General features: G+C 54.6%; 3 protein-coding genes across 9 annotated transcripts; all 3 read left to right on the top strand.

The window, feature by feature from the left end:
* The first annotated feature begins 6,093 nt into the window (after positions 1-6,093).
* On the top strand, positions 6,094-9,385 carry IFI6 (interferon alpha inducible protein 6). 4 transcript variants are annotated; one of them, XM_059916485.1, is made up of 5 exons: positions 6,094-6,204; positions 7,607-7,706; positions 8,060-8,128; positions 8,209-8,358; positions 9,153-9,385. In XM_059916485.1, the coding sequence occupies exons 2-5, from the start codon at positions 7,637-7,639 to the stop codon at positions 9,257-9,259; spliced, it is 396 nt and encodes a 131-aa protein (XP_059772468.1). In that variant the 5' UTR covers positions 6,094-6,204; positions 7,607-7,636; the 3' UTR covers positions 9,260-9,385. The 4 variants fall into 4 exon arrangements, with proteins under 4 accessions (XP_059772468.1, XP_059772478.1, XP_059772459.1 ...); XM_059916495.1 differs by lacking the exon at positions 6,094-6,204 and adding an exon at positions 8,973-9,073 and having other exon boundaries at positions 6,211-7,706; positions 9,153-9,239; XM_059916476.1 differs by lacking the exon at positions 6,094-6,204 and having other exon boundaries at positions 6,213-7,706.
* A 20,686-nt stretch (positions 9,386-30,071) lies between these two features.
* FGR (FGR proto-oncogene, Src family tyrosine kinase) lies at positions 30,072-47,626 on the top strand. 3 transcript variants are annotated; one of them, XM_059916443.1, is made up of 13 exons: positions 30,101-30,160; positions 37,193-37,255; positions 38,269-38,501; positions 38,974-39,076; positions 39,896-39,994; positions 43,121-43,224; positions 43,469-43,618; positions 44,304-44,459; positions 44,556-44,735; positions 45,334-45,410; positions 45,647-45,800; positions 46,574-46,705; positions 46,814-47,626. In XM_059916443.1, exons 3-13 carry the CDS (start codon positions 38,282-38,284, stop codon positions 47,020-47,022), a joined length of 1,584 nt encoding a protein of 527 aa, XP_059772426.1. In that variant the 5' UTR covers positions 30,101-30,160; positions 37,193-37,255; positions 38,269-38,281; the 3' UTR covers positions 47,023-47,626. The 3 variants fall into 3 exon arrangements, with proteins under 3 accessions (XP_059772436.1, XP_059772426.1, XP_059772445.1); XM_059916453.1 differs by lacking the exon at positions 37,193-37,255 and having other exon boundaries at positions 30,072-30,160; XM_059916462.1 differs by lacking the exon at positions 39,896-39,994.
* An 8,097-nt stretch (positions 47,627-55,723) lies between these two features.
* On the top strand, positions 55,724-119,845 carry AHDC1 (AT-hook DNA binding motif containing 1). Of its 2 annotated transcripts, none has more exons than XM_059916432.1 (7): positions 55,724-55,751; positions 56,422-56,519; positions 98,751-98,928; positions 104,011-104,122; positions 104,268-104,305; positions 104,702-109,603; positions 119,415-119,845. In XM_059916432.1, exon 6 carries the CDS (start codon positions 104,776-104,778, stop codon positions 109,558-109,560), a length of 4,785 nt encoding a protein of 1,594 aa, XP_059772415.1. In that variant the 5' UTR covers positions 55,724-55,751; positions 56,422-56,519; positions 98,751-98,928; positions 104,011-104,122; positions 104,268-104,305; positions 104,702-104,775; the 3' UTR covers positions 109,561-109,603; positions 119,415-119,845. The 2 variants fall into 2 exon arrangements, with proteins under 2 accessions (XP_059772415.1, XP_059772408.1); XM_059916425.1 differs by lacking the exon at positions 55,724-55,751 and adding an exon at positions 55,779-56,190.
* The last annotated feature ends 1,020 nt before the right edge of the window (positions 119,846-120,865 follow it).

Below are 120,865 nucleotides of genomic sequence, written 5' to 3'. Positions count from 1 at the left end.
CAGCAGTCAACATCCTTGCCTCATTGCCAAACGTTACTGGCTGCCTCAGCATCATCAGGAGGCAAGAGCTAGTCTTTGGCATGAACTCAATTAAGCCTGCTACAGTAGGAACACCAGAAGCTTTGGCGCTCATGTCTGACCCAACTGGGCTTATGAAGGCTCTGGCTTCCCCAGCAACAGCCCAGTGGAAGGAGTTAACACGGTTCCAAAGGGCAGACTGTTAAGATCCTGTTGGCAACCATGAGAGTAGACAATGAAAAATTGATGACAGGGCTTCCCTGGTGGCGCAGTGGTTGAGAGTCTGCCTGCCAATGCAGGGGACACGGGTTCGAGCCCTGGTCTGGGAAGATCCCACATGCCGTGGAGCGGCTAGGCCCGTGAGCCACAATTACTGAGCCTGCGGCGTCTGGAGCCTGTGCTCCACAACAAGAGAGCCCGCGATAATGAGAGGCCCGCGCACCGCGATGAAGAGTGGCCCCCACTTGCCGCAACTAGAAAAAGCCCTCACACAGAAACGAAGACCCAACACAGCCATAAATAAATAAATAAATAAGTAAAAATTAAAAACAAAAAATTGATGACAGATAAATTCCTCACTCTTCTTCCTTACTATGGACTATTCCAAGGCACAGTGGTTCCATGTGACCTCTTTGAAGAGATTCCATGTGACTGAGCAACTGGCCTTGATTTTTGTAGACTCTGGCCAGCTAAGTAATGTAAGAGCTTATATTTCTTTCCTTCTTTCTCTGTTTCACTTCTGTTCTCCCCCTCACTTTTGCTTCCTTGGGATTGCAACACCCAAGGAAGCATCAGTGTACAACCTTTGATTCAGGCTCCATTTTCTAAGGAACATACGTTGACATTTAGTACCAGAAGAGGTCCTAGAAAACAGACCTCCGGGGTGTGATTTTGTAGTTGAATTTCTCACCCATGTGAAAGCAATAGGGATCTCATTGTTGGTAGTAGATGGAGTGATAATAACTTTGCCCTTCAGCTGGCATCACAATTAGTAAAGCTTTCACTTGTGGTGAAGGGAAGGCTATGTAGAAAAAAAATCACAGCCAATCACATTATAAGTGGCAGAGTTGCAAAGGTCTCTAACTGTACAGTGTCAGTAGATCTCCTATGTCATAGTCAAGGCCCTGATAGGGAAAGAGTAGGATCCTGAGACCGGGGCTAGGGATATCAGGGTAGACAAACCTAAGAATCTTTATCTCATAAGTTCTCCTGGGTGGCAGAAGCAGCCTCTGCCCTCTTGCTAAGGAATAACAGTTTCTCACTTCCCTGAGACTATACAATAATCTCACATGAAGCAGGTCCTTCATAAGATATTTGTTCTCCTTAATACAAATGTCACTCCCATCACACACTCAAATAACTGGGGTCTGTTCCTAGCAAATCCTAAGTGGGGAGATTTAAGTCCTTACCCAGGAAAAATAAGCTGCACATCAAAGGAATCGAAAGGCCTGGCTAATATATGTGGGAGTGATCTTGGGAGTTTTAGACATGGCAGTGAGGAGGCAGGCATGGCAGAATATAAGACTGGCTAATGGGGAATACATCGTCATGGACCACACTTGAGTAAGTCAGGCTTTAATATGCTTGCAAGGATGCCTGAGCTGGTCTCTGGTAGTTTCCAAAGAGGGTCACCATCAATTCCTTCTCTCCCTCTATGTACATGCCACTCCTCACATCAGAAGATGGAGTCTATTTTCCTCCTTTCCTTGAATTTGGACTGGCCTACGACTTGCCATAACCAACAGAATATGGTAGAAGTGACACTGTTCCAGTTCCAGACCTGGCCTTTGAGAAGACTGGCAGCTTCCATTTCCTCCCTCTTGGATGCCAGCCACCATGTAAGAAATCCAACCACACGGACACCCTTACACTGTGAAGAGACACCATGCTGAGAAAGAGAGATGCCTGACCAGCCTCAGATGTTCCGTCCATCCCAGCTGAGCTGCCATTTATGTAAGTGAAAAGGACATCCTGGACATTGTACCTCCTGCAACACCTACAAACAATACATGAAGCGTACGAACACCCAGCTGAGCCTAACCCAGGCTGCAGAATTGTGAGAAATAATAAATTGCTGTTGTGTTAAGCCTTTAAGTTTTGGGTGGTTTGTTATTCAGCAATAGATGATTGAAATATGATCTTAATAGTTTGCAAGGATGGTTCCTTAAAGCAGGATGATGACCTATCAAGATGCTAGAACTTCCTTGGTAGAGTATTAAGAAGAGGTCAGAAAGTTCAGGGAGGTGGAATGTAAGATCTAAGAACTCAGCACCCATGTTCTCTAGGAGGGCCCACACGACACCCTCTGCACTAAGTCAAAAAGGAACTCACTGATAAAGGGGACACCAGCACTTCTGAGTAGCTCAGTGGTGACTGTTCTGGGTACCCTAGGATTAAGAGTAAGAGATGCTGCCATGGTATTGGGATCCCTAATATCAGTAGTAATGTTGGGATTCCAGAATGGCAGAGGTGGCATCCAAGACCAGGTGAATATAATTACTGTCAAGGGCAGCGAGGCCAGAGTGACAATGAGGATGCCTCGGTCTGCAGGAATCTATGGCAAGTTGTAATGGGGATGCGATGGATGGACAGCTGACTGGGTGATCCTCTATTTTCATATTTTTTAAAAAATCAGGAGCTGGTAAGCAGACGACTGACATCAGCTGCTACAATGGATAACCACAGTCCCTCATCTAGATTCTAGATCTACGTTCACAGAGCCAGAACCCCTTGGCTATAGCAGAGGCCATCCCCCTAAAGAAACAACTCTATAGTGATATACCATAATTATATATAGTAAATATTCCTCCAATCCTTCCCCAAAGGAATCTGCTGTCATTTACCAGGATAATTGTGCGTTGGAAAAAGGACAATATTCAGAATATTGAAAGATTGTTAAAGAAATGGAGTCTGAATTGACACAAAACAGAGTTCTCTGGCTAGAGCAGGGAGTAAAGGAGGCCAGGTGATATAGATGGAGTTTAGCCTAAGTCCAATGGGTTCCAAAGAAGCTGACAGAATCCTTTCATTGATTCCACGATCTGCAGGTAAAGGCTGTAATGATAGGAAGAGCCAAGCAGAAGCTCCTGAAACTCCCTGTATTAGTCAGAGCTCTCCAAAGAAACAGAACCATTAGGATGTGTGCATATATAGTGAGGGAGTGATTTATTTTAAGGAATTAGCTCATGCAATTGTGGAGGCCGGCAAGTGCACAATCTGCAGGGTAGGCTGGCCACTTGGCGACCCAGAGAAGAATTGATGTTACAGCTTGAGCCCAAAGGCGGACTGCAGGCAAAATTCCCTCTTCCAAGGGGGAGTCAGGTTTTTTTTTGCTCTTAAGGCTTTTAACTGACTGAATGAGGCTCACCCACATTATGGAAGGTAATCTGCTTTACTCAAAGTATACTGATTTAAATGTAAATCTCATGTAAAAATTACCTCACAGCAACATCTAGAGTAGCATTTGACCAAATATCCAGGTACTGTGGCCTAGCCAATTTAACACGTAAAATTAACCATTACACTGCCCTACAGCTGATTTGTGCAGTATTATTTCTGATCTAGTACTTTGGCTGAGCTTGGATTCCCCATCGTATCCCCATTCAATTCACCTGTCTGGCCTCCAAGAAAACAGATGGATCAGGTAGACGATGGATAGATCACTGTGAACTTAACCTTGTGATAGCCCCAATCAGAGCTGTTCTCCTGGATGTGGTATCTTTACTGGAGCATATCAGCACAATCTCCAGCACTTGTGTGTGGTTATTGATTTAGCAAATGCTTTCTTTTCAATACCCAAGAGAAGAGATGATCAAAGGTGGTTAGTTTGCCTTTACATCACAATATGACAGTGAGAGCACCTTCACTCTCTCCCCTCAGGGCTTTGTTAACTTTCCAGCTCTCTGTTATCTATAGTCTTCAGGGAACCTGATCACCTTGACATCCCACAGAACATCATATTGGTCCACTATATTGATGACATCATGCTTATCGGACATGAACAGGAAATGGTAAGCACCATATTTGCCAGAGAGTGGAAGATAAATTGCATGAAGATTCATGGTCCTGCCACACTGGGAACATTTTTAGGGGTTCAGTGGTTTGGGGCATGCCAGGACAAGTTATCTCACCTCACATATCTCTTAGAAAAATGCACAGTTTTTGGTGGGCCTCTTTAGATTTTGGAGACAGAATAGACATGCTTAGAACTACTTCTCCAACCCTTTATTAGGTGACCTGGAAAGCTGCCAATTCTGAGTGGTGCCCAGACCAAGAGAGGGCTGTATAGCAGGTTCAGATCATAAAACAGGCAATGCGGCCACTTTGGATTATATGATCCTGCAGATACAATGTTGCTGGAGGAATCTGTGGTGGATAAAGTTTCTGTGGGGAGTCTCTGAAAGCTCAAATAGGAGAGTTGCAGTGAGGACCCCTAGGATTCTGGAGTAAGGCCGTAATTACCATGGTCCATTTGAACAAAAAGGTTCTGATGTGTCACTGGGCCCCAGTAGTGACTGAGCATGTGACCGCCAGCTGTCAGGTGGCTGTATGTCTAAAGCTAGATGTTATCAGACGGGCACAGCAGCAATCCAATATGATGGAAGTGGTACATTCAGGGCTGGGCTCAAAGAGTTCAGAGGCATAAGTAAATCAAATGAACAGGCAGCTCAGAACTCCCATGGCATCTAACTCTGTTGATGTGACACCTCTCCTTTAATTCATACCTATGGCCTCATGGAGGGTTCCCTATAGCAAACTGATAAAGGAGGAAGGGAGCAGAAGCCAATTTACACACAAGTCAGTATATGCACAAGCTGGAAATGGACCACTCTATTACAACCCCAAGTGGGGGTAGCCCTGAAGGACGGCGTTAAACTCCCTGGGGGCAAAACTCCAAGCAATATACTTTGTCCTGCCTTTTGTATGGAGGAAGATATGACTGAAGCACAGATATACACTAATTCCTAATAAATGGCAAATGGCTTGGCTAGTTGGTCAAGGGCATGGAAAGAGAAAGAGCAGAATTTCAGAGACAAGCAGGTCTGGGTAAGGGGCATATAGATGAACTTATCGGAGTGGGTGCAAAGTATGCAGATCTTGTGTCTCACATTAATGCTCACCAGGCTCACGAGGCTCTCCAGCCAGATGGCCAAATGTCCCATCTTGTGGATGTCAGCCAGCCTCTAAAGTTAGCCACCCTGTTGCTTTGCAAAAGACCCATAAAAGGGTGGCCGTAGTGGCAAGGATGGAGGCTATGAATGGACCAAACAACTTGGGCTCCCTTTCATCGAGGTTGATCTGACAACGGCCAACAATTAGTCAACCAGCCAGCAGCAGGCAGCAGCATAGAAACATTGGTCAGGGAGGGCAGCCAGCCCCCTGTGGGCAGGTCAATTATATCAACCCCCTTCCTCCTTGCAGAAAGCAATGATTCATCCTTACTGGAATTACATGTACTCCAAATATGGTTTGCGTTTCTAGTTCTGCAAGCATCGCCATCCAAAGGTTGAAAGAATGCTCAATCCATTACCCAGAGCCAGAAGACTCATTTTATGGCAAAGGATACGTGACAATGGCCTCATGAACATGGGCTTCACTGGTCTTACCATATGCCCATCACCCAGAAGCAGCCAGCCTGAGAGAACAATGGAATGGAGTGATTTCATTTCCACAAGTTTTAATCTCCTCTTCTGCAAAATAGGATTATAAACAGTTCTAGTACTTCACAAGACGTTTGTGGGATTGGATCTCTTTCCTGGCCCTTGTATGCTGCAAGTGCTCAATAAGTGGTAGGCATTATTATTAATTGAATTAAACTGTGAAAGACCTTCTGCCCCAGGAGGAACTGGTGATCGGGCTTCACTAAGCCCAGCAGGGCTGTGGATCTCACTCTAGTTTGACCTGCTTTGAATACTCTTAGCTATTCGGAAAGTCTCCGACTTGAATTACACTTTTTGGCCAGTACGCAGCTCAGCAGAGATGTTGTCGCTGAGCAGAGCTGGAGGGGAGGAGAAAAGATGCTGCAGAGCTCGAGAAACCGAAACTGGAAACTCTGACAGGGATTGGCCACCTGTGGGCAATCTGAAAGGACTATAAAAAAACCAGCCTGAGAGCTGTTACCTCACTGCAGTTCCCGTCTATCAGCAGCCTGCAGGCAGGAAGATTCCTTCTCTGCTCTCCTCCAAGGTAAACCCGGAAGCTATGAGATGTGGGTGTGAAGCTGCCAACCTCTGCCAGGCTGCCTGCCTGTGAGGCTCATGCCATGAGAGCCGGGATGCCCATTCCTCAGGGAGTCTACACCCCTGAGTGCCCTGGAATCAGAGTGGTCTGAGGGGATGTGTTGGTGGGCTTTTAGGGGGTTGGGTTGCAAAACCCCAAGAGTCATGAGACTTAGCTTATAGATGCCATGTCAGCAGTCTTTGGCCTTAACTCTGTCACTTCACCTCCTTGGGCTTTAGTTCCTCATCTGTAAAATTAGAATCAAGCTACTTTACTTGCCCAAAGGACTGGACGATTTCTGAAACCCCTTTATTGCAGAATCTAATGTGACAGTGAGTTTATCTTTGAGGATAGATGAAGTGATCTGAAGTAGATATTCAAAGTGTGGGTTTGGGCATTAGTCAATTGTGGCTTTAAATCCTGACTGCTACTCCCTAGTTTAGCAGGCTTGGGATTATTACTTTTCTGAGCTTCAGTTTCCTTATCTATAACGTGTGGTTTAGAACAATGCTACCTACTTCATGAGGTTGCTATGGGTATAAATAACCTTGTGCCATAAAGCGCTAAGTAAGTGCTCAGTACAGGGGAAGTTGTTTGGGTTTTTTGTTCGTTTTCAATTCAAGGGAAATGCATTGAGCAGACAAAGTTCACATTAGAGGTGAGTTGTGGTGGGGGAAGGGAAGTGTGTTTCTATTTTGCTGTGTAATGGAAAGAGCATAGGTTTTGGATTCTGCAGTCTTGAGTGTGTGTCTAGGCTGCCCAGCTTCTTGTGTGACCCTGGGCAAGCTCCTTTACCCCTCTCTGCTTTCTTTGTGAGAAAGGAAGTTGATGTGAAGCCAGTGTTTGGGGCCTGTAAATATTCAATGCATTGGGAGAATAAATCTATCAACAACCATCGTTTAGAAAATTCTGTGTGACAGACACTGTTCTAAATGCTAGGGATATAGTGGTGAACAGTTGCAAAACTCACAGCCACCCTCTGAAATAGGCTTTATTGATAGGCCCACCTTAGGGATAAGGAAACAGGCTCAAAGAAGTCCCAGGTATCCTGCTTAAGACAAAGCCAGAAACACAAACCACAGTAATGATACTAGCTGACTTCCGTTGAGTGCGCAGTGCATGCCAGACACGGTACCAGGGAGGATTCCATCCTGTAAGTCTCATAACCACCGGTGTGGCGGGAACATCAGCGCCGCTGGTGCCGTGAGGAAACGGAAAGCCTGCGGCTCCTTAGAGGGGTCCTGGGCTCAGTCCAGAGCATCTCGCTGCTTTTTGTGGACTCATCCTCGAATCGAAAGGGAATACAACAGAGCGGGAGTGGCTCCAACAGGGCTCTGGGGACCACCTCTTCCCTCTCCCCCATCCCAAGTACGGCGACAAAGCATTGCGCTGTGCCACCATGCGGCAGAAGGCGGTATCGCTCGTCTTGTGCTACTTGCTACTCTACACCTGCGGCTGCGAGGAGACAGGTAAGGATCCTGGGGCACCTCAGGACTCTGCGATAAAGAAGCGGAGAGCTTCAGGATCCCTGGTTTCGAGACCCAGGCGTGCCTCTGAACGAGAGAAGCTATTCCAATGGACAGTGCGGGGTCCCTGTCTAGAGACCCAGATTCGAATCCCTGCTCTGTCAATTCTTCCATTCTCCCGAAATGAGTTCATGCCAGTTCTGTACCAGGCAGAGCGCTCTGGGAAAAGTCTCTTCCCTTCGTTGAGGCTCTCCGAAATGGGAGGATGGTGGCCCCACCTCCGGGGGTGGTCCGGAGCATCAGGCACAGAGTAGGGGACCCTGCTCCCCACTGGGCATTGTCCACTCTCCTTCCAGACAAAAGACGCTCAGGGGAGGGTGACTCCGGGTTCTGGGGCACGCTGACCTACATGGCCGTCGGAGGAGGTGGGTCTGGAGGGCGGGGAGCCCCGGAAGGTGGGGCGGGCCCTGCGGCTGGCGTCCCTCACTGCTTCCTCTTCCTCCAGGGCTCATGGCCATGGCGCTGCCCGCGCTGGGCTTCTCGAGCACAGGCATCGCCGCCAACTCGGTGGCTGCCTCGCTGATGAGCTGGTCGGCCGTGGCGAACGGGGGCGGAGTGCCCGCCGGGGGGCTGGTGGCCACGCTGCAGAGCCTGGGTGAGTGCGGGCCGGGCCAGGTGGCCCTCTTTTCTGTCCTGAGCCCTTTTCACAGGCTAACTCAACTCTACTAGGTGGGGCTTCTTCTAATGCCCACCACTCAGTGGGGAAACTGAGGCACCCAGGGATTAAGGAATTTACTCAAATTCTCCCATATAGTTAGCACCACGGCCAGGATTCAAACCCAGTCAGTCTGCCTTCTGGCTTTCAGACTCTAAGGCCAGAGCCTTCACTAATGCTTTGGCCAAGTCGCAAGTCTCAGTTTCCTCATGCGTTAACCAGCATAAACATCCTCAATTTAACATTTTATGAATCTCCTCAATCTCAGAGAACCAGAGTGGCAAAGAAATGTGGTGAAGCGACCCAGTTCAATCTCATACTAACCCTGGTCTTGCATTTCTTCAACATCATGAAGGGGATAGATACAGAGCACAGAATGGTGCTTCTAAAAAACGTGCTTTCACCTCTCTGTCTCTCTTTCATCCAGCCCTTTCTTTCTTTCTTTCTTTCTTTTTTTTTTTTCCTCTCCCCCTCTGAGGCGTCCAGAATCCTACAGAAAAACCACCCCTGACAAACTGCCCCTCTGCCTTTCTGAACCCTCCATCTTCCCTCAGTTCTGGAAGGCAAAAGCCCAAAGAACCAGCCCAAAAGGACACAGCCCTTCTCAGAGTGGGCAGAGAGGAAGACAGACCAGGCTGCACCCCAGCAGTGAGAGGTGAAGGGTGTGGGCAAGGCTAGAAACAGTCCTGTGCTATAAGATGGTTGTCCTGTCACCAACTGTATTTGCTTTACAGGGGCTAGCGGTGGCAGTGCCCTCATGGCCAAGATTGGGGCCCTTCTGGGCTATACTGTCCACAAGCAAATCGAAAGCAGAGGGAAGGAGAGAGCGGATGAAGAGTAGCTAGCAGCTCCCTGGAACCCCCTCCTTCTTCCTTGTCTTCCTTTTCCAGCTGTAGTCCAGAGGTTCCTCTTTCACACTTGGCAATGACCTAGGTAAAAAACCAGAATAAACGTCTCTCAGAAAACACTGTGTCCTGCTGTGAGTCGTGCTTGCTATGAGAAGCCCAACAAGATCTGGCTCTGGTCTGCCTCATCCATACACCCCACCCGCATTTCCCCCAAAGGCCATCACAGCTCCTGGAGCAAAACTAGCTGATTTTGCCTCTGAGCCTTGGCATATTCTGTTCTCTCTGCCTAGAATGTCCTTCTGAAGCTAATAACCCAGCTCAGACATCTCCTCCTCCGGGACTCCTTCCCAGCAGAGCTGCTACTCCTGTCACAGCCTGAATGCTCAGGCTCTACTTCTCAGGGTCCCTGGGGAGGCAGATTCTTTCTGTTTTCGGTGAGAGAAGTTTCCAACTCCTTCCCTGATTGGGCAGAGATGGAGAAGCCAGATCTCCATTCTCCAAAGAAGTGCTAGAGTGGTCTCCCTCAGGCGGAGGCTAGAAGGCCAGACATTTGTCTTGGGGAAACGGTGTAACAGCAGCTTTTGGGGGGTCAACAAGGCCTCCCTTCCCTCAGAAAACTCTGGGGACAGGGTAGGCAGTTTTCATCTGGAGCCTACACGCCTTCTGAGGGGGAAGGGAAGGCCAAGCCCTTGGGAGGATCTGAGGTTTGGGAGGCCTGTTCAGTGAACCAGAGTGCCAGGACCTAGGCAGGCGGGGGGCAAAGAGGCTCTGGAAATTGTTTGGTAGTAAAGCTAGGGCTGGTTCTAGCACCAATGGGGAGAGAGAGAGAGAATCGTGCTGGGGTTCTGGTCTGAGTGGGTGCACCAGCCTCGATGCCAGACCAGCCTTCTAGAGAGATCTGCACCCCTAGGAAGTGGCCATGTGTGAACTACAAAAGCTGGTCACTAAAGGGCCAAGCCAGCTGTCCTCAGGCCTCCCCCACCCAGCCCCACTTCTAATCCAGAATTTCTTCTTCGATTACAAATGTATGGAGGTGGGTAAGAGGCTCTTTCGTGCTTGCTCCCATCCCCAGGTCCAGCGCCACCCCTGCAGGTGGCAATGGTTTGCCTCAGCTGGCTTGCCCCAGGCCCCCAGAGAAGCAGTGTTTGTGGAAGAGGAGACACAGGTGGCGGAGACACCATCTGCACCTCCAACACTGTCTCCACAGCTTGTGTCCAAGAGCGGAAGCTGAGCTGAGTCCCCTGCCCTGATAATCACCACTGGGCCTCAGCTGAGTCCTGCCTTGGTTCGGGCCATTCACTGAGGGGCAGATGGAGTGGACTTCTGCCCAGGAGGGGATGGGGTCTCAAGCATCACACTCTCCCAGGCCTGGTAATTGCACCCCAGTTTGTCTGTAGAGTTGATATCCCAGAGACAGAAACGGGTATCCCTCAGCCCCTTCATGGCGGGCACTGCATCTAATTCATCTCTCCTCCCCAGTGCCTGGCACACAGTAGGTGCTCAATATATGTGGGTAGAATTGAACCTGAGGTTAGTCTCCGTCCATCTACCTGTCCCTTTACCTTTCCCAACTTTCATGGGAAGGAGGGACTGGACCGCTTGTTCTTTCCCTGGGGAGCCCTTGATAATACCCGCTGTCACTGCCATGCAGGCCTCGGGGAGAGGACCTCAACCCCCTTTAACACTGTGGTCAAGTAAACACAGGCCCCTAACCTTTTATTCAATATTCTCTAGCACAGATGAGGCTAGGTTTTCAATAAGGCAGTGGAGCAGAGTGGGTAGGGATGTCCCTCTGGAGTCCCACAGACCTGGGTTCAAACCTGCCCTGCCATCTCCTACCTGCCTGCCCTGGCACAAGTTCCTTTACTTCTCTGTGCCTCAGTTTCCTCCCCTGTAAACTGAGAATGATAATAGCATCTACCTCGTGGGGTTTTTGTTATGAGATTAGATGAAATAATGAACAGAAAGAGTTTAACATGATGCTCGCACATAGTAAGCACTCAGTACATGTCCGTTATTATTATGATTAAGGACTTGCATAAAGCAAAGAGGAAATAGCCAAATAACAGCCAGGAATTAGATAACCTAACTTTGGAGTCAGGGTTTACTTTCTGGGGCCCACAGCCCCTGTTCTTCCTTCCTCCTAAGGGTGGGCAGCCTGCCCCAGGGGCAAACACCCTCCTTAGACATCATATTGCCTTGAACAGCATCAAGCCCAGAGAGAAATGGACAGCTCTGCCCCCAGATTTTAGATCTGAGGCCTCAGCAATTCTCAAGCTGAATGACACTGGCAATGACTCGTCTTTAAGGAGATCCTCTGCCTACCACAGGATCCCTTTGGGCCTGTGCAGGATAAATCTTTGCTTTCATTCTGCAGAGGTTTGCTGGGCACTCACTCTGTGTCAGGCACTGTGCCAGGTGTTAAGGACACTGCAGTGGAAGAGACCCAGTTCCTACATACTTGGAGCCCATAGCATACAAACTAGGAGCCCCCCCAAATCATCCATGACCCCCTTTCTCCCTCCCTGTCACCACCTCCTTGCCCCCATCTCCTTTCACCCATCCTGGCCCTTGTCAACTTTCACGGACCACGGTCGTCTTGTCTACAAAGTATGAGACAGAATGATGACTACAAACCAGAATTCACTAGCGCAACAAGTCAGGAGATGCTAATCACCTTTGGACTTCTCCTTGACAATGGCCTTCAGAAAGACACAGTGCTGAGTCCTGGCCCAGCTCCAGGGTGGGGCACTCAGGCAGGTTACTTGCCCTCTCTGAGTCCCAGCTTCCTCATTTTCAAAACCAGGGGGGTTGGACATCAGAGTCTCCAAGCGCTTCCTGCTCCAAAACTGCTGAGCCTGAAGCACAGACTTCTAAATCCCCTGGGTCCTGTCAGGTCCCAGTCCTCTGAGATTTTATTTTTGGAAGCTACCAAAAGCCACCTTGTGGTGCCAACTTTGGTGACTAAGGTGGGTGATGGTGCTGAGAGATGCCTGTTTGGTCACAAATGAGGGTGGCTAGAAACTAGCAGGGCAGTTCCTCACTCTGGGACCACACCCTAAGACAAGCCCCAAAATAGATCCCATCTGTGTGGCTTACTTGATGGAAAACAGCGTTGAGGTCCCCTGACATCATCATTTCTCTCTGGACCTCAGTGTCCTAGTCTATAAAACAGAGGAAAGGAAGTGTTGGACTCTCCTCTAGACCTAGAATGTCTTTCCAAAGTGCTCAAGTTAGAGGTGTCTTGCTTTTTGATAAAAATCCCTTTATCTAGAGATTTCTTTTATTCTTTAAGGGCCTCCCTGGCCCCCAGACCCTTGAAAGTCCACTCACTCTCTCCCCCGGCAAGCCTCCCACAATTCCATTGCTCTATGCATGGATGTGGCCACCAGGTGGCAATACAGTCCCAGCCTGGAATCCTCAGCCTGAATCATCCTCCAGCAGCTCCACCAAGATCAACAGCCCTCCCTGGGGCCAGGCCCCCCACAGATGTTAGAGACCAAAAAGATTCAGGCCCTGCGCCTGCTCTGCAGCAGGAGCTCCTGAAGCTCACAGGAGTGGTCAACCCTCAGGATCCCTGCAGGGCCTGCCTCTTCCTCTCCTTCCAGGCCCTCAGTCCTGCAATGCTGGGATCTCCTGAGCACAGCATTCAGGACCCTCTGCAATCAGGTCTCACTTCCAGCCTGTGCTTCCAGACCTGAGCCACAGGGATTTAAAGGCAATGAGAGGAGCACTCCACACAAACATTTCTTATCTGGGCAGCAGATGGTGATGCCAGGAAGAGGGCATCCCTGGACCCAGACTTGAAGGGGACCTGGGCCAGCAGAGGGCCTGGGTCAGCAGTAGCCGGAGGAAGGTGAGGCAGAGGAGGCCTGTGGCTTCCTGTGAAGAACTGAAGAGCCACTTCCTTTAAGCAGATGGCTGTGAGGGAGGGGCAGAAGATTAGGGAGCACGGGCTTCCTGGCTCAGGGGCAGAGGAAGGCCCTAGGAAGACCCTATGAAGCGGCCCAGGGCAGCCTTCTATTTCCTTTCCCTCTGGGGTCTCCATGAAGCAGACAGTGCAGACAGGCAGGGTCACACCTTTCCCATGTGCTGTGAAGCCACAGAGAGGAGAGTCAGGTTAGGGGCAGTTCATTTGTACAAGACCAGTAAACAAATGGCATCTTGGTTACTCAAAGAAGCAGGCCCAAAGGCACCTCCAGGCATGCAGGAACTGAGGCTAGACAAAGGCCTTCCCCCTGACCTTCCAATGACGGTTCCTTCTTCACTCTGGGGTCTCCGCTCAAATGTCACCTACTCGGAGAAGCCCTCCCTGACCACTACTTTAAAGCAGCCTCCTTGTTTCTCTCTACCACAGTGGTTCCCAAACTTATCTGCAGCTGGGAATTACCTGGGGGCTTCAAAACATACAGATACCTATATCTCACCCACAGAGATTGTGATTTAACTGGTCTGGGGTGTAGCCTTGGGCTTTGGAAGTTAAAAAAAAAATCTCTGGGTGATTCTAATGTGCAGACAGGCAAGTGTGGGAACCACTGTGCTAGCATATCATCCTGTTTCAATTTTCTGTATAAGGCCAGTAAAGAAATGGGGCTTGGTTACTTCAAGAAGCAGGCCCAAGCACTCAGCCCCAAATACTCAAGTCCAAGTACTCAGCTTCAGAACCCAGTCCCAAACACCCAGATCCAAGGTTTTACATATATCAACTCATTTAATCCTTACCACAATCTTCTTTTTTTTTAAAATATTTATTTAGGCTGTGCCAGGTCTTAGTCGCAGCACGCGGGATCTTCGTTGTGGCGTGCGAACTCTTAGTTGTGGCATGCATGTGGGACTTAGTTCCCCGACTAGGGATTGAACCCGGGCCCCCTGCATTGGGAGCGCAGAGTCTTACCCACTGGACCACCAGGGAAGTCCCTTTACCACAATCTTCTTAGGTGTTATTAGGATCCTCATTTTACAGAAAAGAAATCAAGGCAGAGAGAGGTCAAATCACTTCCCCGAGGTAAACAGCTGACAAGTGACAGGCCAGGATTCGAACCCAGTCAGCCTCACTAGGACAGTGCCTGGCACCCAGAGGGGACTCTATAAGTGACTGTCCAATCAAGGAACTTAATTTTAATCTCCTTGTGCCTCACCCATCCAACCCCAATCAAGTGAGCAACCAAGCAGCCTGGAGATTCTAATTATTTCTTTAGTCTGTTCACGCGTCTCCACCCACACGGCCCCCCTCTCAGCATCTAGCTCACTACCCTCAGGCCTGGAGGGCAACTACAAGGTCCTTCTAATGGGTCTCCCTGTGTCCACTCTTGCCCCCCTGTGTTCACGCTTGTCTATTCTCCACATAGAGTCAGGAAGATCTGAAAACAAAGTAGATCAAGTGACATCCGCCCCACCCCCCTCAAAACCAACGGTGGCTGCCCATCACACTTAGCATAAAATTCTACTTCCTGGGCTTTCCTGGTGGCACAGTGGTAAAGAAACCGCCTGCCAGTGCAGGGGACACGGGTTCGAGCCCTGGCCCGGGATGATCCCACATGCCGCGGAGCAACTAAGCCCGTGTGCCACAACTACTGAGCCTGCGCTCTAGAGTCTGTGAGCCACAGCTACTGAAGCCCACGTGCCACAACTACTGAAGTCCGCGTGCCTAGAGCCCGTGCTCCGCAACAAGAGAAGCCATCGCAATGAGAAACCCACACACCACAACGAAGAGTAGCCCCCGCTCGCCGCAACTAAAAGAAAGCCCGCGTGCAGCAACGAGGACCCAACATAGCCAAAAATAAAATAAATAAATAAATAAATTTATTTTTAAAAAAAATTCTACTTCCTTACTTTGGCCTTCAAGGTCTTTAATAACCTGCTCCCCCAAATCTCCAGAGTCTTATCTCACCTTCCTTCCCCTCCGCCAACTCTTTTCCAGCCATACTGGCCTCTTTTCCCTTCCCAGAACCCTCCAAGAACGTGCCAAGTTCAGTGCCTGTCCACAAGCTCTTTCCTCTGCTTGGAACACTCTTGTTGCTTCAGGAGTCAGCTGGAATGTAACTTCTCCAGAGACCTGAGCCCCCAGTCTAAATTAAACACTCCGTTGTTCCAGCAGCCTGTACCTTATGTTCCTAGAATTGATCACGGTTATAATAACAGCACGATTGGTATAAGCATTTTGTTACTGTCAGACCTGCTCACTAGACTTGAGCTCTCTGAGCACAAGCACAGGACTCATCGTTATTTACCGCCAGCACCCAGCTCAGTGCCTGGCACACAAGAGGCGCCCAGTAGCTTTGGTTGAGTGGATAGACAGATAGGTGGACAGCTGGATGGACAGACGGATGGGTGGACGAGTGACTGAGTGAACAAATATATTTTAAAACTTATAAAACTATTCACCTGCCTGTATTTCTCAGGTCAGCTATAAAGTGCGCGATTCACAAGGGGGTTATTTTCATCCTTCTAGAGGCCCCACCCACCAGCCCTGCAAGGCCTTTCTCAGGCCAGGCCACTGGGCGGGGCTTCCGGGGGCCGGATGAGTGACGTCACGAGAGGCGTGCCCTGAGTCAGCCTCTGCTCCCTGATTGGCGGGCGCCACGAGCGGCTGCACTCACAGCCACTGCTGTCGGAGTAGATGCAGTGGGAACCAAGGCGAGGGAACGCAGCAAGGCGTGCCCGTGGACCTCGGCGAGGCCGTTCGCAGCCGCGCCAGCCTCACCTCATCGGAGTCCCCTGAGGTCGCGTTCACGTAGCGCCGAGCGTTTGGCCAGCTTCTCGCCATCCTGCAGGGAGATGTGACAGCGGAAGGGGCCCGCGCTGTGGCTGGACGGCTGCCCGCAGCGGGCGGGGCAGAGAGCCAGTGACCAAACCTCGACGCGCTCACCGAAGCGCTGCTATTTCGGGCCGCTGACCTCAGCGAGGAAAGTCCCAGAAACACAGCCCCACACTCCCCCCTCACACCTCTGGACACGCTTCACCTCTTCCCCCCACCCCAAACTCAGACCCCAAAGAGCTGGACGAGGAGTAGCACTGGACTCCTATTGCCTCCTTCAGACCCCATGCCAGCCCTGCAGGAGATGCTGTTCCCATTTTACAGATGCACAAACTGGGGTTTCTGGATGGATGCTGTTTGCCTAAGGTCACACGTGAGGTAGTGGCCAAGCCAGGGCAAACTTCAAAGCCCAACCTCTTTCTTCTACCCCTCAGCTTGGTGTCTCTTGTCTACCTGCCCTGCTACCAGGCCCATCCTGCCAGAAGTATCATAAGGTCCTGAGGGTCCCATGGCTCCTGTTCCACACAGCTGGATCCCACCCCCACTGGGGCCTCAGCAGCTGTGTCTGGGCAGCACATGGGGGTCACGGGTCCTGGGTTGGGCAGGCACCAGGTGGGAGGGGGCATAGCTTCCCCAGGTATCCAGGTGGCCTCCCTCCCTTCACTCAGGTGTCTCCACCTCATCCAAGGGCCTTCCCTTGCTACCCATCTAAATACTACTTCCTACTTGCCTTCTGTCCTTTTATCTGCTTTATTATTTTTTCTTGGCACTACCAAATGACAGGTAATTATTTGCTTGGCCTCCATCTCTGCTGAGGAGCTGGCTCTCATCACCTCTGCTCCCTCTACTCTCTGTGGCCTTTGCAGAGCCATTCCCCAAGGGACCCTGCCTCTCCTGCCTCCTCCTATTGTCCTCTCTCCCTTCTTCCTCCCACAAATGTTTATCCATGCCTACTCTGTGTCATTGAATAAGCTCAGTGCTGGTCCTTGCAAAGGGAGAGACTGACAAGGAAACCACGTTATAATTCATTCACCCATCCCCAATCCTATTGCCTTCCCCTGTTCTGCCCTCAGTGGTGCAGTCTGCTCTCCACATTGCAGCTTGAGCCATCCTGATAAAAGGGAGGTCAGAACATGTCACTCTTATGCTCAACCCCCTCCCATGGCTCCCTAGCCCGGAGAAAAAGCCAGTGTCCTTGCTGTGACCTGCAAGGCCTGCATGAGCTACCTCATCGCCTCCCACTCTCCCCTCTGAGAGCTCTATTCTGGCTGCACGGGCTGCCTTGCTGTTTTTCAACATGCCAAGCATGCTTCTGCCTCAAGTCTTTGCATTTGCCCTTGGTGCTGCTAGGAATGTCTTCCCCAGGTATCCAGGTGGCCTCCCTCCCTTCACTCAGATGTCTCCACCTCATCCAAGGGCTTCCCTCACTGCCCATCTAAATACTACTTCCTACTTGCCTTCTGTCTTTTTATCTGCTTTATTATCTTTTTCTTGGCCCTACCAAATGACAGGTAGGCAATTATTTGCTTATTGTGTGTTCCTCTACAGGAGTATAAGTCCCATGAAATCTCCTACAGTTCCCCACCCCTCAGGAGAAAAAAAAGGGGGGAAAGAGAAAAGAATATCAGGAAACTATGAAGAAAGAAAAGACAACATTAACCATACTACTATAGATAATTATATTTAAAGCCTCAATAATTAAAACAACTTGCTTTGGATGCAGGAAGAGACAAAGGAATGGGCTGGACTAGAATGTCCAGAAATAGACCCAACTGTACAGGAGAATTTAGTATTTGATAAAGGTGTCATCTCAAAGTGGAGAATGGACTCTCTAGTAAATAGTTCTAGGACAAATAGGTAGCCGACTGGGGGAAAAATGAGATCTCTACCTCACATGGAGCATTAGGATAAGCTCCAAAGATTTAAATGTTAAAAAAAATTAAAATAAATAAAAGCACTGGGACTTCCCTGGCGGCACAGTGGTTAAGAATCCTCCTGCCAATGCAGGGGACATGGGTTCAGTTTCGAGCCCTGGTTCGGGAAGATCCCACATGTCGTGGAGCAACTAAGCCTGTGTGCCACTTAGCTGGCATAAATAAATAAATAAATAAATAAATAAATAAATAAATAAATAAATTTAAAATAAAAGCACTAAAGGAAAACGGGAGAGAATCTGTAATCTCATAGTGGGAAAAGTCTAACCATGACTCAAAAGAAGTCATTAGAAAAGATTGATAGGGACTTCCCTGGTGGCACCGTGGTTAAGAATCTGCCTGCCAATTCGGGGGACATGGGTTTGAGCCCTCCCTGGTCAGAGAAGATCCCACATGCTGCGGAGCGACTAAGCCCTAGCACCACAACTACTGAGCCTGCACTCTAGAGCCCACGCGCCACAGCTGCTGAGCCCACGTGCCACAACTACTGAAGCCCGCGCACCTAGAGCCCATGCTCCGCGACAAGAGAAGCCACCACAACGAGAAGCCTGCGCACCGCAACGAAGAGCAGGCCCCACTCGCCGCAACTAGAGAAAGCCCACACGCAGCAACGAAGACCCAACGCAGCCAAAAAAAAAAAGAAAACCTAAATACATAAATAAACAAAAAAGAAGAGATTGATAAAGTCAACTATATAAAATCAAAAACTGTTGCATGGAAAAATCATATAAATCAAGTCATAAGATGAATGGCAAACTAAAGGAAAATATTTGCATCTCAGATCACAGATAAAGGGTCATCTCTCTAATTTATAAAGAATTCCCAGAAGTCCATTAAAAGGGCCAACAATCTAGTAGAAATAGGCATAAGATATGAACTGACAGTTTGCAGAAAAGTAAATACAAATGGCTTTTAAAGATATGGAAAGAAGATCAAACTCACTCGAAAGAAATGAAAATCAGGAAAACCACACTAGGATACCATTTCTTAACAGCCTGGCAAAAAATCCAAAAATTTAATAATATACTCTGTGGGCATTTCTGTAAGGAAACCATACTCTCACACCTGCAAATATAAATTGGCACAGGTCCCCAAAAGGGCATTTTGGCAAAATCTATCAAAATTACAAATGAGTCCAGATATTCTACGTCTGGGAATTTATCCTTTGGATATACTTGCACAAGTGAGAAATGATGTATGGATACAGTTATTATCTGCAGCACTGTTTGCAATAGCAAAAGACTGGAAACAACTCAACTGTCCATTAGTAAGTGTTAGGTTAGGTACAGCACAGTCTATCCATAAAATGGGATACTATGCAACTAAGAAAGAGAATAAGGGAGATCTGTGTGTCCAGATGGGGAAAGGATATCTGTAAGGGATGTTAAGTTTAAAAAACAAGGTGCAGAGCAGCATATATGATATCCCACCTTTTGTAGGAAAAGGGGGGAGAATTATATATACAGTTGACCCTTGAACAATGCAGGGGTTAGGGGCTCTGAATCCCTGCACAGTGGAAAAACCCATGTGCTGCTCTCTCTGCCTCATAAACAAAGGACTTGATAAATGACTCACACAAGGGCAGGAACGGAAACAGTTTGGAGAGAATCAGGATTCAGACTCTAACTCTTTTGATTCCATAGATTGCGATCACTAATCAAACACAAACTTTTCCCCACACAATTAAAGATCTGTAAAATGAAAATCCAGGTACTATATTTATTGGAAAAAATCCCTGTATAAGTGGAACCACCCGTGTCTTTCAAGGGCCAACCAGATATTCAAATTCCTACTGAGGGGCAGGGCAACCAGTGATTAAGAGCACAGGCTCAGAAGCCAGACTGCCTGAGTACAAATGCACATTCTGGTACCATACTGGGTTCAGTAGTGTCCCACCAAATGTCCACCTGGAACCTGTGAATGTGACCTTATTTGGAAATAGGGTCTTCGCAGATGTAATCCAGGTAAGATGAGGTCATCCCTGATTAGGGTGGACCCTACATCCAATATGACTGGTGTCCTTACAAGAAGAAGAAAATTTGGACACAGCGACAGACACACACATATGAAGACAGAGGCAGAGATTAGAGTGATGCATCTACAAGTCAAGGAATGACAAGGATTGCTGGCAACCACCTGAAAACAGGAATGAGGCATGGAAATTCTCCCTATAGCCTCCAGAAGGAATGAGCCTTGTTGACACCTCAATTTTGGACTTTTAGCCTCCAGAACTGTGAGAGAATAAATTTCTGTTGTTTTAAGCTGCCCAGTTTGTGATAATTTCTTATAGCAGCCCTCGAAGCTGTAGTAGTAATACAGCTACTTAGAAGCTGTGTAATCTAGGAAAAGTGATTTAGCCTCCCTGTGCTCCAGTTTTCTCATTGGTCCTGGAACCAATCCTCCACAGATACCAAGGGACAACCGTCATTGAGTCACTATATTCTTGGACAAGTAACTCAGCCTCCCTGGGCCTCAGTTTCCCCATCTGTAAAATAAGGACAGTGAGATTGACCTTACTGTGCATTTAGTGTCCTCGGTGACCCAATACAGCGGGCGCCTCACATACATCATCTCAGTTCATCACATAACAGATTTTATTAATATAGCCATTTTACAGATGAGGAGACAGGCTTAAGGAGTTTGAGCAGCTTGTTCAAGGTCACCCAGTCAGTAAATGGAGTAGTCAGGATTTGTCTAGAGGCCAATGTCAAGGTTATGGAGAGAAGGCAGTGTCAATCAGTTCAAGCAGACCCTGGGCCAAACCCCAGCTTTTTCACTCATTCACTAGTTGTGTGACCTTGGGTAAGTCTCTGGAACTCTCTGGCCTCCATCCCTATTAACAGGAAGAATGACTCTACTTCACAGGGAGATAATGCAGGTAGAATGTCTAGAACAGGGCCTGGCATACAGTAGGTGCTCAGTAAAGGGTGTTCCCTCCTCCCTTCCTTATTTCCCTGCTCTGGTAGGGATTTCAGGCCTGCGGGCTGACCTAGCTGTCTTAGACACAATATTTGTGTTCCCTCCTCCCATATTGAAAAGGCCTGGGGGACTGCTGGGAGCACCCCTCACTCCCAGGGTCACTCCATTCGCAGGGAGCCTCTGCCTGCTGGGGTCTAGGGGATAGTCTCCAGGCTGATGGAGAGCAGCCCAGTCGGAGAAGGGATATTCCGGCCACAGGCCTGACACAGAAACCACAGCATTGTGCCACCTCATTGCGCAGTGTGTGTGTGTGGCTAGGGTGTGCGCACAGGAGGTAGAAGGGCTGGTGCTCTGGCAGGGGCGTGGCTGGCGCTCTGCCCTATGTTGAGTGAGCTGCTGGGCTACTACCTGCTGGAAGGTGAACACATTGTGTGGACGGCGGCTGGAGAAGTTGGCACAGTCCAGCTGCTGCTTGTCCAAGTGACAGCCCAGTACATCGCTAACGCTATGCATGGTGGAACAAATAGGAATTGTACCCTGAGGGCCTGAGCCACCCAAACTGGCCCACTTTCTTCCGCCCACCACCTACTGACACCCTCTCACTGAGCGCCCTGGCCCCCAAGGGCCTCAGGTCTCACAGGCTGTGAAGCAGAGTAGCTCCTCCACCCCAACAGGGCTCCTATACTCTGGAAATAAGCAAGCCCTCCATAAAGCAGGAGGGACTGCAGGTAGACTGCAGAGAGACCCTTGGAAGCAAGGGTCTGTGCCCAGCAATGCTCCCCACTTCAACTGGGAGTCCCATTCGTGAGAAAGGGTTGCTGAGGAAAGGAAAAGAGTCCTGCCCAAAGGCAGAGGGATGGCCAAGTTAACCTGACCCTTACCTGGAAGCCCCAGAGCTCAGACAGGATGCCGCATCAGGACTGGCTTCTCCTTGGTGCCACTGACTTGGAGACCACAGCGGATATTGGCCCCCCCAAGGCCATGGTCACCAGCATCACCTTGTAGCCCATACTGAAGGGCTGCTTATGGCTGAACTGGAGAGTGATGACCTGCCTTGAGGGGCAGGAGAGAGCATGGGACTTCCAGGGACCCCAGAATCCTTGGACTGCAGACTCGGGGCTGAACAGGGCTCTCTGGGCAGCCTCCAAGACCACACACCATCTCCACCACTATTCTCACTCACCTCTGAAATACCCCAGCCCACTCAATGAAAGACTCCAGCCCCCTCTGAAGTACTCCTGTTGTCTCTGAAATAATCCAGCCTCCCCCAGAAGACTTCAACCTTCTCTATAACATTCCAGCTTCTCTCTGAAATACTCTAGATCCTCCTCACTCCCCATAATATTCTAGCACTTTCTGAAATAACCCAGCCCTCAGTGAAATTCTGTAGCCCCCCACTATACGATATTCCAATCATCTCTGAAGTACTCCAGCCCCGGCTTTGAAACAGCACTCCACTGTTAAGCTGCAGCTCAACTTTATTTTTTAATTTTATTTATTTATTTATTTATTTAGGCCGCACCACACAGCATGCAGAACTTCCCCAACCAGGGATCGAACCCGTGCCCCCTGGAGTGGAAGCGTGGAGTCTTAACCACTGGACCGCCAGGGAAGTCCTGCAGCTCAACTTTAAATGTGTGCTCCAAGTTCAATACTCCAGTCCCCCTGAAATATGCCAACACGCGTAATACTCCTCACCCCCCTATAATACTCTAGTCCTCACTCCCATTATAGTCTCCACCCCCAGCGAAAATCCTCCAGCCCCTTCAGTAACACTCCAGTCTCACTCTGATAGCCCAAAACCTCTGTAATGCTCTGTCTGTGCACAAAGATGGACCCCCCCCCAGGCCTGCCTAGAACATACTGAGAGGTAGTACTTGCTCTGGCTCCTGCTGGTTCAGACGTCCTCCTGGACCTCAAATGGCTCCTGGACATCAGCATAGGGCAGCATCAACACCCCTGCTGGGAGGAGGCTGTGAGAGGACCCCACCAGCTTCCTCACAGTCCTCCAGCCAAACAGAGTCCCCTTCTAGAAATCTTCCCCCCGCCCCCACCCAGGTGAAGGGCCCCACTAACAAAACATGATAGTAGTCCCCAAAGGTTGGCGGCGCCCAGGCCCTGTGGGACAGCACACCACTGACCTGCCAGGTCAACTTGTCAGGAACCCCCTGGCTGGGTCAGCTGCCCAGAGTAATCCCGCAGGCTCAGTCAGCTCCAGCACCAGGCCGGTTTCCCCCTTGTGCTGCTCTGAGACACCTGTCCTGTGGCTCCATGGATCTAAGATAAAAGGGCAGTTAGGCCAAGGCCAAGCTGCCTCTGTTCAAGGAACACAGTGACCCAGTAGGGCTTCTGAGTCACCAGGGAGTGGAGCTGGGCCCCTGGGGAGGGTTTGGGGGGCTACCTGCCCTTTTTTGTGCTTATCCAAGTGCTACCCACTGGGTCACCCTTATGTGAGGGTGAGTGTAGCCAGAACCTAGCAAGTCCCTGACCACGAGGTGGCTGCATGGAAGGGTTAATTATGGGTTAGCAAGTGGAAGGATCTAGGTTCCAAGGCCAGCTCTGTTGTGTTACTTTAGGCCAATCACTTTCCCCCTCTGAGCTGCAGTCGCTTTACCTTTGAAACAGATAATAATACTTATCTTGCCCCTTACCAGTTTGCTTCAAGGCTCAAGTGAACTAGCAGTTAGAGAATGAATCTTGCATTTAACAAGTATTTATTGAGTGCCTACTATGTGCCAGGCCTGCATCAGACATAGACATAAAGTATTTATTATAAAGGGTATACAGTGGTGGTGGGAGAGATTCTAAAACTCCTGATCAGACATCCCTCCCTGGCTCCTGACAGCCTTTTGTACACCTACTATGTACGAGGTACTTTCAAAGGCATCATATCCTTTACTCCTCATCCTGGGAGATAAATATTAAGTTCTGGTTTTACTGATGTGGAAATTAAAGCTTAGAGTTGTTAAGTCACGGCCTAAGAAAACATAGCTAGTAACTTATGGGGCTTAAATTTGGTCCATCCTACCTTTGACAAGGAAGAAGTCAGAGCAGCACCACACCCTGCTGCCCTCCATGAGCCAGGTCTGTTCCTGGGGGTCCTGGGAGTGGGGCCTGAGCCAGTGCCATCTCTGTCCTCCAAGAGACCCCAGTCCCATTGAGGACAAGAGGACCAGACTCCAAGCAAGACATCTGGAGGTTGAATAGGCCTCATAGGGCATCCTGTCCCACCCTGTCCTTGTACAGATCAGGAAACAGAGGTCCAGAGGTGGGCAGACCCTTGTTCAAGGTCACACAGCCCATCAGAGGCCCTGCCTCTCACCCAGGTAAAAACTTGCTGCTCATAAAAGACAGAGCATGCCAATCGCCCTCCAGCGGTGCCGACAAGAAGTGCTCGAGGGTCAGGGAAGGGAGAAAATACCACCTGCCTAGAAGGCTGAGCCTGGGCAAGAAAAGAGGAGAGAGAGGCTGCCAGCTGGGGAGACCTCTGGGCCGAGGGTTGGCAGTGGGACTTGTGTGCATCACCATGGGGGCCCACGCCCTGCCCATACATGAGGCTAGTCCATGAGGATCTCCTCTGTTGCTCTCCCTGGTGATTCCTGAAACCAACCATTCTGCTGCTGAGCTACTCTGAGAACGTAGTTCTTCCTGCTCCTGAGCTGAAATTCTGCTGCCTGAGGCTGCACCCGCTGGTCAAATTTCTGCTGTCTGGGTCCCCAGAAGGAGTATCATCCCAGAGCCTCGAGGGGTGGAAGTCGGGGGAGGGACTCTATCAGAGTTTTCACCTGTGGGCAATCTCCTATTTCTCCTTCAGAACCCACTAGATACTCTCTCCTGTGGGGAGTCATCCCTCTCCCCCAAGCAAAGTTCATTCCTTTCTTCACTCCTGTTTTCAACCAAAGACTATCAAGCACATACTAGGTGCCAGGCACTATCTATGTGCTGGGTAGATCTGGTGACCGAAGCCCTGCCCTAGTGGAGCCGAAAGGCTATTCGGGAGGGAGAAAAACACATTGACTAATACACACCCTGATAGCTGTTTTTTTCCCCAAAACTATCTAGCCAAATTTTATACATTACATTTGGCAATGAAGTCTCTTTGGTCTCCTTTAATAGAGAACAGTGACCCCATCCTGCCTTTTTTTTTTTAAAGACAACTGTTTTAAATGACCTAGTCAGTTGTCTTTCAGAATGTTCCACATTATAGGTGAGTGTGAAGGTTCCCTCTAGTGTCGTTTACCGTATTCCTCTAAACCTGGTATCGCTTGGAACTGGAAGTTAGGTGGAGACCACAGGATGGCAAACTTTCTCTGTGAAGTGGCAGAAAGTAAATATTTTGGACTCTGCAACTCATACAGTCTCTGTTGCAAGTACTAAGCACCGTCGAGTAGCCATACACAGTACGCAAATGGAGCGTGGCTGTGTTTCAGTTACAACTTTATTCAAGGACATTGAAATTGGGATTTAACGTAATTTTCATATGTCACGCAATATTATTCTTTCTTTGATTTTTTTAGAACCATTTAAAAATGTAAAAACCATTCTTACTTCAGGGGCTGCACAAAAACAGGCAGAGGGCCATCTTTGACCCATGGTTTGCTAACCCCTGATTGGATTTAGGTTAAGCATCTGTAGCAAGAATTCTTCATAGTGATGGTGTATACCTAATAGTCATCGCGTGAGGAGGCACGTACTGCCAGCTTATGCCAGTTACGCGGTGAGTTGCGGGATGTCCACTAGACCTCTCCATTGAAAAGAGAGATCCTCTTTGCAAATGCCAGGTCAGCTGTGCGGGGCTCCTTCAGCATTATGTGAACATTGTGTTCTTTAGAACCTTTCAACTAGCGTTTTTAGCACCTGCTATGCACTGAATTGTGTCCCCCCCACAAATTCATATGTTGAAGCCCAAACTCCAGTGTGACTGTATTTGGAGATAGGGCCCTTATGGAAGTAGTTAAGGTTAAATAAGGTCATAAGGGTGGGGCTCAAATCCAATCAGACAGGTGTCAAGGATAAGAAGATACACCAGAGGGCTTCCCTGGGGGCGCAGTGGTTAAAATCCGCCTGCCAATGCAGGGGACACGGGTTCGATCCCTGGTCCGGGAAGATCCCACATGCCGTGAAGCAACTAAGCCTGTGCGCCACAACTACTGAGCCTGCAATCTAGAGCCTGCAAGCCACAACTACTGAGGCCAAGTGCTGCAACTACTGAAGCCTGCGTGCCTACAGCCCATGCTCCCCAACAAGAGAAGCCACCGCAGTGAGAAGCCCATGCACCGCAGCGAAGAGTAGCTCCCGCTCCCTGCAACTAGAGAAAGCCCGCACACAGCAATGAAGACCCAACACAGCCATAAGGAAATAAAGAAAGAAAGAGAGAGAGAGAGAAAGAAAGAAAGAAAGAAAGAAAGAAAGAAAGAAAGAAAGAAAGAAAGAAAGAAAGAAAGAAAGATACACCAGAGAGTTCCTTCTTTCTCTGCCATGTGAGGACATATTGAGAAGGCAGCCGTCTGCAAGCCAGGAAGAGAGCTCCCACAAGAAACCCACCCTGCCAGACCTTGATCTGGGACTTCTAGCTTCCAGAACTGTAAGAAATAAATGTTTGTTGTTTGAGCCACCCACTCTATGGCTTTTGGTATGTCAGCCCGACGTGACTAACACATCATTGACGATTCTTGCCTAAATTGATTATCTAATTGAGGCTACAAAATGGAGTTTTTCTAGTTCTCACATTCCCTCTAGTATATTAGCTGGCATTCTTCTACAAAGAAAAGCTTTCCTTCATCAAGTAGGAATGAACTGCAGCTCCTCTTAAAAAGACAGAATAAATGTTAAATTCTCTAAGGGAAAGTTTTTGGGTTTTTTTCTTTTTTAATGGGAAATTCTAGAACCTGTTTGTATGCTGAGAGGATAATTCTTTGGAGAGACATGGTGCAGGAGAGGAGGTTACAGAAGGCGTGAAGCCCTAAAAAGGTAGGAGGATGTAGAGTGCAAGTGGGGAAGGGGGAAAAAGGGTGGGAAGGGGGAGGGCAGAAGAAAGGGTGTGAACTGGTCATCTGGGCAGACATACAGGGCCAGCTTACTAAGAAACGCACCGGAGGGTTGCTGGGCCTGGTTAGCGCCCTTTGAATCTGGGAGCTGTAACTCTTGTCTGTCTGGCAGGTAGCTTTCTCCTCCTCACCCCGAGAAGGTGAATGGTTGGATTGCTGCAGGCCTGGGGCTTTCCAGGCAAGCACACTGGAGGGCGGCAAGGCAGGGCAGGGGCTTGGCAAAGGGGCACCATAACGACTGACCACAGAATCCAAGATAGTTGAAAACAGAAGTGAGAGCGGGAGAGTGATGGCTGGATGGGAAATGGATGGGAGGTCTCAGCAGCTTGCTGGGCCTTGATTTTTGGTTTTGGTATCAGTTTTCAGAATTGATTTAAAGGAACACATGAGCGAGCGGGGGAACTGTGAGCACTAAGGATAGTGGGGGAGGCCCCCCTGTGGCCTCTTTGCTCTGTGCCCATTGTCTCCTGTGTCATATGGGGAACACGTGCCGCATGGAGGGCAAGGACTGGACCTGACTCCTATTCGAGCCTCCACCACCCAGCCTGCCACAGACTAGTGACAGGGAAGTTTGAGTATGATTGAACGAATGAATGAATGATAGCAAACACTTATACAGCACTTACTGTGTACCAAGCACTAGTCTAACAGCTCACTGATTTCTCCCAAGACTTCTGTAAGGTAGAGACTCCCCATTTTACAGATGAAGAAACTGAAGCATGGAAAGGTAAAATAATTTGTCCAAAGTCACAGAGCTAGGAAGAGGCAGAGTTGGACTGCAAACCAGTCAGTCTGATCCCAGAGTCTGTGCTCCTAACCACCAGGTTATTCTGAATGGATGAATGAGAGTCATAGACTCGACCTATCTCTGTCCTGGGTGAAGCCAGGTATATCTTGAGGTCAGAGCCCCGATCTGGTCAAGAGAGACCCCGAGACGATCAACAATGAACTGAGAAATACTCAATTCTAGATTGTGACAACTGCCATGAAGGAGACAAACTGGGTGCCAAGGGCAAGATTAAAGGGACCTCCTTAGATGAGGTGGTCAGGGAAGGCTTCTCTGAAGAGGCAGCACTTCAGGTTAAGGATAGAAAGGAGCCAGTACTGTGAAAAGCCAGGGAAAGAGTGTCCTAGGAAGAGGGAACTGCATGTGAGAAGATCCTGAGGCAAAAAGTCAATGTAGTCTAGGAACTGAAAAGGATTCCAGCGTGGCTGAAGAGGAGGATGGCCCAAATGGGACTGAAGAGGTGGGCACGGGCCAGGTACGCAAGGCTTGGGAGGTCATGGCAAGGCATTTGGGTTTTATTATTCTTCCCTATTATTGAATTGTATTTTTATTATTCCAAACAAAATGGGAGGTAAGCCGTGAGAGAGTTTTGAGCAAGGCACTTATGTGGTCTGATTTGTATTTTAAAAGCAGAAGCAGTTCTGTTCTGTTCATTTGCTTATTCATTGATTCTTGAATATTTTCATTCATTCTTTAATTCTTACATTCAGTCGTTTATTTTTTCATTGGGCTTTCATTTGTTTACCTGTTAATTCCTTTGCCCCTTGATTGATTCATGCACTCCTGTACCCAGAGAACCTGCCTCTCTGTGCCAGACCCTGCCTGTGCTCCAGGGGCATTGCCAACAGCCAGGTCTAGTCCTTGGCCTTGAGGAAAACATATCCCACACCCCACACCCCAGGAAAATGATGCTGAGTGCTCAGCTGGGGATAAGAAGCCAGCCCTTGAAGGATGACAGAGCCTGATAGATTGGGGGATCCCCAGGGATGGGACCAGTCTCTTTCATGTCTGTGCTCCCGAAGCCTGACACCTGACAGGCAATGATAAATGTTTGTTTGTTAACTGAACAGGTGGGACAATAGCCAGTCAGGGAGTGCTTGATGGCGGAGGTGATGATGTCCAGCCAGGGTGACGCCACCCTTCCCAAGTCCCTGCACCTCCACCTCCTCCCCTGTGCCTTCCTCCCCCCATCCTTCCTCCCGTTATACTAAGAGAAAGGCATTCTTACCTGCACCCCACTGTTCTCTGCCACCCCGCAAGCATATTGAGACACACGTGAGCACATGCGTGTGCCCAGACACACACAGGCATTCAAACGCATCCCTGCTCATACACAGAAGCACATGTGCCTGCATAATGTGTCCCTGTTGTTGATTCCAAAATTGCAGTCATCACATTCATTGCCTCCAATCACACACTCACACACACACACACACACCTGTTCTTACACACGCTCCCTGCCTCCCCACTATATCCCAACACACACACTTCTCCACCAAACAGCCCTCCCACACACATCTCTTCCTCCCCAGACAGGAGGGATTCTCCTGGTCCTGGCTGAAGGCTGAAGAAGTAACAGTGGTGGGAGGGGGGATTGAACCCCAGGTTGAGGGGAGGTCAGGGACCCCTGATCGTTGGAAAGGCTGGAACTGTGATAGAAGATGCTACTCAGTTTTTCTAAAACTTGGGTGTGTTGGGGAGGCTTGACACCTCCCTGCTTCCTCAGTGTAGCCCAGTGACTGATCCTCTGAAAAGCAGTTTCCTAAGAGAAGGGTCTTCTGCTGCTCCCCACCGTCCTAGATCCCTGCCTCCCCAGCGGTCAGTCCCCAAGGATGGCAAGGTGTGGTGACTGGATCCGAAGTGGCCCTGGTGACAGCAGTGTGAGGTCAACTGGCTGTGAGAATTTGGGTTAAGGTCTGTCCGCATCTGGTCCTCAGTTTTCTCAGCTGCAGAAGTGGGGTGGGGCAGTGACAGAGAAAAGCCCCTCTTAACCTCAAATGCCATGATTCTAAAAGAGCAGGTGCTTCTGGGTGTGAGGAACCTGCCCCTTTGGAGGGGGTCTTGGGAAGGTTGTGCTGGGGGTTCAGGTCTGGGGACAGGAGCCAGGGTGCAGGGGGAGGCCTGGGAAAGCCGAGCCGCGGTAACCCGGGGGGGAGGTGGGAAATGGGGGCGGGAGGGCCTGGGATTTGAGGGCCCCTCCCCGCTGCGGGCAGCTGGCTTGGGGCTGGGGCGTGACTGCAAGTTCTCCCCGTCGCCACCGCCATCGCGCCGCTGCGGCTGCAATAAGAGAAGTCCGAGGCTGCTTCCTCCTCCCTGCCCAGAGGGGGCGGCGGTCAGAGGCGGGCAGCACCCCAGTTTTCTCGCCCCCACCCCCGTCGCTACTTGTGGCTGCTGGGAGCCCCGGCTGGCTAGCCCCGGGGTCGGTCAGAAGCGGTGTCCCCTGGGACCAGGTAGGTGCAGTCAGGTGGGGCTGGATGGGCAGGCGGTGCCCCGCCCCCAGCCCGCCCTAGGCCCCAGGGTCCGGGTTGCGGGAGAGTGGGGGGACGTGAAGTTGGGGAGGATTGTTGAGGGAGTTGAAGGCCAAAGAGACCCCACTCTGAAAAGAGCCTAAAAAGGAAAACTGAGGAGACCTGGGGCGTGAAACTGGTAAAATTTGGGGAGGGGGATGAGGGAATATGGGGAAAGTAAACTAAAAGGACCCCCAAAAATGGTCTGGTGGGGAAAACGGAGGGAACCTCTAGAGATAGAATTTGGGAAGGGGGCTGAGTCGGGGAAGGGAAACTGAGGGGACGCACACAAGGGCCTGGGAACCTTGAAAGCGAGAATTTGGGGAGAAGCTGAGAGGTCTGGAAGAGAGGAACTACTAGGTGGGGGGCCTGGGAGAATCAGGTGAGGGAGTTTGCCAGAAAGGGGTCAAGGAGAACCATTTCTGGAGGACGCAGAACGTGGGGCGCAATTCCGGGGGTCCAGAAAGTCCCCCTATCCGGAATCGGCAGAAGTTGGGGGCGAAGTCTGTAGCTGGGAAGGGAGGGGAGGCTGCCACGCTGCAGCCCCCTAGACTCTCCCGCCCAGCACAGGTGGGCGGGTCCCGGTTGGCTAGGGGACTCCTTCAACTTGCTGGAGGCGTGGGTTCCCGTTTCCTGGGGAAGTCCCCGCCCTCGGCAGGGATGGGCCTCTCTGGGTGCCCCCTCCCCGCCCGCGGTGGCGGTCTCGGTCCACGTTCCTCTCGGGATCCGGGAATTGCTGGCCGCCCCGACGGAAATCCTGCCTTTGACCGCGATTGCAGGGAGGGGCTGTCTCCATGGCAACAAGAGGGCGGAGAGACCGAGCCCAGCGCTTGGCTGCAGCAGGGCTCAACGCCCGCGGTGCCCCCTTTGGTCCCCTCCCCCCCGCCCATTTTGGGTCGTCAGTCGGGGGCGGCCTGCGGGATAGAGGAGTAAGGCAATGATGCTCAGTGTTCGGGGATCCTGAGGTGGGGAATCTGCAGTCTCAGGGACTTAGCCAGACTGGGACCTTGATTGCTGTGTGACTTTAGGCAAGTTATGGGGCTTCTCTGGGCCTCATTTTCCTCATTTGAATTATGTAGGACATTATCTCTGCCCCTACCCAGCTCCCATCCCCCACCTTATCCCCAGTCATGAGAACCAGGTGCAAAAAGCAGTTTTTGCCCAGTGTGCTGGAGGGGTTAAGACTTATCACTCCTTCACTTTCTCAAAAGCATGGAGCGGGACCAAAAAGCCTGACAGGGCCTCCAGGAACCAGCACACAGCTGACTTCTAGTGAAATAAATGTCTGTGGGTCTGTTGAGGCCCCATACTGGGAAAGGCAGCAGGTTTGAGATCTGTCCCCCACCCACCCCCCCTTTTTTTGCTATTTTTTGTGTTTATGTTCATGGTATAAGCACTGGTTTGCCAGCAAGTTTTGCCGTTCTCAATTCCAAATAATACAAAGTTCAAGAATATGAGTTTTATTGAAACTTCATTTTATTGAAACCAGTGATCCCTGAGTCCTTTGGCATCCTTCCATCTGTGCGTGGTGGTGGGAGAGCAGGGCTCTGTTCCCACTTCTAAGATGGGAAGATGGAGGTTTGGGAGTGAAGGACTGACAGGCCAGCAGTAGGGACCCAGAGTCCAGGGAATCCCGTCCCTGATGTGGTGAAGGAAGTAGCCAGAGATGAGGCCTGCGTTCCCCCCTCAACCCTACCAAATCCCACGTAGCCCTCCGGAGAGGGGAGCGGGTGAGGAGGGGAGTGATGGAAGAAGGTATGGGGCTCCTGGGCTTCATGGCTGGCTCCTGCTCCCCAGTGGGTATGAAGCGGTGAGTGAGGGTGGAGAGTGTGTGTGAGTATGCTTTGGGCTTTGAGTGAATGAGCATGAACATGTGAGCATATGTGTGGGTGTTTGGGTGTTCTCTGCAGCCACCTGGGGCTGACGTGGCAAAGGAAGTGGCCAGACTTTTGGGAGGATGGGTAGGGAGACCCCAGAACTGGGGAAGGAGGAGCCAGGGCCCTTCCTGCACAGAGCAGACCAGGCTGGGCTACCATGGGACCCCGGGGAAGTCTGGCCACACAGTGGAATCTAGGCTCCTGTTCCCTCAGCTCCCCCTGGACCACCCATGGCTCTCATCCCCCAAGAATCTCAATTCCCTCAAGACCCCTATTTTAGAGGCTAATGGGTAGATTTTCAGCAACAGATGAGAAACCACTTTTACCCACAAGAAATGGAGAAAATTCAGCTGATGCCCTCAGGGCCATGTGGAGGGTAAAGTGAGTGTGGCCCCTCTCCCACCTCTACGCACCTGGCCCTACCAGGGTGGCAGAGTCAGACTCTGGTATGTCTTCTTAGCCCCTGGGTGTTCAGGGCTGGGGGTGGTAAGGCCTCAAGCAGGAATGGTACGAGATGGTTGGAGGTTCTATGAGAGGTGAGGGCCTCAGTGAGGGAGATGGGGGCTCAGTAAGGGCACTAGAGCCAGTGAGGGGTGGAGGGTCCCAGTGAGGAGTGGAAGCCGTCATCAGGGGTGTCAGGCCTTGGTGAGGGATGCGGTGCGGCGGGACTGAGACTTGGGCCTGCCTCTGGCCAGCCCAGAGCCCTGAGGAGGAGCCGGAACTCTTGCTGGATGGTGGTTTCCTGCTGCTGTTCAGTCCCAGTTCCCTTTTGGTGAAATCCCCCAGGCAGCTGGGTCAGCTCAGCCCTCCCGCCTCACCCAGAGCACTTCTCTTTCTTCTCAGCCTTGCCACTCCTCCTCCCTCAGCCTTGGAGGGGGCTTCTTCAAGGGAAGGGAACCGAAGTGAAAGTTCACTGAGCAGCTACTGAGCGCCCTGTGCTTTCAGGGGCTTGACCGCAGTTGATGTGCAGAAGCAACCCCATGAGGTAGAGATTTAGATTCCTATTTTCTAGGCGAAGAAACTGCAGCTCAGAGAGAAGTGAACTGACTTGCCCAGTGTCTCAAGCTAGTTGTCAGGCAGGGTAGAATTTGAGGTGAAATCTGTCTTCAGATCCCGCAGGACGTCCTGTGTCTACATCAAAGCCCTGATGTGGCGTTGGCAAGTATGGACCTCAAGAAAGATGGGTGAGCCTGGGGCTCCTATGTCCAGGAGTAGGGGTGGGAGGGAGGCAGGTTCCCTGCTGGGTGGCCAGCTGCCATATGGCAGGGGTGGTGTGATCAGTTGGCCCGGAGCTGGGTAGGAAATATGACATTCACCAGTCAGGGACAGCATGACCTCCTGCTCAGGCTTTGGAGAGCATAGCCGGGAACAGAACTCTGGACCCAAATTAATAATCCTGGCTTTGAATCCCCTGTCTGACTGTTTGACCTCCAGCAAGTCACTTCCCCCCTATACACAAGAGGGAGGTAGACTGATAAATGGTCCCTGGGGGCCATTCTAGCATATGGTTCTCAGCCTCACTCAGCCACACTGGGCAAGAGCCTTCCCAACAACTGCACACAAGGTACAGATGCAAAAACTGAGGCTCAGAGGGCTCATGTTATTCACCCAAGGCCCCAGAGCTGGGTAGGACCACACAGAGGGAGATGCTGAAGGTGGGAACAACATGGTCCAGGACTGGACCTCAGCTCTGACATCCACAACCTGATTTTGATCCAGATCAGACTTTGGAAGCCAACTCCTGTCAACCAGATGTTCAAGAGGCATGCTTATTAACAGACTCAACTTCCTGCAGCGACCAGAACACTTGTAGCCGTTCTCTGAGCTAGTGCCTTTCTGGTGTTAGCAGGCAGCCTAGATCAGCGCTGAGAAAAGAGAGACCTGGATTCAGATTCTAAGAGCTATGAAAATCAGTGATTGCCTGAGAGACCCTGGGCAGGTCACTTCCCCTCGCTGGGCTGTAGTGAGAATTCAGGTCATGTAGCACAGGGCCTGGCACACTGTAGGTGCTCATTAAGGTACATACATTATTGCTTTCACAAGGACTTCAAAATACAACATTGCTTATGACGGACTTTGGAGCCAAATTGATTGGGGTTGCATTTTAGCTTCCCCTTACTTGCTATGTAACTAATCTTAGGGAAGTTATTTAACACCTTTGTGACTCAGCTTCCTTATCTGTAAAATAGGGGTAATAATAAAACCTACCTTATAGGGTCACTAAATGAGATCAATCATGGGAATTGCTTGGCACAGTGTCAGGCACTGAGTAGGTGTTTAAAAAATTAGCATTTTAAAACTAATAGTTATTGCCCCCCCACCAGACTTCTAGGAAGTCAAATTACCCTCCTAGGAATTGGTGGCTGGTAGTTGAGATCAGAGCTAGGCGAGGACAAAGAGTCCTGGGGGGCTATTTTCATGCAGATGCCAAGCAGAGAGGACCCTACCTGCTCCCTTTCTCTTTTTCCTATCTTTAGCTCTTTAGTTCTCTGTCTCTGCCTCTCTCTTTCTCCGTCTCTGTCCCTCTCTGTCTCTCTACCTCTCATTTCTGTCTGTTTGTCTCTTCTCTTTGTTTCTTTCTGGCAGTGATACGCTGGAGCTAGCTAGCTGGTACTGGCTCTTGGGAGCTGATTCTGCGAATCTCTTTCCAGCCCAGCGTTCAGGAAGTCACTTCGGTAACTTGAAATCATCCACGATGGGAATATTTACACCATGAAAATCAGCAACTGCTACAAATCAGGGCCCTTTTTCCCCCTTTTCTTTTAAGAGTCAGTATACCAGGATACCCTCACCCCTGCCCCCGCTGCCTTGCCAGGGCTCTCCCTAAGCCCACAGAGCCTTCCGCCTCCTTCTCGGAAGCTGACAGTTTCTGAACGCACGTTCCACTCCAGGCATGCAGAATTCTGGGCTCCCCTTAGGCTGATTTGAAAACATTGTGGTAACAGGTACCTGTGAATTGTTGGAAGTGGCCGCATTGTATCTAAGTGGGGACCCAAGAGGTTGCATAAGTTTGTATCTCTTACAGAGGGGAGCTCTGTGTGGGTCTGTGACTCAGGGATGGGGGAGCTACATACATCTCTGGGTTTCCCTCTGGGGGCTCCATGCACCTGTGCATGCTTGCAGGAATGGCTGTAATCATCTGTGTCTGTGACCAGGCAATGGAGAAAAGAGGTTCAGATCCTGGAACCAAACGCCAGGATCCATCATCTGTGTGACCTTGGGCAAGTTTCTAAACCTCTCTGTGCCTCAGTTGCCTTATCAATAATTATAATACTTACCTCGTAGAGTTGTCGTGAGAATAAAATGAGGTAATATATATAAAATGTTTAATGCAGTGGCTGGCACAGAGGAAGTGCTATAAATCCTCCATATGCTATTCTTTGGGAGAGGCTCTGTGTGTGTGTGTGTGTGTGTGTGTGTGTGTGTGTGTGTGTGTGTGTGTGTAGATGGGTGAGGGCTGAAGGTGTGTGTATATTCACAGATGTCTGCATCTGTGAATCTGTACAGAGGAGCTCATAGTCTCTGTGTGAGGCGCTACGTGTAGCTGAGGTGACGTGTGTGCGTCTGAGAAGGTGTCGGGAGGGCCGTGTGGACCTGCGTGTAGGGCTCTGTGTTGTTTGAGATGTGCAGTGTGTCTTCCTGTGAGAAGACCTCCATTCTCACCCTATAACCTTTGTTTTCATCTTACCCCCATCTGTTTCCTCAGTGCCTGAAATCCCCTCCCTTGGCTCTAGATGCCCCCCACCTCCACGTCTATTCTCTCCCTGAGTCTAACCAGCCCTGTAGCCCTTCGGACAGTGGCTTCACCCCAGGGGAGGGGTCCTGAGGTGAAGATCTCTGCAATGGCTTGGTGAACAGGGCCTATTTTGGGGCTCAAACCACAGCCTGCCTCACAGTTCACCACATGGGTGTCACCCCCCCACACACACACGGGAGAACGGTTACAGTGGAGCATGAGACAGGCTGGTGGGTCTAGAGTGGGGGTCAGGGCACTGATGTGACAGAGCCATCAGCTAAGCAGCTGGATCCAGTGGATCCAGGAAGGCTTCCTGGAAGAGGTGAGTAGTGCTGGGTAGGAGGGGCAGGACCCATAGAGAAGAGGCGGGAGGCTATCCATAAAGGGAACTGGACTTGGGAGTTGAGAAAGGCAAGACCAGGCACCTGTCCCAAGGACCCTTGGGCCCCTCTGGGAGAAATCAGGGTTCACTGGGTTGGTCCCACCCTAGGACTCTCCATTCCTCTCATATCTGAGAAAACCGAGCCCTCTCCCCAGCAGTTCCTCTCTGAGTGTTGCAATGGGAGAGTTTCTGGAGGGGCGTGGAGAGCCCTTGCTCAATGACCTGCCTGCCGTGTCACTCAGAGGACACAGCTACTAAGAAAGGCTTGGCTCACTTAGGGACTCCCCAAGGGACCCTGGTGGCTCTGGCTTCTGACCTGGGCCTTTCCCTGATGTGGGGATAAGAACAAGCTCTGGAGGTAGGTGTCCACCTGCACTCAGCTACCAGATATAGTCCTGGGGTTGCCGGGGTTTACCCAGCCCAGGGTGGGAACAGAGGCAGCACCCGGAGGCTGGGCTTGTTTTTAGGAGACAGTGACCAGAGGCCTGCAGTGAGCTGAGCAGGGCTTGACAGAAATCCTATTACAGACATGGGTCTAACCCAAAGATACGAGTGTGTGAGTGTTCGAGTCTGTTAGCCTGAGAGGCAGCCTGTGGCGTGTGTGTGCCTGTGTGTGCTACCACGCATCAGAGCCTGGGCTCGTGTGAGAGTTAGTTGTGTTGGTGTGTGGCAGTGCTGGTGAGCACGCTCATGCAAGTGTGCGGTGTGAGTACTGGTGTGTGACTGTGTGCTGCCGTGGGTGCTACTCTATGTGTTGGTATGTCAGGTGGATGTGAGTGCGAGAGGGCTGGTGTGGTGGTGTGTCCTGTCTGGGGGTGGATGTCTAAGTGAGCTGGGGCTGTGGGAAGGAAAATGAAGGCAGAAGACACGCTAGGGCCGAGCCCAGGCCCCCTGGCTTCCTGGAGAGGACAGGCGCTGGCATCTGGCTGCAGGAACACTGGCAGAGACTTCACCTTCCGTGTCCTCTGTCTCGCCTTCAGGTCTCTGGCCCCTCCCAAGGACCATGCCGCAGCCCCACTGACCCAGGAGTAGGGACCTGAGGGGTGAGTGGGAGGAATGGGGACTGAGGGCTCTCAAGGTCAGGAAATGGGGTAGGGGTGGCCTTTCTGGGCCCCACAATTCCTCACAGCCCCCTCCTCCTACAAGGACCCTGTTGCTAGGTAACAGATGGGGGAGCCGGAATGAGGCAGCTTGAAAGGCCAGAGGCTGGACCCACGACAGGAAATGGCCTTGATCCCCCTCTGCAGGGAAGCTCCAGGTGCAGGCACACAGCCCTCACACACACTTACACACAAACATGCATTGATACATAGACATGCACACACACACAGAGACACACACATACCCACAGAGACACGCACACCTACTTACACAGACCTACACACACAGATACACACACGCAGACAGGCACAAATACTCCCACTCAGGGCTATGCACACAGTCGTGACACACAGATACAGAGGCACCCACTCACACACACCCACCTGCATGCACAGTCACACACACAGAGGCACGCACATGCACGCTCACACAGAAACACACGCATACGTAATACTCATACAGACATGAACACACAGAGTCATCACATGCAATAAACATACACACACTCATACACATACTCACATACACACACAGACGCAGACATTCACAAAAGGCTGCACATACACACACACACACAGACACACACCACCAGCAAACTCACAAATACTCAGAGATACACACACAAGCACTCTGACGGAGTCACAGAAACCCAACACACTGAAACACTAGGAGGCAAAAATATGTAAACGAACACAGCAACATCGTGAAGCAGAAAACCAGCCCCGTGGAGGAGACACATACTCTCTCCACACACACTAAGGCAGCTGGGGGGGGGTGGACGCAATGGTGGCCCTGCCCCACCTTTATCCCTCACTAGGGAGGACACCCACTACTCCAGGCCTGAGAGAGGAAGCTGCATGCCTGCGTGAGTGTGTGTGTGCAAGCATGCGTGCATGTGTGCCTAGGGTGGCATATCTGGCAGGGGCCCCACGTGAAGCATGCCCCCGTTCCATAGCAGGGCACGTGGAATGGGCTGTGTGTTCTGCAAGAAGTTGGAGCCGGGGCCCAAGGAGGATGTTGGCCTGGAAGAGGACTTCAGGGGCTACGGGGCTGCAGACCGCTATGGCCCTGCCCCTACTCAGGGCCGGCCTGCATCCTCCTTCGCCCATATCCCCAACTACAACAACTTCTCCCCTCAGCCCGCCAGCCCCGCCTTCCTCAACGGGGGCACCATCAGGGGCATCTCAGGTGAGTCCAATGGGCTGGAGTCAGGCACTGACTGGACCCTGGCAGGACCTAGGGGAAGGAGAGACTTGGACTTGCCCTTAGGAGCCTCCATTATGATTTGGGAGACACGGCCCTGCTTTTAGCGCACAGTCTGAGGGAGTATGTACAGCTCTACCCTCAGAAACCCTAGTCTGAGGGGGAGACGTAGTTCTGTTCCCAGTCTGAGTGAAGGATTCTGATGACAGATGCCGGTGGGAAGTCTGCTTGGTGGAGGAGAGCAGAAGCGACTCCCCAAGGAGTCCCCAAGAGGGGAGGGATGAGCTTGAAGGTGTGTGTCCTGAATCCATGTCCAAAGCAGAAATCCACTGGATTCCAAAGACCTTTGCGATCCAGTGCACTGCAGCAGTGGGGAGGCATAGTGCCTGGCTGTGGAACAGGACTCTGGGGGTGCAGCCCCTGTGGTGCCCCCTGATGAGTAGCCCTGACTCTGCAGGGACTGGGGTGACCCTGTTCATCGCCCTTTATGACTATGAGGCCCGAACAGAGGATGACCTCACCTTCGCCAAGGGCGAGAAGTTCCACATCCTGAACAACATGTAAGTGACCAGGCCACCCAGCTCAGGACATGGCCTGGACGGGGAGCAGGACCCAGAGAGGAATCCTACCTGGTCCTTGTCCTCAGAAAGCTCTAGCCTAGTTGGGGAGGGATACTTGACAATCACAAGCCGGGGTGATTGCTACTATGTAGGGGAAGCCTGAGGAACTATGGGCACAGAAAGAATACCAACCATGGTCTCCAGGGTAGTAGTGATCAGGGCAGGCTTTCTGGAAGTGATTTCTAAGCTGAGACTAGAAAAATGAATAGACATTGAAAGAAGGGGTGAGAAAAAAGGAAGAGAGAGCGAGAGAGAATGAAACTAGAGAGAATGAAACTAAATGATGACTTCTGGAAACCACCAAGTGGTTCAGTATAGGTGGGCCATAAAGTATGAAGTGCAGAACAGAGAGAGCAGATCCTGAAGAGGTGGGTGGGAGCAGATTCTGCAGGGCTTTTTAAGCCATCTTGAGGAGTCTGGATTTTATCAAGAAGGAAATATAGCCATTGGAGGGGTTTTTAATGGAGAAGTGACCTAGTTAGCTGTCCACTGCCCGCCCAAACCCCAGCCCAGCTGAAGTGCCAGAAAAGAAAGCCAGGAGGCCCAGATGTCCCCAAACATATTCCTTCAGCGGGGAAAATCTCCTGGGGCAGCTGCAGTGGCTGGGGGCAGAACAGACGAAAGCCTTGGGGAGGGTGTGTACCCAAGGTGAGGGGTTGGCAGGGCCAGTGTCCACCTGACCCTCGGTGTGACCCTGCCTGGCCCCATGGTGCCCCAGGGGCTGGGTTGCCAACGCCGCCGCCTGTTCTGTGCCTTCAGCGAGGGTGACTGGTGGGAGGCTCGATCCCTCAGTTCTGGACAGACTGGCTACATTCCCAGCAACTACGTGGCCCCTGTGGACTCCATCCAGGCTGAAGAGTAAGTAGGGGTTGGGGGGAGTCCAGCCTTACAGACAGGACCCTGGAGTCCAGACTCAAGGCCACCTCTTGGGCAAGTCACAGCTCCACTCTGAGCCTGTGTCCTTACCTGTAATTCTGTAAGATCGTTGTGAGAATAAAAAGATAATAATGATGACACTAAGAGTAGGTAAATATTATCTAGCACGTACTATGTTCTGGACACTATTCAAAGTGCTTCCTGTGCATTAACAAAGTTAGAAACTAATAGAATCCTATTTTACAAATGAGGAAACTGAGGAACAGAGAAATTAAATATCCTGCCCAGTTCACATGGCTAGTAAGTAGGTGGAGCTGGTATTTGAACCCAGATAGTCTGGCTACATTTGCTAAGCATTATATATATATATATATATATATATATATATATATATATATATGGCCTCTCGGAGATAACAACAGTGTATGAGCTTTAAAAAAAAATTGTAAAGTGCTAAACAGATGGAAGGGGGCATTACTTAGAATTAATTCTATTAAGGAATCAGGGAAGTATCATTTATGGAGTATCTTGATGTAATTGAGATACTATGACAGATACTTTACCTATCTAGATTCATTTAATTCTCACAGTAACACTATGGATATTATTATTGTCCCATTTTACAGATGAGGAAACTGAGGCTCATAAAAACTCTTTATCTAGCCTCACGTATACATACATATATGGGAAAAGTAAAGATTGGAGAGACTGCAGAATGGGAGTCACCAGGACTTGGTGACTGATTTGCCATTGGGCTATGGGGAGTGGGAGGAATCCAGGGTGACCCAAAACCTTCTTGAGGAACTGAGTGGGTGCCATTTGCTTAAGTGGGGAACACAGGAGCAGGTACAGATACATGAGCGGGCTTGTTAGCTTGAATTCATGGAGAGGAACACCCACATGGAAGAGACGGCCAGCAATTAGATTAGGTTGTGCTTTGTACGTGAGGTGCCCAGCCCATGCCAAGCCATGCCCCTGAATTAGCCCAGAGGAAGGGGCATCTTATTCTCATTGGAACTAAGGCTCCTTAGTTTGTTTGCTATGGCTCCTGCAGAGGGCACACCTGGGCTGGGGTGGCAGGACTCTTCAGCGTGGAGATGATAATTAGAGCTGCACAGGGGAGTGAAGGAAGAGGGAGAAGAGTGAGAAAGAGATTGGCCCTAGGACCCAACTTTGGAAAGAGCTGTTGGAAAACCAGGCCAGGCTAAGTCAGAACAGCCAAGAGGGCGGAGGGGAGGTTTCAGGAAACAAGAGAGGGAGTGTCAGAGGCTGCCACTGGATTTGGCAATGGGGATGACCTTGGTGAGAGATCTCTCCACATGAAGTGGGGGTGGAGGCCAGACAGCAGAGCCTGGGAGGGAGTGGGAGGTGAGGAAGTAGAGACCCAAGTGTGAAGCGCTTTTTCAAGTGAAGGAAGGTGAGAGATATAGCAGAATGTTGATGGCAAGATAGAGCTTAGAACGGTTTCCTTTGGGGAAGGAAGAAATGTAGGCATATGTAGAGGCTGGTGGTGGGATGGAGAGGCTGCAGATGGGGGCTGGTCGGTGGGGAAGAGGTGTCCTTGAGCAGATGGGAGTGAACGGGGTCCTGAGCTCAAATGGGATGAGGCCTTCATCTGGAGAGGGTGGTAGGAGGCATGGAGGAGAGGAGAGGTGATGAGGCAGAAGGTGAGAGGTTTGGGGGTCCACATCTCGGCGGCAGTGTTGTGAAGTTCAGAGAGGCACTCCGTGCAGTGTCATGGTTAAGAACAGTGTCATGGTCAAGAACGCATGCCTTAGAGCAGACAGCTTGGGTTCCTATTCTGGCAGCACAGCTTAAGAGTCGAGTGGCTGTGGGTAAGTTGCTTAACCACTAGGCATTTCAATTTTCTCGTCTGTCTAACGGGGGCTAATAATAGTACTTACTTCACAGTGTTGTTATAAGAATTAAATGAATACATATATGTATGACAGCAGAGCCTGACACAAAATAAGTGCTGTTATGATTATGTCAATTATTAAGGAAGTAGCTAATGTCATGGGTGTGAGTGGGGGCAGAGCATTGAAAAAACTTGGGAATGTGTTCTGTCTGCATAGTTCTTCAACAGTTTCTCCTTTCCCACCCTGCCTGCCCTCCTGGACACGCTATTCGCCAATGCCTTCCCCTGTTCCCCAAACTGTGCGTAGTACCCAGGTATGGATTGACAGTCCCAGAGTTCACTGAGACTGCCACCTCCCTTGATTTGAAATCTATGCTCCTTTTAATTCGGCCCAAGACGGTCACAGGTCAATTTAGTGATCAAATGACATCTGAGTCTTCTACGACACCTACGGTCACCTCGACTCTCCCAGTGTACTCTCACAGTTGCTTTCAGGCTACAGTTCAGTCCCAGGAAGAATATCCAAGAGACAGCAGGAATGCTTGAGGTCTGAGCTTGAAGTAGAGACTTAGAACAACATCCAAATTTAAGAGAGTAGAGGAAAAGCAGCAGTCAGAGCTGGGCAGGAGCAGTCAAAAAGAGGGGAAGAGGGAGTTCCCTGTCAGTCCAGTGGTTAGGACTCGGCGCTTTCGCTGTCGTGGCCCGAGTTCAATCCCTTGTCAGGGAATTAAGATCCCACAAGCCACGAGGTGCAGCCAAGGGGGAAAAAAAAGGAGGGGAAGAGAAGCAGGGAAGGGTGTCGTTCTGGACACCAAATGAGGAAATGGTTTGAGATGTGTGCAGGGAGAGGAATCTGAGCGATTGCCTGCGATGGTGGGAAAAGAAGTAGGGTCGGTGGCGAAGGATTTCAGGTAGAGCTCATCAGCCAGCCCTGTGGGCAGGTCAGTTCCCCTCTCTGTGCCTCAAGTTCCTCATCTGTAAATGAGCCTATGGAAGGAGTGGTAGTGAGATGGACCCTGATGAGGTCACTGATGACTGGGGTTCTAGCAATTTAAATTCAAGAGAAACCCAGAGAGTGAAAAGAAGTCTAACCTTTATTGGGCACCTTCTGTGTACCAGGCATTCTACATTCGCCTTCTCTGTGATCCTCCTAATCAGGCTGAATCTTGGCTAGTGAGGTGACTTTCCCCAGGAGGCTGAGTTGGGGGTTGAACTGGGTGTATCTGACTCTTGCCTGCCCTTCCCAACAGGTGGTACTTTGGAAAGATCGGGAGGAAGGACGCGGAGAGGCAGCTGCTCTCCCTGGGGAACCCCCGGGGGGCCTTTCTCATTCGAGAGAGCGAGACCACCAAAGGTGGGGCTGTGCCACTGCCCATCCAACAGGGAAGCCTAGCCATTAGGGGGAGGCTAGGAGCAGTGGGGTGGGACTTGGGACAGGGCCACGACTGGGACAGGGTTGGAGGGGCAGAGCTAAAACTGGAACTGGGTTCAAGGGATGTGGCCATCCAACCTCAGAGTCCCCAGCCTTTTGGGCCTCTCTGGGCTCCCAGACTGGGTATGAGGAGGAAAGCAGGCCCAAAGGTGACCCTTGCCCACAGGCGCCTTCTCCCTATCCATCCGGGATTGGGACCAGGCCAGAGGCGATCACGTGAAGCATTACAAGATCCGCAAGCTGGACACAGGCGGCTACTACATCACCACGAGGGCTCAGTTCGACTCGGTACAGGAGCTGGTGCAGCACTACCTTGGTGAGGGCAGCCCTCAAGGCTGGCGTGTGCTTCAGATTCCTGAACCAATCGGCTGAGACTGAGGCCCAGAGAAGGGAAGGGACTCCCAAAGCAGTAGTGGCTGGACCAGAACTAGAACCCAAATGTCTGGGCTCCCAGCCCAAGATCCTGCTCTGTAGGTTTCCAGAGGAAACTGAGGCATGAAGCTGTCCATGGCCAAAGGATGCCCTCTAATGTCTGAGCTGGGTAGGAGACTGAGTGGACCTGACTTGGAGGATGGGCTGTGGGGTTGAGGGGAAGGTTTGCATCCATGCCTGGTTTCCGCTTTGGTTGGTTAGGCCAAGGATAGGTCTGTGGAAGGGTGAGGGCTTCATGTCCACACCATTGTCTGGAATTCCCAAATCCATTTCTACCTGTCAGGCCCAGCTGGAGGCCACCCCTTATGGGAAGGCCCAGATGGACGCCACCTCTTATGCGAAGGCCCCCAATCCTTTCAGGGATCATCTCTCCCTCCGGTGCCACCTCCTTCCCTGGGCACCAACATGTTCACCTACTCAGTGGATCAGGTTGCCTTCTGCCCTGGCCTGTGACCTCAGCTGTGTCCTAGTTCCTTATAACTGATCTTGGGGGCTGGGGTGGGATGAGGAATGTGTGGGCCATTCTGGCCTGCCTTTGACCTCCAACCTCCCAATCCCCCACTGCCCAGAGGTGAACGATGGGCTGTGCCACCTGCTCACGGCGGCCTGCACCATCGTGAAGCCGCAGACGCTGGGCCTGGCCAAGGACGCCTGGGAGATCAGCCGCAGCTCCATCGCGCTCGAGCGGCGGCTGGGTACCGGCTGCTTCGGGGATGTGTGGCTGGGTACGGAGGTCCTGGGAGCGGGGGCCGGAGCCCGAGGCAGGGGCGAGGGCTTGGGACGGCGGCGAGCCGGTCCTGACAAGCCTTTCTGCCCGACAGGCATGTGGAACGGCAGCACGAAGGTGGCGGTGAAGACGCTGAAGCCGGGCACCATGTCCCCGAAGGCCTTCCTGGCGGAGGCGCAGATCATGAAGCTGCTGCGCCATGACAAGCTGGTGCAGCTGTACGCAGTGGTGTCGGAGGAGCCCATCTACATCGTGACAGAATTCTTGTGCCACGGTGAGGGGCGGGGTCATGAGGCGGAGTCTGAGAGGGCGAGATTTGGGGCGAAGTTAAGGTGCGTGTCTCTGGGGGAGGAACTTGGGTGGCGACTTGGGATGGGACGAGGAACAATGGACAGAGTCCGAGTGAGGGGCCGGAATGAGTGAAAACACAGGAGTGCTGGGAGTGGGGGCGGGGCCAAGTTAGACGGGGCGGGCCCGGCCTGGGGGCGGAGCCTTTGCCTCGGGGCGGAGCCTCGTGGGTGGTCAGCTGGGGGGTGGAGCTTGGGCGAGTGAAGGCGGGATCTGTGATGAGAAAGGATCTGGGGCAAAGTCTTAGTGGGGCTTGTCTAGGGAGGATGGAGGAAGAGAAGAAACGAGACGTGGGCAGAATCAGGGTGTCTGTGAGAGTAGGGCCTGGGCGAGATCTGTGAGGGGTTGAGGCACCTGGCAGAATCCTGAGTGGGGGCGGATCTAGGGTGAGAGGCCTGAGAGCAAGGGGGTGGGGTCAAACTATGTGAGAGGAGTCATGGAGAGGGGCGAGGCCAAGCGAGAGAAGGCAAGCCTGGAGCTGGAAGTAGTGTGTTGATGCTGATTTTTTGAGTTCTCCTCCCCAGGTAGCTTGCTGGAGTTCCTCAAGGACCGGGAGGGCCAGGGTTTGAGGCTGCCCCAATTGGTGGACATGGCAGCCCAGGTAAACTGGGACAACAGCCTTTATCTCTCAGAGCCCCTCCTATTATCTTCCACAAATCCCTGTGTCCTCAAACGCCTAGCCTACCCCTGGAAGTGCAGCCCCAGCCCCTGGATAACCTGTGCGACCTGAGGCAGGGCACTGCCCCTCTCTTTGAGCCCCAGTCTGGAAAGTCGGTTTTTCAAATGATCCCTCACGCAAACCATGGTGTTCCCATCTCTCTATACCTTCGCCCCCAGGTAGCTGAGGGCATGGCCTACATGGAGCGCATGAACTACATCCACCGAGACCTGAGGGCAGCCAACATCCTTGTCGGGGAGCGGCTGCTGTGCAAGATTGCTGACTTTGGGCTGGCCCGTCTCATCAAGGATGATGAGTACAACCCCCAGCAAGGTGCCCTGCCTCACCCCACCTTCCAAGAGCTCCCCAGTACACCAAGGGGCTGCCATGGGGCCCCACCTCCCCGCAGACCATCCGGGACATTCCCACTCTGATGTAGTGTAAGACGCAACTCTGGGTTCAAACTCAGCTCCTCCACTTACCAACCGTGTGGCCTTGGGCAAGTCACCTAACCTCTCTGGGAGCTGTCTTTTCTCACAATAAAATCCTCAGTGAAAATATTCAGACAACAGTAAGTCAACAGATATTTATCAAGCACCTACTATGTGCAAGGCACTGCTATAAATCTCAAGTGAAAGACCATAGAGTGTAATAGCGAAAATGCTGTAGCCAGAATGCCTGGGTATGAATCCTAGACACAAGCTGTGTGATTTGGGCAAGTTATTAACTACTCAGTGCCACCTTTTCCTCTTCTGTACAATGGGGATAATAATAGTAATAGTAAAAAAAAAATAGTAATAAAACTCACAGGGTTTTCATGAAAGTTAATTGAATTAATGCATGTAAATCGCTTAAAATGGTGCCTGGCTCGTGGTAAAGGCTATACAAGTGTTAGCTATTATTATGATGAGAATTATTACAATGTTTGTAAAGTGCCCGGTACTATACTAGACACAGTAGCAAGTGCTGGCTAGATACCAGGTCTTTTCTGTTATGTCCAGAGACCTCTGTGCTTACGGGCCCCAGTCCTAAAGATGCCATTCTCTTAATCCAGCTGTTCCCAGGGATTTCTGCACTAACTTTCCCTTCTCCCCCAATCTCTCCAGGGACCAAGTTCCCCATCAAGTGGACAGCTCCAGAGGCTGCCCTCTTTGGCAGATTCACCATCAAGTCAGATGTGTGGTCCTTTGGGATCCTGCTCACTGAACTCATCACCAAGGGCCGAGTCCCCTACCCAGGTTTGCTGGGAGGTGGGGAGGTGGAAGGGTGGTCATGGGAAGGGCTTCTTCCTGGTTGCCTCTTCAGGAGGGGCTAGGCCCCCTGACTGACAGAGCCCCACCCTCCAGGCATGAATAAACGGGAAGTGCTGGAACAGGTGGAGCATGGCTACCACATGCCGTGCCCCCCAGGCTGCCCAGCTTCCCTGTACGAGGTCATGGAACAGACCTGGCGTCTGGACCCGGAGGAGAGGCCTACCTTCGACTACCTGCAGTCCTTCCTGGAGGACTACTTCACCTCCACAGAACCCCAGTACCAGCCTGGGGATGAGACATAGCCTGTTTGGGCATCAACCACCTCTCTGGGGGTGCTCACCAGCCCTTCCAATCCCCAGGGCTCTGGTCCCAAAGCCCCCCAGGCCTAGAACCCTATAGAGAGAGTCCTAGCATGTCAGAGCAAGCAAGTTGCTTTGGCATCATCTAGGGCAACTCATTCATTTTAAAGATGGGGCAAATCAAGGCTCAGAGATAATCCCTCACCAACTCTGGCCCCAAGCTCTATTTCTCCCCTTCCCACTTCTGCCTCTGCATGCCTCTAGTCTTCCTGTCTGCACTCCCCCACAAAAGAAATGCTCAGATCTTGTCTAGTTATTTATAAAACTGTATATCCTTTCCCTCACTATCTCCTGTCCCTGCTTTCCTGCCCTGTCATCCCACCCTGGTCCTGGCCCCCAGAATTCACCTCCTACTCAATTCTCTCATGTCTGTATGTTACAAAGAGAGGGAAAGTCTTTGCCGGATCCCTTTCCTGCTGGGTGGATTCTGTAGTCCAGGACTGAGGTCCAAGCCCAGGGCGAAGGAGAGTGTTGCTGAGGGCTCATCACCTCTCTGAATCATGTGTGTGTTTACTGATTTTGTAAATAAGAAAAGTGACAATATGAATCCTTGAGCCGTGAAAATCCCTTCCTGTGGGAGGGATGGTGGTCGGTGGGAGGTGAGTGGGGTTGCTTTGGCTGCTGGGAGGCAGGGGAGGAAAGAGAGCACCCTAATGCCTACTAAGCACAGGGCACCCAAGGTGTGTTCTAGGACACCCCAAAGTCCTGAAGCTCATCCTCATGTGAGTTTAGGGCGAGTTGAGAGATGGATATAGAAGACAGGTAACTGCAGATCAAAATATCTCCTTCATTACTGATGCGGCTTTCAATCTGCATGCAGTGGTTTTGCTAATTCTTTACTTGATTTCAGCAGATTTACTGTTCATCACAGGCACCACAGCAGACCCTCAGGCCTCCCCCAGTGGGGCAGGGGGAAGACCACAGTGGACCCTCTGCAGCTCCCCAGAAGGGACAAGGGGTGGGTGGGGAGAGGCCTGAGAGTCTAGCTCATTGGATTTCACTTGGGGCAACTGTGCCCCCAGGGGGCTTTTGGAGAGGTTTGGAGGCAGTTTTGTTAGTCACAATGACTGGGGGCTCCTACTGGCATGCAGTGGACAGGGAGTGGGGTGCTTAACAGCCTGCCATGTACCCTGCAATGAAGATTTGTCCCGCCCCCTGGCTCCCCCATTGAGAGACTCCAGCAGCTGATGTGCCTCCGGGTGGAAACAAGACGAACAGGGAATAAGGATTCCCACCTCTCCCATCAGGAAGTTGTTGACCCCTGACTTACTAAGGGAATGGCCAGGGGAAAGAGTCTGGGGGCTGGCAATCACTGCTACGCTTGGCAGACAATGACTAAGCATTGACTCTGTGAAGGGCCCTTTGCTAGGCAGGACCCTGGGAACACAGAAATGAACAAGACCTGTCCCTGTCCTAGAAGAGTTCACAGTCAGGCTGGGGAGAAATAATAGTAATAATAACTCATTTATTAAGTGTCAGCTGAATGCCAGATGTGTTTACATCCATCTTTTCATTTAACCCATTCCTGAATCTGGTTCTATGATTAGCGCCCCCCCCCCCATTTACAGATGAGGAGACTGAGGCCCAGGGGTTACATGATGTACCAAGGTCACACAGATATACGTGACAGAGCTGGGATTTGAACCCAGGTCTCACACCAAGGCCCATGATCCTTCTACCAGACCTTGCTGCCTCTGGGCCTTGGGAAAAGATCCTATCTGCCCCAGGTGGATGTCTGGGTGATCCTTCTCTCTCGAAATATTGGTAGAAGGAGTCCCTGGAAACCCCCCAAGCTGAGTGACTTAAAGGAAAGTGGATGAGGTGGCCAATGCAGATGGAGCATTCCCTGTGCTCAGCCCTGTGCTGGGGATGGCTGAACAGGAGCGATAAGATTGGTGGAAGCCAAGTGGCTGCTTAGAGAAGTGGTCACAGGAGTGGGAGCCTTAGCTCTGTACATTCCAACTCTCAGGGGCCAAGGCTTCCAGAAGGCCATGGTCTCTTGCCAACCAAACTCACAAGAGCCTGATGTATAAACCAGAAGCCTAGTGTTTCCACCTGCCATGGAGTAAGCAGATAAGAGCACAGTTCTGGAGCTGAATGTAGTATTGTGAATCTTGCCTCTACCACTTGCTAGCTGTGCCATTTAGTGCAAGCTATTAATCTCTCCAAGCCTCAATTTCTTCATCTTTGAAATGGAAATAAATGCACAATACACGTTAGCTGTCTTTGTCACTACCACTTACAAATCATTTATTCTATGCCAGACATCCTACTAAGTGCATGCAGCCTACTAAGTGCACAGAGCCCTATAAGGTGAGGGCTACTATATCTTGATTTTACTAATAAGGAAACTGAAGCACAGTGAGGTAAATAGATTATAGGACATAATGGCAGAGCAGGGGCTTGAACCCGGTCCTCTGACTCCAAAATCAGTGCTCTCAGTCTCTAGAGTCTTTTCCTAGGACCAGTCTATTCCTGTCTGCCCAAAGGGGCTCTGCCTGGCACCTGGATGTCCATTTAGTTTAAATGGAGGCCCAGCAGGGCAGTGAGCCACCTGGAGTCCACCAGGCCCCCATGACTCCTCAGCAGAAACCAGAGCCACCTGAGCCTGGAATCCCTATGTCTACTGGTTCCCTGTCCCTCCCTCTGGTGCAGCCGAATGAATTCTCCCTTGCACCCCCTTTTCTGTGCATCCTTCTGTTCCCTTCAGATAGAGCACAATGCAATTGATTAGGCCTCTGTTTTCTCAATTTCAATCACATCCTCGCCCTGCCTCCCTGAGATTACAGGCGGGTCACCTTGATTGCGGTTTCCACCGTTCACAAAACTCTTCAGTCATTTACAAAACCATCTCTCGCCTCATTCACTCCCCCACCTGGCTCTTCTCCTCTGTGATGCATGATTTTACTGGCTTAAGACTCAGAGGGCAATTTTATTTCCAAGTTCATGGTGGGGGAGGAGGACACCTAATTGACTAATGCTGGGTGTTTCACATGCCTCGTCTAATTTGAGCCTCGCCATGAGGCAGTGCAGAAGTATGATTATTCCCGTTTTACAAAAGTGGAAACAAAGACTCTGAAAGACTACAACGCTTGCTCAAGGTCATCCAGCTGGACGATAGAGTCAGGATTTGAATGCAGGTTTGTGTGACTTCAAAGTCTTATGCATCCCTCTGTGTCACATTGCCTTATTTGATGGAGCAGCATGGGAAAGTATAATACTAAACCAGAGTCAGGGCCAGGGAGGATAGGGGGTGGGGGTAGCCCCATATGTGCTGAGGATTGTTTTCGTAAAAGAGCCAAGTCATTTATTAATTTCACACACATCTACTGATGTCTCCTGTAGGCTGGTCCTGTCCAGGAGACAGAACAGTAAACAATTACAACAATTAGGGGCAAGGTCAGTCTGGAGGCTAAGGGAGACTTCTTGGAGGAGGTGAAAGAAAAGTCTGCTTGATGAAGCAGCCAGAGGGTAAGATCATCTCCCACTGAGGGAATGGCATGTGCAAAGGTCCAGAGATATGGGAGAGCAAGGCCAAGTCAGGCAAGAGCAAATAATTATGTATGGGAGGGTTAAGGGAAAAGATGAGGCATATAAGAAGATGGTTGGAAGGTCAGAGGCAAGAGGTAGGAGGGTCAGAAAACCAAGGGTTATGGTCCCTGAGTTGTGGAGAAAAGTCAGAGAGAAAAAATCCCGGTGCCCCAGGACCTATTGAGATGAGTCTATTCTGGATCCCACTGCTCCAGTTCTGAGCTGGGTGGACCCACTATCCACTCCAGGAGTTCTCTCCCAGGTACAGTATCAAAGCCTCCCTCCCACCCGGCCATCCACATCCATTACACCACACACACACACACACACACACACACACACACCCTGGATGGTCTTGCAGTGGAACACACACACACACACACACACACACACACACACACACACACACACAGAGCCTGGATGGTCTTGCAGTGGTGTCCATACTCCCTCTAGTGGTCATTCTGGGCACTACATCCAAAACTGCAGGAAACTTTCCTCCGAGACAGGAGGACCAGGTCCCTTCAGAGCCTCCCCATCCATCAGAATGGAAGAGACAGTAATTCAGTACAGTTCCTGCTCTCAGAAATCTCACAATTTAATGATGGTGAGGGTGAAGGGGACAGGCACAGGCAGAAGATGTAGGAGAACAGGGGAGGGTCCTAACTCAATTGGGCAGGGGGAAGTCTTCTCAGTGGAGGTGTTGCTTCACCACCGGAGACCTGAAAAAGGAGTGAAAGTTTGCTAGCAAGAAAGAAGCAAGCAAGAGAGGGGTATTCCAGACTTGACAGAATTAAGTAGCTCAGAGGCAGGAAATGGGACCGTGCAGAGAGTTACAATTAAGTAGGTGTGACTGGAGTGAAAAATTTGAGGGGAATCAGTGGCTAAAGATGAAGATGACGAGGTAGGCAGGGGGTCTTGTCTGCCATTGCCCTCGGGCTAGGATTCCAAACCTTGGGCCACGGAAGCCAGTGAAGGGTTTTAAGCAGGGTAATAACAGAGTCAGATTCATTTTCCAGAAGGAGCCCAGTGGTGACCAACACGGAGGAAGGATGGGAGGGGAAGAGATGGGAGAGGAACACCCTTCTTGGACACAAAGAACCACACCAGGTCACACAGAGCTTTGGGCAGGCCTGTGAACCAGACATATCAACACACGTGATGACACCTACAGACATGTCAGTGGGACCCCAGGCTGAGCACCCAGACAAACAAACACATACTGACATACACTCAGACATACGGTCCTCGAGCCAAAAGGAAACCAAGGACACACATTTACCCCCAGACACAGGCTGACAGTGAGAACCATGCACACCCTGATGGACACAGGAATTCACACACACACGCAGTGTGGCTGTCAAGGGCTCTACCCTGCCCCCCTCTCTCTCCCCCTGGGTCCCTCACCACCTCGGGCAGGAACAAAGCTGACCTTTGCCCTCTGGCCTCTGGCCTCTCCTCCCACACCCCCTGCCCAGAGGGAGGAGCCGTTTGAAGTCTGGGCTGCAGCTGGGGTTTCCTGTTGCCTGGAGGAATGTGGGAGGACTTTCAGGGAGGGGCGAGTACAGGGAGGCTAGCCCACGAGGAGGGATAATGGGGACCTGGGGGCCTTGGTTCCCACTGTACCACAATGAAGGAGGGCTTCCTGCTTCCATGGTCTCTTGGGCCCCAGCTCTGAGCCGTTCCCATCCAGAGGAGGGGAAAACCAAGGCCATAATGGCTCCAGTCCAACGGGCCTCTTGTTCCTGGATCTGTAGCTCAGTGGCTCAGGACAGGCCCTCAACCTCTTTTGGCCCAGTTTCTCCTTCTGTGGACTGGGATGAATCCCTCTCCAGCAATCCAGATCTTTGCTGAGGTAGCTCCAAGAGTGGGACCAACCCCAGAACTTCTGTAGTCAGGGAAGGCAAGGCTCCCTTCACTCTGCCCTTTCCAGGAGCTCCAGGGGCCTGGTTCCAGGCTGCTGTGACCTCTCAGTTACTGTCATTGTTATTATCATGACTTAATAATCCCTCAGCATGCCCGTGCCAGTTTTCAAAGTGCTTTCACATCCATGTGTTCAGTAAATCTTCTCAACAGCTTTGCCTGTAACACAGAGAAAGGATTACTCCTCAATTTTACACATGTGGAAATTGAGACTCAGAGAGTTTAAGGACACACAAGTAAAAGCAGAATCAGAACCAGGTCTGGGGAATTCCCTGGCGGTCCAGGGGTTAGGACTCCACGCTTCCACTGCAGGGGGCCCAGGTTCGATCCCTGGACGGGGAACTAAGATCCTGCATGCCGCTTGGCACAGCTAAAAAAAAAAGAACCAGGTCTGTCTGGCCCCTATTCCACATGGCCTCCAAACCCTTAGGCCCCAAAACTTTACCTCTGGACTCTCACCTCTATTTCCTAGGGTCTAGCTATACTACCTTCTGCTTACATTGAATCAAAAATGGCTGGAGTGAGCGGAACCCAGAAAGGGATGATGCAGGTTCTTCCAGAACCTGGGTCCCCTCCTTCAAGTCCGCTTTCTCTGGGAGCTTATAGCTACCCTGCCCAGCCTGAGGTGACCCCAGATGCTGTTTTTGAGGACTGGGTAGCCCCCTTTTAGACTAGGCTGGTGAAGCAGAGATGGCAATTAGACACTAGGTGGCAGCAGCCACCTACAGGAAGACTCGGCTTGAGTTTGGGGAGCCAACCCCCCCTCACCCAACACAATTTTAAGAGGTTCCAAGAGAAAGACCAGCCCCCAAATGACTGGGAAACCCTGTAATGCTTGGTTTCCAGCTATGCCCAACACCTTGGGGACTAAGAGCACCCACCCTGTCTGGGGAGGGGGCCGCTGAAGCAGCCTGGAGTGGGAGGGGAATGCATGGACAACCCCACCTAACTTCTATTCCCCTCTCACGCGTGGAGCCGTGGGCCCTACTAACCTTGCACCTTATGACCTAACCTCTCCCCTCCCATGCCTTTCCCAAATGCCTTTTCATTCCAATCTACCTGGGGCTCCCTATTTCCCAGAAGCTATCCTGTATGCCCACCCAATTCCCTCCCCAAATTTGATTCAGCTTAGGTGGGATCTTCACGCCCTTGGGCAGAGCCTAATAGTTAAGGATGTTGTGAGGGGGTAAAAGAAAGGGGAACCTGGGCCTCTCCTACGCTCCCCAGTGATAAGTCTCGCTGGTGGGGGACCAGCTGGTGCAAGATGCCAAAGTCCCATCTATTTGTGATAACTTTAGACTCAGGCTTTGGAGGTGCAAAGGGCCCCTAATGACTTTAACCACTGCTTTCATTAATATCTGACCTTATAATTGTTCCCATTCAATGAATAAATCTTTGAACCCAGGGCTTGCCTGCAAGGAGAAGCTGCTCCCAAACGGGGGCCTCTGCAGCTGGCCATGCCAGCCCCATGATGCCAGATCAATAGGTGTACTATTTAGACCCTAAACCTCTCCCATGGCTGCTGTGCTCCCAGTCCCCACAAAGGGCCAACAGAGAGTGCCCCCTAGATCCCCTCTTTTGCCCTCTGGGGGTTCCAGACTGTCTAGAGGAGGGGCTTGGGAAGGGTGGAGGTGTAGGGAAGGTGGTGACAGGGAGCTGCAGTTGGCAAAATGACACCACCTGCCTTTGTCACATGCTGGCCATCACCTCGCAACACCCCGCAGGGCCAAAGGAAGAGTCAGAAACAGGTGGGACAAGGACAAAGGCACCGCTGAAGAAACTTCAGACATGGGGCAAGACAGAAAAAAGCCAGCAGACACTGGACAAAGGAATGTCAGACACACAGATGAAGTGGGACCAGCGCAGGACCAGTCAGGGCCGGTGCTGGTAGACACCGAGGACTGGACAGCCACCATGCATTATTCATCTCCGTGTCCCCTGTGAGCCCTGCACACCTCAGTTAACATTTGTCGAATTGAAGTGCCAAGGGAGGGCACACAGACACTGGGAGAGAAGGTCAGACGGAGACCTGGGGAGTCAAAGCTCCCTGCCACAGCCCAGAGGTTAAGCAGTGGGCTTTGGAATGAAACGGATCCTGGTCTGGCTGGGCTCTACCACTTCTTCAGTGGGTGTCATGGGCCTCAGTGCCCTCATCTCTAAAATGGAAATGATAACAGTACCATTTCACCAGGTCTTTGCAGGACTCAAGAGCCCTGCGGTGTTCAGTAAATGGCAGCAGCAGCAGTTTTCCTTTCTGGGCTGTCCAGATATCTTCCCTTGGTAACCAGGCCCTGGCAGTGCACATTTCCATCTGTGGGGATAGGCCAGGCAGGGGGCCCAGAGCGAGGGGCTGGATAACAGATGTGACCTGAAGAGGAGGTAGGTGAAAGTGCTGAGTCCAGCCCCCTGGGCACAGCAGGGGCTCTGAACTGTTGAATCTGAATGTTGCTTCCTGACACAAGGAAAAAGCTCAGTCGAATTCAGGAAGGCAAGCGGGGTGTGTGTGTGTGTGTGTGTGTGTGTGTGAGAGAGAGAGAGAGACAGAGAGACAGAGAGAGACAGAGAGAGACAGAGAGAGAGATCTGTGGATTATCCAGGAATTTGTGCCCTCGCCGCCCTTGGACTTCTAGAAAAACTAAGCTTTGGTGGGGTCGCTAAACCCAGAGCTCAGAACTTGAGACGGGGTCACTGAGTGAGGAGGAGGTGCTGGTGGGCTTTGAGGTTTCTAGAGCAGCCCTCTCGCCATAAACCCTTGCGCTTTACTCAGTAGGAAACCTTTTCATAAAGGGAGAACGCCCCCAAATTCAGGGAGCCGTCCTCTCCTCTTTCCTCTTCCTCTCTTATTTAATTGGGATGCCCCAGAAAGTAGCAGGCCCTTTAGCTAATCCCTCGATTCCCTGTTCTACTCTCATTCCCTTCGCAGACCCCGCCCCTTCCCTCCCGCCCGTAACCTCTGCTCAAGTCAGAGCCCCCGCGGGGGACTAGGAACGTGGGAAACGTTTCCAATCCTTGGGGAGAACCAGCACCCCTTGGTAAAAGAGGACTCGCCCCGGCCGCAAGGGCCCGGGGCGCTGGGGTCCCTGCAGGGTCCCGGCCGCGCCGTCGGAGCTGCTGGCGCCGCCCCGCCCGCCCCGCGCGCCGAGCGGCCGAGGCGGGGACTACAAGTCCCGGCGTGCCGCGCGCGCGCTCCCCCCTGGGGTTCCGGATGGTGAGCGGCGAAGGTAAGGCGAGCTCGCAGAGGCAGCGGCGGCGGCGGCGGAGACGGAGAGAGGCAGGCAGGCAGGCAGGGCGAGGGCGAGAGACGGAGGGAGGGAGCGAGCGAGGCAGACCAGACAGACAGACAGGCGGGCGGGCGGGCAAAGCGAGCCACCCGCCAGGCTGCGCTCAGCCCCGCTCGCAGCGGAGAGAGCAGAAGGCAGGAGGAGGGAGGGGAGGAGGGGGAGGGAGGGAGAGAGGGAATCCAGCTACCACCACCCAAAGCCAGCGTCTGCTTTCTGTCCTCATTTCCTTTTCCCACCCAGCTCTGAAAGCAGAGAAAGGCAGAGGGAGCGAGAGATAGAGACAGTCAGAGAGACAGACAGACAGCCAGAGAGAGCAGGAGGGAGGAGGGCGGAGGAGGAGGAGCAGGAGGAGGACTACGCGGGGCGCGTTCCCTCCCAGGTTTGCAATTGGGGGGGGTGGGGGCGGGGGTGTCCAGGGCTGTGAGAGTGTGTGCGCGGTGGGGGGAGCGAGGTGGGCACAGAGAGCGAAGGAGTGATCGAGGTGGGGGGCGCCGCGAGAGCGGGGGGCCGTGTCCAGCGGAGTTAGCGGCGGAGAATGTGAGCCGAGGCGCGAGCCATGCTGTCAGCAACGGCGGGCGGCTCAGGGCTCCACCACGACTGCTCTCCCCAGCTGCCGAGCGCCCGCGTCGCTGCCGCGGCCGGAAGACAGACGCCCCCCAAAGCCCCTCGCCTGGCTCGGACCAACGGAGCCGGCAGCCCAGCACTCCGGTGAGTGGCGCCTCCTCCCCAGCCCTAGACCCCCGCTGGGGACCGGCCGGCCGGGCTCTTTTGTGCAGCGCACCGGGGGGGCTCCGCGCCCCCTCCGCGCGCCCGGGTCCGGTCCGCCGGACCCCGTGGCTGCGGTGCCCGCGGTGCGATCGGTCTTTGTTTCCACCGGGGCCCGCGGCTCGGCTGGGCTCGGCTCGAAGCCTGGCAGGCAGCGCCGGGAAGGGGGAGGGGGAGGTGGACGAGAAGGGGGGGCGGGGAGGGGGGGGGTTCTCGGGTTTCCTGGCCGCCCCGCGGCTCCCCCGGCTCGGGGGCGAGGTGCGCGCCCAGCGCTGCCGCGCGCCCCCTCCTCCTTCCCCCTCCCTCCGTCTTTGGATTTAAAACTGCAATTTGCTCTCCAGCTTGCTGAGAATGTGGGGGGGGTGGGTGAAGGGGGGGACCGTGGGAGCGGAGAACAAGGCTGGATTTTAGGAACGGCCCTGGGAAAGGGGGAGACTGCGGAGGGAGGAGCCCCTCCCCTTCAACCCCCAAATCCCAAGGTTCTGCTGGTGCTCTGGGAGTTGAGGGGCGGGGACCTAATGACCCGGAGGGGGTGTGGGGCGGAGGAGGGATTTGGGGGCGGCCAGGGCCGTAGGGGTTGGGCCGCGTGCCCGGTTACCTGGTGAACAAAGTCGGCTCACTTTTGCATAAATAAATAAATAATCGCCTATCAATGCGTTTCCTCTGAGGCTCTGATTGAATCTGCCCCCTCTTCCCCAGGGGGTGGGGTGCTGAGTGACAGCTGTCAGCCCCCTGGGCCGGTAGCTGGGGGGTGAATTGCAGAATCTCTCTGGTTTCTGGCTAAGGGCGCATTCCCCTGCTGGGTCCTGGTCCCCAGGCAGAGCCAGAGGGGCAGGGGGCTGGCTCTGAGTCTAGGAAATAACCTTGTTTCCTGTTCTACAGGAAAAGGGACAGCAACCCAGAGTTTGGGGGCTGGGGATGAAGACTGATGGGAGCTGGAGGGGTTCCCCAGCAGCCTGACCCCCCAGCCTCCTGCCAGGCGAAGGGGCCAGCTGAGGGAGGAAGGATGTGGGCCTTGCTGGCCGGAGGCGGGAGCTGGGGCCGTCCCTGAGGCGGGCAGCGGGCACTGAGAGGGAGGAGGGAGAGAGAGAGAAGCGGGGGCGGGAATTCTCTACCGCAGACCCTGGGGGCCAGGGCCAGATGTGGAGGGGTGGGGAGTCCCCCCTCCCTCCTAGCTTGGGGGCCCTGGGGCTGGGCTGGGAGGGGCTGAGCCTGGTGCCCTCCGTTCTGCACCAGTGCCTGACTGGCAGGGCCAGCTGAATTTGGGCCCAGGCGTCACCCTGGGAGGTAGGGCCAGGCTGCACCAGCCTGGCCCCTGAGCACAAGGAGGGACCCTTGGGGGGCCTGTGCCTGTCTGGCTGGGCAGGCGTTTCCCGCCGGACCAGTTGGTGTCAGGCGGGACTTGGCCCCAGCTCCCTGGGCAGAGCTCAGGGTGTGAGGACAAGCTTTGCCTCCGGGTCAGGGTGGCCACATTTTGTCCGCTGCTGCCGCCGGCGGGGCGGGGGCATGCACCCGGGCCTGGGCAGAGTCCTGCCAGGAGCATTTGGGGTGTTTCTATTGTTGGCTTGTTCCTGTTCCGTGTGGCCCGGTGTGTGTAGCTGTGTGAGCTGGGGCTGTAGGTGACAGATTACCAGTTGGTCCGTCCCCCACCCACACACAGCCCCCACCCCTGCCGCCTGGAGGGGCAGGCTGGGTTGTGGTGGTGAGCTGCGGGGGGGACCCCCCAGGTGGCATGTGCCTGCAGCTTGCCATCTCCCTCCTTTGAGCAGATGTATATTTATTTTTATAGTAATGGAAAATCAAACTGGATAGTAAGTTGAATTCATTTTTTTCTTCTGCTGTGTCAATAGTTGGAATAACCCCCAGAGACTAGTGAACTTCTTGCCCCAGAGCTCCCACCCTCCAGAGGTTGCAAAGATCAGTGAGGGCATGAGCTTTGGGGGACCAGCTCAAACCAGTGACTCGTTGTCCCTCTTGGTCTGGCATTGGGGCAGGTGCCCAGGTGGGTGGGCATTGCCCCCTCCCCAGGCATTCCCCCCACACCCCACCCCACCCCGGGTGTAGTCTGTCCTCTCAGCCACCTCCTTGGTCGGTGCCTGAGCTGTGCCCAAGCCCTCAGGGACCTTCTCCTGGTGGGCTCTCTCCCCTTGCCTGGGCTCCCGGCCCACGTGCTGATATTTATTTTCTGTAGTAAAATCCATTTTTAATGCCGTTACTTTTGAAATAATATAGAGAGAAACAAATGTGATGTGTTTAAGTTGCCCTCTGTGAGTTTTTAATGTGATCTATGGCTGAGGTAGTGATGGAAGGAGCTGTTCGGCTTGGAGGAATTTGGTGTCATAAAGAAAAAGAGCTTGCTGCTTATTATGGTTGCTGGGCTGGGGGGTCTGGAACAGGGTCGTGGGGGCAGGGAGCCCGAGCACCCCCAGGTGCTGTGGATGGACAGCGTTGCTTCTCAGTTTGGAGGTGTGTGGGTTCCAGGATTATTTTGCATTGCTCCCCAGCCCTTGATGGGGCCTTTGGTGAGGGGGCGTGGGAGCTGGGGGGCTTTGTCCCCTCCCATTCCACCTGGTTAGATTTGGGCCGGGAGGCTTAGGGAACCCCCTGCTGAGCTAAGTGGAGGTGTACTGTAGGGAGGATGGATTTGGATTCTAAAGGAGATTAAGAGACGGGATCTTTACCTGCTTGGTGTGGCTGTGCTGGAGGCTTGGGGGGCAAACTGTCCCTGGCAGAAGACCTTTTTTTTTAGAGGGGGCTGATCTGGACCGGCAGAGCCCCAGAGGGACATTACTTATTCTCAATCAGCCTGGAGCGCTGGCTCGAGCCACTACCTCCTCTTGCCTCTGTTCCCCATTGGACAGGGGCTTCCTCCAGGGAAACCTGGTCCCCCTCACTTCCCCTCTTCTCTCCTCTGCCCCACCCCAAGTCAACTTCTTTTTTTTTTTTTTTTTTGGTTTGTGGAATACAGAGCTCTGTGCCTCAGGCCAGCCACCCAAGACCACAGGGTGCCATGCCTTCATACCAGATGCCCAGGCACTTCTGGCGTGATTAGTGAGGTCAAGCAGACTCACCATTATGGGATGGAGCCCAGCTCTGCCTCTAGGTCCCCTGGGTCTCTTGGGACAGAGACAGGGAGGGGGGAGCCAGGATGGGGTGGAGCTGGGAACTGAAGGGGGGGGGAGCAAGGGTAACATTGTTGCTAATGTCAGCAGATGGGCCCACCAGGGAGAGAGCTGGGGGAGGTGGGGAGGAAAGAGACCCAGACAGCCTCACATGAGGTGGAAAGAGGAAAAGATGGTGACAGAAGCCAGTGATGAGGGGGTGAGAGAGAAAACGGTCAAGGAGAAGAGCCAGGATCACAGCCCCTGGAGATGGCATCCAGGGGACCAAGAAGGCCTAGGCATGTGCCACTCCCCACCCCACAGCCCAAAATGCGCGGGCACTGAGAGCCTCTCACCCAAGATCAAATGCTGCTAGGATTGTATCTGGAGGAGAGACAAGCAAATGTCTCTGGGAAGAGGGAGGAGGACAGGTGGGAGAGAGAGAGAAGGAAGCTCTCCCACAGAAGGAGGGAGAACGGGGAGACAGGGGGATTCCAGGGGTCACTTGACTAATGCTCCTGCCCCAGGGCAGCGTCTCCCGACTCCCCAAATGTCTGGGAACAGAGCCGAGCTCTTCTTTGGACCTGGGGGCGGAGCCTGAGGCAGGTACAGCGCCCCACAGGTTGTGGGCGCTCTGTGTCAAGAGGCACTGGGCTTTTAAAAGCGGGGAACATTAGGACCGTTAGAGACACCAGGGGTGTCATCCGGTTGGATCCCCCCCACCTTGTCTGACAGGAGGAAATCCAGTCTAGAGGGGGCCCCCTCCCCTTGCTTGCCTGGGACCTAGGCTCTTTCCGTCCACCTCTCTGTAGTTAGAGAGCTGGAACAGCTGCAGGGGGCCTCCTGGGTGCGGAGGGGGCCAGAGCCTGGGGAGAGGAGCAGGCGGGCACCCTTGTGGCCAGAGCCCCCCCCAGGGGAGGGGGAGGCGCCGCTGCTGGGAGAGAGAGGGAGGGAGGGGAGAGAGGAGGGGAAACAGTGAGTCAGGCTTCCAAGAGCTGAGGATGAGAGAGCCAGGGCTGGGAGGGAGAGGGCAGGGAGGGCTGCTGAGAAGCGAGGAGAGGGAGGGGGCCCAGCCAGGGGCAAGGAGAGCTCTAGAGGGAGGGAGCCAGCCCCTGGCCCTGGCCCAGCGGCAGGGCTGTGCAGGGCTGTGCAGCCAACATGGACTTTGCCCGTGGCAGGTCAGGAAGGAGCCAGATTCTGCCCCTGCGGCGTCCTTTTCATTCCCTATTCCTCATTTTTGATCCCACCCCAGGGTCTCAGGAAGAATGACTGACTGTGTCATCCCATCCTTTCCTCAGTTTCCCCATCTATTGTGGGATTTGGACTGTGAGCTCTTCTTAGAGAGGGAGGAACAGAGCCTCCTGGGGAGTGTTGAGGGGTACCTCCTCCAACTGCTGGCTTTGTGCCGGGGGCCCTGCTGGAGGCTGCCACCAGTCAGCGTAGGGTGCAGGTCTCCGCGGTAGGGCTCCTCTTGAGCCCTCAGAGTTGCTGGGCCAGGGAGTGGCGATGGTGGGCCACGAGTGCTGGGGTGCAGTGTGTGTGTGTGGTGCTGGGCTGGCAATGGTAGGTGGACTGCCAGGGGCCTCTCAGGATGGCCGGGGCGTAGACAGGGCCACGAACTCCAGATGTCCAGAGCCAACCTCCATTTGGGGAGGGAGGAGACATCCGTGTGATCCACCCCCCTCCGCCTTTATCCCTGTGGGTCAGAGGCTCTGGGGCAGCTGGGAGGTAGGAATGGCCCTGTGGGAGCTGGTGAGAACTGCCTATGCGGCCCCTCGTGTCTGGAGCTGGGACCAGAACTGGAGGGATCCCCAAGGACTGCCTGGGAGGGAGGAGGGAAGGAGCCCCCCTCCCACCCATCTGACAGGAAGCTATGGCTTCGCCCAAGGCCTGGCATCCCCCAGCCCTTCCCTCCTGGATCCCCAGCGTCTCTTCCATTGGTGAGGGGATGAGGGAGGTGGGCACTGAAGCTTCCTCTCCTACAGGGTCTGGCTTTGGGGGGGAACGGTGAAGCGAAGGCAAAGTGAGGCCCCCTGCCTCCCCCTACGCACACACACGGACTCAGCTGCAGTGAGGCCCTGCTTTCTCCTCTCTCTGCTCTGGGGTCCTTGGCTTGGGAGCCCAGGGGAGGGGCCACTTCTGCAGCTGGCTGGCCCCGAACTCCCAGCTCAGCCCAGCTGCTACTGAAGCTTCCAGAAGCTGCAGCTCTGCACCCCCTCCCCGCCCCCTGAGCTAGGAGAGGCCTTTGCTGACCTGGGGGAGGGCGTCTTGGTGAGCGAGTGGGCACCCTTAGAAGGACTAGCACAGACAACCAGACAGATGGGTGGCGGAGCAGATGGACAGAGACACCCACGCACAGGCAGACGGAGAGAGACGGACAGATGGACCAGGACTGGGAGAGACGGACATACAGAGGTGCTGGCAGAGACAGGAGTCAGAAATACGGAAGGGCCTGGGGAGAGAGAGACAGACAGAGAGAGACAGAGACTTGGAGACAGGGAGATCCAAGGGGGGAGACAAGGTGACTGAGATGGGAGAAGGAGAGATATGGGGGAGAGAGGGAGAGGCAGGAAGAGATAAAGAAAGGGGGAAACCCAGACCGAGAGAAAGAGAGAGGAGAGACTGAAGGCTACAAACCACAAACAAGGATTTGATGAGAATCTGGAAGGTGTTTTCTCCTGCTTCCCTCCCCAAACCCCCAGGCCAGCCAAGTCTCCATTCCTTCCACCCCCGGCTCAGTTTCCAGCTGCTAAAGAGGTCAGGGAGAAAGAGAGAGAGGAAGACACACACACACACACACACACACACACACACACACACTCCCCCCAGATCCCAGAGACCCCTCTCCCCTGATCTCTTTGTAGGGGGAGGGAGTTGCGGAGGGTGCCTCTCCTAGCCCTGACCCCTACTCACAAATGTACGTATCTCTTGTCTCAGAAAATATCTCAGAATACTCCCCACTCACTCCCCACTCACACTCACTGTGTTTCCTCATGTAAGTGCACCCCCACACACTCAACACCTGTCCACAGGGGCCTGGCCTCACACATACTCACAAATACACATTTTGTGGCATACATGTCTCTGCTCTCACACTCATCTTGAATCTCACAAGCATAACTGGTGAACCTGTCCCTATGCTTTCTTACCCATACAGGCAGTGACACACAGGCCTCATCGTGGCTTCTCAAAACATGTTGATACACACACATACACAGTCACACTCTCACACAACAGTGGCAGTCACCCCAGAGCAGAGAGAGGACTCTTTCCCTCTGGAGGGGAAGATCAGGGTTCCCAGGGAGCCATGGTGTCATGGTGGGGTGGGGAGGTATGCCCCCCCACTCTGACCTAGCTGGCAGGGCAGGGAGGCAAGAGACACTTTCAGCCGGTGGCAGCCCTCCTGCAGGGCCTGGCCTGGACACCGAGAAATGGGCTGGTGTGAAAGAGCTGAGAACTGGTGAGAGTGTGTGTGCACATGTGCAAACATGTGCACGTATGTACAGGTATAAGGGATGATGAGTGTCTGTTACAATGTGTGTGAGAGAGACTGAGTGCGTATGAGGTGGGATATGGGTGTGACAGGGAGATCCACTCCCCGAGGTGTGTGGAGTGTGTGGGTGTGGGTGTGACAGCTACTTGTCGGGTATGTCTGTGTGGAGGCATGTATATGTGACAGGTGCATGTGGCTGTACCTGGCTTTGCAGTGAGCGGGTGTGTGTGATGGGCGTACACATGTGAAGGACTAGGACCCTGGGACTGAGGGCCATGTGTACCAGGGTGCAGCATTCTGCAGATGTGAAGGCGTGGGGGGTGTTTGCGTGTGAGTGTAGTGTAGGCAGGGTGCGTGGATGAGGGGGTAGCTGCCTGTGTGAGGCTGTGAGCTCGTAGCCTGGGTTGGAGGGCGGTTTTCCAAGGCAAGGATGCTGCTTGAACAGAGGCCACTGGCATGAACACAGGCGAAGGGGCTCCAAGGCACACAGTCGGGCGCTGACCCGCACAGACACACAAGGACAGACATACCCGCCCCTGTCCTCCCTCTTCGTCTCTCCTGGCGTCAGTGGTTTTCAAAGGAGCCTCCGTGAGGACCGTTTGCTGTGCAGTTCCCCCCCACCCCCCAGCCCATGCCTCTTCAAACACACAGGGATGCCCTCCAGGCAGCTTTGTGGAGGCTCCTGCCTCGACCATCTGAAGGCAGATGGGTGGGCTGGGATCCGCTGCCGCCCCCCACGGAGCGAGGAGGCGGCTCTGCTCCTCCGGCCTGGGCGCAGGAAGAGACAGATGGACTGCCTGTCTCGACACCCGGACGTGGGGTCTGGGGGTGGGCGGGCACCCCCAGCAGAGGGGTTCTAGCGGGCAGCCCCGAGGTGGGCCCCTGAGCAAAGGCCAGGACTCTGCCCTTCACCTCCTCAGGGGCACCTGCCCTCACGCCGCAGCCCCATCACTTGTCTGGGCACAGGGGCCCAACTCCAGCCCCTCGCACCTCCTAAATACACAACCGCTTCCCCACTGACAGCTCCAGCACCCCTAAACACACAGCCCCAGCACGCCCCCAAACGCACAACCACCACATGCCTACCCACCCAAACACATATTACAGCCCTAGTACTTAACCAAAACCCAGATGTTTATGACCCCCAATATACCCCCAGACACCCCAACACACACACAAGGCTTCTACCACATCCTCAAACAGATCATCTCCTCCTCCAACCCCAGCACCTCCCCAGATACACCCAGGACCCTACTGTAGCCCTGATACCTTCCACACACTCAGGCTCTCTGAGCCCCAGCACCTAACCAGACACCCACAGACTCTCCCAACAGCCCCAGCGTTTCCCTCCGCTGCAGCTCAGCACGTCCCCAGACACACCGATACAGCCCCCTACACCCTTCCAAACTCTCCCCGCGACATACACGTACACACACCGCCTCGACACCCACTCAGAGGGGGACAACCCTGCAGCCACACCGTTTACCTCAAACACACAGACATAGTGCGTCTTTGAACAGTAATGTCCCCTCAAGCTTCTCATACTTGCCAGGCCGTGCACATGCATGCGCACCCCGCACACGCACACGCACACACACACCCCAGATCCCAGCACCTCTGCAAACAAGCAGTTCTCTGTGCGTTCCCCAGCAAGCTCCAGCTCCAGTACTTTCCTCAGCCATCCAAGGGCCCAGGGACAGCCCCCACCCCTCTCCAAACACCAGTCCCGCACTCATACGCAAACACACACAGCCCCAGCCCAGTCACCCCTCAGAGCAGCTCTGCCCTGCGCCCACACCTCACCCTGCAGCCCGCACTCCCACCATCACACGTTCCAGCACAGCCTCCGTCCTCAGCGCTCTCCATCACCGCTCCCCCATCCCACCTTGTTCTCCCCAGGCTCCCTCCCCCAAACCCTCCCCATAGCCTCCCTCCCCCAAACCCCCCCCACCCCCACCCCGCGCACCCATAGCCTCAGCCTTGCAGACACACTGGCCCACTCTTCTGTGCTCTCTCTCGTTCTCAGCTGCCTGGTCCTCCCCCACTTCCCAGAGCCTCCTCTGCCTGGGGAGGCATCTCCACCCCCCCTCATTGCCCCAGGCCTTTCATTCCTGGACAGTGAGGCTGTACATCTGGTTCAAAGCTGCCCCACCCAAGACCCTGTGCTCTGGGCACCCTGGCCTGGGCTTTTGGGGGTTTGGGGCCTCTTTGGGGGCTCTTGGCACCTGGTCGTCCTGGTGTGTCAGCCAAGAACTCTGAGTACCCAGCCCTGCCCTGACTCTGGCGTGTAGGGGTGAGGGGGGGGCCTGGACAGGGGGATTTACCCCCAGCCTGTGCTTTCTCAGGTGCTTGCCAAATCCCCCTCTTCTTGGGCTCACCTGAGGGGGACATTGGGCCTGAAGCTTCAGGAAAAAAGATGCAGAAGGTGCTGGCTTGACATGCTTCCCCTCCCACCCCCCCCAGATCCGGGCTTGGGGCTTGGTCTCCCTGGGAGTCAGTTCCGACAGTGAAGGTTACTTTACTAGATGCATGATTTTAAACGGAATCTCCACCATCTGTTCCACCCCCTAATTACAGATGCACAGAATCCGCCTCAGAGGGCAGCATGAGGGGAGTGATTTAGAGGCTGAGCTGCTTCTGCCTGCATTAGGGCTGGGGAGACTGGGGGGGGGGCTCTGGGTATTGCTCACAGCCCCCCAATCCCATCTCTTTCCCAGGGGCCCCTCGTGCCTCTTCTCTTGCTGGGGTGAAGGCTCCTAGAACGGTGCCCCGACCCCCTAGACCTGAAAGAGGAAACAACTGCAGTGCTGAGGGAGGGGTCCCTGAGAGATCGCCTGTGTCCCAGGCCCCAAGTCTGGGGAGGCAGGCTCCATTAGAGCCTTAAAAAATTCAGTGGATCGATCTCCTGCCTGCTTCCTGTGCCCTGGGGAGCCACAGGCGCTGGCCTGGCCCAGCTGTCTGCCCACCCCAGGGGTAGCAAGGGTTAGTGAGGTTAGGGAGGGGGCGGTTAGAGCAGAGGTGGGGGCATCCAGGTTTTGGCAGCAGAGGATGTGGCCAGGCACGCCAAGACCCACCAGGTGTGTTTGCACGTATGTGCTGGTCCTCCTTGGCGCAGCTGGCAGGCCCGACCCCAGCTTGAGCCTTGCCCTGTGGGGCTGGACGGGCACCAGGGGCCGGAGGGGATGGGCCAGGGCCTGGGCCTCAGAGGGTTCTGAGGGACACCCCGAGGATGGGTCTACCTTTGCCCATGGCTCCGGGGACCTGGGCCCCCGGCCAGCTCGCTGGTGGTGGTGGCGGCGGCCGCGGGCACACTGCAGTAGAAGCTGGAGCATTCACTGTGGGGAGAAAGGGAGCGAGGCCGGGCTACAGGAATTTTAAAGATTGCTGCAGGCAGGAGGGTCTCTGGAACCCTGTGGAGCGGGCAGTCATGCAGAAGTAATCCTATCGCCGCCTGCCTGGAGGAGAGGAGAGGAGAGGGGGCTGGGAGGGGAAGGATGGCGCGGCCGCCCCTTTCCCACCTCAGCCCCTGCCCCGGCCAGCTGTGGAGGGAGCCCGGGACCCCAGGGGGCTCCCCCAGGGAGGCACCACCCTTCCACCACTGCCTGTGCCCCCTGGAGGGGCGGCACCGCAGCTGTTGCTCGGCTAGGAGCTCTGGGTTTTATAAATAATGCAGCTTGGAGGTGGGGGCCAACTCAGCCTTGGGTCACCCACTGTGGCATCATCTCCAGCTGGCAGTCCTGTGGCAGAGCCCCTCTCCCTTCCAGCCTGCTCCTCTTCTTTTGCTATATGAGCTTGGGCCAGAGGCCCAGCCTGTGTGAGCTGGGCCAGGGCAAAGGAGTGTGGAAGAACCCAGAACCCCCTGGCCTTTTGTACCCAGCCCCCGCCAGCCTTCACAGGTTAACTGGCCACTGGCTCAGCAAATCCAGGCTGGGAAGGGATGACCCGCTGTACAGGGACCTCCCCAGTTCCAGCCCCTCCATTTTGCAGATGGAGTAACCAAGTCCAGAGAGGGCAGGGATGGCCAAGGCCAGCCAGCTGATGAGCACCTCCTTCCTGTCCCGTTCTGCTGTCACTCAAGGCTCTTCTCAGCCTCAGCTCAGCTAAGAGCAGGGCCTGGGGTGGGGGGGTGGGGGGGTGGGGGGGGCGGGGGATGTTTGGGAAAGTGGTTGCGGCTGAGACGTTGCCATGGCGATGCTGCAGGATGCTGAGCTGAAGTGGGGGTCCTACAGGGTCTCTGGGGCCCCCAGCTCCACACCCCTGTGGTCTTCTCCTCCCCATCTACTGTCCCCCACCCAGAGGCCTGTCAGGCAGCTCTGGTGACAGGCTGGGTGGGTGACAGGTGGTGCAGGTGATGGGCTGGGTGGGTGACGAGCTGGGTGGGTGACAGGTGGTGCAGGTGATGGGCTGGGTGGGTGACGAGCTGGGTGGGTGACAGGTGGTGCGGGTGCGAGGCAGGCAGGTGACAAGCTGGGTGGTGACGGGCCCTGCTGATGACAGGCAGGGGGTGTGGTTGGCGGGGATGCTGTCTCCTGGCTGGTGGCCTGTCGCAGCCCCCCACCCTCATGCGTGTGCACATGCACAGACTCTGGGCTCAGAGCTTGGGGCTAAGATACTAATGAGGCTTATTACGTGTGGAGGGGCAGGTGCCCAGGCTCACTAATGAGAGGCCTTTAATGAAGAGGGGAGACAGCTGGGGGGCTTCGAGGAATTTGGCTGGCCCTCCTGGTCTAGAGGATGAGCCAGGTCGGGACCCCACCTACCCTTCCCCCCCCGGCCACTTGGCTTTGTGTTAATACTACCCATAGTCATGATAGCTACCGTTGTCCAAGCGTTTGCTACGCTGGCCGAGCCCTTTACATGCGTTTTCTTATTTCAACTCAGCAGTCGTAGGAGGGAGGCACTATTGCCCATTTTATAGATGAGGAATCTGAGGCTGAGAAGGCAAGGGACTTCACATAACAAGTTTCTGTTGCAGCTGACATTTTAATCTTAAGTCTCTCTGTCCCCAGAGCCCGTGCTCTTAACCATCCCACCAGTAAAACTCAGGTCTTGGTGCAGACCCCGACCTTCTCTCAGGGCCTCAGTTTCACTCTTCTGGAAAATGCATGTGCGGTGGAGGAGTGAGCACCATACGCTCCTCAGCTCTGACTTGGGTGGCTTCAGGGACTCCTCCAGTTACCTGCCAAAGCCTCACCCGACCTGGCCCAGATTCTAGGTGACACCCCTGGACTGGAGAGAGGGCAGGGCTTAGCGCTGAAGGAGCGGAGCTGAAGGGGGGACGCCTGGGGTATCCTAACCACTTCCTGCATTGTGTGGTGGGGAGGCTGAGGCCTGGAGAGGAGCAGCAACGGCCCAAGGTCACACACCCTGTGAGCTGTAGTGCCCCATGGGATCCCAGGTCTCCTGGCCTGTTGGAAGGGCGGGGCTGGGAGTGGTGCCAGAGCTGGGAGGTCACCTCCTCCTGGACCCCACCCACCAGCCTAGCTTCTTCCCTGGAGGTTGTGAGCCCCTACATCCTGGGAGGGTGCAGGGGGCTGTTGGCTGCCTCTTTAGGGCCATGCCCCTTCCCCGTCAGTCTGGGCCCCTAGTGTCAGTTGAGCTCCTCCCTTTGGGACCCATTGGGGTGGAAACTCCCTGGCAACAGCTGATGGATGGATTAAGGCCTTGACATTGGCCTGGGGCCACAGCATGACCCTGGAGGGACCAGGCTAGGGCTGGGGGGCTTGGAGGGGAATTTAAGGGAGAAGAATTAGGCTCATAAATCTTGGAGCGTCTCGGTTCTCTTCTCCTCGACCTTAATCTCTTACCAAACCTGCTCTCCGGCTGCTCCAAGACTGAGGGTTGAGGGGGTTCCACCTGCCCATTCCCCTCTCCCTCCAACTGATGCCCCCCCCCCCAAAATTGCACCCCCTATGGGGAAGAACGAGTTGCAGCCACTGCCGCTGGACAGAATTAAGAACTTGTGTGTCTAGACTACTGGATTTGGCCTCTGATTCATAACGGTAGGCAGGGCAGAGAGCTTCATTGCCTCAGTTTCCCCAGCCTTGGGTTTGAAATCCTCTCCTGGTGCCTGACCGCTCAGTCAGGAAGGAGTGCTAAGACCAAGAGGGATTTCACAGCTGCGGGACACATGGCCCTGTCCTCAGAAGCCCCATTCTGAGATAAGCAGCACAGTCCTGGCCTTGAGAGCCCTCAAACCCAGAGGTGAGGTCTTGAACTCAGGCTGGGTGTGTGCTGAGGCTCAGGTAGGGAGTGGGTGGTGCTGGGTGGCTGGTCTGCGATGGCTTTCTGAGGCAAAGGCTGAGGCTGGGGAGAGGCCAGAAGAAGGGTGGCGGTTTGCCTGGGGGGCTGAGGAGCCGTCTGTGGTTGGGGGTGGGAGCCTGGAAGGGTCTGGCTTTCCCATAGTCCCGGGCAGCTGTAGCCTGAAGTTCTAGGGCTCTCCTAGCTCCCCAGGGAACCCGCTGCTGCCCGGCCCTGGGGACCCAGGCGTCCTGGCGGGTGAGGGCGGGTCTCCGGCAGGCGCCCTGCCAAGCCTCGCAGCCTGCTCACCAGGAATCTTGTTGCTGAGAGATGGAAAATCCCGGCCGGGCCTGCAGCTCGTCCCTCCCCTCCGGGAGGAGGAGGGGCCCAAAGATTCCTTCCTGCACCCGCCCTCCCATCTGGGGCAGGGCCCTCCTCAGCAGTGGGTGGGGCTGGGGGGCCCAGGACAGGCCTCTAAGGCTCCGTCACATGTCCTGGAGCCTAGCCCAGCCAGCAGTGGGCACTGGGGCACTCTGGAGGCAGAACGGGCCTGGTGTGGCAGAGGAGAGGTGGGGGTAGGGTGCTGAGGCCACAGGGGGGACTGCATAGGGACCTAAGCCTGGCCCTGGCCCCACTGGCTCCCCCAGGGCGGAGGGTGAAGAGTTGGTTCTCTCCTTGGACAGGAAGACGAATGATCCCATTATGGGAGCGTGATTTTGTTCCACGTGTCACGGAGTCTGAGATTAACTTGCTCACCAGTCTGTGACAAACCCCTCACACCCAGCACACACATACACACACAGAGGCACAGAGACACACGGAGATCCTTGGTCTCACAAATGCACCTTCCACAGACACACATAAGCATTTCCATACTACAACGCATGGCAGACTGTCACATGCAGATACACAAGCACACACTCACACTTAAAGATACACCGAGATCTAGACCCACAGTCTCCAAAGCACAACGTTCTCCCACTCACACTAAGGCCACACAGACAGAGATACAAGCAGACGGTCCAGGGGGATGCTCGCAGCCCTACTTAGACATGCACAGATCAAGGACGCCCGGTGCCCCACAGGCACAGATACACGTAGACACACACAACTCCAGACACAGTCTTGTGGACAAGCCTAGACCAACCGCCACACACACTGAGACAAAGGCTCAGATACATACAGAGACAAAGACAGGCACAGACACACAGCCGGCAGCACGCACACAAGCACAGGCGTGCACACCCGGACACAGACAAAGACAAATAAATGCCCAGAGGTTTCGCTGTGGACAAAATGTGAGGCGCACACACATCTGGGCCTCCTGCTCGACCTCTCTGCCTGGAGACGTGGTGATCTGGCGCCGGTGGCTCCAGGGAGAGCTCTGAGGAACCTTCTGCTCGGTCAGAGCCCCCCACCCTGGGCCCAGGGCCAGCCCCCACCTCTGGCTCCCGGCCCGTGGCCGAGGCCATGGCAGCCACACCCTCAGCAGCGCCCTGACATCCTACCTTACCCTCCGCGCTGTGCACACTCACGGGCACACCGTCTCCTCCTGCACGTGCTCACGACACCCTCCACGCCCGCACACTTACGGTTTCTCCCTCACACCCCCCTCAGGTGTCCCCCCCCTTGTTGTCTTTCTCAATCACTGTCCCCACCCCCTCGCCCCGCAGACACGCACAGCCTCCGGCACAGCCTTCGTGGCCCACACCCTCGCCTTCTCACGCAGACCCGCGTGCACAGATATAACGCACGGGCTCTCCGCCACAGACCCACAAGCCACGTACACGCGCTCCTTCACATGCTTCCTCAGCGCCGCTCTCACAGACTGATTCACAAATGCAGCACACACACACACACACGCACACTCCCCCGCATACATCCCCACCGCCTTCTCACATGCGCGCGTGCGTGCACACACACACATACTTTCAGAGCCTCCCTCACACCATCACTTTCCTTCCTCTGTCTCTCACAAACACTCCCTCTGCCAAGAGCGTGGCTCTGCTGCAGAGCAGCCCCTGGAGTACTTGTCACTGTACTCCACCACGTCCTTGGCCTTCCTGGCCTCAGTCTCTTCCCTTCCACCTCCAGCCCTGCATACCGTGGCCTTGTATTCTTTTGCCATTTCTCCGTTTAGTCAACAAGAATATATAGAGTATTCATCTATTCAACAAATGTTGACTGAGCACTGATTATGGGTTAAGCATTGGGGACACTATGGTGACAGAGGTCCTTCCCTCGTAGAGCTCTCAGTTGTGTGGCCAATTTGTTTGTTGCTTGTCTCATCTGACTAGAATGGAAGGTAACCCTTGATCTTGGATGTTGAGAGATGTGTAGGAGTTCACAGGAGGAAAAGTAGGGGAAGGGTGTTCTAGGCAGAGGGAAAAGCATATGCAGAGCCTACAAGTAAATCAAGGTACAGCAGGCTGGAAACTGAGGTGACGCTCAGAGACTAGAGGAGAAGCTGCACAGAGGGAAGAAGCCAGATGTCACAGAGTTTAGATGCCATGCTCAGGGGTTTAGATTTTGTCTAGTGGGCCACAAGGAGTCATGGGAAGTCTTTAGTGACAGGACAGGGTGAGGAAATGATGGTGGTCTGACCTAGAAGAGGTGAGTGGGAAGGAAAGGAGACTCATTTAGGCACAAGAACCAGTGGGGTTCCAGTTCCAGAGCCGTGACCTCAGGAAAGTCACACAACCTCTGTGACCTGGGTCCATCACATGAGGATGGGAGACAGTACCGGAGCCAGGCTTATGGTATATGCTCGATAAACAATAGCCATTATTGTCAGTTATCGGTAGGACATGGCAGGGCATCAGATGAGGAGGAGATTTTACAGAGCACCTACTGAGTGCTGGGTACTGTGCCAGGTGCTGGGCCCAGAGGGGAGGTGGTGTGCGGCTTCGGGAAGCTCACACACCGTAACCACAGCTCACGTGGACAACAGAGCGCGGGGTGTGAGGGTGGAGGCAAAGCACCTCGGAAGGTTAGAGGAGCATGAGGGCTGTGGGTGGCTCACGAAGGAGCTGGCATTGAGCCGGACCCTAAAGAGGCTGGTTGAACTTGGGCAGGCAGAGGTGGGAGAAGGAGCTTTGGGGAGAAGGAGCCCTGTGAACGACAGCCTGAGGGCAAGGAGTCTAATCCGGCTGTTGTGTGGGACACAGGAAGGGGGTGCCGTGGGATGGGATTATGGAGGCGAGACCTTGGTGGCCAGGCTAAGAGGGGGGGTCAGCACGGGCTGAGCTGCACTCTAGAAATCCCATTTATTGGTGGTGACATGGAATGTGTCCATTAGAGACTGCTCCAGGCTCCGCCAGTTAGCCATTGGGTGACGGTGAACAAAATGCCTTGCCCTCTTCGACCTCAGTTTCCCCATCTGTGTGATGAGTTTAGTCTTGTTTAGGAGGGAATTCCAGTATCATGTCCTGGGGTTGGTCTAGCCTACTTCGTTGGGCATCTTCTGGCCTGGGATTCTGGGTCTCAGCAGTGCTTCCTTCCTGAGCACTCTCAGCCAAAGAAAGGAGCAAAATGAGGGGTTCCCCAGAGGCAGGTTTTGGGCGCTGCAAATGAGGGGCCAGGAGCTCCACACGGAAGGAAGGGGTCTTTGCCAGGATCTGACTCCAAGCCTCAGAGGGAAACCAGAATAGAATGCCAAGGTCCGTCTTCCCTCTTGCCCTGACCCGTGTGGTGGCAGATGTAGGCCATGTGCCCAGTGCCTGGTCCAGGGGGTATCAGGACTATTCCTGCCCACTGACAGAGGAGCAGGGCTTGGGTTCAAGAATGTGGCCCAGGGCTTAGAGTCCCCTGGGGTTAAGGAGCCAGGAGGCCAATCTCAGGGTGGCAGAGCCAGGTAAACGCCCATGGGTAACTGGGTTCATTTATATTTGGTGTTGCCAGGAGTTGTGGTCTAAGGCAAGTCCTGGTGACACCCCAGCTGCCCGGGATCCTGGCTGCAAAGGGCTCTTTAAGCATCTCACCTGTGAGGTGGGGCTGGCAGAGAATTAATTTCCTGTGCTATTTTAATTTTGCTGTATTTAATTTGCTGTTTATTTTAATTAATTAATGGCGGGTAATGGTCTATTGTAACTTGCTGCCGCTGGCTCCTCTTCCTTTTCAGAAGGGTGGAAGGCCAGGCCAGGTGATTGCCGAGTTAGCAGTGGGGGCACGGGACGGCCTTGAGGGCCTGACCCTCTTCCCCTTTGCCCCTCAATCCAAGGGTCTTCTCCACTCTCTGGTTCTCCTCCAAAGGGGCCCTCTCCTCCCCCCTCACTAGTAGCCCCTCCTACTTCTTCCTCTTCTCCCCTCAGGCCTGCCTCAGGGCCTCAGATGCAGTAACCTGGTGAAGAGAGGCCAACATGAGGCCCCTGCCTGTCCCCCCCAAGAAACTGTATTTTAATGTCATAGGTGGTGGATTAAAGGACAGGGAGCTTGGCTTCCAACCGAAGTGGTGCTTAAGAGCTGTTGGGAAAACTTATAAAGTGGGGGTCAGTTTTAAATGGCAGCTCCCTTCCCCACCCCAGTGCCCAAACCGCACGCCCATCGGTGTGGTCAGGCCTATGGGACACTAGCATGTTCAAACACCTGTGAGCACATCCATGGGCGTGATTTCAGTTATTAGTTAATCTCTAGGACAGACCTCCAGGGGAGGATTATCCCCTGTAGAGAGGAGGAAGTGAGGTTCAGAGAGGCTAAGTGACTTGTCCAAGGTCACACAGCAACTAAGGAAAGCAGGGTCTGGATTCTGGCTATAATCTATCTGGCTGCATAGAAGGAGTTAACAGTTGGAGGGAAGGGTGGGGAAGTGGCTTGGGGCTTAGGGTAGGGGGATTAGGTCAGAAGACTGATGGGGCCAGGAGATGGGGTCCTCTGGCTTTCGAGGATGTGGGGAGAGGAGAGGAGTGGGTCCTTGCCACAAGGGGCTTCCCGAGATGTGAGGTCTCTGCCACCTGTTTCCATTTCCCTCGGTGCCTTCAGTTGTCTGTTTGGAACTAGGGTTTGCTTTGTCACTTGCACTGTACCTTACCAGGGGGACCCTTCCATGGCTAGGTGGAACTCTACTTCTATTTATTTAACAAACACATAGCATTTACCACGTCCCAGATACTCTTCTAACTTTATAAATAGATATTCATTTAATCATCATAGTAGTCCTCTTATTATCGTCTTTATTTTACGTATCAGAAAACTGAGGCTTAGAAAGGTTAAGTATTGATAACTTGTCCAAGGTCACACAGCCAGTACCTGGTGGAGAAGCCTTTGAACTTGGAACACAGGGATCCAGAGTCCTAGTTCTGAGCCACCATACCATCCTGCCCCCTTAATGCTCTAAGTGGGAGATATGGCCCTGAATTCCCAGGACGTACTGCATCTTTGGGGAGCCTCTAGCCTTGGTTGAAGGGGAGCTCCAGCCCCACCCTCACCAAACCCAAGTTTGATAGGGCAGACAGAGCCCACAAATCTAGACCTGCTTTGTGAAGGAAGCTGGCAGAGTGTCAGGGTGTGCCTGGCTGGGAGGCGCAGATCAGCAGTTAGGAAGCCTTTAGAGCATGGCCCGTGGCCACAGTTCTGGCCATGGTAGGGGGTCGGGGACACAGAAGTGTTGACAGAAGCATTGCCTCAGACTGAGCCCTCAGAGAGCTTGCCTTCTGACTGACTGGAAAAACAAGGCAGGTGTGTGTGAACAGTTATCAACAGTTGTGTAAGACGGGAGAGAAACAGCACAAAACCCGATGCCGTTGAAAGAGTTTGGGCTTGGAATCCTTTGTGGCCGTTTGACTCCTCTCTCAGCCTCAGTTTCCTCACCTCTCAAGGGAAAATAATGATGGCTCTGACTCCATAGGATTTTGTGAGGCTCAAATGAGATAAAATGTGAAGGGTTTGAGCTCTGGAACAGGGGCCCAGTGAGCATCCATCTAGATGGCATTGGAGCAGATCAGAATGGGAATAGTGAGGATGAGGAGGCCAATGAGGGTCTCGGCTTTGGAGTCAGACTGCTTGGGTTTAAGTCCCAACCATGACGAGTCGCTTACCCTCTCTGGCCTTGATTTCCTTGTCTGTAAAATGGCTATAATAATAGTGCACCCCCACCACCACCATTGGGTGTTGTGAGGATTAAACTAGTTAATTCATTTATTAAATAAGCAATATTGAGCACCTGCTGGGTGCCAGACATATTTCTACTCACTGCAGATAATAAATAGTCAGTACATGTTAGCGATCTTATTATCATCATCAGTCATTTTCAGGAGGCAGGGGACTGTTCAGGGAGGAGAAAAAGAGTAGGCTGAGGCTTTTCAGGGTCTTTGCCTAAACGGGGATGAACGACATTCTGATCACAGACTGATATTTAGTGAGTGCTTACCATGTTCTCGGCACGTTAGCTTATGAGGCTTATGAGGTGCTCACGTCATCCCCCTTTTGCAGGTAGCAAACAGGTCGAGAGAGGTGTAGTGACCTGCCCAAAGGAACACAGCTAGTAGGGGGTGGAGCTGGGTTTTGAGAGACCCAAAAGCCAGGCTCTTGATTACAGAGCTTTAAACCTGATTAAGAGATGGCATGGGGTGGGGGCAGTGATCCCGCAGAGGAAGGAGGGAGAGACCTGGCCAGGAGAGGGACAGAGGTGGACAAAGCCTCCAAACTCGGCAAACAGTGAGGAATGGACCAAGTCAGCATATGCTCCCCCAGTGGGTTTTCCCAGCAGTAAACAACAAGGCATGAGCTCAGGGAAGGGAGCGAGTGAAGACTGGAGGCCAGGCTTCCCAGAAGAGGTGGGTCTTGAGAAACAGGCAGAGTTGAAAGACATGGGGAGCCGGTGCATTCCAGGCAGAGCGCACAGCGTCCACAAAGGCCCTGAGGTGAGTGAGCAGCCTGGTGTAGGGCTGAGAAGTGGGAGGAAATGGCTGAGGGAGGTCAGAATGAGGGTTGGGAGGGCTGGTGGCCTCAGGGGCATAGAGAGAGAGAGACAGCCCCAGGGAGATGGGGAGGATGACAGATTCAAGAGGCCTAGCTAATGTAGGAATAGAAATAACCTCCCATCTGGACAGGAAATAGAGCACAGTGAACAAGAGGGCAGGTTCTAGAGTCACATTCTAGTCAGGCTGCTTCCTATCGTGTGATCAGGGCAAGGCACTTGATGTCTCATTTTCAAAATGAGGGGTAATGAAAGCACCTCTCTCCTAAGATGAGACCATCTGTGAGGAGTGCGGAGTGCAGTGCTGGGCATGTAGTAAGCGCTTGATTCATTCATTCATTCTTCAACTACCAAGTGCACACTTGGTGTCAGGCACTTTTTTAGGGCACATAGCAGAAAACAAAGTAGATAAAAATCCCTGCCCTCAAAGAGCTTACATTTAGAGGGTGAAACCGTTAACACAAAAATCAGTAAAATATATGGTTTGTTAGATGCTGATAAATGCCAAGGAGAAAAATGAAACATGGAAAGGGCTTGGGGAGTGCCAAGGTTACAGGGTGGTTGCAACTTCAAGTAAACTTATAAATGGAAGCTATTGTGTAGACTTATTGTATAGCTGTATTATAGCATTATTTGTATGACAGGTTTTAGTAGAAAAAGCACCGTCCAGTTTAGGAGGCATTTATCCTTCATTAGAATCACTGAAGGTGTAGGTATTTCTGTCCCCATTTTATAGATAAGGACGTTGAGGCTCAAAGAGAAGATTCTGACCTTGGAGTCATGACTCTTGAGGACAGGCTATACTGGCTGACTCCCTGTGACAAGAGGAGTGTTGTTCCTGAAAGTCTGGAGAGAAGGAGAGAGAGGCTAATAGGAGAGGATATAGAAAGTGGCTAAGGTGGGTCCGTGTCTCGGGATAGAGCTGAGCTGGAGAGCAGGGGCAGAGGCCTACTTCCTGGAGCCAGAGCTCAGGTCAGCATACCACAGTGTGGCCTGATCAGAGTGGGTTCGAAGTGGCTGGACCCAGGGGCAACCCTGAGGGCAGAGCAGGGGCAGCAGGCTGGGCCTGAGACACTGCATGATTGAGCAAAGGGGCAGAATCTGTCCAGAACTGAGTGAGTGTGTGGGTGGTATGGAGAATATTGGAGGGGGTTGAGGAGAGGACTGACCAGACAAGAGGGAACAGTGAGGAGGTTGGTGGAGCCAGAGCTGGCTGTGCAGGCTCTTGAATATCAGGGTAAAGACCTCGGCCTTGATGTTGTTGTCAGCAGTGGGGAGCTATTAAAGTCTTTGGAGCAGGGACACGGTGTCATGAGAATGAGATTTGAGGAAGATGAATCTAGCACTAGGTAGAGCAGATTTAGGGGAGGCATTTGGAAGTGGGGAGCCTGCCGGGGGGCTACCATAGTTGACCAGGCAAGAAATGATGAGGAGGTCAGATCAGAGAGACAGCTTGGACTAGTGGAAAGAGTGGGGCCCAGGAGACAGTACTCCTGGGTGCTACCCTTGGGTCTGCCTCGAATTTTCTTTTTTCTTTCTTTCTTTTTTTCTTTTTTTTTTCCCCTTGGGCGCACCTCACGGCTTGTGGGATCTTAGTTCCCCGACCAGGGGTTGAATCTGGGCCCACGGCAGTGAAAGCACCGAGTCCTAACCACTGGACCACCAGGGAACTCCCTACCTCGCATTTTCTGAGGAACCTTAGGCTAGTAGTCCTTTCCCCTCTGTGCCTGTTTCCCCATTTGGATTGAACTAAAGGCTTCCCCCTGCTTTTTTTTAACTCTTTGGGCTAAGGATCCATTTTGAGAAGATGATGAGCCTTCTCTTCAGAAAAATACTAAAATACATTTTGGTTAAAATTGTGTGAGGTTTACAGACTTGTCAAAGTCCATTCACAGAACCAAGCTAGATCATCAGTAATAGTAAAAACAGCAGCTAGCGTTACATGCTTATTATGGGCCAGGTGCTTATTATGGGCAAAGTGCTATACATCATAATCCTGTTCAGTCCGCTCAACAACCCTATGAGGTAGGTACCATTATTATTATTCTGTTAAGAGTTGAGGAAACTGAGGAGGTCTAGAGAGGTAGAGTGACTTGCCCTAAGTCAGAGCTGGAATCAAAACCTGGGTGTGTCAGCTCCAGAGCTTGAGATCTTAACCGCTATGGTTAAAGGCTAGGATTCCAGGATGGAGGAAGGAAAAATGGCAGGGAGGAGGGCAGATGTGGGAGAATTTTCAAAGAAAGCCATGGAGAAGGAGACCTAGAGAGAAACTGTGGGAAAGGCGGATAGTGGTGCCAGCTCAGTCCTGAGGTGATAGGCACAAGGTGGTTGGAGGTGAAGATTCCGTTTGGAGGTGCCTTGTGTAGCTTCCAGGAGATTGGTATCTGTCCCACATGACCCTCAGCTAAGTGACCTGCTCTGGAGCCTGCTGGGGAGGGGTGGGGCTACTCTGTCTTCTTGGCTTGATTATGTTCTGCCCCTTTGGCAGGAAGAGCTTACCCCTGACTCTTTGACTCAGCCTCCAGTGCTGTCTCTGGAATCTACCCTTCCTCCCCCTTCCCAAGGCCATTGACAAGGGCCAGTGGGCCTTGATCTCTCTAGGGGAGTTTGGAAGTGGGGACACCCTTTCCATCCCAGAGAAGAGTACTGGGGCCCGTGTCCTGAGATCAGAGTGGGATCTGGAACCCAAACAGCGTTGGGTACATGTTAGGTTCTGGTTGAGATCCTGATCAGCAGTACCATCTAGGAGGAGGTGATCGAGATTAGACTGGGCCATAGTCTCAGGCTGGAATCTAGATTTATGGAGGGTTGGACTTGTTGGTCATCTAGAATAGGGGTTGGAAACTTTCTGTAAATAGTCCGATAGTAAAAATTTTAGGCTTTGTAGACCATTGGGTCTCTGTCATGAGTACTCAGCTCTGCCATTGCACCTTGAAAGCCTTCATAGACAGTGCATAAAGTGAATGAGCATGGCGGGGACTTCCCTGGCACTCCAGTGGTTAAGACTTTGCCTTCCAGTGCAGGGGGTGCAGGTTCAATCCCTGGTCGGGAAGCTGAGATCCCATGTGCCTTGGAGCCAAAAAACCAAAATATAAAACAGAAGCAATATTGTAACAAATTCAACAAAGACTTTTAAAATGGTCCACATCAAAAAAAAAAAAAAAGAATGAGCATGGCTCTGGTCCAATCAAACTTGAATCATAAAAACAGACAGCAGGCTAGATTTGGCCCTCTGGCCATAGTTTGCCTATCCCTGATCTAGAACCTTATTCTTCCTGCAGATGTCTAGATCTTAAATATTGCTAGACAGTGATCTAAGCAAGCCAGGCTGGGTGATCTAGAGCCACACTCTTGCTGGATCTAGATATTGGGAATTGGTGATCAAGAAATGTTCTAGAGAGTGGTTTAAAGCAGACTAAGCCATAATCTCTGGCTGAGCCAGATTCACAGAAAGCTGGGGAGGGGTGGTGTGGGATGGTGAGATTTAGACCCACACGTAAGGCTGTGGTCTGGATATGGGGAAGTGGGTGAGCTAAAGCCACACAGATATTGATCTAGAGCAGGCAAAGTCTTGGTCCAAAGCCAGAACACCATATGATCTAGAACAGCACTGTCCAATGGAAATGTAATAGGAGCCACATATACAATCTAAATTTTCTAGTAGCACATTAAACAAAGTAAAAAGAAAGAAATGAATTAGTGTTAATAATATATCTTATGTAACCCAATATACTCAAAATATAGTCATTTAAACATATAGCCATTGTAAAAATCATTGAGATATTTTATATTCTTTTTTCATATTTAGACTTCAAAATCTGGCATATATTTTATATTTACAGCACATCCCAGTTGCAACTAGCCACATTCCCAGTGCCCAATAGCTAGTTTCTACCACATTGAGCAGCATATTCTACCAGCATTGGGCAGTTTGGAAGCAGGCTTTTCTTTGGGACCAGGGTCCAGAGGAGTCATGAGCCAGGATGATCTGGAGTAAATAGAGTTGGACACACCAGAGGTTATATTCTTAGCAGACTTGAACTGGGTATAGACTGGCTTTTCCTGGGAGAGCATCTAGGCCCTGGGTTGGGAGGTGGTAGTGGTAGTGGTGGTGGTGGGATCCCTTCCTTGGAGTCCTGACCAACTGGCCTCCAGCTCCTCCCTCCCTCATCCCAATGTCACCTCTGACTCTGGAGTCTGGTCTGGCCTGGCAGGTGGGGGTGGGGCGGGGTAGCAGCTGGACCCTTGAGGGAGCAGGAGCTCCACCCCTCCAAGCTAGCTGCTGCCAGCCTTCCTGGACTGACTCTGTGGAAACAGGGGGCCCAGAGACAGAAATAAACTGCCAGGTTTCCGGGGTGGAGTGGGGGGCCTGCCAACCTTTGCGCTTCCTTGCTAAGGGGTTGGGGGGACAGGAAGCAACTCCCGGCCCTCTCCCAGGCTGTTACCCCTGCATGCCATCTCTCCTTACCCCCAGGTGTCCTCACCCCCATGGCTCTGAGGCTGGGCTAAGCCTAGAATTTGGTGGATTAGTGAACCCTGGGGGCCCAGGAGTCTGGGTCTGACCCTTGGGAGCAGAGGGTGATCCTCCAGGGCCCTGGACACAGCTTTGTGCCCATTTCTAGATCCCATCCTAGGGGTCCCAGTAGCTGCCCCAGGGCAGGAGCTGAACAGATTCAGAGGACTGCAGCAGGGCATTAGACTAGGAGTTGGAAGATCTGTGTTAGATGCTCAGCTCTGCCACTAACTGGCCAAAGGCAACTTTGGGCAAATCACTTTGAGCCTCAGTTTACTCTTCTGTGAAAAGGGGGCAGTGTTTGTCCTGCTCATCTCAGGGCACTATAGTTCAGTGGTTTACTCAGACTCTGGAGCCAGAGTTTTGCTAATTCTGGCCTCTGCCACTGTGTGACCTTTGGCGGGTCACTTAACCTTCCTGAGCCTCAGTTTCCTCATCAAAAATGAGGAAAAAAGGAACATTACCTACTTTATGGGAACTTTATGATCAAGTGAGTTAATGCATGCTAATTATACAGGGCAAGTGTCCAGTGTTGGTTCTTGCCATTGGGCAGACCATAAGCTCAAATGGGTTGTAAGTGAAAATGCATTATTCGAATATGAGGGATTCTTCCCCTGTTAAGAGTCCTCTCGGACTGCCTCATTTTATAAACGGGAAAACTGAGACCCCCAAAAGAGAAGGCATTTTGGCCAAGGAGAGGCACACAGCAAGCAAAACCTTTATTTGGTACCCACCGTATAAAGCCAGGTAGCTCACCCCCAATTTACAGGTAAGGAAGTCGAGGCCGGTGATTGGCTACCGGTGCCCAGTGGCGCTATCCAGTGAGGCCTGAGTCCGCTGCTAGGGAGGGAGTGCCCTGGCCGCCCGCGCTCACCGGAGGAGGGGCGTGCAGGTAGCGGGCGCCCTGGAGCCGTAGCCGGAGCCAGGCGCGCTATTAATAATCCCGCCGCTCCGGCTCGGCCTCGGCCGAGAGCGCAGGTCCGGATCGCCGCCGGGCGCCTCCCGGGCGTGGGCCGGGGCCCGAGCCCCAGACGGATCGCGGCGGCCCTCCCCTTCCCCCCGCCACGTGACCCCCCCCCCCCCCCGCCACTCCGCGGGCAGCCGAAGGCCCGGGCTGGCGGGCCGGGGGCCAGGAAAAAGCCAAAAACACCGAGGCTGGGCCGCTCCCCTCCCGCTCAAAATAGCCCCCAGCCGGGGCTGCCACGCATTCCGCTGGGCCCGGGGCGCGGGAAGGGGCGGCCGGCCGGGCCCCCGCCCGGCCCGACGTGGCTGCCCAGCCGGGTTGGAAGGGGGGGCGAGGGCGGGCCGCGCGGCCGGCCGGCATGTGGCTCTCCTTCGGGGAGCCTTGGCAGCCCGGGCTGCGCGCTGCGCCGGGATGATGGAGAGCTTCTGGAATTTCCTGCAGCTGGAGAGCGCGGCCGGCCGGGGGAGCGGGCTGAGCGCGCGGCTCGGGAAGGGGCGCCTTGCAACCCGACCCTAGGGGGCGCCCCCGCGGCGAGGGTACTGGGGGGAGATCTCCAGACCCGCCCCCCAGACTGCACGCGAGGCAGGCGGCACACACACCCCCACCCCCCCCTGCGCTTTTCGGGTCTGGCGGGGGTCCAGACCCGCCCCTCCCGGCCAGGGCGGCGGAGAGGGGCCAGGTGCAGGCAGCGCCCCTCCCCCAGCCGCCTGGTTTCCCTCTCGGCCCGTCACCTCCTCCAGGAGTCAGAAGCTCTGCGGCCTCATCTGGGAGGGGGCGGGGGTGGCAGGGATCAGGGGGCTGTGCAGGCCTGCCAGGTAGCCCGAGAGGCGGCGGCGGGAAAAGTCGGAGACGGACCGTTCGGGCCCCAGAACGGCTGGGCCTGCGGACCAGAGCCTCCTGCTCAAGCTGGAGGCGCCTAAGGGGTTCTAGGAGGGTGTTGAGGCCACCGTCTCGCAACCACCCCCATCTCCCGCAACTGTGGACCCGGTGGTGGTCGTCGGATGTGCCAGAAAAATCCTGGACAGTTTTCTCGACGGCGGCGGCAGCTTTCTTTGGGGGCGGCTCTGCACCTTGCAGGTCCCGGAGTCCAGAAAAGGGCTCCTGGGAGGGAGGGGCTTCCTTTTACAGGAGCCCTGAGATCCAGGGGAGTAGGTAAGTGACCTCTTAGGGCACACTCTGGGCACGGTGTCTTGCGGGAGGGAAAGAGGTCTACCCTGCCCTTTGTGGGGGAGGGGAAGATATGCTTTCCCACCAGTTTGCTAGTTCCAGTACCATTTGGTGCTCTGCAAACTGATGAACCTTTTGGCAACTCAGCAGGCACCTCCCCCTCCTGGGGTGGACCCCCTCTCCCCTTGCCAGTGGTCCCTGTTCAACTTCATGTCCTGCCCCAACCCAGCAGACCCTCACCGTGTGAAACAAGCAGAGGGGTTAGGTGCAGTTCCAATACCTTTTCCTCCACTCACTGGCTGTGTGACCTTGAGCAAGTCCCTTCACTCCTTAGTCCCTTTGCTCTTTTGAAAAGCTAGATGATAGTAGGTAGGCCACGGCCTTGAAGTTGAAGAACATTTAAAGCAATCACCATAGTGTCTGCATACAGTCAGGACAGGAAATAAAGACAGCCCCATTCAGAGCCTTCAAAGTGTTCGACTCCCCCTTCCCTTCCAACAACCTTGAGAAATTCGGCCTTCCAAGGTAAGTAGTGCCTCTCAGTTGGGCTGGGAAAGATGGAAAGACATTGGTTCTGTTGAGTGTTCATTTATTCATTAAACACATATCTAAGGTTGTTCTCAGCTAGTTCCATCCAGTCTGGGGGAGAGACGTACTTTTGTGCTGGAGACTGAGAAGTAGGACTGTTCGCCACATCATGTTAAAGTTGGAAGGGCCCTTAAGAAATCCTTCCTGCTAGGCTAGCTCTTAGTACAGATGGAGAAACTGAGGCCCAGGGAGGAGGCAGGGTCTCCTCACAGCGCTCCTTCTGCTGTTGGGGGGTGGAGGTGGAAGTGGGGTTGGAGGCTGGCAGACAGCTCTGGGGCCGGGAAGTTGGGGCAGCCCCCGGCCCAGCTCCCTGGGGCATGGCCCTTGCAGGCTGAGAAGCTGGTGGACTTCTGCTTTCCTCTCCCTCCCATCTCCTTGCTGACCTTTCACTCCACCTCTGCTAGAGTGGGTGGAGGGTGGAACCCAGATACCCAGATTCAAATTCAAATGCTTATTGGCTCCCCTTCAGCCCAGGATGTTGGGCCTGGGCCTGTGTCAACTCCCACCCTTCCCTCTCCTCCTATCCCACCCTCCCCCCAGTTCTCCCTGTTTCCTGTTGGATGGGCCTTCCTTGTGTACTGGAAGGAACTCAAGGCTCCACTTGTTGTCTGTGTGAACTTGAACAAACTACACCACCTCTGTGAGCCTCATTTTGCTTTTTGGAAAAATGGAGTTGAAATTAAAACTACCTTGCAGAAAACGTCTTTCACAGCATCGCAGAGGCTCCCTGGCAGAGAACTATTTAAATAATAAAAGGCAGGGACTTCCCTGGCAGTCCAGTGGTTAAGACATCATGCTTCCACACGCTTCCACTGCAGGAGGCGTGGGTTCAATCCCTGGTCAGGGAACTAAGATCCCACATGCCACATGGCGTGGCCAAAAAATAATAATAATAAATAAGTAATAATAATAATAACAATAATAATAATAATAAAAGGCAGGGATTCCCTAGATGTACATTCTAGGCCAGGTATAGGGAACAGAGCAGCCTCCCTTTACCTTTGGTTTGGGGAGGCAGCTCTCTGGGGCCCTGGGATGGGAAGTGGGTTGGGGGTGAGTGTCTACCAGATAAATTTGGCAAAGTACAAATTCGAGGAAGCTTATGTGGCCCAGATTCCAGGGCTGCCAGGTGCCCATGTGTCTGAATACACTGCTGGGCAGTTCTCATAAACTCTCTAGGACTACAGGCTCTCCCTCTCCTAGCTAATCCAGTCCCATCTCGCTCTGCCTCAGAGAAACCTTCCTAGGCTGACTGTCCCCCACCCCCAGTTATCATGGAGGGCCCTCAGAGACTGTAGAAGAGAAAGGGGCTGGAAGCAGCAGTTGGGCTGTGTGACTTTGGGCAGGGCACTTCCCCTCTCTGGGCCTCGGTTTCCTCCTGCATAGCAGAGGAGGCTGGATTAGTGACTCCCTAAGGCACCTTCCAGCTCTGACAGGCTCGGAGCCCGTGTTGACTGATGTATCCTAGGAGATAGGAGCACACAGAACCGAGTCAGCTGGGAGATTCCTGTTGAGGTATCCTCCCCCCCTCCAGAAAGCTGGAGTGCCTCCCTTCCCAAGACACACCCTCCAGGGATCCTGGCTGTGATTGTGATGGGTGGAGGGGGCATATCACCCAAGTGGTGCTGCTGATTCCCAGGGTCCCTGTTGTCAGTAGAGAGGCCTGTGCCTAAGAACAAGAGCTTGTGTCAGGCAGGGCTGTGACACTCTGCTTGCTTCTAGGGGAAGGGAATGTGTGTGTCAGTGACCAGCCAGCCTCCAGGGAATGGGGGGTGCGGTGCATGAGGCAGCTAGCTTGTGGGATGGTGTGTCCAGAAGAGCAAACACAGGGGCAGTTTACTGGGGTGTGTGCAAGACAAGGAGGCTGACAATGGGAGGGAGGAAAAAAACATAGATGAACCGCAGAGCCAGGCTTTGGGTTAGGGCAGGCTGTGTGGGGAGGCTCCAGCCTTATGGGGAAGTTACAGAAGGTTCAACACAGTCAAACACAGTTTTGCTTGTGCCTAGGTTTGTCGGCTTGTTTATAGGTGCTGTGCTGAACTGCACTGTTCTGAAATGCAGTTGTCACATTCTATTGTGGGGTATCTGTGCAGGGGTGTTGTCAAGGTTTTCTGAACAGCAAGTGTCTGGCTGTTTGCGGGGAGTGTCTGTACAGGACGATATTGTAAGGCAATAGGCGTCTTTTGTCCGTTTGGGGTACCCTCAGATTGTACGAGGGGCATCAGTTCTGGCTGTTAGGAAGCCTTGGGTTGTATTGGGGGAATTGCCAGGCTGTGAGGGATTCCTGGCCATGTTTTGGGTGCCTCTTCCCCCTCCATCTCTTACACACTGGAAGAGAGGTCTCCTGTCTTAATCAGTCCCTCCGCAGGTAGGCAAGCAGGCAGTCGCAACCCGCTCACACTCGCAGTAATTTTACCACGGTGCCTAAATCAGGAACAGGCGTGAATTGACCTTTTAACCCCTTCCCTGCCACGGGATTAGACTGTTTCCTGTTCAATCTCCTCCAGAACCAGTTCCATCCCTCCTGGGGCTCCCCCCCACCCAAGGAGTGGATAAGCAACCCCCACATCTCTTTTCTTCCCCATCTCTCTTGAGCCTTGCGGGGGGCCTGAGGGCCAGGCTGGTGCAGGGCCTGGCAGGAGCCGAGGGCCCAGGCGGGAGTGATAAATATTGAAGAGGAGGGATTTCGGTGTGGGCTGGAGCAGCTGCAGTGGTTCGAGTGTCACACTATCTCTCCCCAGGTTTACTGACCCATTTCCATTCACGCGGCTGCCGGTTTCCTAGCAACGGCAACAGTCCCCCCAGAACAGGCGGAGTGTGTGTCTGCCATTAGCGACTGCCGCAACTGTGTCAAGGTTACCCCGCTCCCTGCAAACCCACCCCGGCGGGTTTGTTTTCTGCCAGCGCCTGGCACACACCGTGCCAGCCTGGGAGGGCGAGGGAGGGGGCCGGGGGCCAGCCCAGGGGCTTGGGTAGGGGGGGCGCCGAGGAGGAGCTGTAGTTCCCGGTCCAGTGGGAGCCAACTTGGACTGAGGCCGAAGCAGCCGCCCCCCCCTCTTGGCTGGTGGAATTCCTAAGCCCGAGGGGAGCAGGGGGCGGGGCTGTCCCTCAGCCCTGACCCCCGAGATTCCAGAGCCTGGGGGGAGGGGTGTGGGCAGAGGGGCCTCTGGGAAGCCTGCCCGATCTGACCCCACCTGGCTTGTTCTGCTCCTGCCCTGGCTTCCTCCCACTTTTGCGCGGCTCCATGCTCTTCTCTGCTCTCAGCTCTTTGTCCCAGCTTCTGTGCCTGGTCTCCCCCATCAGACTCCCCAGGGCAGGGTTGTATTTCTCCCATCAGACCAGGGGCTCCCGAGGTTGGGGTTCATGATACCTCCTTTCCTTCTCTTCCCTCAGCACCAGTTCATGACTGTTTTTCTAAATGTCATGGGAGATGAGACTAAACAGTTGGTGTGGCAAAGGATAATTTTTCTTAACAGGGACTAGCAGGGCAAGTACCCCCATTCCACCCACTGGGGGAAGTAGGTTCTGCCTGCACTCCCCAGCCTGGCAGCACTCGTTTGGGAGTGGCCATTGGAAGTAGAGTACCCCTCTTTTTCACCCTGGAAGCCTGGCTGCAAAGGGTTAAAGCAGCTCCCACCTCACCTTGGTATGTGAGCTCCCCCAGGCTGGGGGGATGGGAGGATGGGGGTCTGTCGCCTTATAGCCACTCATGTGGTCAGCTCAGACCTGACCAGTCACATTCCTGCCCAGGAGGACCAGGGCTTGAGGTGGAGGGGCAGGGGCCTGGAGGGGGCTGGGTTTGTAGGAATCGGGGGGTGGGTACCGAGAAGGTGGGGCAAGGGGCTGCTGGGAACATGGAAGGATTGTGCAATGTAAACCTCTGGAAGCCTGAATCAGCCTCCTATTCCTCTGGGTCTGTCTCTCTGTCTTTCCTCCCAGTTTGCAACCCCCCAAACATTCCCGTGGTCCACATAGCTGTGACACAGGTACAGATCTGGTCCCAGTTCTAAACAAAGAAAAGAGTGTGGCAGAAGCAGTTTCTGACATGCAGGGTGGCCCAGAGATTTGTGGGTAGCCTCCAGTGTGACTTTCTGGTGCTTGGAGGAGGTCGGCTGGGTTTTTGGCTGGGTCAGAGGCTCTGAGATCTAGGGTACAGAGCAGGCTGTGCTAGATAGTAGAAAGAGACCTGGGCGGGGACCCAGGAAGCCTGGTTCTCTGCCCAGTCCTGTACCTGACTCCTCATGGTCTCAGTCTCCCCATCTGAGGGGCTCAGGCCAGTGGTCTCTTACAGCCCTCCTGTCCTATTGGTCAGTGGTTCTGGGTGAGGGATGAGGAGTGGGGGGCAACGGTCTGGAGGGATTGTGGGAAGCTGCCAGCTCAAGGGGGAGTTTGCAACGTGATCCCAGAGCGAAAATAGCCCAGGTCATTTTCAGCTGCTTGGGCGGAGGTATCTGATCCCAGCAGGGCAGGGCAGCTTGGGCAGGGGGCAGGGAGGAGCATTCTGTAAAGCTCTCTGGGAAACCAGACCCCAGGATGGGAGGGTGGGAAAAGGTTGGCATGCCCGGCTGGGCTTCCTGAGACCACCCCCTCCCCGCGGGGGCTCTGGAATGGAAAGATGAGGAATGCAGAGGGTTAACAGGAGGTGAGGGCTGGACTCCAGCCCCCTTTGGGTCCTGGCCTGGTTGAGGTGAAAGGTCAGCCCCAAGGAGTCCAGGCACAGCTGGGGAAAGAGTAACCCGATCCTAACCCTGCTCAGGGGATCATAGAGCCGCCTCCCCCAGGAAAGGTGCTTTGACATCCCCAGGAAGGAGTTTGTTTGAAGGACTTGTTCTCAGCAAGCACTGGGGGCTAGGGGAAGGTCCTGCCCCAAGGGGTCAGGGAGAGCTGCAGGCCTGGAGCCCCAGCCAGTATGGCAGTGCTTTTTCATCCTAAGGTCAGGGGAGGTGGAGGTGAGCTTGCTGGAAAGGTTAGAGGTAGCCTGTTCTGGCCTTGCTCCTACTCTGTGTCCCATTTATGACTCTGATAGCCAGCATTGGGGATTGGGGAAGCTTAAAGGTAGGAGACTACCCCCCAGAGCACACACTGATTAGTGAGAGAAGCTGCCTGATACTAGACGGTGACACTGAGATGTGTTTGGGGTGGAGAATTACACCCTAACTCTGAGATGGCTTTGCTGTGTGTGGTGGGGCGTTAGAGGGTAGCATGGTGTGATGGGAGGCAGAGATAATACATGGAAGAACATGGGCTATGAAGTCAAGTTTGACCTGGGTTCAAATCCTTGCCTCTGCCTTAGGCAAGCTATTTAACCTAAGCCTCAGTTTCCCCAGCTGCAAAATGGGACTAATAGTACTCACCACAAAGGGCAATTGTAAGGATTGGCACAGAACAAGTGCTCAGTAAAAAGTAACCCTTAGTGAGCCTCCTTATGTCCCAAAGTCACACACTAGTGTGGCACCCGCATTAAAACTGGCAGTCCGGCTCCAGAGGAGTTGGTGAGCCGCTAGAGTTGGTCTGAGGGAGAGGATAGTTATGAGAATGTGACTGGGTCAGTGTCCCCAGGGCTCTGCAGGAGAGACTGTGGGAGTATCCAGGTCACTTGGGCTAGGATGGAGTGAGGTGAATGATGTTTAGTCTGTGGTGAGGGGTGGCTGGGGCACAGTTCTTCTTAACGCCAACCTCTGGGGCTGGCGACAGCCCCCTGTTCCCCACCCCGGCGGGTTTGTGCAGCTATGTGTGGGTGTAGCTCTCCCCGGAGTGTGGCTCTAGGTATGTTTGAGAAGGCGCAGGCATCCCAAGAAAGAACAAGTCGCCTTTTGTACGAGTCCAGCCCGGGGCTGGGCTAGGCCCTCTCTGGGGGATCCCCTGTTTCCGCGCCCAGCTCCCTGCCTACGGACAGCGCCCCAGCCCCGCCTGCCACCTGAGGGGGCCGCGAGGCTGCCTGAGCGACCCCTCCCGGGACCCACGCTTCGGCCCGGAGCAGGGGGGCGGGGTCTGGGGCAGGGGGCGTGTCCGGAGATCTGACCCCGCCCCATGACATCACTCCAGGTGCTACCAATCTCCGGGAGCCGTGCCCACGGGCGGCCCGCCCCTCCCAGGCTCCGCTCTCCGGAGATCTGGAGGCGCAGTAGGTGGAGGAGGAGGCAGCGCCGGCCCATGGGGCGGGGAGACCATTGAAGGCCTCGCCCTTCCTGCTCTGGGCGGGGCTGAGCACATGACCCTGAGAGTGTACAGAGCAGCTCACAAGACCTCCTCTCTCCTGGTGCACTCTACCTTCTTGCCCACCTGTCCAAATCTTACCAGGTACCTCTTTCTGCAGGGAGCCTTCCAGAACCGACCTCCCCCCAATCTTTTCTCTGATGACCTACACCCTTTTAGCGACCCTCCGTCATAACGGCGATACCAGTACTGACTGCTCCTAACAGCAGCAGCCGTCCACTGAACGATTTACCAGACTGCTCCGTGTTTTTCATTGAATATCTTACCTGATGGATCTCTGATTGCTTTCTACCTTGTCTTATGAGCCTTTCTCACCCACTGGGTTGGAAGTTCCTCTGGGCAGGGGTTCCAGACATGGCATGGCTCAGAATAGACACTACTAAATGTTTAGGATGGATAGTAAATGAGGAGATAGGCTCATGGAGGGAAAATATCCTGGCAAAAGTCACACAGCAAGTAGGTAGAACAATCAAAGCTAGAAACCAGGTTTCCAGGCTCCATTCAGGTCTTTAGTTCTGGTGTGTGACTTAGAGTAGGGAGTTGCACAGGGGATGCCATAGACCTTCCCTCTTCCCGTAGGAGGGCTTCTCCCCCCACCAAAGATCAGAAGAACCCGAAATCTGTTTTCCTCCGCAGTCCACACACCTTGTACCAGAATCCCTGACTTCTGAGAGGATGAGGAAGAAGAGATGTTGGAGGAGCTGGGAGGGCTTTTGCAGGCCAGAGTGGCAGTTCTGGGCTATAAGGAGTAGTGTGGTTCCAGTAATTGGGGGGTACTGGTTCTGGGGACATAAAGCATTTCACTTGCAGGTGGGAGGTTCCAAGCGGGGCAGGGAGGAGGGTTGGGAGCCAAAGTATGTAGGGGTTCAGTGCAAGGGAGGCAGGGATTGTGCTGGGCCAGCACTCCCCCCACCACCGAGCCGGCCCGGTGGAATGCTGCGAGGCCCGGGGGATGGGGCCAGGCAGCCAAGGTGTCTCCGGTGGCACAGAAGCAGTTAAGAGCTGCCTCAGCCCGTTCCTTCAGACAATTAGTGACATCTCGCTTGACAACACCACACTGAGCCGATGCAGACCTCAGCCCCCCCTCCCGGCCCCCCCATGGCCGCTTCAGCTGTTTATTCTTGGGCTTTAACAATTGGGATTCTGACTTGGAGGAGCGGGCGCCCTGCGCTGCCCTCTGACCCTCCGTCGCCTTGGCAACTGGAGCCCGGTAGGCCTGGGCTCTGCGTTAGGATTACAGATCCTGAATTCACAATCTTGCTGCTCCCCTGCAAGCAGAAGCAGCAGCAGCATGCGGGATCTTCAGCTAGACTGGAGGGGACAGAGAAAGAGGATCCCCAGGGGCCAGCCTGAGGCACGGGTGGGAACCAGGGATGCCCACAGGCACCCCAGAGAGTGGTGTCCCCCATGGAGTGGAGCAGGGCCCAGAGCTCTGCTCAGCTCCCAAGGTCTCCCATCCTCTCTCTGGAAACTTTCTTCCTGGTAGAGCCCCGAGGGCAGGGGCCAGGCTTCTTCATCACTGCCCTCTTTCCCCCTCAGTCTGCCCCCTACCATGCCCAGAACTCCAAATGCCAGCAGACTGTGCCCCTGCCGTGCCCGCAGCCATGGCAACAGGCCCCCCTCCCTTGTCAGCTCTGCTCCTTTCTCCCTCCCCGCCACCACAATCTCCCCCCACCCCCAGCAACCAACTGCCCCAGCTGAAACCGGAGCCGATGCATCTGTGAGCCTCATGCCCAGACCCACATTCCATTTCTGTCCTGTCCCCCCCAGCTCTGGCGACGACATCTCCCCCTCCTCCTCTTCAGGCCCCCTCCCTCCTTGCCTCTGTCTACTCCTGCTGCCCCCACCACACACACACTTTATCACTTAGTGTCTCCCCACTCCTCCCTCCCCAGTCTCTTGAGTGCGTCTCGCCCTTTCACTCTGTGTCTTTTGGTCTTTGGGTGTGTCAGTCCCTCTGTCTGTCTCCAGCTCCCTGTGGTGTCTTCAGTTCCCTGAGCCTTGCCCCGTCTGTGGCAACTCCTTCTCCATCTCCTTCCCCTCTGCATGTGTCTTGCTCTCTCTCTCTGTCTTTGTCTCTGCCTCATCCTGCCTGTCTCTCTGTCTCTTTGTCTTTTTCCTCCTCCTCTGTCCCTTCTTCCTGAGTCTCTTTTTCGCTCTTCTCCTTCCTCTGGCTTCTTCTCTGTCTCTCCCGCAGCCCCTCCCTCCTCATCTCTTCCTGCCTCTTCACCCTCATTCTGCCCCGTTTCTCTTGCCCCCACATTCTCCCTCTTTCCGTCTCTCTCTTCCTGAATCTGATTCTTTGCCTTGGTTTCTCATTCTCTCTCTCTCTCTTTTCCGACTCTCTCCTTCTAGTACATAGATTTCTTTCCAGCCTTCTGTATCTATTTCCCATTTGGCCATTACCCTCACGGCCCCTGGGTTGGAACTGGGAGAGGGGGGCCCTCCAGAATCACCCCGAAGGAGTCCCCTTTCAAGTGGGGGCCAGATGTCCTGGCGCCCCATTGGGCACATGTAGTTGAACCTGGGATGAGGAGGGGAAGTTCTAAGGTCAAAGAGCCAACAGGGGGTGGGGTACCAGGAACCAAGAGTGCCAGGCCTCCCTTCCCAGGGTTTCAGAGGACGGGCTCCATCCCTCTAGCTTACCTTCTACCAGCCCAGGTGGAGGCAGAGGGTAGTCCTAGGGGCTGAGCTGGCCCAAGAAGCCCCCGGCTCTAAGAACTCAAAGTAGAGCATGTTTAGGCTTCCCTCACTGATTCCTGGGATTTGTTCCTCCCCTGCTACAATGACAGCTGTTTCAGACTGTGCCTCAGTTTCCCCCAGTGGCGCAGAGTTGGGAGGGTACTACCCTTGCTCTGTCTCTGACTTTTTTAAAGTACTTTGAGTTCCTGAAGCAAAATCGGGCTTATAAAGAACAGGGAAAGGGTAAAGTGACTCCCACCCCCTTGCTCACCACTACTCTGTGCTGGAGGGGGACTCCAGCACAGAAGAATTTGTTTGGCTCAGGGCAGGGGTAGAATAAGGGTCCTGTCTCCTTAAGTATCTGGTGGAGGACAATGCCCACCCCCTGCCAGCACCCCCCCCCCCCCCCCGCAAAGACTGGCAGCCCCTGCTGTCAGGCCCTCCCTCCCAGTCTGGGCAGTGGCCTCTAGCCCTTCTCCCCACAGCCCCTCTTCAGAATGAGCTTCGCGTCATGGGAAACAGGCCCTGGGGTGGGGATGCCAGGCCTCCAGGGCCCAGCCCTTGCCTCTGGGTGTGATGAGACCTGGCCAGACAGACAGTTCTAGGACCCTGGGGTCTGGGCACTACTCACCAAGTGGCCAGGCGGGGGAGTAGGGGTGCCTGGGGGAGGCGGGTTGCACGCAAGGCATGCTGGGCCCCCTCGGCGGGTGGGTGGGGGGAACAAAGCTGGCATCGAGGCCTCAGCTAAAATTAGCCTCTTCCCTGCGCGGGAGCGAGCATGCCTGCCAGCCGCCCAGATCGCCGCTGCCTCGGCAGGCCATCTGTCGCCACGTTTTGCTCAGTCCCCCAGGGCCCCCCAGCTCCAGCCACCCTAGGGGCTAGACAACTCTGCTCTGAAGCTGTCCCCGGCCAGGGCTCTGGGCTCTGCTGCTGTCATGCTGTGTGACCTCAGGCTAGGCCTGTCCCTCTCTGAGCTCCTGTACAACGAGAGGGCCCCAGACACTGACCTCCCAGTCCCCCAGTCCTTCCAAGCACCAGGTGCTGGTGCTGGTCATGGGGGCTGGAGTGTGGGCTGCCTCCCTCCCATAGAGCTGGCCCTCTGGTCCAGAGTTTGAAGGTGGGCCAAGTGGGGTTTAGGGTAAAGGTCAGGCTATATGACAGACTCCTATCCATTTCCTTGATCTTCACTGGACAGTAGGGCAGCTCTATAAGCAACAACACCCTAACACACACGTGCACACACAATCAATCTCCAAGCAGTCTTAAGAAACAGCTTCAGGTGGGAAGCCTGGATGTGGAGGCTGAGTTCAGCCGATACTAGCTTGATCTGTGGCTTGGGCAAGTCTCCCGCCCTCTCTTAGTCTCTTTTCCCCTCTTCAATAAGAAGCTCCTGTTTCCCGAGCACCTGTCCACTTCATGCTGCGTTATCTCGTGAGGCTGGCGTTATCATTCCTGCTTTCCAGCTGAGGAAACTGAGGTACAGAAAGCTGAGGTTCGTGGTGAGGAAGCGGCGGAGCCAGGGGTTGGACCCGCTGTGTCCTCCTTCCCGTGGCCCCCAGCACTCTGCCTGCTGGTCTGCAGCCTCAGCGCTTCCCTGGCTGCTGCCTCTTCCCCCGCTCCCCAAAGCCAAAGAGACTGAGCCTCTGCTCCAAGGTCACTCCGCTTGGCCTGGGAGGAGTTCAGACTTGAACCCAGGCCCCTTGGCTCCTGTCCTCCCTCACTTTCTGGCCAGCAGGCTGGGCCTGTTCCCTGGGTGAGTCATGCCCCTGGACTTTGGCCTCCTTGTCAGGCTCTGTGGCCTGAATTTGGAGAGGGGGCCCTTGTAAGAAAGAGGGGCTCCCCTGGCCACAGTGGGAGTCTGAAGCTATCGTCCCACTCCCTCAGCCCTGGGCCCCGAGGACATGGTGGCAGCGACCCCTACCCTGCCTCCCCTCCCCCACCTCTAAGAAGTCTTGTAGGAACTGCTCAGGCCTCGTTGACAGCCTCCCTCCACTACGCAGTCTGCCCCCTCCCTCTATAACAGCTACATTCATTTAGAAGTGGGGTGGGGGTGGCTGCTTGGGGAGGTGGCATTTTCAGGTTGTCTGTGTGCCCAGGCGGCTTTCTTCCCAGCACTCATCTTCCCCAGCTCCGGGCCAGTGGGTTACCCAGGAGGGAGGCCACGGCACCTCCCCTCCTGGTGTTCAGGGACCAAGGTCACGCCCAGAGCCCTGTGCACCTCCACCTCCTGGGGCCAGTGGTGTTTGTCACTGGGGCAACATGTGGCTGGGCCCGGCTCTGGCAGTGCTGGGGTGACATTCATGCCCTGTGAGCTGTGACGCCTCTGCAGGCAGAGGACGGCACCACCAGGCTGGCAGTGATGGGGGAGGGGTGGGGTGGGCTGTCACCCGTCCAAAGCAGCCAGGGTGACATGTCGTTTACCCATCCTGCAGTCTGGAGGGAGGAAGGGGTGAGGTTGATGTCCCTGGCTTATACTTATATGTGTGTTCGGGGGAGGGGTCCGTACCTCTGTCACACCTGGAAGGTGAGGCGTGTGTGTGTGTGTGTGTGTGTGTGTGTGAGTGAGAGAGAGAGAGAGAGAGTGAGTGAGAGACAGGTTCTCTGTGCATTTCACATACTATCAGTGGGTGAGGGGGCGCCTGGTTGTATGTCAGTTACACCATTGTGAGGGTGACAACCTGTGTTCTTGTCTCATACTGTCTGGGGGTATCAGATGTGCCCATCTCAGGCTTTGGGGGAAGTGACAGGTTCTCTGCTTAGCTCATCCTGTTAGGAGGGTAGTCACCCACTCGTACTCCTGTCTCTCTGACTGTTGGGTATGTGTGAGATGTCACCATGTGCCTATCTCATGCCGGTGTGGGGAGTGACATGTGTGATTATCTCATGCTGTTGGGGGGTTGTCAGTAACTTGGGAGCTTGTCTGTCACCCTAAAGAGACGACATGTTGCCCAGTGGTATGGGGCTGACAGTTGGCAGGGCCCCAAAGGGCAGGCCAGAGCAAGCACCCAGGCCACAGGCACAGGGACAAGCTGAGACGGGGGAGTCTCTGTTCCACAAGACCTACCTTCTGACCCAGGTGCCAGCCCTTGGGACTGTTCCCCAGGAGGAAGGACCCAGCGTTCTGCAGATGGTGTGGAAAGGGGCCTCTGGGGCTGGGGCAGGTGTGACCGGGGAGGCGGGGCGCCAGGCAGGGCTGGCATGGGGGCCTGTGTCCCCGCAGGTCTGGGAGACCCTATTGCCTGCCTCTCCTGCCCCTGAAACTGTTAAACTAATTAAGGCTGTGGAGCCGCAGGATTAATCGGGGCAGCTCGGCGCGGGCCGGGAGCTCAGGTAGTCGATTAGTGCGCCGCGGAGGATATTGGATTTCTGAACCGCAAGTCAGCACTATTCCGGCCTGTTATCTCTCCCAGGCTCGAGGGTCAGGAGGCGGGAGGCTCCGGGCTCGCTGGCCGCCCCGCCCGGCGGCTGCGGAGCAGCCGCTCCCCCTGCCCACCCGCGTCCCCACCCACCGCCCCTGCCCTCCCTGGCCCTGCGGCAGGTTCCCGCTCTGTCACCCTCGGGTCCCCTCCATCAGGCTTGCGGCCCCAGTGCCGCCCTCCGCCCCCTCAGTCCCTCCTGGCCTGACTCGCACTCTGTGCCTCGCTGACACGCTCGCTCCTCAGCCTCTGACTAGTGTCTCCACCCCAGTCGCCTTCCCTGTCGCTCTCCCTGTCCCCCACTCTGTTAGCCTCTCCCGTCACCCGTCTCTGATCCTCTGCTTTTATGTTTGTGTGTGCCTGTTCTCATGTCTCTCTGTCTCTGTCTCTCTCCCTGTGTGTCTCTGTGTATCTTTCTCGCTCTCTCTCTGTCTTTTCCTCTCCCTCTGGCGCTCAATCTCTCCTCTTCCTCTCTCTCTCTCTGTCTTTTCCTCTCTCTCTTGTGTGGTCTCGGCTGGTGTCTGCAACCAGAACAAATCTCCCCCAGCCAACACCCCCTGAACAAGGAGGCCAGAGCAGCTAATGGGAAACATGTGATTCTGCCTTGCGCCTGGAGCACCGTGAAGGGAGCCTTAGTCCCAGCTCAGCCCCTGCTCCCCCCTTGCTGCATTCCCCCCACCACGCTGTCCCCTGCCTCCCAGCATCCCCCCAGCCTGTGCAGGCACAGGCGCAAGTTCCCCAGTCATTTACATTTCCGGGGGTGTCGGAGCTGGCGTTTATCAGTTGGGGAGTATCAGGCTGTGGAGGGGTTGGGAGCAGCTTTACTCCTTAGGTCGCCCCAGCCCCCAGGGCCAGGCAGACCTCATGCAGACTCCCCCCACCCACCACCACCATATGTAGGAGAACGGGGCCAAGATGAGCTGAGCTGTGGCGGCCTTGGGGGGGGCAGCCAATCCACCCCCGCTGGAGGGCTCTGGGGCCACCCAGATTTCCATCTTTTCCGCCCTCCTGGGCCTCTGGGAAGCTGCAGAGGTGGGGGCTCCCTAAGGGCTTGGGAGCTGCCCGGCTGCATTTCTCTGCCCACCCAACCACGGGGGAAGGGGGACGGATCAGAGGAGGGAGGCTCTGGCAGGTTGGAATTCTCCTTCTCTGCCTGTGGATAAATTGTCCCTAATCCAGGCTTGGGGAGTTGTCTGGCTCCTACAGAAAAAGAGAGAGAGAGAACGCAGGAGATAGGGAGGGAGGAGGGAAGCAGGCATACAAACACAGTGACACAGACACACGCTGTCTCACAAAGGGTCTCCCATGCACACACACACACGCGCGCGCACACGCACTGACAAGTTACATAAAGGCACCACACAGACACTGAGGCACCGTTCTACTGACAGGCATACCATGGCACACAGACTCACACATGTTGACATTGACACAGACATACAATGACATGGCACAAGGACCCACTGACATACACAGATGCACAACGATAAACTCAAACAGCATACACACACAGAGTTACACGCGTGAGCACGTACTGACCCACAGTGAAACAGACCCACAGGGACACTGTGACCAGTCATGCCATCACACCGTGACCCTGAAAACCCAGAGAAAGGCAGAGGTAGGAGGGAGGCAACACTGACCCACAGTGACACCAGTGCCCGCAGTCACAGGCCTCAAGACTGGAAGCCTGCAGGGACAGCAGAGGATCCGCCACACACCCCGCCCCCCCCCCCCCCGCCCCAGTACACACGCCCAGAGAGTCAGAGATGGGCAGAAGCCGGTTCAGCTCCTGACAATGGTGAGGTGCAGAGAGCTATGTGCACACGGGCACTCACCCCCTGGCCACAGCTGGGCACACCTCGTCACACATTAGGTACACACTCACACCTCTGTGTCCCCACAGGCGTGCAAACATAGGCTCAGCTGGACACACACACAGAACTGAACAGACCCAGATGCACACACCCACACGTATAATTGAAGACACCGAACACAAGTATCAGCTCACTCACAGACACACACATACACACAGTCCCATATGTGTACACTCTTACACATATACTCGTATAGACATACAAATACACCCAGAGAAGCATACAGAAGGCTAACTAGACCCAGGAAGCCACACACAGGTGTATTTGCCCAGACAGCTGACGCTCACAGACGTGCATCTGTACAGGCAGGATCTCTGACACACACACACACACACACACACATTCCCAGGCAACCAAAACCTATAAGCAGTCCATGAGGCCTGGTTCCCAGACCCACTCTCGGCTTCAGTACAGACCTCAGGGAGGCAGACAAATGGGCAGGAAGCAGGGGGCGGGGCGGTGGTAAGGAGGGCCATGGTTATTAAAGAAAACAAGAGACATATAACCAGTCGCTGATGGAGAAGGGTAAATGCCAGCTGCGTATACACCTCTCATGAACATCTACATTCACCATCACTTTGAACAGCAATTCTCACACCTACGTTGTAAGTGAGCTCTTAGCATTTATAGTTTCCCCAGAGTGCTTCTCCCCATTCATAAGCTCTCCCCATTTTATAGATGAGAAAACTGAGAGCCCAAGAGGTTAACTGACTTGCCCAAGATCACATAGTTGGTGAGAGTTGAGCCAAGGACCATTCTGACTCCCAAGGCCAGGTTCTTTTCACCATAGCATGTGTGTTCATGTTCACGCGTACATGTACCTACCCGCACGACGATATTACCTGGGGTTTCAAGAGATAGGCTCACACTCCCCAGTGAAATGAAGTTGGAGCCAATTTCATCCTGTGCAAGAGTGGACCCCATCTAGGACGGCCTCCTGGTCCCTCTGTCTGGCTCATCCTCTATCCATGCTTATGTCTGGGGTGCTGTTTTTCTTTCCACAGATGGGAGCTTGCCTGCCTGTCTGCCCACTGGCCTGGACCCCAGAGCCTGCCCAGCTAAGTGCGTGCAGAGGGCCCTGGCTTCGGGGCGACTCTCAGGCCGCCGAAGAGACCACCCTGGAATCACTGGCGAAGACAGGCCTTTCTTGCTGAGCTGGACCTGTCTGCACAGCCTGCTCAGGTAACAGTGTATAGGGAAGCCGGGTCTGTGCCTGGCCACCCCAGGAAGTGGGAATCAGGGGTACTTCCTTCCCAGTCCTAGCAGGGATTCCCGCCTCCCAGCTTAGGCCAAAAAGAGGCCCTTTAGAGTCAAAATACTTTAACCCAACTTACTCAGACTCCCCATTATCCAGAAAGGTGAGGTCCATGGATATACAGGCAGTTCCCTGGAGTCCTGCCTCCTAGTCTGGGGACTCTTCCCTGCACCTGGATGACCTGAGAGAACTGGGAAGGGAAAGGGGTTGTGACAGTGACCAGAACCCAGGACAGAGGTAGAGACCAGAATGCCTGATGTGTGAAGCTGACCCCGCAGGACCCCTCTCTTCTAGAGTCTGTGGAAGCTGAGAGGACCTGGGTATGCTAGGCTGCCCTCCTGAGATGAGATGGGGCAGGGGTGGGGGCAGGACCCACCTCCCGACTCTGGGCCCGGATTAGCCCACCCAGGCTCAAGAGCCACAGAGGCCAGGTGGGGCTGCCCTGCCCTGCAGAGGCAACTCCCCGAACTGACACATGAAGCCTCAAGCCTTGGGCTCCAGGAAGCTCCCTAGAGCCCAGCCTGCCTGGGGACCCCACCCAACTTCCAAAAGAGCATTCCTGGGGCCTGAGGTCTGGGGGCGGGGCCTCCTGGGATTGTAAGGGTGGGGAGGTTCAGCTGTGGGAGGATGCAGAGCTGGCTGTACCTGACTCTATATGTACAGGGCATCTCATGTGCAAGTCCTCCGGCTTGTGTGCAGTCAGGCACATGCAGGACTCTGTCCGTAGGTGTGCAGGGTTCTGCACACAAGAGTAAGTGGACTGGGCTGGGGGACATTCAGAGGCTGTGCATGTGGTACATCGGAGTGAGTGTGCAGGATTCAGAGCGTGTCCTGGGCAGGTGTGGGGAGACTGGAGTGTTGTGTGTGCCACACTGGATGGTGTCTGTGTGCAGGGCGCTAGTGTACACTGGAGAGGTGTGTAGACAAGAATCTGAACACACTGGGGTGATATGTGAGTACAGTGGGGTGGGGTGTGTACACAAAGATCCTTCAGCGTGTCACCGGGGAAGCGTGTGTTCAGGGTTCCGGCTGCACACTGGGGGTGGTGTGTGCACGTGGCTCCGTTTGTGCTTTGGAGGTGGGCTGGGCAAGCCTTCAGCTGAGCTGGGCTCAGCAGTGCCCAGCCTTGTGGCCAAATTGCTGAAGTCACTTCCTTTCCAGCAGCAACTTTCCAGGAGGAGGAGTTCTTCAGACCTGGGCGGGGAGGGGGGTGCAGAACAAGGAGCTCTCAGGGGAAGGAGGTGGGCGGTGGTGAGAGGCTGTGGGGAGGGCCTGGTGGGGCTGGAGGAGGGGAGTCCTCCAGTAGACAGAAGGAAAGACAAGGACAGGAGTCTGGAAGGGCCAAGGGCAGGAGGGGATGGGGGCGGAGCAGGGCGGGAAGCGCACAGTCCCTGGGTGACCTCGGAGAGAGGAAGGGAGGGCTGCCCGGCAGGGTGACCCTCAGGTTCAGCCAGAGCTGGTGCTGGTGCCCACACACCTGGCACCCAGGGCTGGGGGCTGGCAGGGGGCGGGTCTGGGGCAGACCTGCTTGCCAGGTGCCCCGCTCCGGGCAGGAAGGGGATGGACAAGGGCTGCACAAAGGAGCTCTGTGTGGCTGGGGGTAGGGTGGGGTGGGGTGTGCTGTGCTGTGGTGGGGAGCCCTGATGATTCCAGGGGGTGGGGCGGGGCTTGCTCCCCTCGGGGGCATCAGTGGCTCTAAGGGGACACCTAGTGGTGAGGGAGGGTAGTGCATGGGATGACCTAGGTGGGAGGGGTGCCAAAGCTGGGTGGGGGTAGATTAGAAGTCAAAAATTAGAATTGGTGGTTGGGACTAGGACAGTTAGAGGAAGCTTCAGGGGAGGGGGCTGACTCTCCGGACAGTGAAGAAGTTTGGTTTAGAGGAGCCCAACAAACCTAAGTGCAGACTCCAGCTCTTCCCTGTCATGGCTGTTTGTCCTTCAGGGCATTACTTAACCTCTCTGAGCCTCCATTTACATGCCAAATAAGTGACAGCTGCCATTATTTTTTTCATCATTGTTATTTTTGTTATGATTTTGGTCTGGAGTCAGGTTGGAAGAAGATCTTCAGGTACAATTGGGCGGCTGAGAGGGGGCTGAAGAGAAGGAATTTGAGAGGGGTGATGCATAGTTCCTGAAGGGGCAGATCCTGGGAGATAAAGGCCCTGAAGGGAGGTGATGGGGGAAGTTTCACAGCAGCAGTGATAGCCCCTTTGATGCAGAGTTTTCCATTTGAGGACATCCCTGAGTCTTCAGTCCGGGCTGGGAGGGAAATGGTGTTGGGGGGGTGGGGAGGAGTATGCAGGCTAGAGAGAGGGTCATGAGGCCGGAAGTGAGAGCTGGGGCTGGCAGCCTGGCTCCCCTGGGGAGGTTGTGGGTGGGGGAGGGGAGGCTGCCTGGGGAAGGGGTGGGGTGGTCACAGCCGCAGCGGGGGAGGGTGGGGCTGGGGACTCAAGGATGTGGGCTGGCCCTTCCCGGCACTGTGCACAGCAGGTTGGGGCCCCCAGCCCCCTTCCCTCCCAGCCAGCTGGTGTCCCCATAGGCAGGCTCAGACACACTGACCCAGAAGCAGACAGATGGACAGAAGAACCTTTTCGACTTTGTTCACAGACGTGGGATAGGTGGTGCCCTTGGGAGGGGTCCAAGAAAATGGATGCCTGGGTGTGGTGGGGAGGGGTGCCAGCTGCTTCCCTCAGATCCTGGAGGCTTCGAGAGAGAGCAGTGGACAGAGTCAGGAGGTCTGGCAGGACGACGTGCCCAAAGGTCTTCACGGGTGGGTGGAACAGAAGCAACCACTGGAGAGGAGGTTTCTCTCTTCTGCCAAGATCACACCCTCAGGCCCCAAGTGGGAGGTCTCCAGAGCAGGGAGGGTTGGTGAGCCCCACCCTCAGTAAGGGAGGGATGATGGCTTCTGGTAGGCATCTCAAAGAGGGCAGCACTGTGGATCAACCGTACTGTTGGAAATCTGACCTGGAGACTCCACAGAGTCTGAGCCCCTTCCCTCCTTTGTGAGTGTCTTACCCACAGTCCTTCCTGCAAGAGCAACAGTGAGATTCTTGAAGCAGAGAGAGCCTAGCCTAGAAGGGGCCAGGCCACAGTCTGCAGGCAGGCATGAGAGAGAACAGAACCCTGAGTGATCGAGTAAATGGGACAGTGAGGAACAGCTGAGGCCTGGGACCTGCAGGGACAGGGGATGTTCTGCCTGGATGAGCAACAAAGAGGCCCTCTTCATGCCATTTTGTGGTCTTGGGCAAAGTCTCTTTCCCTCTTGCGGTCTCAGTTTCCTTATCTGTAAAATGGGAGGCGCACGAGGTGGCGCTAGAACAGTGTAGCCACTAGGGGAGCCGATTAAAAATACAGATTCCCAGATGTCCCTTTAGATTTATGAGTCAGACTCCCCTGGACTAGGGTCTGGGTATCTGCAAGGTTACGTAGCTTCCCCCGGCCCAGGGTTTGGAAGCCAATGGGTTAGATGATTTTAAGGTTCCTTCCATCCTTAAGTGAGACCACAGCTCTAGAAGGAGCACTTTCAGGAGTGGCTGAAGGAGAGTTGCAGGAGCTGGGAGTGGAAGGAGGCTTTGGACTTGGCAGAATTAGGAATCTTGCCACTTAGCAGCTGTGTGACTTCAGGCAAGTTATACAACTGCTCTGAGCCTGTTTTCCTCTGTAACGTGGAAACAGTAAACCATGTCTCCCAGGTTCGGTGAAGATTCAGTGGGTCATATATGTGGAGATGCTTCATAGATTGCAAATTGCCGCCCACCAAAGGGGAGTGGATGAGTGTCCCTGCCCACACTCTCCTGTCCCCAAGTCAGCTCTGCAGTCTTTCTGTGGAGTTAACAACCCTGGGCAGCGATCCTCCCAGTGGTCATGGACCATTCAGCTCCCTGCTCCCCCAGACCCCAGCTCCTGGGGATCAGCCGGGGCCCTGAGTCCCCAGGCTCCCTTGGGTGTCAGACATGCCTGGATCTAAATCCCAACTCTGCCCTGACCAGCTCAGGGAGTCAGTCGGTAAATATTTATGTAGCATCCATAGCCCAGGCCCTGGGGTCAGGGGATACAACGGTAAACAAGACAGACACAGTCCTTGCCCCTGAAGAGCCCACACTCGGGGAGGAGACACACTGAACAGCCAGTCATACAAGTAATTGACATCAGTCATGATAAATACTGTGAAGGTGAAATAAAGAGGGCTCTAAAAATATGTAGCAGGGGCCGGATCGAGGCTAGAGGTGGCATGGAGGGCGGAGAATGTCCCTTTTCACATTCTTAATCTCCTTCCCTCCTTCCACATCCTACTTGGGTCCCACTTTTGGGTCTGGAGAGGAAAGAGAGAGAGCCTCAGGGGGAAAGGCGGGGCTAATTGTTCTGTGTGCCTCATTCATTCATTCGTTCAGTAAATATTTTTTGAAGCACATTTGTGGCCCATGTGCTGATCCGGGGGTTGGGAGATACACACAGAAGTCAGCAGGACAGAAATCCTTGCCTTCATGGTGCTTAACCACCTTCCAGCGGATGGTTTCCTCGACTGTGAAAGCGGGGATGATAATCGTATCGATCTCAGGTTTGCAGGGGGGTTAGGTGAGGCAATCCATATAAAGCACTTAGTCCAGTGTTTGGCAGCAGAGAAAGTGTCCCCAGAATATGAGCTTTTGTCGTTGTTGACTCCCTGGTATGATTTGTTAAACCTCTGACCTCAGGCACTCTTCAGTTTTTCTTTGCAGCTCTTAACCCGCTAATAATTAAGTCACTTACAATAATCTGGTAAGTGTTTGTCTACCCAGTCCTTGTGCAAAGTAGGCACTCCATAAATAATGAGCATATGAATGAGTGAATGATGTTACTTCATCTCTGAGCCTCCATTTCCTCATCTGCAAAATGGGGTTATTAATAGCCCCTACCTCGCAGGATTGGTATGAAGAATTAAATGAAACGATGCCTGGACAGCTTCCAGCCCAGTGCCTGGCGCGCAGTAGGTGCTCACTAAACCTGAGCTGCGGTGGTCCTTTCCAGGCGCTGTCCACGCCCCGAGGCCTGGGCTCAGGCCGAAGCTGCTCCACAGCACCCCCAGCTGACAGCCAGCGACTGGCAGAGCCCCCAGGCACGGGGGCCCTCTCTCTTTCAGGTCAGCTGGGCGTGCGCTGGAGGGAGTACTGGGGGAGCTGGGGTTGGTATGTGGGGGAGACTGGGCCCCGTGGGCAGGTGGGCAGTGGTTGGGCTGTGGCCAGCAGACCACTGAGATCTCCTCTTGCCTGTCTCGTTGCCCACAGAGATCTCCAGTGTGACAGCCCAGGCGGCAGAGCCGAGGGTGAGTGGCTGGGGTTCTCCTAGAGCCCTGGGGATGGGGCAAGAAGGAAGAGGCCGTGTCCTTGATAGAACTTCCGGGCCCTCTGACAGGGGCCTGGCCCTCTCCTGACGTTTGATCCACCTTGCTGATGGGCTTCCCTCTCAAAAGCGGGTGAACTGTTCTCCCCCAGCCCTTAGCCAGAGTCTAGACAAAAGTGGGTGAGCTGTCAATAAGTGGAACTGGGGCCCATGGGGGTTCACGATGCGTGTGGTGGTTTAGGAAAAGCTGGGGGTCAACGAGGGGATTGGGCTTCGGGAGGGGACTCAGGGGAGGGGTGCAGGGGATCACTGAGGTCATGGGGAGCTGATGAGGACTTAGGCGTTTGGTGAGGGACCTCCTGCCTGTCCTGCCCGGCAGGTCCTGGTCCCGGCTTCTCGCACCCTCATGTCAGCCCCGGCCCTGCCCGGCGGCCCGCGGAGGACAAGGTCAGGATGCGTGTGAAGCCCCAGGGCCTGGTGGTGACTTCCAGTGCCGTGTGCAGCTCTCCTGACTACCTCCGGGAGCCCAAGTACTACCCCGGCGGCCCCCCCACCCCCCGGCCCTTGCTTCCCGCCCGGCCCCCTGCCAGCCCACCCGACAAGGCCTTCGCCCACACCTTCTCCGAGAACGCGCGCCCACCCCCACGCCGGGACCCCAGCACCCGGCGCCCACCAGTGCTTGCCAAGGGGGACGACCCGCTGCCCCCGAGGGCGGCCCGTCCTGTCTCCCAGGCCCGCTGCCCCACCCCCGCGGGAGACGGCAGCAGCTCCCGACGGCGCTGGGACAACGGGCGGGTGAACCTGCGTCCAGTGGTCCAGCTGATTGACATCATGAAGGACCTGACCCGGCTCTCCCAGGACCTGCAGCACAGCGGTGTGCACCTGGACTGCGGTGGCCTCCGGCTCAGCCGCCCACCTGCCCCGCCCCCCGGGGACCTTCAGTATAGCTTCTTCTCCTCACCCAGCCTGGCCAACAGCATCCGCAGCCCTGAGGAGCGGGCCACCCCCCACGCCAAGTCTGAGCGGTCCAGCCACCCCCTCTACGAGCCTGAGCCTGAGCCTAGGGACAGTCCCCAGCCCGGCCAAGGCCATAGTCCCGGAGCCACGGCCGCGGCCACCGGTCTGCCACCAGAGCCCGAGCCAGACGGCCCTGATTACTCAGAACTCGCTGACGCCGACATCCTGAGTGAGCTGGCCTCCCTTACTTGCCCTGAGGCCCAGCTGCTGGAGGCCCAGGCCCTCGAGCCACCATCGCCTGAGCCAGAGCCTCAGCTCCTAGACCCCCAGCCCCGCTTCCTGGACCCGCAGGCACTAGAGCCGCTCGGGGAAGCTTTGGAGCTGCCGCCCCTGCAACCTCTTGCTGATCCTCTGGGGTTGCCGGGCCTGGCTCTACAGGCCCTAGATACCCTGCCCGACTCCCTGGAGTCGCAGCTGCTCGACCCTCAGGCACTTGACCCCCTGCCCAAGTTGCTTGACGTCCCTAGCCGCCGTCTGGAGCCCCAGCAACCCCTGGGACCCTGCCCGCTGGCTGAGCCCTTGCGCCTGGACTTGTGCTCACCCCATGGCCCCCCTGGGCCTGAGGGTCACCCCAAATACGCCTTGCGGCGCACCGATAGGCCAAAGATCCTGTGTCGCCGACGGAAAGCCGGACGGGGACGCAAGGCAGAAGCCGGCCCCGAGGGCCGTCTGCTGCCCCTGCCTGTGCCCACAGGGCTGGCGGCTGCCCTGGCTGAGCCCCCGCCCCCGCCCCCACCTCACGCCCTGCCCGGCCCAGGCCCAGTCCCAGAGCTGGAGCCCGAATCCTCCCAGACCCCAGTGGTCCCTACCCGCAGAGGCAAGTGCCGGGGCGTGCGGCGCATGGTGGTCAAGATGGCCAAGATCCCTGTGTCACTGGGCCGGCGGAACAAGACCACGTACAAGGTGTCGTCTTTGAGCAGCAGCCTGAGCGTGGAGGGCAAGGAGCTGGGCCTGCGCGTGTCCACAGAGCCCACCCCGCTGCTGAAGATGAAGAACAATGGGCGGAACGTGGTGGTGGTCTTCCCACCCGGCGAGATGCCCATCATTCTCAAGCGGAAGCGCGGCCGCCCTCCTAAGAACCTGCTCCTGGGCCCCGGCAAGCCCAAGGAGCCAGCGGTGGTGGCGGCCGAGGCAGCCACTGTGGCGGCAGCCACCATGGCCATGCCGGAGGTGAAGAAACGGCGGCGGCGGAAGCAGAAGCTGGCATCTCCCCAGCCGTCCTACGCAGCGGATGCCAACGACAGCAAGGCCGAGTACTCAGACGTCCTCGCCAAGCTGGCCTTCCTGAACCGCCAGAGCCAGTGCGCTGGGCGGTGCTCACCGCCCCGCTGCTGGACACCCAGTGAGCCCGAGTCAGTGCACCAGGCGCCCGACACGCAGAGCATCTCCCACTTCCTGCACCGTGTGCAGGGCTTCCGACGGCGAGGTGGCAAAGCAGGCGGTTTTGGTGGCCGGGGTGGGGGCCACGCGGCCAAGGCGGCCCGATGCTCCTTCAGCGACTTCTTTGAGGGCATCGGCAAGAAAAAGAAGGTGGTGGCCGTGGCAGCCGCTGGGGTCGGGGGCCCTGGCCTCGCTGAGTTGGGGCACCCACGCAAACGGGGCCGTGGGGAGGTAGACGCCGTGACTGGGAAGCCCAAACGCAAGAGGCGGTCCCGGAAGAACGGGACTCTGTTCCCGGAACAGGTGCCCAGCGGCCCAGGCTTTGGGGAGGCGGGCACCGAGTGGGCCGGGGACAAGGGTGGTGGCTGGGCCCCTCACCATGGGCACCCAGGCGGGCAAGCTGGCCGAAACTGCGGGTTCCAGGGGACCGAGGCCCGGGCCTTTGCCTCCACTGGGCTAGAGAGCGGGGCTTCGGGCCGTGGCAGCTACTACAGCACAGCCGCACCTGCGGGCCAGACGGAGCTCAGCCAGGAGCGCCAGAACCTCTTCACCGGCTATTTTCGCTCCCTGCTCGACTCGGATGACTCCTCCGACCTCTTGGACTTTGCCCTCTCAGCCTCTCGCCCCGAGTCCCGGAAGGCATCAGGCACCTACACAGGGCCCCCCAGCAGCGCCCTGCCCGCCCAGCGGGGCCTGGCCACCTTCCCCAGCCGGGGAGCCAAGGCCAGCCCGGTGGCGGTGGGCAGCAGCGGGGCTGGGGCGGACCCCTCCTTCCAGCCGGTTCTGTCCACTCGCCAGACCTTCCCGCCGGGCCGGGCAGCGAGCTACGGGCTAACCGCCGGCACTTCAGACTGCCGGGCAGCCGAGACCTTCCCGAAGCTGGCTCCTCTGCCTTCTGCCGTGGCCCGCTCACCTACCACGCACCCGCCCGCCAACACCTACCCCGCGCAGTACGGGGGCTACGGGGCTGGACAAAGTGTATTCGCACCCGCTAAGCCCTTTACGGGCCAGGACTGCGCTAATAGCAAGGACTGCAGCTTCGCCTACGGCAGTGGCAACAGCCTCCCTGCCTCACCCAGCAGCGCCCACAGCGCCGGCTACGCCCCACCGCCTACCGGTGGCCCCTGCCTGCCACCGAGCAAGGCGTCCTTCTTCAACAGCTCTGAGGGGGGCCCCTTCTCTGGTTCGGCCCCCACACCCCTGCGCTGTGACAGCCGGGCCAGCACGGTCTCACCCGGCGGCTACATGGTACCCAAGGGCACCACAGCCTCTGCCACCTCTGCCGCATCCTCGTCGTCCTCCTCCTTCCAGCCCTCGCCTGAGAACTGTCGGCAGTTTGCGGGGGCTTCTCAGTGGCCTTTCCGGCAGGGCTATGGAGGCCTGGACTGGGCCTCGGAGGCCTTCAGTCAGCTCTACAATCCCGGTTTCGACTGCCACGTCAGCGAGCCCAACGTGATCCTGGACATCTCCAACTACACGCCGCAGAAGGTGAAGCAGCAGACGGCCGTGTCCGAGACCTTCTCCGAGTCGTCCTCCGACAGCACCCAGTTCAATCAGCCCGTCGGCGGCGGTTTCCGGCGTGCCAACAGCGAGGCCTCGAGCAGCGAGGGCCAGTCGAGCCTGTCCAGCCTGGAGAAGCTGATGATGGACTGGAACGAGGCATCGTCCGCCCCCGGTTACAACTGGAACCAGAGCGTCCTCTTCCAGAGCAGCTCCAAGCCAGGCCGCGGGCGGCGGAAGAAGGTGGATCTGTTCGAGGCCTCACATCTGGGCTTCCCGTCAACCGCCTCGGCCAGCGCCGCGGGCTACCCATCCAAACGGAGCACCGGGCCCCGGCAGCCTCGGGGCGGACGGGGTGGCGGGGCCTGCTCAGCCAAGAAGGAGCGGGGCGGTGCGGCGGCCAAAGCCAAGTTCATCCCCAAGCCACAGCCGGTCAACCCGCTGTTCCAGGACAGCCCAGACCTCGGCCTGGACTACTACAGCGGGGACAGCAGCATGTCACCACTGCCCTCGCAGTCGAGGGCCTTCAGCGTGGGCGAGCGAGATCCCTGTGACTTCATGGGACCCTACTCCATGAACCCGTCCACGCCGTCGGACGGCACCTTCGGCCAAGGCTTCCACTGCGACTCGCCCAGCCTGGGTGCCCCTGAGCTGGATGGCAAGCATTTCCCGCCGCTGGCCCACCCGCCCACGGTGTTTGATGCTGGCCTGCAGAAGGCCTACTCCCCCACCTGCTCCCCAACCCTGGGCTTCAAGGAAGAGCTGCGGCCGCCACCCACAAAGCTGGCTGCCTGTGAGCCCCTCAAGCATGGGCTCCAGGGGGCCAGCCTGAGCCATGCAGCTGCAGCCCAGGCCCACCTGAGCTGCCGGGACCTAACGCTGGGCCAGCCCCACTACGACTCCCCCAGCTGCAAGGGTACGGCCTATTGGTACCCGCCAGGCTCGGCCGCCCGCAGCCCGCCCTATGAAGGCAAGGTGGGTTCAGGGCTGCTGGCTGACTTCCTGGGCAGGACGGAGGCCGCGTGCCTCAGTGCCCCACACCTGGCTAGCCCACCGGCCACACCTAAGGCCGACAAGGAGCCACTGGAGATGGCCCGGCCGCCCGGCCCACCCCGTGGCCCCGCTGCAGCTGCTGCTGGCTATGGCTGCCCACTCCTTAGTGACTTGACCCTGTCCCCCGTGCCGAGGGACTCGCTGCTTCCCCTGCAGGATACCGCCTACAGGTATCCAGGCTTTATGCCGCAGGCGCATCCCGGCCTGGGTGGGGGCCCCAAGAGCGGCTTCCTGGGGCCCATGGCGGAACCTCACCCTGAGGACACATTCACCGTCACCTCCCTGTAGTGCCAACTGAAGTGCCGACTGGACCTCGAGGTTTTGTTCCTGGGTGAGTCTGAGGATGTGGGTGCAGTGGGAAGAAGCCGAGGGGTGGGGGGGGGTGGGGGGGTGGGGGGGATGAGGACATTAGAGCTTGGGCAAGGGGAAGAAGTACAGCGATGAGCAGGAAGGATTTGAGGACAAGATTGGGGACCCGAGTTGGGATTCAGGGAGTCTGGCATTAGATGTTGGGAACAGTCTTAGGGAGGAGATGGGGCCTTGGGTGGGGAACCCAGTGCGGGGCTTGGGCATTCAGGGGGTCCCATTATTGAAATGGATGGAGGACCATAGACTGGATGGGGCCATCTAGTTTGGTTCATCAAGCGTTCATTTCCCTCATTCATGCTAGGTCCCGGGCAGGGACCACCTGAGTCCCAGGAAGCACTCACCACTTGAACTCTTGCAAGGGAGGGCGTTTGCATCGCCCTGCATGTGACAGATGGAGAAAGAAGCAGGTTGGATAATTATCCGCCGAGGCCCATCCAGGATACTGACCCTGCCTGCTTCCTTGTCTCCCTGGGAGCTTCATTTAGTTCAAGATGCAGTCTGGCAAGGGCCGGGCTGAGGGTGTGGCCAGTGTGTCCTTTTCTGGTCTCCCAGGGTACCCCAAAGGCTATTTTTCAACAGGGGTGTTGGGATCTCCCTGTGCCTGGGGACCTGTAGCCAGCGGGTCTATCCCCAGGCAGGATGTTTCCTACCTAGAAAAAGCCAGTCCCTTTCCTGAAGCCAAATGCTTTTCTTAAGAATTCCATTAGGGAACTCCCTGGCAGTCCAGTGGTTAGGACTCCTCGTTTCCACTGCAGGGGGCGTGGGTTCGATCCCGGTTTGGGGAACAAAGATCCTGCGATCCTGCAAGCCTCACTGCGTGGCCAAAAAAAAAAAAAAAAAAAAAATTCCGTTAAATATTGTTAGGTATTCAGATATTGTTTTATCAGGTACTGTCACCTCCTTGAGTTTTCTTAATATTTTGTGTTTAGGAAAAGGAAAATAAAAGAGGGGAAGTGCCCCCAAAGTGGTAAAACGGGACAGAGTTGGAGGAATCATTTTCTTGATGAACAACCTGCTCCAGAAATGCAGCCATAACTGGCCCATGAGATCCCAGTTTTGGAACAGACCTGTTACAAAAATTGACCCAGACGTGGTGGGTGGTGATGGAGTGGGCTGGGGACCTGTTTGAGCCCCTCACTTCCCCCCACCTCTGCTACTACTACAGCCTCCTGGGAGTGCCTTTTCCTGGAGAATGAATAGCAGGGCTCCTGGAAAGCCCCATCCCTGCTCTGGGAAGGCTATTCGAGGCCAGGGTGACTCAGGGTCCTGAAGTCATGTCAGTGGAAACTTATTACCCCCTCTCTGCCTGACCTCAGCTCCCTTGGTGCCTGAAGATGGCAAAGGGTAGCACATGGGAGTCAAGCGGCCTGGGGAAGGACCATTCCCCAACTGGCCGACTTGCTACATGCCCTTGACCAAGCTTTTGCCCCTCCTTCACCCACCCCCCGCCTCTGTTTCCCCGTCTGTTGAAGGCAGTTGACTTTGATAATCTCTTGGGCTCTTAAAACTCTGCATGGCATAGACAGTGGACCAGACTTTCTTGGGGGGCAGCATATTTTTCCTCCTAATGAAACCAGACCAAGATTAAAATGGCCTTCCGTTCCCCATGCACCTCATTGCAAGCAGCAGAGCCGCAGATCTGAAGCAGGCCAGAGAGAAGCTGCTTAGGGTTTAAAATGTCAAACTCCTGATCCTTCTCACTGGAGGGGAGATGTCTCATGGATAATCCAGACATGTGAAATAATCAGAAAACCTTTCCTCCTGGGCTCTGGGTGGGAAAATAAACGGGTGAGGGGGCTGGGTGTTTGGGCAGGTCACGGCTCAGTGAGATACATAATGGAACCACCCAGTGAAGCCTGAACGCAGGAGGAACTGGGATGCCATCCAGCCCCACATTCTGGCCCCGCTCCCCACTCAGAGCTGGGAGTTGACAGCACTGTCCTCAAACCGATGCATTCAGTTGTTCCAGAGACGTCTGTCCAGCACCCACTGCATGCCAGGCACTGGGGACACAGCAGTGAACACCTCAAACGAGGTCCTGGTCCTCAGGGGGCTTCCAGTTTAGCGGGAAAGACAGTAAACAGGATGACACAAAGTATTTGGTAATTATCGCTGTAGGAAGGACTGTGCAAGAGGAGAAAAGCTAGGAGGCCATGAGGGCTTGCAGCCAGCTGACCAGATGCTGAGGCTGATGCCTGAAAGATGAGGGGGGCGTCAGCCAAATGGGGAGTGGGAAGAGCATTCTGGGCAGAGGGAACAGCAGTGGGTAAAGCCCTGAGGCAGGAAGCGGCTCAGCTTTGAGGAGCCGATGGGAGGACAGCAACACTGAGTGAGGGGGTGAGGGGGCAGGGCCAGATCATGCAGGGCATTGGAAGGAGTTTGAACTTTGTCCCAAGACAAATGGGGAACCACTGAAGCGTTCTCAGCTGGAATGTCCTGGGCCACGGTGGAGCAGGGCCGGTGTTGAAGGAGGGAGATCAGCTGCGGTAGCCCAGGCAAGCAGTGGTGGTGGCTTGGACCATGGTGGTGGGAGGGCTGTCCCCCTTCTTCATCCAAACACTCCCTCATCCAGGGCAAACCCCCCCCCCCCCCGCCACCGCCCAAGGACTGATTACAATCATTGTGGGAGTGAAGAAGCCTTGGGGATATAGGGAAGGAGAACAGTGAGGAAAAAGAGTTAACAGAGGGAGTGTCACTGTCAACAGAGGGCTTAAGCAGGGAGGACATTGACACACTCATTCACCAACAGGCAGTGAGCCCTTTTGACCCTGGGCACAGGGGGAGCAGTCACTGAGCTTAGCCTCACATCTTGAGCCCCTCCATGCCCGTCCCGATACCAGGCACGGGGAAGACAAAGCAGACGTGGCCCCTGTCCTCAGAGTGCCCATCCACCCCAAAAAAGCTAAAACGAGCACACAGAGAGCCTCAAACACCTGGTGGGAAGTGGCAGGGAGAAGCAAAGCTCGTGCACCAGGAAGGTGGGCCATGGGGTCAGAAGTCACCTCTCTGCCCCTTTGGTGAGGAAAGGGACATATATTCGTGCTTCACATCCCAATGTGAAGTAGAAGAAGAAAGCTTGGAGGAGCCAGAGTGGGGAATGTGGGACCTCAATGGTCTGGGAGCTGAGTTGATGGGACAGAGAGGGAAGTGGGGCCGGGGTTGGGGGGGACGGTGACGGAGACTTGGGCCCCGCAAACATCTTCTAGTCCCTTAGATGGAATGCAGAGCCAGACAGACTGGCTCCCCCTTGGGCCCTCAGGGCCGAAGATCAGCCCTTCCAGACCCTGGGGAAAGGGTGGGAGGGTGGGAAGGGCCCTCCAAGGTGTTTAGGGATCTCGAGTCCCCCCTCTCCTCCCTATTCCCTGTCAGGCCTGGACCTGAGGCCAAGAGAAATGTCACAGGTCCTCCAAGGTTACACCAGCTGGGGCCTCACTGGAGCAGAAGGGCGGCTTCCAAGGCCACCAACCAGCCAGGGTCAGCAGGCATGCCCGGACCTGGACCAGGCACTGGCCACTCTGGGCTTTGTCTCTCCATGTCTTGAAACCTCAAGAGGTCACCTGATCTTGCCTCTGGCCCTGGGCAAGAGGCCCTCACGTCAGGGGTCAGCCAGGCCTGCCCTGCCTCTCCTGGGCTCCTCTTCCCACTCTCTGGGGCTATCCTCCCTCCAATCCTATCTCTTGCCTCTCCTGCAGCCATTTTCAGGCCAGGCCTTCTTGTGCTGAGCCCTCATTTCCTGGAAATACAATCTCTGCATGAGCATGCCCTCTCATGCTCCTCCTCTCCCATCTCCCCACATCCCTGTGGACCCAGAAGAACCCAAGGGAGCAAGGCCCTGAAACTGCAGGGTGGTGGCTAGGAGCATGCCTGTGGGCACAAACAGGCCTCCGTGCAGAGCCCGGTTCCATCCCTTACCAGCTGTGTGACCTGGTGAGTCACGTCACCTCACTGCATCTCTTGTGAGAATTAAATGAGATTACCCGTGAAGCACTTAGCCTGTCCCTGGCACACAGGAAGCACGTAATCAGTGGTTGGTAGATGGGTGAATAAAATACCTCCCCACCGTCTGTGCGCGTCACACACCTCTGACCCTTTCCTCCAAGCTCAGGACTCCGTAGCCAGCACTCCTTCACCTGCTCTTCCTGCTTCCCTTCTAGGAAGGAGCTTGTATTCTAGTATGGGTTTGGGGCCTTTGGCAGGAGGCTGTGAAATACCACCTAGTTATATGCCTTAACAGTGGGGCTGAGTCCTCCCTGGGCGGTCCAGAGACAAGGTAAGTCACAGACCCCACACCAAGGGACCTAAAGCCTGTTGGGCAACAGGACCCAGACTCCTAAATGACCCAGGTCAGCTAGAAACTCGGTCCACACACAGTTATCCACAGCAGTCCTCTCTTTTGGTACAGATAATCTGAAAGAAGATTGCCTTGTGATTTTGTACTACATCATGATTTCTCTCCCAGCAGATTTGCCCTCCTTGTCATCCTAACTTTTGCTGCCATAGTGCCCTCTGTTTGTGCTGGAGGGCAGGAGGAAGTAGGTTAATTCTGTGTTCAACCAGCATGAACCAGGCGCCTGCCCCGGGCCAGGCATTGCATCTGGTACTAAAGGTACCACTGAACAAGATGAGCAGTGTCCTGCCCTCATGGAGTTTACAGCCTTGAAACAGGTGTTCATTACAAGCCTCCATGTGGGCATCACTCTCCAGGGGAGGGACTGAAATGCTCCCACCGGAAATACCAGGGACCACCCTCCTGAACCACGGGCAGGGCAGACAGCAAGAGCTTCCTGCGGGGGGCCGGGTGGGGGGCGCAGAAAATGGGTCTTGAACAAATTTGAGGCTTCGGAAGCTATAGTCCTAGCTCAGCCACCTGGGTCAGCGCAACCAGTGTGTGCCAGGTCTCTGCCCCAACACCTGCCCCCGCTTCCTGAGCCCATAGCCCCCACTGTGGCTGCTGAATGTCTTTCAGCATTTTGGGATGCATGGTGTCTGGAGCAACCGCCCCCCGCCCCGAATATTTACTGGATGAATTGATTAAAACATGTCTGCTCTTGTGACTTCATTGCTTAACACCTTTTGATTGCATCCTCCCCTCGCCAGCCTCCTTGCCTCCAAAATAAAGGCCCGACTTCCTAACCTGGTATTCTGGGTATTCAAGGCTGCTTCTTCAGCCCTGACCTCCTGCTCACACAGCCTCCCTTTCTAGCTCTGTACTGTGGGGTCGGGAGGGAGCTTTCCAGGCCCTTTCTCCAGTGTGCCCTGTGTCTTTGCTTTAGCTGTTCCCTGGCCTGGGCCGCCCTTTCCTAGTCATCATCCATCTCCCACCTGTCATTTCCTATCTTTCACTCAGACACTGCCTCCTCCAAGAAGCGTTCCAGGATCCTTCCCAGGCACAATTAATCTCCAGCCCTTTATGCATCCATGACAGCCCTTCCCGGGAATGTCTTCCTCACCATGCCATCAGCTCCTTTAGGCTAGTTACTCATCTCTGTGCACTGTCCCTGTCTCCCCAGTGTCTCGTCATGCCGGGGACACTTCAAGGGTCAGGATTTTTTTTTTTCCTGGAGTCAAAGAAGGGCATGTAGACTAGGGAGAATTGTGAGAGAAAAGGTTAGGCATCGGGGAACGGGACATGAGCTGGTTTCTCTCAACCCTACTGTTATCAGATGCGCTCCTAAGGATGAGGCAGGGGAGGGGTGTATAAATAAACCAGTTCCAACTCTCAGGCTAACTGGGCTTTTGGAGTTCTGTAAATTCAGCGCCTCCCAGTTTACAGAGAGGAAGAGGGACTCGCCCAAAGACACAGAGCCACCCAGGCAAGGAAGCACGGAAAGGTAGAGCCAGGAAGGTCCCTTGGGGATCACCCAGTTCCATGTTCTTGCCGCTTCCTCAGCCTCCACTCAGTTGCATGCCCAACACATACCCAGATGTGGGACAGATGTCCTTACATAGGCATCTCCGATCGGGAGGGTGGAGGGTGTGGGTGTTCGTGGTGGGGGCGTGTATAGCCTCCTCCCAGGACAGGTAAGGAGTGTGAGGCTCTGAGAGGTGAGAGATACGCACAAGGTCACACAAGCTTGGTGGGCAATCATGGATGTAAACCCCATTTGGTCCCACTAGCATCCCTCTCTATGCCCCGCAGTGGGGGAGGTAGGAGAAGATCTCTAAGGAGGGAATGACTGGCAGAGCTAGAGTTTAAGGAATGCCTCTAGTCACTGGTGGACAGATTTTGAAAAACTTCCCTGGAGTGAGGAGGAGAGCCACACACCCACCCACACGCCACAGACTACCCAACCCCAATTGGAAGCTTCATCCCTCAGAGAACTCTGGGTCCAGAGGATATCTCCATCTGTCAGGTGTGGTCTGGGCCTCAGGGAAGCAGTATCCTCTCCACATTTAAGGGACTCAAAAGCCTGACTTTGCCTGAAGACATCAGAAGGGCTGGATCAGCCTCCCTGGGCAGCTGTGGTTTGTCTCTGACCCCTTGTCTTTGGTGCTCTATCTCAGTGCCTGAAGATCTCTGCCATTCCCTGTTCAACCCCCTTATTTTACATAGAAACTGAAGCCCAGAGAGGGAAAGGACTTGCCCTAGGTCACACAGCATATCCGTCTCTCAAATCCTCATGTACTCTTTGCCTTCTGCTCCACTGCCTTGTTTGATGCTGAGACCCCTTTCTGGAGGGTAGAGACTAGAAGGTGGGGTTAGAGCTTAGCTCATGGCCTGGCAGTTAGTGGCTATGAATACATGTCTGCTGGTTGCTTGAATGAATGCTCCTTTTGCCGGGGAGAGCAGCTCTCTTTGGACAACCTGATTTATATGTGATCTGTAGCATTTTAAATCCCTGCTCAGCTCTCCCTTGGCACCCCCAGCGCCAGCGCCCACTGACAGGCAGAGACCACTTAAAGCCCTGGCCTCACAGATGGTAAAACTGCTGGAGCATGAGACTCTGGAACGTGCAGTCCTTCGTTATGGAGGCACTAAAAGGTTAAGTCTCGTGAACAATGGCTGGTGTCCTAGGGCGCCAGCCACATGCTGGCATCGGGGATGCGGAGGTACCCCACGCAGGTCTCTGCCCAGGAGGAGCACGGAAGGGAATGACAAATGCCCCAGTAGCTATGGTAACAGGGCGGTCTGAGGAGGCGTCTGGAGATGTGCAACACCTGAGCTGGACCTTGACTCGCCGATCGGACTTAGACCGGTCACGGCTCTGTCATTCAGTCGGCACACATTGTTGACCCCAGCATGTGCTGGGCGCCGAAGAGCCACAGTCCCTCCCACCAAAGCTGGGTGAGATGCCCGCGCTGTGCTCCCTGAGTCCCCCAGGGCTCCTCTTGACACACCCCCATCTCCCTGCGTGTGATCGCCTGGTTTGGGGTCCACTTTGCTTCCCTCTGTGCTCTGTGAGCCCCTCAAGGGCAGGGACCAGATCCGTCTTGCTCTCTGCTTTGTCTCCAGTGCCCAGCACTGGGCCACCTGGCCCAGCAGCACTGCTTCTGTTCCGTGGCGAGTTGAACCTGGTGAAGTCAGGGTTCTGCATGGCCATAGCATTCTGCTTTCTCCCTGGCTCAGGAACCTCTGGTTTTGATTCTCTCCCCATCCCCCACCCCCCACCATCCCCCCAGATTCTGGCCAAGTCATGAAAGCTGGGGAGGGTGGTGTGAGGAGGAAGGTGAGACAGCGGTGGCTTAGCAGAGGGTGAGAAAGCCTCCCTGCTGCCTGGCCGCCGGCACCACGGGAATGGTTCTGGCAGGAGCTGCCTGCTGGGCTGAGATCACCATGGAGACCTGGCTTGGAGAGGGTCACTGGCAGTGGCTAAGGGCTGGAGGGGGCGGGGGTGACAGGGATTTGTGCAGAGGCTCCCAGCCTGCCCCGGGGCCCTTAGGGGGAGCAGGGGAGGCTGGGGTTCAGCACAGTTCGCTTGCTAAGTCGTTTGGAGCTGCCCATCCTAAATCTCCCCCTCACTTGTCACCCCAATACACCATATCTGTCACCCCAACAGAGGTTCCTTAGCTTGGCAGCTGTTCTTCAACTGCAGTAAAGCTGTCCTACAGATAGATGCCCCCAGCCCTCCAGCTGAACCTGTCCCCCCACCCTGTTTATCACCCTAACTGGAGAACTGACACCCACCCCAACTGCATCCCCTGCCCCAATCACCCCAGTTGCAATACAGCTTTTCTCCCCCATCACCCCAGTTGTAATACAGCTGTCGCCCTAACAAGCACACCTCTTACCCCTACGGCTAATATTCCATCCTCCCCTCACCAGCAGGAGACCTGACAGCTTAACAAAGATGCAGCTCCTACCCTCCCCCTCATGCCTCTGCATGCCACCTGGGCTGAGGCACCAGGATGGGGTGCTGTCCCGCCTCCCAGGAGCCCACCTGGCTCCCTGAGGGGAGTCCTGGCAAGTCCAGCCTGGGGACAAAAGTCTTCCCGGGGGCTGATTGCCCAGCAGACAGCAGCCAAGGCTGAGCAGAATTTAAATGTGGCCCCGTTGGAAAGAGGAGCCAAGAAAGAGGACAAGAGAGGGAAGGCTTTCTGTGGCCGCCTGGTTCCTGCAGGGGTGGGGGAGGGTGGATGGCTTGCTGAGGAGTCTCAGAAGGTGGTTTTAGGACCCCCACGCCTGCCCCTTAATTTTGGTGGGTTGGTCACTCACCCAATGTAGGAGACATGAATTTCAGGGCTCTGAGAAGAGGACAGAGCTCTAAAAGAGCCAGGCTAACGACTGGAGGTCTTGCGAATAACTGAGCCCACCCCTTTCCACTGGGTATCTTCCCACTCACCCCGGCAAAGCTAGGGGTCTGGATAGGGAGTCAGGTCCCCAGAGCCCTGCAAACATAATTAGGACCGACCATCTAGGGAAAGAGGGTACTTGAGATCTCTATTGTCTGGTGACTGTAGGGACTGGGGGACTCGAGATTTTCTGAGCTTCAGGAAGGCGGGGTGCAGCCAAACACAGATGGTATTGTGTTGGGCAATTTCTTTATTCTTTTATTCAGACAGACTTCCTCATCACCTCACCTCTCTAAGGAACAGAACGACATTGATAGGGAATGGGGAGAAGGTTGGATTTGGAAGAAATTAAAGCAGTGGTTCACACCTGTGCTGTGCTAAGGCCCTGTCTTCGCATTATGTCATTCCTCAGAACAGCCTAGGTAGGAGGAATTACTAAACGAACTGTTAACATGAGGAAGCCGAGGCTTGGGGAGCCTAGCTGGCCCAGGCCCCATGAAGATAATGACTAGTACTAATTAGTATCACTTATGACACATTTATGGACCAGGCTTAATCTGCCTCAAACCACTGAACCTTCCCAACAAATTTACGGGATAGTTCTGTTATCCCCTTTTTACAGATGAGTAAACTGAGGCTCACAAAGACTCACTGACTTGCCCAAGGTCATAGAGCTATTAAATGGTGGTGGCTAGCGTTTGAACTCAGCTGTGTCTGACTCAGGAGCTCAAGTTCTGAACAGATTGCACTGCCTGGAATCCCAGCTCCTCATCCAGCACATCCTTTACCTCTCAGTGGTGTGGGCCTTGGACACACACCTATTTTACAGATGGGGAAAGTGAGCTCAGAGCAGGCCAGAAGCAGTCCGGAGGCTCATGGACGGGGCCACTTGGAATTTTCTGGGAGAAGGAACAATGCAGTTCCCTTCTCTCAGAATCCTGGTAGGAACCGGGTGGAGGTCCGGCTTTTAGCCTCCCAGTTCCCAGAGCTCAGGGTCTGTCCCTGCCGCTGACTTCTGCCTCTTCTCTTGTGTTTCTCTGCAGCTTTCAGAAAACCAACGCCAAGACCCCTCCCAGCGTCCACACGGTCCTCCGGCAGGCGCCTGCCCCTCTGCCTCCCGCCCCACCTCCCCTGTACCCCCTGCAGCCCCATCGCCCCCCCACCCCTCCCTGCCCACCTCCTCCACGCAGAAGCCGAAGGTGAGCCCTTTCTGCACAAAACCAGCAATTGTAAATACTTTTTAAAAATGTACAAAACTTAAAAACAAAACACAGTTTTAGAAAAAGACAAAAAAAAGAGAGAGAGAGAGAGAGAGAACGCGAGCGTGTGCAAGGGGTTGCGAGCGGGGCCTCAAGGTGTCCAGAGCCCCTGCAAGTATGCACTGAGAAATTTATCTACAGGTCGTTTGACAAAAATGAACAATATCCTATTTATTGTATATACTGTTTTATTATAAATCGTGGATTGTATATTGCATTCTGTAAACCTGCTGTGGTCCCGTGGTGTGCAAATTCGCATGGTCGGGGGGAGGGAGAAGAACCTCTTGCGGGAGCTTTTTTTTTTTTTTTTTTTCTTATTTTTCACTCTTTTGGGTTTTCTCTTCTGTTGTTGTTGTTGTTTTCTGTTGGCAGGACACACCCAAAGATCCAAGTTTGTATTAAAAAGAAATGAAAAAAAGCAAAAAAAAAAAACAAAAACAAAAACAAAAAAACAACCTCGTGTCTTGTGAAAGGGGGTGAGTGAGGGTGGACAGAGTGGAAGGGGTGTGACAGCTGGGGGTCGTCACCAGCCACTGGGTCCCCAGAGGAGTTGAAATACCTTCATGTGTTCCCTCCCTCAGAGCTCTCCCTTCTGCCTGAGATCTGAGTCACCTTTGCCTCTGGGCCCCTCCCTTTACACCACAGGCCCTGGGTCTCCCCTGCCTCTGGGCTCCCCAACTGCCCCCTGGGGTTTCCTGGCCCCTGGTCCATGCATTCTGTCCCAGGTCCAAGGAGTCTGCCTTTTAGAGCTTTCTTTTGCACTACGTCCTGGGTCTCCCATGATTCTGAGACCCCTGTTCTCCCCCAAGCCGTAGGTTTCCTCTCCCTGAGGAACCCCCATTATAAATCCGGTCTTGGGTCTCCCCTGCTTCTAGACCCCCTTACTCCATCCTCAATCCCAGGTCTCTGACTCCAGCCCCTTCATTTGTCCTGTGTCCCCTCAGCCTTTGGGCCCCACCGTTGTACTCTGGTTCAGGATACCTGTCTTTGAGACACTCAATCCATCCTGAGCGCAAGAACCCTTGTGGGACACCCCCCTTTCCCACAAAGACTGGAGTATCCCCTGTTTGTGTGTCTCCCATCTACCCCAGGGCCTGGGTCTCCTTTGTCTCCAGATCCCCCTCTTTTTTATCCCAACACACCTGCCTCTGCCTATGCAAACTCCAGGGTTTGACTAGGCCAAACCCATCTGCCTTCTCCTTTCTTTCCACTCTGAACCCCAAATGCCGGGTCTG

Source organism: Balaenoptera ricei, chromosome 1 (assembly GCF_028023285.1).
Source record: "Balaenoptera ricei isolate mBalRic1 chromosome 1, mBalRic1.hap2, whole genome shotgun sequence".
Classification (NCBI taxonomy): domain Eukaryota; kingdom Metazoa; phylum Chordata; class Mammalia; order Artiodactyla; family Balaenopteridae; genus Balaenoptera; species Balaenoptera ricei.
The sequence above is the reverse complement of the archived record's forward strand: the minus strand, read 5'-3'. Positions and strand labels throughout refer to the sequence as shown.

What these genes read in the sequence shown, in the direction of transcription:
- IFI6 (XM_059916485.1), top strand. Translation starts at nt 7,637, where the DNA reads ATGCGGCAGAAGGCGGTATCGCTCGTCTTGTGCTACTTGCTACTCTAC. An exon ending in CTGCGGCTGCGAGGAGACAG is followed by an intron (nt 7,707 to 8,059) that starts GTAAGGATCCTG and finishes CTCTCCTTCCAG; the next exon opens with ACAAAAGACGCTCAGGGGAG. An exon ending in CTACATGGCCGTCGGAGGAG is followed by an intron (nt 8,129 to 8,208) that starts GTGGGTCTGGAG and finishes CTCTTCCTCCAG; the next exon opens with GGCTCATGGCCATGGCGCTG.
- FGR (XM_059916453.1), top strand. Translation starts at nt 38,282, where the DNA reads ATGGGCTGTGTGTTCTGCAAGAAGTTGGAGCCGGGGCCCAAGGAGGAT. An exon ending in TGGTGGACATGGCAGCCCAG is followed by an intron (nt 45,411 to 45,646) that starts GTAAACTGGGAC and finishes CTTCGCCCCCAG; the next exon opens with GTAGCTGAGGGCATGGCCTA. An exon ending in TGAGTACAACCCCCAGCAAG is followed by an intron (nt 45,801 to 46,573) that starts GTGCCCTGCCTC and finishes CAATCTCTCCAG; the next exon opens with GGACCAAGTTCCCCATCAAG.
- AHDC1 (XM_059916432.1), top strand. Translation starts at nt 104,776, where the DNA reads ATGCGTGTGAAGCCCCAGGGCCTGGTGGTGACTTCCAGTGCCGTGTGC.